The sequence below is a fragment of the Megalobrama amblycephala genome, linkage group LG1 (genome assembly GCF_018812025.1).
Source record: "Megalobrama amblycephala isolate DHTTF-2021 linkage group LG1, ASM1881202v1, whole genome shotgun sequence".
Classification (NCBI taxonomy): Eukaryota; Metazoa; Chordata; class Actinopteri; order Cypriniformes; family Xenocyprididae; genus Megalobrama; species Megalobrama amblycephala.
The window spans coordinates 42,152,711-42,296,889 of NC_063044.1; the positions used below are offsets into that span (position 1 = coordinate 42,152,711).

General features: G+C 37.3%; 3 protein-coding genes across 8 annotated transcripts; 2 read left to right on the forward strand and 1 right to left on the reverse strand.

The window, feature by feature from the left end:
* Positions 1–1,812: 1,812 nt before the first annotated feature.
* il21r.1 (interleukin 21 receptor, tandem duplicate 1) lies at positions 1,813–12,594 on the reverse strand. 5 transcript variants are annotated; one of them, XM_048193554.1, is made up of 9 exons: positions 12,442–12,567; positions 10,018–10,334; positions 9,587–9,710; positions 9,260–9,443; positions 8,935–9,131; positions 7,898–8,037; positions 7,552–7,802; positions 6,492–6,585; positions 1,813–4,483 (listed from the first exon to the last, which is right to left on the reverse strand). In XM_048193554.1, the coding sequence occupies exons 3-9, from the start codon at positions 9,687–9,689 to the stop codon at positions 3,791–3,793; spliced, it is 1,662 nt and encodes a 553-aa protein (XP_048049511.1). In that variant the 5' UTR covers positions 9,690–9,710; positions 10,018–10,334; positions 12,442–12,567; the 3' UTR covers positions 1,813–3,790. The 5 variants fall into 5 exon arrangements, with proteins under 5 accessions (XP_048049511.1, XP_048049537.1, XP_048049527.1 ...); XM_048193580.1 differs by having other exon boundaries at positions 9,260–9,368; positions 12,442–12,563; XM_048193570.1 differs by lacking the exon at positions 10,018–10,334 and having other exon boundaries at positions 12,442–12,594.
* Positions 12,595–12,736: 142 nt separating this feature from the next.
* On the forward strand, positions 12,737–24,607 carry ube2ia (ubiquitin-conjugating enzyme E2Ia). Of its 2 annotated transcripts, none has more exons than XM_048193610.1 (7): positions 12,737–12,845; positions 17,869–17,963; positions 18,441–18,524; positions 18,709–18,781; positions 18,885–18,994; positions 23,538–23,617; positions 23,712–24,607. In XM_048193610.1, exons 2-7 carry the CDS (start codon positions 17,898–17,900, stop codon positions 23,770–23,772), a joined length of 474 nt encoding a protein of 157 aa, XP_048049567.1. In that variant the 5' UTR covers positions 12,737–12,845; positions 17,869–17,897; the 3' UTR covers positions 23,773–24,607. The 2 variants fall into 2 exon arrangements, with proteins under 2 accessions (XP_048049567.1, XP_048049560.1); XM_048193603.1 differs by having other exon boundaries at positions 12,743–12,970.
* Positions 24,608–38,356: 13,749 nt separating this feature from the next.
* On the forward strand, positions 38,357–101,186 carry baiap3 (BAI1 associated protein 3). The gene is made up of 34 exons (XM_048193618.1): positions 38,357–38,636; positions 51,128–51,289; positions 64,589–64,676; positions 71,180–71,257; positions 71,359–71,466; positions 73,374–73,433; positions 74,011–74,077; positions 74,431–74,644; positions 74,755–74,799; positions 74,888–74,965; positions 75,084–75,189; positions 75,290–75,397; positions 76,884–76,976; positions 77,063–77,166; positions 77,390–77,507; positions 82,599–82,723; positions 83,073–83,163; positions 84,259–84,315; positions 84,744–84,841; positions 85,283–85,334; positions 85,450–85,601; positions 85,828–85,951; positions 88,184–88,327; positions 88,493–88,591; positions 88,877–89,092; positions 91,934–92,002; positions 92,113–92,192; positions 92,394–92,502; positions 94,060–94,131; positions 94,212–94,295; positions 95,071–95,191; positions 95,724–95,847; positions 95,944–96,149; positions 100,026–101,186. The coding sequence occupies exons 2-34, from the start codon at positions 51,141–51,143 to the stop codon at positions 100,127–100,129; spliced, it is 3,543 nt and encodes a 1,180-aa protein (XP_048049575.1). The 5' UTR covers positions 38,357–38,636; positions 51,128–51,140; the 3' UTR covers positions 100,130–101,186.
* The last annotated feature ends 42,993 nt before the right edge of the window (positions 101,187–144,179 follow it).

Consider the following 144,179-nt stretch of genomic DNA (forward strand, 5'->3'; position numbering starts at 1 on the left):
TGCAAAACATGTTTCTTTGCCTGGAGTCCAGCTGTTTCTGTGAACTGCAGCGACCTATTGCGGCATCCACGCTGAAACCCAATGCTGCCACTCTGTCTTTTTGCCACTCAGTGGGCGTGACCGCAGTCATAACGGTCGACGGTGACGTCACGTGCATACCCTCTATAGTCCAACTTAGGTGGTCAGCTAGCTGTCAAAATAATGTTATAATGAACAAATAAAACCAGAACCAATTGTTCAGACTTGCATGTGAAAGGTAATTCCCCGATATATGGTTTGGACTGCACTACGGTTTGTAAAATCTCAAAATAGTCAGGCATCTTTTCTTCAGTACACTTCAGTACGATATGCCGTGCACAATATGGCGGCACCATTGACGTGTGATCCAGTGGGCAATAGGGCGTCTATGTATTTTATTATGTCTATGGGCATGAGTATCTAGCTGATTTTTTTTAAAACTTTAGGTACGTCTCAATCAGCTCCCTAGTTCAGTAGTCAGGGCACTGATCAGGGAATCAGCCACATTCATTTACATACTGATTCACGACCTAGGGACCTGATTTAGACACAGGGTTTGTTGTGTAACTTGTAACAGCGGGTTATGTGATTGTACAGTAAAAGCCCCCCAGAGCGATTATTTTCTAAAATCTTTTTGACAGCAATCCATTCTGCTTTAAGCGACAGAAGACAAACAGAAAATCATCCGCTGGTTGGAAGCTAATATAGCTATTGCTAACGTTATATTTAAAGTTATCATTCTTGGTGTGAACAGCCTTTATCATTATAGTTGTGGTGTGACTGCTATTATTTTATATTTAGAACAATTTTAGAACTATATCTTTAACATTATCATTATAGTTATAGTCCTTGGTGTGAACAGGCCTTAAAGGGTTAGTTCACCCAAAAATTTAAAATTCTGTCATTAATTACTCTCCCTCATGTCGTTCCACACCCGTAAGACCTTCGTTAATCTTCGGAACACAAATTAAGATATTTTTGATGAAATCCGATGGCTCCGTGAGGCCTTCATAGCCAGCAATGATATTTCCTCTCTCAAGATCCATTAATGTACTAAAAACATATTTAAATCAGTTCATGCGAGTACAGTGGTTCTACCTTAATATAATAAAGCGACGAGAATATTTTTGGTGCACCAAAAAAGACAAAATAACGACTTATTTAGTGATGGCTGATTTCAAAACACTGCTTCAGGAAGCATCGGAGCACAAAGGAATCAGTGTATCGAATCTGCTGTTTGGAGCGTCAAGGTCACGTGATTTCAGCCGTTTGCAGTTTGACACATGATCTGAATCATGATTCGATACACTGATTCATTTATGCTCCGATGCTTCCTGAAGCAGTGTTTTGAAATCGACCATCACTAAATAAGTCGTTATTTTGTTTTTTTTTGGTGCACCAAAAATATTCTCGTCGCGTTATAATATTAATATTGAACCACTGTACTCACATGAACTGATTTAAATATGTTTTTAGTACATTAATGGATCTTGAGAGAGGAAGTGTCATTGCTCCCTATGGAGGCCTCACTGAGCCATCGGATTTCAACTAAAATATCTTAATTTGTGTTCCGAAGATTAATGGTCTTACGGGTGTGAAACGGCATGAGGGTGAGTAATTAATGACTGAATTTTCATTTTTGGGTGAACTAACCCTTGAAGTCATGTTGTTTGTCAAGGCCAAGGGACCATAAAGTTTGCTTTTAAACCTTCCATTCTAGTTGCAAACTAAGTCTGTTATCACCTCCAACCATCAAAGTGTCTACTCCATTATGTGAAATAAATAATATGATCATGAAAATAAAGTGCATTTAATAATTTCATGAAAATCAAGAGATGTGTCTTGCATTAATGGAAAAATAAAAGGGTCAAAAAGCACTTGACAAAAAAAAAACAAAAACAAGAGATTCTGACTGCTGAGCTAATCGTTTGTTCAAAGATCTGATATGTAGAAATACCCGTAGTATTATCAGCTATCTGGCTTTTTGTAGACCCGTCCATGACTCATACCTTATCTTGCTCTGTGCAGCAAACACTGATAACTCCAACATTGTGCGCAATAACAGAAAAACTGCACAGCTCACGTATTTCTAATGAAAAAATTTGCAAAGTGCTTAATTTCTCAGTATTACCTCAACAGATAATCAGTACCTAGACATTGGTCGCACCTCACTTCCCTTAGTACATCTATTATACATGCTAAATGTACTTGACGCAGAGTATGTAGTTAGATGCTGTGTCAGTATTGACAGTAAAATACATTATAAAATCACCACAGTCCACTGTCATGTAGCCATTCTCTTGATGTTAGCATGTAAACATTAGCATGTTCATTACTCTTCTTAGATTCAAATATTTGTACATGTCCCCCAAATATTAAGATTGATCAGTTTGGGCTTTTTAGCTAATTCTTAAAACTTCTAAATTGAATATTTTCATACCCTGTCAGCTCAAAAAGATTAATGGTTTTTAGACACATAACTGACATCCCAGCTAACAGGGAATGTTCCCAGAACTTTAGCTAACGTTCTATCAGGGTTCTATCAAAGTTATGAGCAAGTGCTCTTCCAGTAACATTAATAGAAAGTTATATGCTCTTTTAATAATGTTCTCAAAATGTTAGCACAAAATTGTTATTTTTACATCATTCATATAACTTTTTTTTCCTGAAATGTTTTAGTTGGATGTTCATCTAACATATTTTTAAATGCTACTTGTTTTTGAAGGTTCAGAGAACATTCAAAAGTAACATTCATATAATGTTTTAAGAATGATAAAACGGAACGTTTCTTTAACATTTTGAACCTTCAGAGAACCGAAGAAAAAAAAAAAACATTTTCATAACTTTATGGAAATGTTAGCAAAATGTTCTTGGAACATTGTTCTTGTTCTTGTTAGCTGGGATAGTAAACCACCAGACGTTTTTGGCATAATATTTTCAACAAGCTGATTTGAGACACTAATTGTTCTTTTGCATTCTATAGGCAGAGGTTGTTTTATATACCGTAAATAAAAAAGACAATTGTAACTTTATTTGTGGCAGATCCGATATATAATAAAAAATATGTCGCAACTGCAACAAATAAAGTCACAATTGCATATTTATTTAGTTTTACTCCGAGACGTTATTTGTTATTTCATAATTGTGACTTTCAATTACTACATTTTTTTTTACTCTGCAGGTGAAAATGGACTTCCATAGTTATGTGGGATTAGAAGTGAAGTAAAGGGGAGAAAACAATTTTTTAAAGTGCAAAACTGACCAGGAGAGGGACGAGTTCAAGAGAAAAACTAAGAAATTCCAAGTAAAGCTCAGTGGAATAATTACTGGGATTCTGTCCATTATCATTGCCACAGAAGTTCTTGTGATATCAATGTCGCATTAAAAATGCCAAGCATTACAATATTTTACTGAAATAAAAATAGAGCATGACAAAAAAAATGTACAATTAGAGTGATGGATATTGATTGTTAGTTGCGCAAACTCTGACCCACAGGATTGAAAGTATGCAGGCTGAGATGCATCCATACACACTGTCCTGCAGCCTAATGTAAACCAATGTCCTGTGAACGATCATACAACTGTCTAACATTTAGTCTATTTTGTGGCATTATGCCACAAATACAGTTCAGTGTAAGAAGAAACTGCTCACATAAACGCATTGTGTGCAAATTAGGTCCAAACAGTGATGTCTTCAAATATTCTGTAGACGCTTCCACCATCACCTGTTTATTATTCAGTTCATTGTAGTAATAGAAACTCCCATGATCAGCTACTTTCCAGTGCTGTGGGCATCAACTTGAACTGCTGTAAAAGCCACCCACTGTTTGACATAATTCGAATGGGAGCCTCCCACGCCATCCAGCGATTCAGTCTCTATCTGCTCATTCCCATCAAAAGCCGACGGGCTTGAACAGTCCGACTCCAGAAATCCACTGTCTATGGTGTCTAAATCCAATCCCATTTGTGGGTAACCATCATCGGACTGCTCGTTGGAATTGTAAGAGTCCAGCGAGACCTGTTCAATGTTCTCCAAGTCGTGCTCCTGTAGATGCCAGTCATCGCAGTCTAAACCCCGTAAACTACCGCTGCCTTCGGGTACAAGAGGCTGTCTGTCTGCGATCTCAGCCGCTCTCTGATTGCCGTCTTTGTCATTGAGGAAGTCCTCTAGGCTCCGTCTATGATTGTCACCGGACCAGTCGGCCATGATGCCCTCCTGACCAGAAACTGTAACGGTGTCCATCGATATGTGGCCACCGGAGTGTGCGACATTGTGACTGTTGCTTCCAAGGAAGTAGAGTTTCGATGAGTTTTGACCCGACAGACCAAAGTCCCGATCGCCGTTCCTACCGTTGCCAGGTTCCCCAGAGCTTTCGTTCTGCTGCTTCTCACAAAGCACCTGCAAAGTGGTGCTCTTCTCTTGGAAATCGAAGTTATTGAAGGTCAGGACCGGTCCGACCCATCTCTGAAATAAAACACAAGTAGATCCTTTTACATATAGGCATGAAAATAAATGACATTAACTTTAAGACTGCATGTGAGAAGTGTGAAAGTTTTCTGGCCAGCTGATGGAAGTCACTTCCAGTTTTGCCATATTACTAAATGGTCAATGACAAATAACAGTTGCTAACATAAACAAACATCATTACTCCAGTCTTCAGTGTCACATGATCCTTCAGAAATCATTCTAATATGATGATTTGATGCTCAAGAAATATTCTTATTATCAATATTGAAAAACTTCTTAATATTTTAGTGTAAACCATAATACAGTTTTTCAGGATTTGTTGATGAATTGATTGTTAAAAGAATCTCGTTTTGAACAATTTAAGGAGTACTTGCTGAATAAAAGCATTAATTATATATATATATATATATATATATATATATATATATATATATATATATATATATATATATATATATATATATATATATATATATATATATATATATATTAAAAAAACCCCGATATATTCAGCTGTATGAAATTCTAATCAACTAAATGAACCCGATAAAAAACCCCCACTGTGATAATGTCAAGACACTCCTTCAAAACAACGCCTACCTGCAGATAAGTCAATAACATCCGCACTTATCGCAATCATCATTTCCTGACATATTAAAAATGTGTTAATTAAAAAGAAAAAAATCATTCATTAAAAGCTTTCATCTTTATGAATGCTAACCATTCATAAAGATGAAAGCTTTTAATGAATGATTTTTGCTTTAGATGCATGAAGTCAAAATTACTCAAAGCATTTGTCAGGTTTTTTGCACAACGAATGAAAACTGACATTATGAACGCTAAACAGCACAACTACAAAATAAAACAAATAACATACAGTTAAAAACCCCAATGTTCAATTATTTCAATTTTTGATTTTGTAGCATTTTATGAGAAATCTATTTTAGGATTAAGAGGGGTTGGAAAATTACAGAGGGTGTCACGGAGCAATTTACACCTAAACGGAGCAGATCAAAACAATTACATCACTACACCTCTACTATTTTTACACTGTACGGAACAAAAATATATCCTTTTATGGCCGGTTTCACAGACAGGGCTTAGGCTAAAACAGGATTAGGCCTCAGTTCAATTAGGGTATTTAAGTAGCTTTTATAAAAAAAACATTACTGGTGTGCATCTTGAGACAAAACAATGGCTCATATTTTAAGATATGTCAGTGCAAGTTACTTTCAGTTAAAAAAAGCTCAAACAGTCTGGGACTAGCTTAAGCCTTGTCTATGAAACCGGGGGCAAATGTTTTAAAAAGTTTTTTTTTTTTTAACATGACGCTTGACGTATACTTGACATTGGATGACGCACAGCTCTCGCTGTTGCTAATGCAGCATGTTACTGACCTCTACTGGAATATGTGTTCCTTTACAGTTTGAAAATAAAGATCACACAGCTGCCACGATTTCCTCATTAATTGCTTTGCTTAAAGCTGGTGCCTCAAGTCTTGAAAGTTCACGACACCGTCACATTTTATAACGTTAATGTTTCAGAGAAAGCTGCGAGTATTAATATATTTACCAAGTAAATGAAGTGCTAGTGTTACTGAAGTCCTCTGAGGAACAACAACAACAACTCAAGAAAGATCTTTTGATAAAGGGTAGTATTTTCAGCTCTACCCAGTGGAATATTCACTAAATTCCCCTTTAGTTAAAAACAACTATTTATAACTACCCACCTTATCAGAGTTTAGGTTTGAACTCATAGTACTTTCCATTAGAGGGGAAAACTGATGCTTTCGGTTTTCACATTTAACGCAATCTCTACCAAATGTTAAGTGAGCCCTCCTGTTCCTTTGAAGCCCCTACAGACTGACTCATTTGAAAAATGTCACATTCCCCGTTTACAAGTGAGGTTAAGTTAGTCGCATGTATGAAAGTCCCCTAATGTTATCTCACTCACACGCACACAGAGACTTCTGCTTATGCACAAGAGATTTAGAAACACAACCTACCTTAAAGTCTCCTTGATATGTATGGTAGAGCGGTGTGAAGTACTCATGGGGGCTTGGGATGTGCTGCCATAAGGTGGGCTTTTTAAAGCTCCCTCTGTACATGCAAAAAGACAAAGTGTTAAGGAACTGAGTGACATTATTTCTGGACATATGAGAATTATGTGCTGAATAAGAAATGAAAACAGCAGCTGTCATGGAAACTGTCTAGTTTATGCACTTGCAGAGCTTGTAGCTCTGACTTCCTCCAGTTTTTGACCTACATGAAAATAGACAGTCTGCACAAACATATCTGCTGCTGTTGTGGTTTTTGTGAACGTGGGAGGTGAGAAAGGACTATTCATATACGGTAAGTGCTGTCATATCGATTACTGGAAAACTCATTTAGAGGAGGCGCTATCGAAATTGAAGATCACACTTGTCTGTAGTCTTTCATTAAGCCCGCCACTATGAAGGATATCAGGCAAAATTCTCAGTACATAATCTTTAAGATTTGTAAGGAGTGAACCCATCTAGATGTTCTGAAAGGTTAATATAGACCTCAGAGACATATGACTTACAGATAATAAAAACGCTCATGTGACTCATAAATGAAGTATCAGTCATAATGAGAGAGGTTTGAGTTGGCTTCACTTCTCTATATCCTACAAAGTGACTTCTGTACAAGCTTGTACAATTCCCTAAAGTCTTAAAATGTACCTCATGGCCTCCATGAGGAGCAACTTTATCTTTGACAAGTAAACGGTTAGTAGTACTGAGAATGACATTTTTTATTTATTTATTTATTTGATTTGAACTGAAACATGCCTGGTTTCACAGACAAGGCTTAAGTCTAGTCCCAGACTAAAAAATATGTCATATCTTAAAATATGTCAGCGCCATTGTTTTTTTTTTTTTTGTCTGAAGATGCGCACCAGTTATTTTCTAAGGCATGTTTATAAAAGCTACTTAAATGTTGTAATTTATCTAAGGCCTAATTCCTGCTTTAATCTAAGCTTTGTCTGTGAAACCGGGGCCAAGATGAAATTCTGGACAAATAAAAACAAGTAAAAGTGATACTCACAGTTTCCCACTGTACACAAGCAGCACCACCGCCACAACAGGAAGTGCCAGCAGCAGGAAATAGTACTGCTCCGTCTCTGGAGAGTCAGTTGTCCATTCAACGCTGTTGCTCCATTCACTCCACTTGGATTTAATTGACCTCGGGTGTACGGCGACCTGAATGTCTGCCACATACTGCCTCCCTGGCAGGAGATTTTCACTGAGGAAAACCATGAATTGTTGGTTTTGCTCCAGGATGTAAATTTGCTCCTTCTGTGGAATAATCAGCATTTCACATTGTTGTTCAGAAAAATCTGCAAAATGTGTGTCATTTTCTCTCCATATGGATAGAGAAATTGATCTTTTACCTTATCAGTTTTATTTTGTAATCGTACTCTGTAGTATAAGTCCTCATACAGTTCATGATCTTTATAATCCACATCCCAAGTGAGATTGAAACCCCTGTCAACTTTTGCAATGTTTAGGTTGAAAGGTTGCTTTAGCTTAACTATAAAAAAGAAAAGAAAACAAATGTTAGTGAATGCTGTCCGTGAGTAAACAATACCAAAAAAAGTCCAAAAAGTCTGAGATCACATGGAATTAAAATCTAATTTCAACTAGAAGGTTTATGGGATTTTGAGTAAGGTTATGATGTAAAATGAACAATACACAGCAAAATCCACAGAGTTAAATCAACTCTGCTTAGAGTACATATGGTCCCTCTCTAAATAGTGTTAAAGTAACACTGAAGCAGAGTTAAAGTCAGTTGTAGTTTTTGTTTCTCTCTTTTCTTCAGTGATTCTGCTTGTTAACAGCAGGTGTTCATCACTAATGCTCAATCATCACCTAATTAATTGCTTAATTATCTCCTTAACTTTAACTCTGCTTCAGTGTTACTTTAACACTATTTAGAGAGGGACCATATGTACTTTAAGCAGAGCATTATGCTGTGTACTAATCAGTGAAGTACATATTTAGCAATGATCATGTGACTCTTTGTACAGATGGGGTCAGATGTTCTTCTTCCATTGAAGCTCAAGATGTTTTTGGACCATCTCAAATCATGCTTGATTTGAGGTTTGACACAAACTTTAAACCAAAAACTACAAGACTGTGAAAATCCTCATACACTCTTGAAAAACAAAAAGCCCCATAAGGGGGTTTTTGCAGCCATGTCACAGAAGTACCATTTAGGGATCCCCAAACAACTTGTTTGATAAGCATTTTAATAAGCTAAAGAATGTTTTTCCATTATAAAGAACCTTTTGTGCAATGGAAAGGTTCTTCATGGAACTATAGATGCCATTAAAGAATCTATAATTTTAATTACAGATTCTAAGCATTTTCACTAGTGATCTCAGATTTGACGCTTTACACTGCTGATGAAGTGGGTTGAGGAACGTACTATATCTGTATAAAATGATTGTTTCAGAGTAACTCTTTGCAGGGATCTCCGTATTGCCTTGTTTGTCCATTTGCGTTACTTTGATAGAACAGTTGGTATCAAAGGACATTATCGTATCCAGCTCCTCTTGTTCCATTGTGCACCAGGATTGTGGCGATATGATACTGCAGCTCCCATTTGCATCAGAAAATTCACTTCTGGAACACATGAAATGTGCTAATTAAACAATATGTTGACCAATGGTAATAACAGGTTAAAAAAAAAAAACAAAAAAACAACAATGAGCAGAGACTCAAAGTAGGAACACACTGTGCTAGATCTGTACCTGCAATCTGCCACAACATCACATGAAGCTAATCCTGCCAAGTCAGAATTAGAGCAGTTCAGTGTGGAGATGAAGTCTGTGGTGCAGGTCACATTGCAAACACTGTCATCTGCAAACAGTGATGTGAAAGGAAATGTGGTCAGTCGAGCTACAAAAACGGTAGCGTTTCTTCTCAAATCAACACCTGCATAGGTCAAAGGACACCAGACAAATCATAAGGTTGCAACTACATCCTTCTGAGGACGTTCTGCTGTATCTAAACTTATTTTACAAGACGTTCAGAATGAATTTATGGGAATGGTTATATTGCAATAAATGCAAACTTACTGCACTCAATATGTCCACAAACAACAAGCAAGAATATGGCTTGCCATAGAGCCATCATGGAGAAACAATGACAGAAACTGTGGTCAAGCCTGCTCAAATGCATTGTACAGAGCCCACATGCAAACTGCAATGAGAGTAAACATGTTATTTTACTGCTTGAAATGCCATGTTTTAATGTATAACCAAATTTTAGATTATACATTCATTTAATTCATTTTAAATGTTTAAAACAACATATTAAAGATTAAGATTATTAATAATGATTATATTAAAACATATATAGAAAATATAGAAAACCATCACAAATGTTAATGATGTTTATCATCATATATAGTTTAGTCTATAATCAACATATGTTGATTAAACAAGTTTAAAAAAAACAAAACAGGGTAAAGTAGCTGTAAAAGAAGTAGAAGTATTCCAAAACTTACCTTGATAATATTCCCATTGACCCCGTTTACAAAAACATAAAATGTTGGTGAAAATATAAAAATCTGCAGTTCTCAATCAAACACCATTTATACATTGCATAAATCCTCCTGACATTTACGTTATACCAATCTTCTACCGATCTACATGCACAGTCAGAGTGCTTGTGACGAAAGTATGACATGAAGGATGTGGTTGTGGTTATAAAACGAGCCTATTTGCAGATGTTCCGCCCCGAATGAAGCCAATTAAGGACAGTTCCTGTTGTGTAGGTGTTGCCATCAGGGGCCGGATAAATGTGCAGTGTCATCATCTTTTTCTGGTGGGTCAATATAGCAGAAAACAGATAAATCATAGTTTGGTATGAGTAAAAAAGAAAAAGAAAGAAAGAAAGAAAGAAAGAAAGAAAGAAAGAAAAAGCAGTGATATGTGACATTTTATATTTTGGTCTGAGTGCTGTAAGCACTGCATAAAAAAAAAAAGAAGAAAAAAAAAAGAGAAGAATATCAGATTGTGTACGACAAGGACCCGGTTTCACAGGATTGGGCCTTAGTTCAATTAGGATATTTAAGTAGCTTTTATAAATGTAGCCTACCCTAGAAAAAAAACTGGTGTGCGTCTTGAGACAAAACAATAACATGCATATTTTAAGATATGTCAGTGCACGTTGCTTTCAGTTAAAACAGCTCAAACATGCAGCTTAGTCTGGGACTAGCTTAAGCCTTGTCTGTGAAACCGGGGGTTTAATATTAATCAGTGGTTTAGGACAGTGGTTCTCAACCACATTCCTGGAGGCCCACCAACACTGCACATTTTGCATGTTTCCTCAATTAAACACACCTGATTAAGGTTATCAGCTCATTAGTAGTGACGCAAAGATCTAAAATGGGTGTGTCAGACAAAGGAGACATGCAAAATGTGCAGTGTTGGTGGGCCTCCAGGAATGTGGTTGAGAACCACTGGTTTAGGATAATGTAATGAAGTAATAATACTTCGTTACAGTACTTAAGTATTTTTTTGGGAGAATCTGTACTTTATTTGAGTTTTTATATTTCTGTCAACTTTTACTTTTACTCCACTACATTTCCTAAATAAAATGTATACTTTTACTCCGATACATTTTCCCAAATCATTTTCGTTACTTACTACAAAATAAAGGCAGTAGAACACAGACTGCAAGCAAGCATGTGCAAATGTTCGCACAACCGCGGTTGATTTATTTTTCTGGTTTGCATCCGTTGCTGGAGCAGCTGAGAAGAGTGCGCTGTCATTATACAGCATGAGAGCGGCCTCTAGAGGTGAAATAAAAACTAACACTGATACCTCGTAGAGTTTGTTTTGACATGTGACGTGAGGCTGCGCGCTGCACAGAGCAGGACACTTCAAAAACGGATTTAAAACAGAAACAACAAAGCGGTATGTGTATACACAGTGTACACTACAGTACATGTTTTCATATTATTATAAAGTAATTAGTTTGTTGACTAGATGCTGCATTAGTGGAGAACAGCAGTATGTTTGTCGTCGAGGCTGAGAGGATGCTAACATTAGTAGTACCTCAAGCGGTTAAAACAATGAAACAAAAACACCAACTGTTTAATGTCACGATTGTTACCATTCATTTGCATTAGTTTATATTCATTTGTTCGCTGTTATGCATTCATTATCCAGCAAAGTTGCATATTTAAACTGTATCCTCATCATGCAGCAACAAAAACATAAATCAGAAATGTGTTCGATTTCAGTTCTTTTGTTTTTTATCGACACTATAACACATTTTGATTAGATACGTTTTCTAAAAAAGAGGCAATTAATGTGTGAAAATATACATAAAATAGACCCATGCTATGCCTTTGTGTGTAAATATGGTAATTTTTAAGCATGACTGTTTGGATTTATACAATAAGAGTAACAAGTTACATTTGTAACATTAAATAAGGTTAATAAAAGTATTGTTCATTTTTAATTTCAGCTTTTACATTTTAACATTTTGCATTTAACATAAAGTAGTCTCTTAATAGTTATAATGCACTTTGAATTAACCTGAACGATCAATGTTTAATAATACATTAGTATTTTTTATATTTAAAAATTACAATAAACATTTAGCCATTTTTTAATTCAAAGAAACAAAATGTAAGAAAGAGTTAAAACTGAACACAATCTTGTTGCTCAAACTGTGCACAGTTTTTAATAATATTTTTTTGCTCCTTTTGTATTTTACTTGTACTTTTTACTTTCAATACTTAAGTACGTTTAATAATAAAAAAAATACTTTTCGTACTTAAGTAGAAAAAAAATCTCACATTGTTTAAAACTTTTACTCAAGTAACATTCTAAACAGTGACTTTAACTTCTACCAAAGTCATTTTCTGGTAAGATATTTATACTATTACTCAAGTATGGCTTTCGAGTACTTTACATACCACTTATATTAATATCCTCAATCATATGTGCGCTTGACATCCTATAGGTGTCCAAGAAATGCCTGGCCAAAATGTTAAAATCTTAAGGGTTTCTCTGACTCGGTTTTTAAAAACAAGTAGTAAATAGGTTAAAACGTAGTGTTATTGCGCTAATCACAAAACAATATAAATCAGGATGTTTTAATCAGTTGCATTGTTTCGTTAATTAATTAATTGTTCGTGTTTTGCTTTAAATTGGACGTTCAGGTGATATCCATCAGCTTGCGTTTATAGGGAATACCTTGCAATTCATCAGCCTGTAATTATAGGAAACAATCCATTCAATTTTCCTCATTATATATGGATATTGTTGAAAGTTTCATGCAGGCATCTGCGCGTGCGCTCACGGGTCCTAATTATCTTGGGTAAATGTCTGTGTTTTCTTTTTCTCCAGGAGGGAAACTTCGCTAGATTTTTGCTTTGAGTTTGACGCGAATTTCACATTAAACGGCTCTTGATCTAGAGTACGGTACTCCTCTTCACTGAAAAGGTATGTCTGATGTAAAAAAACGGGTTAATTTGTGAACGTTTACTGTAGTTTGCGGTGTTTTTTGTTTGCGGGTCTTGTTAGCTAGCCAGCTATGCTAGGCTAACAGCCTATCCAGACCGCACGCGACGCGATAAATTACAAATCGCGCATGTATTATAAACATGTAATTGCACACGTGCATAATAAACAGCTCCGTCCGTGTAGTTTGACGCGAGCAGTTATTCGCAGCAAAGCGTGATTTGGTTGAGTCCGCCGCTGCTGTGCGGCATCGCGCAAAAAAATGCGCATCTGACAGGTAGACTAATTCAGTGCGGGTTATTTGCTCTTTACTCTAATCAAACATAGGCGAACAGCATATTCAGTATAGTCAGTTGCTTCGATTGAGCTAACTATGGAAACCCTGGGAGTAATTTGCACTGCTATTTTTCTTTTGCGTCCTCGCTTCTCCATTTATGCATTGTTCTCTCACCCAAGATCTACAATACACTTTAATTATGGATTTTAACTTTCTGCAAATTATTTTCAGCGATTTAATATACATGTTTGTATGATAATGGTTATCAACTCCTCTTATTAGAATTAACGACCTCTTAATTTGACACATTGTCGGGTCGGGTTAAACTATCACTTTCGCATGCGTTGATTATGAAAACATTTTCTCTTTTTTTTTTCATATATATATATATATATATATATATATATTCTCGCTTCTCCGTTTATACATTGTCGTCTCTTATAGATTTTCATTTTCTGCTAATAATCGACCTACACGGTTTGCTTAACGGTTATCAGCTCATCTTAAAGGGTTAGTTCACCCAAAAATGAAAATTAGCCCCTGATTTATTCACCCTCAAGCCATCCTAGGTGTATTTGACTATCTTTCAGATGAACACAATCAGAGATGTATTTAAAAATATCCTTAGTCCTCCAAGGTTTATAATGGTTGTGAATGGAAGCCCAAATTTTGAAGACAAAAAAAGTGCATCCATTTAAAAAAACAAACAAAAAAAAACAAACAAACAAACAAACAAAAAAAAAAGTAATCCATACAACTCCAGTGGATTAATAAAAGCCTTCTGGGAAAAAAAAAAAAAATTATATATAATTTCAAATAGCTAGCTTCCGGCGGACGACCGTATGCAGAATGCACAAGTCGATTTGCGGCAAATGAGTAATCCTGTGATGCGATGTATGACGCAGGACATGAGTATCGTAAGCTTAGACTCCTCTCGTGGTTCAAACAAATAGGACTGTGCAACAAATTTAAGCTCCTCTTATATTGAAATCCTCCAAAATTTTGCTTTAAAAATATAATTTTAGACTTATCAGTGACCGGTGTTTTGTTTTGCTCTCTCCTCTGCGCCTCAGTGTTCGTCATTACGTTGCGCGTCAGGTCAAAGGATACTCTTCTGCCGCAAATCGACTTGCACATTCGCTTTAAAGTTGACATGAAGTGAAAATGCACCTTATACCACAATATATCTTTTGTATTTTCTAAATGTCTATTCTATGTCTTGTTGTGAACAATTTATTTTTTTTTATTATATATATATATATATATATATATATATATATATATATATATATATATATATATATATATATATATATATATATATATATATATATATATATATATATATATATACATATAAAAAGTATAAATTTAATCAATGTTTAATCATAATTAGATCTTCCAGTGAAACCACAGGTGACACATGCTGGACTCATTTCGTCTGCTTAAACTCTGCCCCTTTCTTAAAATTAACTGCAAGTGCACAAAAAAAAAAAAAAAAAAAAAAAAAAAAATTTAAGTCTCAAAAACCAACAACTGATACATGGAACCAAATCTCAACCCTACACAAAGCTCATCTTTGATCACCCAAATTACATATTTAAACCTTTTTTTTTTTTTTTTTTTTTTTTTTTTTTTTTTCTCCTGTGGAAAGAAAATAATTGTGCCTTAAAATAGTAATGCTACACCCTTGCTTCATTTAGTATATTCTGATCTATGAGTATGTTAATTAGCCCCGCCTCCACTCACTCGCATGAGCTCAGAGAGCCACTCGGTCAACTTATTGAGGTAAACGCTGCACGACTGGTATCACTCTTTACAACATGCGTAGTGGTAATTGATATGATTGCTTTACTGCGTTATCAAACGGCTAATGCAATGTTCCAGTTCATGAGTCAGACAGCTGCCTTCTAACAGTCAGTATCCTTAGAAACGCTTCGAACAGCTCAGAACGTCCGTGGAGAAAGACATATAGTTCATCATAACGTCGTTATATACATCATACACCTGCAATATTGCTAAATCTACATGAATTTTCACATTAACAGAAGAATATACTGTGATAAACATAACACTAACTGACTGTGCAAGGGAGTCTCAAGACTAGCCAAGTTTAAGTCTGCCGGCACGTTGACGGGATTGGTTACAAGGTAGTTTGTGACGTCAGAAACACCAGCGGTTTTTCAAACTGCGTTTTTGAAACTGTCTGTCGATCACTGCGGTTTTAAAGAGAAAGTACTCGGCAATGGTGTTGACTTATGAATTTGCACATGTCTTAAAGCTAGGGCTGGACAATAATTCAATATCAATATATATCGCGATATAATTTTTTTCGATAACGGTGATATGACTTTTAAACACATTTCCGGTATTTCGATATATACATTACAGCATATATCAGGCGCAGCCGTTAGAAAGAGCAGAACGCGATTGGCTATTTGCGTGATGACGTACACCACAGAGACATTAACCAGCAGCCAGTGCTCAGCAGTTGTACGGTAAGATCAAACGCGAACGCGGCAAGTTTGACAAAATGAGTACATCTGATGCAAATGCGACGGAACAAGCTTCCACAACTTGATGAAAGTATGTGTGCATAACTACACCGTGCTGGTTAATGTTTGGTGCAGGAGAATCTGTGAAATAAAAACTTTAAACACGGATACTTTATTCTGTATGAACTATGTGTCACGTGGCTAGTGTTATTAAACTCGTCGTGGAGCGCAGCGCTGAAACCGAGCATATGCGCGCTCCGCCTGTATATCATAAAAACAATCGTATTTTCCATGTGTTCGTATTCAAACTCAAGTTCTGACCGCATCGCGAGCAAAATACAAACAACACGTGCTGTGCTGAAGGAAACATAGCCTATATGGCTCGCGCGTTTGAACGCAGCTAGAGCAGGCAGAGGTGAATGAGCCGCACTTTAGTGACATTTGAATTCTCTGCTGTAATGCGATATCACGCAAACATTTTCCATTTGTGCTGGTAGATCACAGCAAAACAATCCACATGCACACAAACCTCTGCTCTGGTCGCGTCGCAGGAAAACACATTGTGTTGTAGCACTGAGCAAACAAACACCAACGATATGTCTCTGAATGACAACAGACTGAGGCGAGAGAAGTGATACTTCCTCATGCATAATACCGCAATTATAATCTTATTCATACTACAGCGCAGTGATTGGATTAAATGAGCTTTATGTCATGAATATATATGACGAGATTCGCTCGAAATGGTCTACGTCAGCATGTTCGACCATGCCCATACTTGGGCCTAAAGTACGCGATTACGTTTCAAACAATACAGAAATCGCTCTGAAAATGCAAAAATAACAAATTTTTCACTTATGAATAACATTAATGAGTACCTTTAGTGTTTTCAATGATGTGCAGCCTATACATATGTTTACATCTAAAAAAAAAAAAAAAAAAGTGTTTTGGGGTTTCATGACCCTTTAAGAATAATAAAATCAGCCTACATTATAGTTTAATGTGAAAGATATTAATATTACTAAAGTGAGTGAGTCTTGTTTATTTTTATGTTTGTATGAAGGCTAAATACAAATAAAAGCTGAACATAAATTTATTTGTACTGTTTTTATTTCTAAAATATTACATAGTTTTATAGGAAGAGATTTCATAGATTTGGCAAATTCATTTTTCAGATGTTTGTAGGTACAGACATCCGTTGTGGCCATTCTTGGCAGTTTTTCTGAGGCTATATAGTTCATATCGATATCGGAATTATATTGTATCGACCGAAATTAAGAATTATATCGTGATATAAATTTTGGCCATATCGTCCAGCCCTACTTAAAGCTTATTAAAAACAACACCTAGACATATAAACAACATTAAAATCTTCACCACAGGGTGTCTTTAATAAAGTTAACAGCCTCTGAATTTATCGGGAAAAAAAAAAAAAAAAAAAAAGACATTGTGTGGTAGTTGTTTGGTAACAGTGAAAAGATGTAAACACTGTGACGCACGCTCATTTTGACTCATGATGATCAAACCCTCAGTGTCATCAATCATAAAACCATCTTGTTTGAACTTCATTGAATTGAAGGGCGAGCTGCAATATGTTATAACTAGAAACCCCAGAGGCAATGACAACAGGTTTTTACAAATGTATTAAGTTGGAAAACGTGTTCAGTCAAATGGTTAATAGCCTTATCACTGCTGATACAATTAGCACATGCTTCATTTATACTGTACATAGTCACACGTGCTAGGGGACTCCAGGACCTTTTGATTGAGAGGACCAGGATTTGTATGATTCAGTCAGATTTTGCAATGATGGAGATTGTGAAATGTACACACATTCTGTAATAGAGCCATAATCAAGTGTGTATCGCCACTGCTACAGTTTCACTGCTATGTTCTTAGGAAATAAAAAATTTAAACGCTCCCTAGATATGTTTCAGACTCTAAAATGACGTTTCCTCTTTGGTTTGAACCCAATGTAGTTTTAAGGTTTACCTTTGTTCTCAACCATTGAGATTGCAATTAATGTAATATTTTAAAAAAGGTCCAAATGGAAGTATTAAAATAAATTTATTATAAATATATATTGAAATATTGTTTCTCTTTTGCAGGTTTTCAATCATTTAGCGGGCCACAAGTCATGTCTGGTATAGCGTTAAGTCGTCTCGCACAAGAACGAAAGGCTTGGCGGAAAGACCATCCTTTTGTAAGTATGATGTTTCCGATCACGGATGTGAGGCTGTTGTACAGAAATTAAGAGGGAGAGATGAGGTTTTGTTTTACTTTTTAATGTTTGAGAAGCAACAGGCTTTGTGTAGACCTGTGGAGGGTCTTTTTATCAGTTCCAAATCAACATTTTTAGAAACATGTCTTATTAATTTATTTAGAGCTGAAGTATTAACCTTTGGCGGAAAAGCAACGAAGGGGTTACTGAAGGGTAGCGCTTTCCATTTGCGTTGGAGAAGTTGTTATTTTAACATGTCGCTTTTATTTAATTTTTTTTTTTTTTTTTTTTTTTTTTTTTCAGCTGAGAAGTCACTATTGAAACTGTTGGGGTGTATGTGCTCACATAAATGAGACCATAGATTAAATAGTTTGACATTTTGAAACTTGAAGCCACCTACATGATTTCCACAAAAAAAAAGAAAGAAAAAAAAGAGAAAAAGTTTCTCTCATTTTTCAGGGTTTTGTAGCCGTACCAACAAAAAACCCTGATGGAACTATGAACTTGATGAACTGGGAGTGTGCCATCCCAGGGAAAAAAGGGGTAATTGCCATTTTGATGTTTACAGTACAGATAACTGTTTTTGCCTGGTATGTACATCCATATAAAATCCTGTGCTCCCCCCCCCCCCCCCCCCCCCCCTTTTCTTTCTCAGTGACTGCTGAATGTCATTTGTATGTTAAACGAAATGTTAAGTAAATGAGTACCTTTTTATTTTTCTTCTCAGACACCGTGGGAGGGAGGCTTATTCAAACTCCGGATGCTGTTCAAGGACGACTATCCTTCCTCTCCACCAAAGTGTAAATCAGATGTCCAGTGGGGCTAATCTGTTATCTGTACTTTATATGCACATTGTGGTGTTTTTAATTGTGCCAGATTTTTATCATGTGACTTTTTCTACAGGTAAATTTGAGCCTCCTTTATTCCATCCGAATGTATATCCGTCTGGTACCGTGTGCTTGTCTATTTTAGAGGAAGACAAAGACTGGAGGCCTGCCATTACAATCAAGCAGGTAAGCTGTAAAGGCTGCACCCCTAAAAAAAAAAAAAAAAAAAAAAAAAAAAAAAAAAAAAAAATTTGTAAATTGACTAGGGATGCTCATTAACTGGTTAATTTTGACTGATTAATATTATCAGTTTAATGGTTTAAAAATAATCTTAAAGGGTTAGTTTACCCAAAAATTATTACTCCCCCTGGTGTCGTTTCACATCCAGAAGACCTTCGTTCATCTTTGGAACACAAATTAAGATAATTTTGATAAAGTCTGAGAGGTTTCCGTCCCTCTATAGATATCCAACACAACTACCACTTCAAGGTCCGGAAAGGTAGGAAAAACATCAAAGTACTTCATGTGACTCCCAGTGGCTTAAACTCAATTTTATGAAGCAATGTGAGTGCTTTGTTTATGCAAAAAAATCATAATTTACCACTTTATTTACAAAATAACATTATCCAAACCATGTTCATGCAACAATGTCAGCTCTCGCGCAAACACAAAACGCATGTCGTGATGCTCTGGTGAACACACGCGTGTGCGTTGAGTTGACGTGCAAAACTTATGGATGTGGAACGATATGAGGATGATTAATTCATGACAGAAATTTCACTTTTGGGTGAACTAACCCTTTAAGTAACTTTTGAAAGCATTTTGCTGCATGGTTAATCCAGCAAGAAAACAGAACACAGTGTTGAGCTCATGTAGACAACCTTGCTCATTTGGCACGAATCCAAATGTTTCCATATTTGATATATTTGGACACCAAAGTAGACTTTGTACTTTTCTCGCGTTCCAGCATCAACATAAAACATCATCCTTCACATGAGCAGAAATGTTTTTGCCATAAAAACACCACAGTGGGGCGGTGAATGTGGTGTGTTTTTTTTTTTTTTTTTTAACCAAGTACAACATGTTCTTGGAACAACATTCCAATCAGATTTGAGTGGAAAGGATTACAGTTTGTCAAGTTTAGACTTAGAACCAGGGTTAGGTGCTTCTATGTCATTGTTATTCACCTATCATTTCTCTCTGGTTTTAGGGATAAATTATGGGTAGGGATAGGTTTAGGGGAAGGAATGGGGTTAGGATCAAATTTTCAGACAAGAATGTTTCAGATATAAATATGTTGATCCAGGAACATGTCTTACTTGGCAAAATCACGGTGACCACAGTGGGACGGTGCTCATGCTGAATTGCACATAGTGTACCATGGACTATTAAAATTGAGCAGTGTCAGGTTTTTTTTTATATGTTTGGCTGACTTCTTTTTTTCATGTTGACCAGGCCGCGACGTTAGGTTAGCAATTTTAGAGTGTAGCCCTGTCCGAATACCCACACTTGCAGTCTTTGCTCTTGACCACTTGTCTACTTGCATGACGCATTTCCTGTATTTGGCTCAAGTGTTCAAATGGGCGTGAGGACTGCAAGTGTGTGTAGAACTTTTGATTACCCGATGGGACACTTAGAGTCTTGCAAAAAAATGCAAGCGTTTACAGAGCTTTATTATTTTCAATGCTTTGCATTTTAAAATACTTCTAAATGTCTGTTCAGTGGTCGCTATGTAACTAACAGAAGACGCAATATTAAAATTGTGGTGCTTCTTTAAGTGATAAAAAGCAGTTGCAAATTATGAACAAAATACACATAGCCTACCCATCTTTACATCAATAAAATGTGCAACACTTTATATTTTCCTACCAAATTATATGTAATATAATTAATTTAACTTGCAGTCGAATGTTTTCCTTGAAATTTCGTGATTTCGGGGCATGCGAGTTCCCGAACATAATGCATGATGGGATACGCTAGCCTCAAATAGCGCTCCGGAGCGGTATTCAAAATGGTGTGTTTAGTGTATGTGTTAAGGGCACTGCACTTGGGCATTTTTTTTTTTAAGACATGGGACAGTCTTGCGCACTTACTTCCTTCGTCTGCATGCGCTCTCAAGTGGCCAAGACCGCGAGTGTGGGTATTTGGATGGGGCTTGTGTGTGTGGCGCCGGTGCGATCACTTGAATTGTATCTTTGTAACTGTGGAAACTAGGGCTGGGAGAATAAATTGAGATTTTCTGAATGCATCGCAAGTCTCTGGAATCGATTCTGAGCCTTGTTTTTAACAGCAGATGACGCTCTAGGCTAGCTTTTACCCGCACACTCAAACGCTTATGAAGAATTAAAATTAAATTAAAAATTGAATTTATCTTGGCATAGTTGAATAACAAGAGTTCAGTACACAGAAATAACATACAGTGAGTCTCAAACTCCATTGTTTCCTCCTTGTGTAAATCTAATTTGTTTAAAAGACCTCCGAAAAACAGGCGAATCTCAACATAACACTGTTACGTAACAGTCGGGATCATTAATATGTATGACCCCAATATTTGCATATGCCAGCCCATGTTCAAGGCATTAGACAAGGGCAGCCAGTATTAACGTCTGGATCTGTGCACAGCTGAATCATCAGACTAGGTAAGCAAGCAAGAACAATAGTGAAAAATGGCAGATGGAGCAATAATAACTGACATGATCCATGATAACATGATATTTTTAGTGGTGTTTGTAAATTCTTTCTAAATGTTTCGTTAGCATGTTGTAAATGTACTGTTAAATGTGGTTAAAGTTACCATCGTTTCTTACTGTATTCACAGAGACAAGACTGTCGTTATTTTCATTTTTAAACACTTGCAGTCTGTATAATTCATAAACGCAACTTCATTCATTGTAAATCTCTCCAACAGTGTGTAATGTTAGCTTTAGCCACGGAGCACTATCAAACTCATTCAGAATCAAATGTAAACATCCAAATAAATACCATACTTAAGCGATTAGACATGCTGCATGACGAACACTTTGTAAAGATCCATTTTGAGGGTTATATTAGCTGTGTGAACTTTGTTTATGCACTGTTTAAGGCAAGCGCAAGCTCTGTGGGCGGAGAGCGTGAGAATTTAAAGGGGCCGCAGCCTAAATTGGCTCATATTTAATGATGCCCCAAAATAGGCAGTTAAAAAAATTAATAAAAAAAAAAAAAAAAATCTATGGGGTATTTTGAGCTGAAACTTCAGACACATTCAGGGGACACCTTAGACTTATATTACATATTTTAAAAAGACGTTCTACATCACCTTTAAGTGGGGTGTGTGTGTGTAAGGAATTGGAAGCAAGCAGAGTATAGCTGTTTCTAAAGCACTTAGTGCCATCTGCTGTTAAAAAACGAAGCTCCGGATCGATATGAGAGAAAATCGTGACGCGTTCAGAAAGTCTCAGAGTCGATCCAGAATCATTACTCGATTCATGACTGAATGATTTATTGTCCCAGCCCTAGTGGAAACCGTTTAGAATACTCCATTTATGGTCCTTCGGAAAAAGAGTAAGATACGGAATCATTTGAAACTGTAAAGGGTCTACTTTTGTGTACTTTCACAATACAAACAAAACCTTGTGCGTTTGTAAAATAAAGAAAACAAACAGGATGCGCTTACTACAGTCTTTGTTTCCGTTCCGTGTTCTTGTTTGTGGAGTGCGTCAAAATAACGAACTGAAAGTCGGCATATAGAGCAATGGGGATTTACTTTATTTAGATGCATCAACAAATGTGTTATTGTAGGAAATAAAAAACATTTGCTAATAAGTTATTGTTTTGACAATTTAGTTGAGTGATCAAATAACCAATGACAAAGCAGAATCCCAGTAAAAGATTTATCTGAAAGGAAAAATTATTTAATGACCTATGTGCGGCCATATGAATATTTACATATTTAATTGCCCTTACTTTAATTGAAGAGATGCCATAATAGAAACGCTGTGAAATCAAATTGAATGATTTCACTCAAATAACCTGTAGATTTTAATGAAAGCATAGATGTCTGAAATGTAGCTTAATGGGCTTATTTAATTCCATAAATGACAATAATTATTAAATAAAATGACACGTGTAACAACATGCCACTTGGGGCCTCCTTTTGGGGGCCTTCTTATTTTACTTCAAAATAAAAATCCACAAATCCAAAATCTCACATGTTATTCAAATGAAATTACAAAATTAAAAAGCAGGTGCGTGATTTGACGATATGTGAATCCTCTTTGTTTTATACTGCTATTTGCGCATGAAATCTAAACCCCTGGAAAACAAATGTTTATTTTTTTGTGAGTCACAGACACTTATCGTTTTCTAATTTAATTCAGATTTAACAATCTTGCCGGTTAATGATTGGTTAACGAGCGTCTTGTCATTCAGTAAAAAATACGAACATGAAAAATTAACACCCCTAAAATTGACACATTTGTTAAAGGTCCATTCAAATGGTATCTCCAATAACAAAGTGTAATTCAAGATATTTAAGGACGAATTGTTTCATTGGACTTTCTATTTAAGTGATGGTTTTTTTTTTTTTTGTTTTTGGAAGATTTGAACTACAAATGTTGCATGGATTTGTGGTGTGTGGGGTTTTTTTTTTTTTTTTTTTTTTTTTTTTTTTTTTTTTATCTCCATAAGCCAATGCGTTCCTGAAGAGGGCAGTATTATCTCATGAAGCTCCACATCTTCTTTATATTTTTAGATCTTGCTAGGAATCCAAGAACTCCTTAATGAACCAAATATTCAGGACCCCGCACAGGCTGAGGCATACACAATTTACTGGTACGCACCTCCCAGTTCAAATATAGTCTTGCCTGTTGTGACTGAAATGCTTATTGCCTTTGTTATGAATCTTGTGTTTGCATTTCTGTTTCAGCCAAAACAGAGTGGAGTATGAAAAAAGGGTCAGAGCACAAGCCAAAAAGTTCTCGCCGTAAACCTCAAGATTTCGCACTGTAATGGAAATGGGTTTTGACCAGGTCTCCTCACCCCTGTTACTCCCCCTTTACAAATCATATCCACTTCATACTGATTTACTGCTGGGCTTAAAGAAATGAATGTGTCGTGCCATTGTTGATCCACTGATGCTCGTCCTAAAAAACTCTTCCTGGAGGTTTTAAATTTGGCCTTTTGTATAATATATTTATATATGTATATTTTTATTTTTATTTTTCTTCCCAGTTGGGCAAATCCACAGCAGAGGAGTTCACACTAAGTTGTGTGAGGTGTGGCTTTTTTTTTTTTCTTTTCTTTTTTTTTTTTTTTTTTTTTGTGGGTGGGGTTACTTGGTAACAGTGCTACATATTTACAAAAAGGCACAATAAACATCCACATGCAGAAGAAATGATATTCCACAGATGCAGAGGCATGAGCCTAAAACTTTTGTTTCGCTTAATCTTTGTTTTCTTTCAGACTGGCCTCCTTAGTCTCTTTCATGGTTTTAATGATTTAAAACTTGCTATTAATGTCAGTATTTCAACTGCTGTAAAATGATACTTTTATACTTTCTTTACTTTGAATTAGTGTCTATAGAGAGATTTCCATTCCTGATGCAGGCAGTGTACTAAGCATGTACCGTTCAGTATCATAGCATTGTGCTGCCTCGGCCGTCTGTGTTTCACAAAAAAAGGAAAAAGAAAAAAAAAAGACTTAAGTAAAAGGCCTCTGAATCAAATGGTTGGTTAGTTAACCGCTGCATCAGTCTCTTTGTGTTTATATGGTGTTTTGTTCATGTAAGTGTATAGAGTAAATAAAAATGTTTATACAAAGCCAGTCGTGACTGCAGGTACATTCTTCACATGGTTCACAACATGAATGGATTGATTTCAACCATGCTTGAAAGGTGAGTCTTCTCATGGTTCTTGGTCATGGTCACTCTTTATGTACAAAGACTTCTATGGGACTGGAATGGATTGATTTCAAGAGGTTGAATTTTGTCTAGGTTTTTTGTTGTATGTAGTGAGTGGAAACCAACAGATGTCGAATAACTTTTTGGGTGGGAATTGAATGTCTACACTGTAAAAAAAAAAATCCCGTTGTTTCTACGGAAAAATACCGGCAGCTGTGGTTACCAGAACAATACTGTAAAAATGACATCAAACCGTAAACATACTTACGGAGTTACATGTGAATTTTACATTTTAAATCTGTTAAATTTACGGTAAAATAATGTATTTCATTAACTGATATAATGTTAATTTACTAACCTAATGAAGTACTAATATCTGTTTTGTACCTTTATAATACACTGACAGTCACCAAACACAGTGGTGATAAGAGTCACATGATGAATCAAAGTTCATCACAAGCAGCTCTTCCACAAGCTGAGGAGGACAATACTAATATATAGAAGGTGCACACCGTGTCATTCACACACACACACTAAACACCATCATGGTAACATGCATGAAATTTTAAAAATGCAATAAACATTAATTTAACAACATTAGATGTAACATAAAACCCTAATGTACATAACTGATTAGAAAAAAATGAGAAAAACTAAGAAGAAACAGAGTTATTTCAACAAAAATATATCAAATGTGAAGTATCACGCAGGGAATTGTGGGAATGTCAATATACGGTTTTTCACTGTAAATTTTACAATGAATTGTTATTTTTCACTTCCAAAAACTGTGAATTTAACGGTATTTTACCGTAAAATTACATTAAATGTACCGTTAAATCTATTACAGTTATTCACCGTATATAGTACGGAAACTTTCTGTAAACCAATCAACAGTTTTTCACCGCAGCATTTTTACAGTCTTTTACTGTTAAAATCACGGTCATTTTTTACAGTGTACGGTAAAGAACTTGACTTGTACATGTGGTATGTGCAGGGGTTCCTATGCTGTTTGGAAAAGTATGGAAAAATATTTGTTTCCAGACTATTGGCTCTATTCAGTTTTCTAATTTATCATACCTGCAAACTAGTCACTTTTTGGTGATATTGGCCATTTTGAAGCAAAATTAGTCATTTATATGAATCATTTAGAATATTTTATTTATTTATTTATTTATTTTTTCCCAGGGTGAGAGTGTGTGTCACAAGATTCTCATAAGAATCGAAAATGGGCTACTTTCCCATAAACTGGAGTGAGTCGCAATCGATCTTGGTGCTCTGTGGCGTGACAGATCGCTGTAGCGCTCGTGAACCAACCATCTCTTCCGCTTTACTCGTTAAAACACAAAATAAACGATTAAACATCCGAATGTGTTAAAAGATACAGTACAACTTACCGAAATCTGTATCCTGTCACATGCAATGTTTCAATGGCAGAAAGGCGTCAAAAGCTTGTAAAAATCACATTTAGCCTACCTCAGAAAAGCCGTTCAATGTCCAAAAGCTCATTATTTAGGTACAAAAATGAACTTTGAGAGGAGCATTTTGTTAAATATATGCACTATAGGCTATTGCATATTCATTGTATTTGTACTTAAAATGTGCTTCAATATTGAATGTATAAATCCATATGACAGCCACCATTTAAATGTTTAGGCCTACATTTAAAAAAAATAAATAAAAAAAAAGTAGAAAAATAATTGTCATTAAAAATGTATCATAATGTTATTATAAAAACTTCCTTATGTGTAATTTAGCCTATATGAAAGTAGCTTACAAATCAATTTTAATATATCTAATCTCTTTAATCTCATATTATAAAGATGAACCAGCTGTGGTTCCCTGTATAGTTTACAGATTTAGTTGATTTTATTTATTTTTTTTCTTTGAGGAAATTTCCCATGTACTGTACCTGATAGGCCCCAAATTAATCAATACTAAATCAAAGGTAATCAAATCACAAGCTTCTCAAATCAAAATTTGTCGATGCTCAGCCCTGGTGCCTATTATTAATAATAATAATAATAATAATAATAATAATAATATTATTTTATATTAAAAAAAATAATAATAATAAATGTGAATACTAAATACAAAACTATATCTCAACAATCAAACACTTAAAAATCACTAAAAGACTGTAGGACCCGGACTACAAACATGAAGCAGAGAAAACACAGAAAAGGAGACCAAGGCTTATCAATGGTAGAAATTGTTTGAAAGGAAATTTGAGTATGGAAAAGTATGGAATTTTGAAGAGGAAAATGTGTAGGAACGCCTGGCACATTACTAATAATAGTAGTCATATTAAAGAAGTAAATGATGAAAAAAAAAATAATAATAATAACATTTTAATGTTTAAGTCAACAGGAATTGGAAAACATTTGAAAATACCAATGGATACCATTTTATTATTGTTAGCAACAATAATAAATGCATATTGTCAATTGATGTTTTGTTTACAAATTTCTCATGTACATTTGAGTCTGCTTTTGACTCGAACAATAGTTTCAGCACTCCTGTTTTGAGCATGATATTGATGAACCAATATGACAGTGCAGTCCCTAGTGAAAAATATGCTAAAATATATTTGAAATACATTTATTTTATGTATATTACAAATATATTTACATATTTGTGCTTAAAAATACCCTGTAATAGTACTTTTGGTCTACTAAACTGGTATACTTAAAGTCTGCTAATTGGAAAAACTAATTCTGTACTTAATGCTCGTTAATTGTGCGGAAGTAGTCCTGAAGTCCATAAGTATATTTGATTGTGCTAAAGTGGAACCATTGCAAATAGCCTACTCTAGGTAGGCTACACTTTATATATCCGTCTTTAAATGAAAGATATTCAGAGATCATACAATTCTTAGTGATGTTAAAACATTTTAGGCACTCTTTTAAGAAATGTGCATTGTGCAATAAAGGCTACTACAAATGAAGTTCAGTTATATCAAGTGATGATAATAAATGTGGATTTGAAGTAGCCTATACTCGGTATGAAATGTGTTTTAAATAGATTTTGGTTTAGGTTCTTTTTAACCGGGGTGCCATAGAGTTATGAGGCTCATAACTACAGGAATATTGGCCTTTTATGAGATCAATAGGCTTTATGCCGGACGTCACATGAACAAGCAGGTCGCATTACATCTGCTTGTCGGAGAAAGTGTTAACGGCAGTACCGAACTGACGCCGATATCTATGGACATTTGAGGTAATCAGCTAACCTAGCTAGCTCTTTTCATTTTTTGCCGCTTTATTCAATTTAAATATCTAAATATTAGTGAGAAGGAAAATTAAACTTTTAGATATCATTCTGAATATGCGATGGACATTGTTATGCTCATATTTGCTCGCTCCTTTGAAGGTATCTTTGAGTAAAACAGCTTCAAATTTAACGAAACATAAAAAATACCCAAACCGGAAGCGATGCGACCTGTTTTCACAGAATATGGAAGTTAGCAGCGTATAACTTCCAGTTGCTGAAATGACAGGCAACATTATTGTGGTTCGGTCGGTGGGACTTGGGAGGTTCTGTTTTGATGTTACCTGGGGTAAGTTGCATAGCCATTATGTTAAGGCTGTGCCTAGCTGTTAGTTAGGGTTAATCACTCTATATTTTGGGTATTAAATTAGACCAGTCAATGTTTTTATGTAACTGGCTTAAAAAGTTATGAACAGTCTTAAAGAAAAAAAAAAATGGCTGACTAACTTTACAAGTCTTAGCAGTTTATGCAACCGACCCCTGGTTTGAAACTACTTATATGTGATGGTGCTAATTTATTAGTCCTATCAGATAAGCACTCCAAGGTAGATGCTGCCTAGCAGTTACAGACCAGGACCCCTACTTTGAAAATCAGTGTTTTCTTGGGTTGCTTAGAGGAATATAACAGTCAGAGAGCTATTATGCCCATGGGAAAATGCCCCACATTGCATGTTAAAGGTGAAGCACTAGCTGGCCCTGAATTTGATAAGCCTTCTCTCATTGAAATGAGATGTTAAAGCTGGAGAATTTCCATGCTAATTATGCATTCTTCCTAACAAAGGTAATGTTTAATCATGCTGACATTAACTTGGTAAGGTGTTCTCACTGTGCTCCTGTGAGAATTGTAGCATTGAATTCTGTGGGCTTGTCAAGGCTGTTCTGATAAAATGGGGGAAACACTGGACTCCAGGCGCTTGCGGAGGTCAGCACAATTATGAATATTTTCAGCATGATTTCTACAGCCTGAGCTGTAAGGAAATTGGCTAGAAACTATTAGTGGGAAACCCTGTCAGTGGAGAGACAGTTAATTGCAGGAAGAGATTTCTAAAGTGTAACTTCATGGTAATTACTGGTTTTATTTAATTCTTTCTGAAAGCGTATTTTGATATTTTATAACTTTTTATAACAGAAACTCAGCATTACTAAAGCTGTCACTATATAATTGGTGTTGGTTGCTAAGGCAAACATCACCATTACTATTGCTCATATTTGTGAGATTTTTCAAAAAACTTACAATATGCAACTCCTCCTGTTTGTGCTATAGGTATGCTTAAATCTTGCAGATTGTTATCAAAGGTGTACTATACCTTTCCACATGATCTAAGTTAAGAGTTTGGGAAAAATCCCATTGAATTATAGCTTACAATGAAAGTCCTTAGCCACCTATAGGGTTTTAAATATCATAGAAGCTTGGAAATGGGCTCTTTGATTTGGGCTAGTGACTAGCCATCTAGCAACCAACCAGCGGACCACAGCAACCACAAAAATGGCATAACAACCACTCAGAACACCTTAGCAACCTCATAGCAATGCACTAGCATTGTGCTGGCTTTATTTCATGGAAGAATGGCTCATGTTTTCTTGAGATCTAATTGGAGAGTAATATTCTCCATCCATTCATGACACAATGGGCTTTTGGAACAATCTGCATTTTGCTAATAATGTCGAATATATAAGAATGTCCTCATAAGCTTTTAGAGTAATTTGTGTGTCTTGAGGGGTTTCTTACAGTAACCTTTTTGATTGCCATCTTTGATTAGCTGGATAAATAAGATTAACAGACAATGCAAATGACAGTTTTGCAATGCAAATTAAATCATTAACACTGCTCTACACACATCCTCGACATTGAAGCAACTCATGCCTTTCCGAGTCTCTGAAAACGGTGGCGTTGATTATTTTTCTCAGTCACGTTTCATAAATGCTGATTGCCATTTAGACCTTTTACTCCTGACATCTATTACAATTTTAAATGACTATCTAGAATCGTTGCATATAATATCGATTTAGGAATCACTGAATGAGAAATTACACATTTTCAGGTGTCCGAGACCAGGAAGAGGAATTCCTTTGACGCATCCTTGTGTTTTATATATTTTCCTTTTCTTTGTATTTTATATCAATATGGTTCAAGATTATCCTTTTCAAATCAATGTGATAATTGAGTTTGGTCAAAAGTAATCTAAAAGTAATCAGATTACATTACCTTAAATGTGTAATGTGATGTATTATGTTACTAATTAAAATTTTTGTCATGTAATTTGGAATCAGTAACCGATTACAATTTGTAAGTAATATACCCAGCACTGTCCGTTCCCATGCCCATCTTTAAAGTGAAGCTGTAGTTGTATTATGCTGTTGTTTTAGTCTGTGCCAGCCGGGCCAGTGCACTAATGATGTGCCCATGGAAACAGACGGAAGGGTCATTCTGAACCTTCAACACTTATCAAAAACTAACAGAAATCTCCAGTTGTCCACTGAGGGGATCTACCACACATTATATAATGTCAAGAAGCTGTCCTTTATTAGGTGGGAATAGAAGTTCTCTGCATATATTAATGCCTTAGTTCAAATATATGAGTCATTTTAATATCAAGAAATAACTTTCCTGTATTTGCTTCGGGCTGTTTATAGACCCGAGCTTTGTTTTTCATCAACTTGATGTTCGTGAAGCCCTTCGAATTAACTAGATTTCTGCATGAATGACTCATGAAATGTGATTTCATCTGCATTCAGGTACTAATAACAGACTTACTTAATTAGCAACATGCACAACATTTGACAATGCTGTATTTTTAATGAACGCATGCTTTGTACAACCAAAATAATTAATGGAAAAAGTATGCAAGCACTTATATTTGGTAACTGGAAGAGCTAAATTGCTATTGCCGCTGATTAGACCATGGGAGTCATTATTAACATATATTTTTATATTGTAGGTTCTTGAAACTATTTCATTTAAAATCTATTTCAGCTCCTTCTGGCTTACCTTAAGGGAAGTATGGAAACCTGCTTTAAAAAAGGTAATTGTAATTATTATTATTTTAACCAGCTGTGAATTAATATTTCATAATTGCAACTTTATATATCCCAGCTGTGAGTTTATATCTTGAAATGTGATCACTTTATTTCTTATTGTAAACTTGAGCTCAGTTTTTAACTCTGAGGTGGAAACAGGCTTCTGCAAGATCGCAGCTTTCTTTCTGATGCTGTTTTTTTGTTGTTGTTTTTAGATTATGTAACGTTCGAAGAGGCTCTATCATGATCACTTGTTGTAACATCATTGAAGAACCTCCTAATAAATGAGCGCTTACAATTACACAAAAGAGGAGACGTCTGTGCGATGACGATTCGACCCATGAAAGCATCGAGTGCGAGCGAGGAGGGAAGCTTGAAAGAAATATATTTCCATTTGATCCTTTCAAACTGTGATGTATTTTAATACAAAACAGTACGCAGCACCACAAGTGGGCTGGTGGAAGTGGAAATCTCTAGAGCTTCAAAGGACCCATCAATTGCGATGACTGGCTATTTATAAAGTGCAGGCCCTAATTCTCCATGTTACAAGCACTCAGCATTTGCAGGAACACAACACAGTAGCATCCTGTTCAAATCTAATTCATTCTGACCCAACCACTTAGCATTCGCTCAGAAAGAAAGAAACATGAATGCTGTAGTCCAATGGAGCTCATTACATTGGCTATAATGGCTCAATAACAGTGGCTCAAACTCTTAATTATGGTTTTTACGACTTTTAACATGTTTTATTTGTTGTGGGAAATATGTTTCAGTGCTAATGCATCTATAAATGACTAAATTGGATACATTAGATGTTGCCACTCAGCAGTGGAGACAAATGTATTATAATAGAATGAGCTGTAGGATGTAACTTTAGTTTTTCTGTGCTTTATAGGTGCTCCATGCTGGGGAGTAACTAACTAAAAGTAGAAATGCTAATAACAGTCATATTAGTTAAGCTGTAGTTCATTTTTTCTGTAACAAGCTATTTTGGTAACACTATTTTGATAGTCCACTTTAGACATTAACTTTGCAACATACTACCAGTCATTAGAGTATGGCTGTCTGCAGACAGTAATATCTGCTATACTTTATTTTGATGCTCCCTAACAGACATTCTGCTGATAAATAACTTTGCAACCTGTCAACTTATTTTACTAACCCTAACCCTAATCTAACCTAACCTAACCTAACCTAATGACTGGAAGTTGACATGTAGTTACTTATAATTAGTACAATGTCTAATGTGGACTATCGAAGTAAAGTGTAACTGCTATTTTTTTAAAGGTGCCGTAGAAAGTCTTTTCAAAAGATGTAATATAAGTCTAAGGTGTCCCCTGAACGTATCTGTGAAGTTTCAGCTCAAAATACCCAATAGATTTTTTTAAATTAATTTTTTTAACTGCCTATTTTTGGGGATCATTAACTATGCACTGATTCAGGCTGCGCGGCCCCTTTAAATCTCTCGCTCCCTGCCCTCCCGAGCTCTCGACTATAAGTGCAGTTATACAGTGCATAAACAAAATTCACACAGCTAATATAACCCTCAAATGGATCTTTACAAGATGTTCGTCATTCATGCTGCATGCATGCTTCGATTCCTGTGAGTATAGTATTTATTTGGATGTTTACATTTGATTCTGAATGAGTTTGAGGCTATGCTCTGTGGCTAACGGGCTAATGCTACACTGTTGGAGAGATTTATAAAGAATGAAGTTGTGTTTATTACTTATACAGACTGCAAGTGTTTAATAATGAAAATAACGACGGCTCTCTTGTCTCTGTGAATACAGTAAGAAATGATGGTAACCACCTTTAACAGTACATTAGCAACATAATAACGAAACATTTAGAAAGACAGTTTACAAATATCACTAAAAATATCATGTAATCATGGATCATGTCAGTTATTATTGCTCCATCTGCCATTTTTCACTATTGTTCTTGCTTGCTTACCTAGTCTGACGATTCAGCTGTGCACATCCAGACGTTAATTCTGCCTGCCCTTGTCTAATGCTTTGAACATGAGCTGGCATATACAAATATTGGGGTCATAAATATTGATGATCCCGACTGTTACGCAACAGTCTGTGTTATGTTGAGATTCGCCCGTTTTCCGGAGGTCTTTTAGACAAATTAGATTTCTATAAGAAGGAGGAAGCAATGGAGTTTGAAACTCAACGTATGTCATTTCCATGTACTGAACTCTTGTTATTCAACTATGCCGAGGTAAATTCAATTTTTGATTCTAGGGCACCTTTAACCCTCATAATGCATTTAAAATCTGCATAAGATTTGCATTCTTGGGTTTTGAAATGTAAAATTTTACATGAACTCCAAAAGAAGAAAAAACACTCTGATGCAAGAAAATATATATATATATTCAATATTCATGAGAAATCTTAAATATCTAAGAATTAACAGTATCATCTTATTTAATTAATATAATTAATTTAATTAAATCAAACCAAACCGTTTGATAAAAAAAACAGTCAAATTTATGAAACCTATCAAACAAAACAACATTAAAGCAACATAAATGTTACTTTATAATGTTTTGTAATGAAAATAAATACATTTTACTTGCATAAATGTTCACTTTGATGAAAAAGAACATATTTCATGCTGCAATGGTCAATAAGCATGCATATTCATTTTATCAACAAAATTCAGTTACAAAAAAGATAAAGAGGCTACATATATTTTACAAAAGAATTTCTGAGACAAATCTAGCTCGTATATCAGAAAAGGTCTGCATAATGTGTAAAGCCTCATTTGATCCCCGGGTCAAAAAAGTAACCCGATCCCCGAAGCGAAAAAGTAACAAATTAAGATATTGTTGATGAAATCCGATGACTCAGTGAGGCCTCTATTGCCAGCAATGTCACTGAACTTCTCAATGTCCATAAAGGTACTCAAAACATATTTGAAACAGTTCATGTGAGTTCACTGGTTCTACCTTAATATTATAAAGTGACGAGAATACTTTTTGTGTGCCAAAAAAACAAAATAACAACTTTCAACAATATCTAGTAATGGCCACTTTCAAAACACTGCTTTGAATCTTTTGTTTCGAATCAGTGGTTCGGAGAACCAAAGTCACGTGATTTCAGCAGTTTGACCGTCTATGAGTTTGACACGTGATCCGAACCACTGATTCAAGTATTCTCATCATTTTATAATATTAAGGAAGAACTACTGCACTCACATGAACGGTTTTAAATAAGTTTTGAGTACATTTCTGGATCTTGAGAAGTTTGTTGACATTGCTGGCAATAGAGGCCTCACTGAGCCATCGGATTTCATCAAAAATATCTTAATTTGTGTTCTAAAGATGAACAAAGGTCTTACGGGTGTGGAACAACATGAGTGTAAGTAATTAATGACAGAATTTTCATTTTTGGGTGAACTAACCCCTTTATGGTCATATCTCTTAATTTTTTAAAATAAAATCTTATATTTGTATATTTTGATAGACACTTTTCCAAAGTTTGGTTTACATACTAAAAACATTTTTGTTTTATGTATCTCTTCAGGGTCAGGGACCCAATGTGTTTTATAAATTACCATAAAGTAAAAATTTCTTCTTAAGTAACTTCAGAGTAGTTAGCTCATTTTTGTTTGTAGCTTTTAGCGTATAGCTAACTACTTGTTCAAAACAGTAACCTGACTGTACTTTAATTATTGTTATCTTGTGTCTTGAAAAGCTGCAGTTTCAAAACAGCTTTCCCAAGAATTTTTGATGACGACAATCTGAATCCATTCCACCGTTCAAGCCAGGTGCTACGATTTCAGCGCAGCTGTGAAATCAAAGTAAATTACCGTTGGATACATCCCCCATTCCCACCTTCTTGTGTGCAGGTAAAGCCGTTTAGAGCTTCTTCCAGCCATTTGGAAATCCTTGGCTGAGAAGAGATGCCTGGCTGGTGCTTTGTTTTATTGGCTCTGCTAAAGAATAATTTCAGTGTACTGAGAGGCACCTCACCCCAGCAGCTACGTAATTAATGTGTCCGAGCCTATTTATAGTCACGAGGAAAGGCAGTGGAGACGTGGGTGGTGTAGATGGGTGAGGGGTACGCATGGTGGTGGGGTGTAAGGAACGAGCCGGAGGGGGGGAAGTGACACTTTGCGTTGCCTCTTGGTCGTGAATTCTGAGGCTTCATACTTGGATGACAAATAGTGAAACGTCCTGAGACGCAGAACCTGATTTTAACAAGTAGCCTACAATCAAAATATTTGTTGATCCTGGAACAACATTCCAATGAACCAATCAGATTTGAGGGATACGTTTTCAGTTTATGTCTTTAAGCTTGCAACCAGGGTTAGGTGCTTCTACATCAGTGTTATTTATCATTTCCCTCTGATTTTAGGGATAACTTATGGATAGGGTTAGGTTTAGGGGTAGGGATGATAAAATTTTCATGCAGGAAAGTTATTCCAGGATCAATAAATTATGTTGACCCATGAACACATCTAACTCGCCAAAATCAGGACTTGCGCCCTGAGACAGGGTCTGAGGTAGCAATAAAAGACACAAATTGAATCAAGTCTAGAAACATCTGATCTTCAGAGGATTTACAATTTTTTTCTCTTCTGTACAAAAAAAGCATGTACACAAGGTTTTAGATCAATTCAAGTATTAATTCTGTTTTCTCAGTAACACTCTGCAACAATTAAAGATCTTTATTAGCATCTCTGATTCCACCATCCATCTATATAGCCTTTCCACTCCACAAAAGGTTCTTTAAAATGTTCTTTAGATTATTAAAATGTTTTCCACACAAGAAAAAAAATGGTTCTTTTAAAAACCAAAAATTGTAGTTCTGTTCTTAAAAATGAAGGTTCCAAATAAAGTTTTTACAGCAATACCATAGAGGAATTATTTTTGGTTCCCCAACTTTTCAGTGAACAGTTCTTATTTTTAATTTTTTTTTTTTTTGTTTGTTTGTTTCTTACAGTGTGAAGAACATTTTAAAAATCTAAAGAATCTTTTTTCCACTATAAAGAAACGTTTGTGGAATGGAAAGGTTCCATTGATGCTGAAGGTTCTTCACAGAACCATCAATCCCAATAAAGAACCTTAAGGGCACATGGCATCACTCTGAAAACTTTATTTTTAAGAGTCTAAATATCAATTTTGTGTCAAATGTTTCTCCTAAAAAATTCATGATGAGAAATAAAAAAGACAGTTGTTGACATGGGAAGAGTAATGCACTGTAAAATGAATTTGGTTAGCATAACTCAGATCATTTGGATTAGAAAGATTTGATGAAATATTTGAGTTCATACTGAAATCTGACCTGTAAACACTGGCAACTTAGCAGCTTAAATCAGAGCAGAGTTTGAGACATTGTTTTTTGTGCAAAGGTCTTTTTCTGAGAGAAAAAAAAAATTAGCAGAATTAATTAGACTAATGTCTTTATTCTCTCTCCATTCAATCTGAGTGCTGTAGAAGCAACAATTGCAATATTAAAGGGTTAGTTCACCCCAAAATGAAAATAATGTCATTAATTACTCACCCTCATATCATTCCACACCCGTAAGACCTTCGTTCATCTTCAGAACACAAATTAAGATATTTTTGATAAAATCTGATGGCTCAGTGAGGCCTGCATCGCCAGCAATGGTACTTCCTCTCTCAAGATCCATAAATCTTGATTAAAAACATATTTAAAACAGTTCATGTGAGTATAGTGGTTCTACCTTAATATTATAAAGCGACGAGAATATTTTTGTGCACCAAAAAAACAAATGAACGACTTTTTAACAATATCTAGTGATGGGCGATTTCAAAACGCTGCTTCATGAAGCTTCTGTGTTTTACGAATCAAATCAGTGGTTCAGATGTGCCAAAGTCATGTGATTTCAGCAGTTTGACGGTTTGACACGTGATCCCAATCACTGAATTGTCACAAAAGATTTGTAATGCTCCGAAGCAGTGTTTTGAAATCGCCCATCACTAGATATTGTTAAAAAGTCATTATTTTGTTTTTTTTGGGCACACAAAAAATATTCTTGTTACTTTATAATATTAAGGTTGAACCACTGTACTCACATGAACTGATTTAAATATGTTTTTAGTGCATTAATGGATCTTGAGAGAGGAAATGTCATTGCTCCCTATGGAGGCCTCACGGAGCCATCGGATTTCAACTAAAATATCTTAATTTGTGTTCCGAAGATTAACGAAGGTCTTACAGGTGTGGAACGACATGAGGTTAAGTAATAAATGACAGAATTTATTTTTTTGGGTGAACTAACCCTTTAAAGTAGGTCTCCAACTCCAAGTGCTCTCCACAAAAATGGCCGGTTACTGAATCACCTGGGGTTCTGCTTGAGCCTAAAAACCCTTTTGTGGGACTTTAAACAAAATTAACAACTGGCATTTGCCAAAGATTGCATTTAATTTCCTGAAATGGCTTGCCAGATTTGTCTGTTGAGCCTGACGTTGGCTGGTCCAATAGCTATGTTGACACTAATCTATTTCTAATCTAGTTTCCCATGTTGAAAGACCAGTAATCAATAACCACAGCTCAATAAGATCAGCCTATATTAATCAAGAAGTGGGCCAATTTGAAAGAACACCACCATCTATATGAACCTGTCACATGAGCACATTTAAATGAAACCTGTCTGGAGACAACACATATAAGAGTGGAGGTAATTTTAACTCCTCATTGTTCTGTGCCTTTTTTCCTTCGCTCCGAGCACCAAAAAACATCATGTTTCATCATATTCTCACACACATGTGCATGAACACAAGGTTCTCACACGTTTGGTCTGTGACAGTATGAGTCACCGCACTGTTTGGGAGCTCGGTCCACGCTTCTGTTTTACTCATACTAATAAATGTCTCAGATCTACTGTCTGCAGGGTAGCACGTCCTCCTACTGGTTTGTCTAATTGGAACAAAATAGAGGAGACCTACATAAATGCCAAGTCTTGGCTGTGGCTTTCTTTCTGTGAGCTCGGAAAACAATAGCCTAGAGGTTTTATGGAGATTTTGTGAAATTTGCCCTAGTTATGCAATGGCACAGTATGCAAAACCCACAGTTAAGGCAGAGTCAATTATTAGGCTGATTTATAAAATTGTAGGCTGTCCAAATTGTGATATTCATCTGTTTGGCAGGCAACACTCATGCAACCATTATAGAGAATCTATTATTCTCTATATAAAGCAGCTGACTTGCTGTAGCTACAAATATCGACACTTTTTGCACGTTTTTACCTGCTGTTTATGGTTTTCCATAGAAGTCTATGATATGTTTGTCATTTATTTAATGTTATATCACCTGGACTACACATAAAAAAAGAAATAGACTCTTGTTCTGTAACAGTATAAAACACGGCAAAGCCGTTTTTTCTTGGCAAAGCGGCTGACAGCCCCTCAGCAACAGCTCGAGGCATGCAAAGTAGTCTTGCACTTCCCTTTACCATATATGGATTATACCGGTGCGCACGAGAGCAGACGGAAACGTCTCGGAGAAATTAAAACGTTTTCCTGTCATCAGATGAGGACAAATTAACGTTTACTGCTTAGTTGACATCTCCCGTCTTAAAGAGATATACCACCAACCAGTTGCGTAGATTTCGATGGGAGAAGAAAAGTCTGAGACGCACGGAAACAGTCGCGCGCGCATCGCACAGCAGTGAATGAGAAATCCACAGGTGAGACACATTTCTATGGATTTATGCGTGCATTGTGCAGCGTTAATGATATTCATTAATTTAACATTGGGAATTATAGACTAATAAGCATCAGCGGGAAATATTAGGCTACTAGCTTAATCTATTTTCTGAGAGTACAAGTGTATATGTTGTTTAGTCTTGCTTTATATACCTCACTCATGTTGTTACAGGATTTCTCTACTAAACTAAATCACAATATTTGTATTTTAGTCTGCTTAATGTCTTATTGTGGCTTTGAATTGCGTTTTAGATGCATTAAAGAATTGCTTGAGATTTTAAAGCATTTGATTTAATGTTGCTGCTTTCAGATCTCTGTTTATGTCTTATAGTTAAACACCTGTAGCTATGTCTCAACAGATGTAATGGGTGGCTCTCAGAGGGCGCTTTTTTGTCTAGATTGACTGACAATGAAAAGAAGAAGAAAAAAAAAAATTGCCCAGAAGCTGAACCATCATCTTGCTTCTGTCATATTCAAAGAGCAGTCACTAGATAAAAGTAAATGAATTATGGTTTTATGTGTTTTGTTGGTGTATTAGGTGATGCAGTGTTCCATATCATGTTCAGTTGTCCAGATTGTAAATTATAATGAATTAAATAGTATAAAACAGCCCCACAATCTAAAAATATTTTGTTTTCCAAATCAGAAATTTTAAATATGTGCAAGTTTCAGCTACCAAATGTAGAAATAATGCAGGAATAATTGAAAGATGTGTTTCTGGATAACTTAGAGTAACTATAAAAATGTTCATTTAAATGCGAACACGTATTCAATTTTGCCCCAGAGTGTTGATGGTGCACAAGGGAGTTAGTTTCCAAGACAACAACACATATAGACAGAAGATATGGTTGACAATCCAAGCAGCAAATTATAAATCAAATGTAGTATATTCATTTAAACACAGTGCAAAAACTTTTCAGTACAATGCAAAAAAAAAAAAAATCTTATAGAAAAAAATGCTTTAGAATTAAATGGAAAATTGGACCTTGACATATATTCATAACAGTGTTTTGATGATTTTAGTGAAATGAATGTGAGTGGAAATGAATTCATAAATTTTCTATAATTGTAATAAAGGTTTATCCTTGTATTCATTTAATAAATGGTTGAGAACTCAGAAATATCGTATACAAGATTGAGGTATCAATATGAAAAATAAGTCTTCTTCCATAGAGAAGCAAGCGCTCAGACATGAGCTTGTCCCAGTGTAATTGAATGTGAAAGCTCGGCAGACTTCCCTTTGGTCTCTGATTGACAGTTTAAATCTGTGCTGTTCTTAATGGGGGCTCGAGCAGACGTGTGAGCAGAGCTTCCTGCCACAGGTGAAAGACAGCACTCCATTCTCTCATCTGTCTTTCTGTGAGTTGCTGTAAACGTCTCAGTACAGCTATAGAAAGACAAGTGGAATTGTCTTACTTTAATTCCAGCGACTATGTGTTTTAATGTGCTGCAGTCAGATGCCGTTTCAGAATTTAATAATCCTTTAATTTGAAGTTAAACTGTATTTTATTAGAGCTGTTAGCTTGCAAATGTCCATCCATTTCTCATCCCTCTCTAAAATCATGATGGATCGTCATCATTTACCCTTTATTTTAGCCAATAATCAGCTGTTCCACTTTAGTAGAGTGACATTTACTGCTTCATTTAAAAAGGCTTCTTGAAAGTTGCTGTTGATTTGAGTACTTATAAGTATTCCACTCTTATTCTAACAGTGGCCTGTTAAAACCATGACTGTAAATGTTAACATAAATCTGTAATGTTGTTGTTTTATTCTGTCGTATGAAATAAGCATCACATGGTAAATTTCCAATGATATTATGCTATGAAGTGGACTTTTTGTAAAAGTTCAAGAGCAGTGAGTGATTTTTTTCTTTGTCCTTTGTTGTTTGATTAACATTAAAATTGCAGACAGTAGCAGGGTTATTAGGATGCTGTCACTTTAAGACTGTATTCACACACAGATTGCGCGTTTTGTGTTTGTGTGCACTTAAAGACATAACCGACTATTTACTAGGGCTGGGACAATAAATGTTGCAATAAATTGAGAAATGATTCTGAATCAATTCTGAGATTTTCCAAATGCATCATGATTCTCTCTCGAATCAATTCTGAGCTTAGTTTTTAACAGCAGATGGCGCTCTAGGCTAGTTTTTAACCTCGCGCTCAAATGCTCATGAAGAAGAGCGCTCATGCGTTCGGCTGAGTCTGAGAATGTACTTGCACCTCAGAATGCTTTTATGACACGAGATAAATGTAAACAGCCCATTGTAATTCGCTTCAACTTTTTCAAACTTCATGAATGATTATTTTATAGGCTGTTTCTAAAGAATGCACTGCTGTTAAAAAACAAAGCTCAGAATTGATTAGAGCGAGAATCGCGATGCATTCGGAAAATTAAATCCAAAATAATTTCTCGATTTATAGCAGCGATTTATTGTTCCAGCCCAACTATTTACTAGGATACTCACCAGGATGGGCATTTTTTTGTTATAATTTTGAGTGAATTTGTCTATTGAAGCACAGGAAGGCATGAAAGAGAGCTCAACTTTGCTGTGAGACACGCCTTTCAGGGTTGTCTAAACATGTTTAAACTTCCCACAGAGCGCATGAGTTACGAATTCCCTTTCGCGTATTCCAGCGCTTAAATATTAGGGACTTTAAGCAGCAGCTGCTGATACAACGGCAACAGTGCCGTTGTGCATGCGCAAATTTAACTGCTACTTCGTGACTTTCTACTGTAACTGATAAAACGTGAGAGATTAGGTAAGTAAATGTTATGTTTTATGGTTTTGTGCCATTTTAATTGAATATGAATGTAATTCGCTTGCTTTTATTTAAATGTAATTCATTTTTTACTATGTCAAATGATTAAATGATCCGTTACTCGTCCTCTTTGTTGTTGCTTAGCCATTTTTTTGCGTTCTTTAGCTACTGCAGTTGGCATTTCCATCAACGGCTGTTGCTTAAAGTGCCTATTTACATTGGAAAGGTTCAAAACTTGTACAGAGCGTTCACGTTCTTGTTCTCACAACATTGTTAGAGTTAAAAAATTGTTACTGGCGACTGACACAATTTCATATATTCGCCAACACCAATTTTTACTCGCATTTGGCGAGTGTTAATTTTAGGCCCTGCATACATGACACGCTGCTGTGAGAAAGTAAGACATGCTGCTTCTGTACAATATAGCGTACATGAATTACCCATACCAGATCTAGACAGGTGGAGCTGGGGAAGGTGGAGGGTTTCTGAAAGTGCGCTGCAACTGCAGCAGCAAATTCTGACCAAGTATTTGAAGGTTGAGCAGCGAGAGATAGAGAATGATGTGATTACTTTATGCTTAAGTATATTGCAGTGTTACCTCAGCAACAATATCAAACTCCATTTAAATCAGTTGTGTGTGTCCAGTCTCCTATAGAGAGGGCTATTTAAATTGCTGCCTATAGCTAAATACACAGTACAGGACTCAAACATGTTGATTGATTTATGCTGATGACTAGTTTGCACCAAATAGTCACAGATCACAGTGCTCGTCAGCCAATGAAGTTCATCTAACAAGCTGACTTGAGATGACTGCATGTTGACATGTTGTCAAGTATCAGCTGTCCCGTTTGTATGCCTTCAAGTTTGTGTGAGAATGTATTCAAGGATCAGGGAGAAGAACGCACCTAGTCAGCGATCACTTGTATAGTGTGCGCACACCAGGAGACTTTTAGTGCCTGCAGGGAGATATTTTCAGTCTTGTAGTGTGTGCTTGGCTTATGTGGAGAGGTTTTAAAATCATTTGATGTGCCATGATGGTTAGGATGCTGCCTTAGAGGCAAGTTGCCTATGTAGGCAATGAAGCAGCTCACTAGGTTTTGGAACAGGGCTAATATTTCACTTCTGTCATTGTTTAGCATCCAGTTACACAACACACTCAGAGTAAAAGACTGTGTCACTGGACGTCTATCTGATTTGTTCCATCACATGGTGAGTGCAAACGTCAACGCTCAAATGCATCTTGGACAGACAGAACTATAGCTATTCTTATTTAGTTTCATTTCAGAGAGACCAATAGGTCTTCAAGTCGGATCGATCCCAATTGTGAAACGTCTCTGTGGTACTATGCTTGACATTAACGTTGATCAACACTGCAGATTGGCCCTGTGAAAATGGCCTAGTGGGGAATAAGCTGGCATAGATCCCCTGATGGCCCCATACACCTTTATCACAGGCTGAAGGATTATTGGTCTTATCGGCTCCTAGATCGTAATGATATGAGCCCAGTTCCTCCCCTGTGCTATCTGCCCTGCATTAGTGTTTCCTAACCTTTTTTTGTCTTAGGACCCCCACAGCCCAGCAGTAGTAGTAAGTACCAATTAATTCCCATCAAACCAGAGATATGTTCCTTTTGACTTACATTATACTGAAATAATTTAGAAGCAATTTCAAAATCTACCTCTGTTTAAAATCTTTGTATGCAAATAATGTTCTGTTAAAAGGCAATTTCACCATCTGTCAATTTGAAATGTTTATATATATATATATATATATATATATATATATATATATATATACACACACACACACACACACACACACACACACACACACACACACACATATTGTCACATTTTCCTGGTTAAATAAACATAATTAATCCAAAATATTAACTTAAGGCATTAACAATTTAAACAATAGGCTTATATTTTATTTGTGAACTGAACTTTTTTGATCAGTCATCAAGTTTGGTAAACACTGGTAACAGACATGAAGATGTACCTTTAATTTCACCAAGCTGATTGCTCACTAAAACCTCCCCACAGTCATTGTGTTTTCAGGCCATTTCAGGTTAGATTTTGATGTGACATAAAGGGTGAGTTGTTTACTTACTTTTTAGTTAGTCCTCCTATTAACACCATAATTTTAATTATTCAGACCATTTCACGAACACGCACGAAAACATGAGGCAGGATTTGTTGCACGAACCAATCATATCCAATCATAGCATGATAGAGACATTGCCTCCTCTTACATGACTTTCCCCCATTCATTCTCAATTACACCCCACCAAACCAACCAACCGCATAAAACAGCAAAATCGCATACTTCCCTTATTACTATATAGTAGGTGAAAAACAGTATGTGACAAAAGAAGTATGTCCGAATTCACAGTACAGTACTATGTATTTTTGATCAAATAAATACAGCCTTGTCGTGAAAAATTTTGAAATCGGTGCTACCTGACTAGAGAAAACCAAGAAAAGGCTGATGTCTTCCCTTTTGCCAAATAGGTAGGTGAACTTCAACTCCCATAATGCACTGGGCATATTGCCCTCCAAGGCCACTCCCACCAGTCTGCTGTGGATACGCTTGATCAAAGTCAAAAACTGCCTTGCTTTAGTAGGAAATGCTTCTTAGCAAACTTTTAGTCATAATTGGTGTTGAAATGTACAAGAATTCAAATAGGTCACATTTAGTGGGAGTGAGTTACTTTCGGGTTTCCAGTAAAGGATCCAGCCTGTTGTTGGCAGTGTCTAAAGGCTGCAAAGAATGGTAAATATGGAAAGAACGCCGTGACGGGAAATCTGAATAACCTCAGAGTTTGTAGTCAACATTTCAAACTGGATGACTACAAACACTGTTGGGGAAAGTTACTTTTAAAAGTAATGCATTTCAATATTGTGTTACTCCTTAAAAAAGTAACTAATTTTGTTACATAGTTACTTTTATGTAAAGTAATGCGTTACATTACTTTTGTGTTACTTTTTCTCAACTGGATTGGGCTGTTTGTTTATTTGTTTTTATAACAACAAAAAAGTTCTATTTTTGGCAAATGTAAAGGCCCTTTCACACCAAAAGTGAAATGAATAAGCATCAGGCTGAAGGAAATGCAAATTCACGCCTGTACAGTAGAGGGCGCAGCTCAAACAAACCCTTCAGCTGTGCTGCTATTCTGGAATACAGAAGAATAGGATACTGGAGAAGAAGTAAATGATTAAATGTATGCCCACATTTAGTCTAGAACTAGTCTAGAATAACCATGCCTCTGCACTTTCTCCTGATTTCTCTTAACTTGGAGACAGAAGAGTTATCAGTCAATAAATGGGAAAAAAAAGTAACTTGCGTTATTTGAAAAAGTGACTCCGATATATTGTTGTAAATGTAAAAGTAATGTGTTACATTACTAGTTACTTGAAAAAAGTAATCTGATTACGTAACTTGTTATGCATTACCCCCAACACTATGGGGCGGTTTCCCGGACAGGGTTTAAATTAAGCCAGGATAGGCCTTAATCTAGAATAGTTAATCGTGGCTTAAAAAATGGCTTTCTGAAACACAGATTAAGTACAGATTACTAAAACCTGGTCTATGGAGTCCAGACTTAAAATAAACTAGATTAATTTAAAACCAACTGTGCTAATCTGAATTAGCATGAGAGAAGTTGCCTGTAAAACATGGAATGAACCAAGAAAAGCTTAAAATTGCATGGGACTGAGAAGCAAATCCAAGGAAAACAATGGCAGCAGAAAAAGACTGCAATCTCAAAAATAAATAAATAAACTTTACTAAATGAGACAGTTCTTTTAAAGCAAGCAAAAAACACCAGATGTGAAAAAAAATGCCTGGAAATCTGTTTGTAATGAATTATATTTAAAAAGATGAATTTTTATATATATATAAAATCCCATGATTTCCTATGCTTTTGCTTTGTCTTTACATAGCAACTAAACATAACTATTTACTCATGTGATGATCAATGTTGGCAGTCAAAGAGATGATACTGGTTTGATCCAAAGCACTATCATAGTGGTTGCTTCATTATATAAAAAAAAGGCAAATCTTGTTAGCAGGTCCTCAACCCAAGCACAAGCTCTACACTTCACCACAACGGTAATCTCCAAAAAACATTAACATAACAAAAACTTTTACATACATAATAGAACATTAAACATTAAGAAGTCTCTCCATATCTCATCATATCTCAAAAAATGCATAAAATAACACTTTTTCAACATTTACTCTCCCAATTCAGCCCAGTGAAAAGCATTATTTATATTTATGAAAAGCAATATTTATATTTATATATAATATACAGTGTATATCATATATATATATATATATATATATATATATATATATATATATATATATATATATATATATATATATATCTCCAAGTAATACATGCGTCTTCTTTGAAACACAACGTTAATCTGAAGTTAAACCTGCCTCCTGGTAGGTTTAATTTAAGCCTCAGTTTAGTCCTGGAGCAGCTCTAGTCTTCCTCCAGGAAATCAGTTTATTAAACTCTGGACTATACTAAGTCTAGGACTATTTTAAACCATGACGGAGAAAGCAAATTTCTGTTCATCTGGTTTAAAGGGCCATTTTATTCTAGGACTAGGCTTAATCTCTGTCCAGGAAACCACCCCTATATGAATACATTGTTTTATGCCAAACAGAGGGGGGAAAAACTGAAAGAAACTGCCTTTGTCATGAAAGCCTGGGAGCTGTCAGCAGTCTTTTGCTGTCACACTTTTGATTTGGCATAACACAAGCAAACCCATGTCACATACCTGCAGCACCAGCTCTGCCCCTCTTCTGCCCTGATCAGCAGTGTCTGTCTTTTGTCAGTCAGGTTAGAAACTGCTTTGACTCATAGGTCTCACTTGGGGGGGGGAAACTCAGGGTATTCCACACCCACACAACCAATAAAGATGACACGTTTTGGGAAAGAATTGTGGGTCTGATTTGATTGGATTACATTCTGGCTAGGCAGGTTAAAATATTAAATTTATGTGTATATCATTTCATTATTGAAGTGAAAAAATTGGCACCCTTACAGGCAACCTTTTACCCCACCATTCAGAGCTTCATAATGAGAAGGACACTTGACATTTCTCCAATTTATGAAATACAGGAGACACGGTTATGGGCCGTCTCTCAGTGCTTATCCAGAAAGACTTCATTGTGAGAGAAGAGAGCGGTGATTGCGTCAATGACAATCACAGGGCCCGCCATCATAAATTATTATGAAAACAGTATTCCTGTTGGATTAGTGGGTAGAGAGAATAAATAGAAAATAGGGTAAAGAGCATTCATATGTTCCCAGCACATAAGATTTATTTTGAAATATCTCCAAAGTAATGCAATACAGAACTTTATTTGCTCTCTGATGAAGCCAGAATCATACAACATGGTCTATTTAGTGACATATGGCTAGTAGAGGCTCACATCTCACATAAAACGGGTAAATACTGACCTGAAAAACCTCATTGTAGTCTGAAAGGTCTTCTTGGGATGACATATCTTGTTAGAAAGAATTTGCCACAAATAAATGAAGGTTGAGGAACAGGCACTGGTGAGGCTTGTGTGTCAGACTGGCGAAAGCATTATACAGCAGCCTTGCCTCATTTTACTTGACAAAGATCAGAAGGTTAACTCATCTCTATGAATGAGAATGAAAATCCATATGCCAAAGCAGTCGTTCAGCCTTTGTATATGAATGAGAGTGGGAATCTATGTAAAAGAAGATTATGAAATCAATAAAACAATTTGGTAGCAATTGGCGAAATTGAAATCGATAAACCTGAAGCTAAGGAGAGAAGCATATCAGCAATATTGCTTATCTGCTGGGGGCGCTCTTAACTTTTACTTTCAAGTTTAGGAATAGAAGATGATGTTGAATCTTTCCCAGAATCCTCTGCTCAGTGTTGCCAGCTCAAATGCCCCAACAAAAGGTGATATAAGCAAAACAAGAGCTTGATTTGTGCAGCTTTTGTTGAATCCTGTGTACCTGCATTGGCCGTTCCTCTCGCTCAACCGTTACCATAGAGACCCCGCCGTCCCCAACGGAGAAGCCTTTGACTGCCAGGCTTACCATCTCTATTGAGCAGCGGTGTCATTCACGTGGCCTAAGAGCCTTTGCGAGGGACAGCAACTCAGCGGGGACGACCTGGTGAGAAGGAGCTGATGTTCCTTCTCCCGGCCATGGCAACGTTCCCTTGGCAGCTGTTGTCTTGTGTTTGGTAGCATGTCAGTTCTCGCCTTTCATGGGAGCTGATGACTGAGACGGAGTGACATTCAATTCAGGTGGCGAAGTGCGTAATTGAAATGAGTTCACCTGGGAAGCAGCTGCTCGGTGGCCTGGTGCTAATTGCCACCAGCAAGAGCTGAGAATTCAGGTGAACGCACTGTGGTGCCCTTCTATGCGCATTACGCTCGATTCCAGCACAGCGACTGGTGGAATCTGCTCTGTGGAGGCAGTCGAGAAAGATGCTGGGAGTTTGATAGACTGCTTTGCTTTGTCTCATCTTTCAACATTTCTTAATGCACGTCTGGTCAGATTAAAGGAAGGTGAAAAGCAAACACATCCTCTTCCCATGTCTTGCAGGATTAATCAAGCTGAGAGAAACCAGACATGATCATAAACCAAACCAAACCAAAGGTGGGAATACATTATACCACTTTTGCCCAGATTTTTGCCCTGATTTGCAGTCTGGAGTGGACAAGTTGACGCTAGTTTAGGATTTCAAACATATAATTTGATAATTTGAGCTGATTTTACACCACATTGTTTTCATTTGTCAGGCATCTTCTAGCAACAAGCTGCATGTTTCATGCATGAGTTTGTTGTGTTCAGAACAACTTTAAAGTCTGGATGGCGTGTGATCTTCAGTCATTGAGTTTGGCAAAGTTTCAGGCCCGACACTGCGCTTGTGTACTCTTACTCATTAAAATGCTCCGATACAAAAAAAAAAACAACTATACCATGCTGCACGTGTAAAACATCTGAAGCACGCACCCAGAAAGCTGCCTCTCAGACAGCATGCAAATAACCCATTAAACTGAGTTCTCTTTCATGTCTTCTTGTGCTTGAATGGACAAATTCACACAAAATTTAGTCAAAATGCCCATATAGGCAAGTGTCCTTGTGAAACATAGTAGTGTAGGGAGCGAAATTAAAGGTTATATATAATGTTCTAGTATTTGGGGGCTACTATCACGAGAACAGCACCTCGCGATTTAGATCATGAGAGAGAACAGTCTTTGCGGCAGTTGTGATAGTGAAGAGAGAGATGAGATGCACTCTTTAATCGGCTGTGGCCAATTCATGATGTTCACCTCCAAATGTTCAATAAAACAAGTGTTGTGATCACCAGAGCTCCTTTTCAGTGTCCACCATATAGCGGTGATAAACTGGTCGACAGAACAAAGCCAAGAACCCACAAAACAGCGCTGGGTAAGAACTGTGAAGCTAGCATATAACCCACACACACGCGTTATGCGTTACATGTCTTAAGTAAGCGTTAACAGTTGAGAAAGAATACGCATGTGTAAAAGTATGTTGGATATGTGCAGCTCTTAAAGTGACAGCATCCTAATAAACCTACTGCTGTCTTTGTCCTCAATGTTAATCTAACAACAAAAGATAAAGAGAAAAATCACTCACTGCTCTTGACTGAATAACTTTTGTAACTTTAATAATGATTAATCTATATTTATTTTATACAGTGAAGACTATGCAGTGTTATTTTACATTTGTATACCTTATTCAATTTCTGTACCTGAAAATTGTCATGCTTCACTGGTATCTAAAAATTTGAACCACTGGCCCAACCAGGACAGTAAAAAAAAAAAAAATCCTTAATGTTGAGCCCTGCTGTAGCAGCTCTAAATATTTACTGTGCTATTAAATTAAAGATAAAATATGATTAACAGCAATAATATTAACAGTGAAAGTAACAGTAGCTCATACAATACATTTTAACAGGTATAATTTATTTTGTGTGAAAATAAATAATGAAGGAAATATTTGTTTGCTAAGCAAACTAATTTGATTCATATTCTTTTGGTTCTCTGCCCAATATTTTTAAAAATGAAAATGCAACGAAATTACAGGTATCGGCAAGTACTGAAAATGAAAGTATCAGTATCGGACTCATTCTGGGAAAAGTTCAGTTGTGCAACCAGCATGGGCTAAGACAGGGGAGCCTGATCCTGCTAGTGGAGGGCCACTGTCCTGCAAAGTTTAGCTCCAACCCCAATTAAACTCACCTGAACCAGCTAATTAAGGTCTTCAGGAATATGCAGGAAAGTGGTCCTCTAGGAGCAGGATTGAATCCTTAGGCTAAGATGCTTTTTTTTCAGGTGGGTTGGATACAAAACAACCTTGCAAATGGCCTAAACTAGATAAAATGGTCAGTGTTGCAAAGTCTGCGGTTTACCCAAGGAATTGGGCTACTTTAACACTGTTGCTGTGGGTTGTTTTTCATGTCCACGGGTTTAAGCGACCCCAAATAACATGATAATGTATGTATGGAATGTAAATTTTAACTGGAGGATTGGGCTTATTTTTGGTTAGTTTGGAGTAGCAATTGGGCGGGTTTTGTTGTGAAAACCTGGCAACCCTGCAACTGGTAACCAGCATGAATTTATTTGTTATTTATTTATTATGAGTTTATTGCATCTTTTTCACCAGTGCAAGGTGTTTTGAGGCACCTTCATGCTGTATCCAAGACTTAGTCAAGCTGGACTGCAATATCCAGCATAGATGTTGCAATATAAACTGGTCTAAACTGGTTTACGGTGAATTAAAATGCAAAATCTTCAGAAAATATACCCTAACTCCAAAAACCTGACAATCCGATGTAGTATTATGACGTAATGCACCAGGGATATGCTATATCTCAGAGTAAACAGTCATTGCATAGAAAACAACTGATATGACAGAGGGATTCAGAACTCCTCCTCGTAACATTTAGAGATTTGACAAAGGCAAACTGTCATGAGCTGAAAGAACCATTTGTACATCTGCATGTGACATCTCAATCAAAATTATTCTCCTTCACTCATTCTGTCAGTCTCTTACACCCCGCTCCCCCGCCCCCCTTGATTATTTCTCTGAATAGAGCCGTTGCTTTTCCCAAAGATGTGAGCGAATGTGGCTCACTAATGAATCATGTACCCAGTGAGTCCGTACCTAGAAGTGGCTGTTCTGTGCTCTCAGACTCAGGTTAAGGGCCTTGAGTTTAAGCCTGTGGTTCCAGTCATAACTGTATTAAGAGCCTTTGCTGAACTCTCACAATCTCCATCTGCACCACATCTGAGCTGTCGGGGTGAAAAATTTGCTGCAGTCTTGACATTGAGAGTAATTGCATGCTTCGCTTCTCACACAGATGACCGCTTTCTGTGGCAGAAGACAAATGCGCCTGACACGTACGTCAATTAACACTGGACAGCAGCCGCATGCGCCCTATGCAAAGCGTGTTTATAACTGGATTACGAGAGGGAGGAATGATGCCTGTAATTACTCATCGTGCCTGTTGCGAGCACAGCCAATGGTCGGCCCAAGAGGTGGACGCTGGGTTAATTGTTTCCCCTCTCCCCCCTTTCTGAGAAGTGCTCTATGATAATGGCCCCACATTCTGTCACCTTTCCACCTCTCCTATGGCGTAACTGATGCAATGTGTGGTATTTTCTGCAGACAGTGAACGAGCATGTCGACACTGCTGGATCTGAAGAGCAGTGTGCTCAGGCAGGTGCAGAGGAGCCAGTCCCTGAGGGCCAGGAGGGAGCCACCGGCCAGCACCAGCGCTGGAGGGAGTCCCCCGACGCTCGCACGCCGCTCTGGCACCATTGTACACAGGTGAGTCTGTACCATGAGAGCACACTTTTAAAAATTAAAGCTCCCATTTAAAACTAAGGCTTGGTTTCACAGACAGGGCTTAGATTAAGCTAGGATTAGGTCTCAATTCAATTAGGACATTTACGTAGCTTTTATAAACGTGCCTTAGAAAAAAAAAAAACATTACTGGTGTGCATCTTGAGACAAAATAATGGCACCGACATAAATTACAATATGTCAGTGCAAGTTGATTTCAGTTAAAACAGCTCAAACATGCATTTTAATCTGGGACTAGGCTTAAAGGTGCAATGTGTAAATTTTAGCTGCATCTAGCAGTGAGGTTGCGAACTACAACTAACGGCGCACACCCCTCCCTTTCGGAGAAGCTATGGTGGCCGTCTGGCTGACACAACACAAAGATGTCGTCGTCTGAGACAGCAGAGTATCCTGTGTGAAGCAATGAGGTTTCTTCTAATAATCCAAACGCCTACTACTACTACTTTGTGCATATTCAACGTAGTGACGATGCACGCAGCCTCTAAAAACACAAAGGTTTTAGAAGAACAACATAGCGACTAAACACGCTCTGTAGAGCAGTTTGTCCGTTTAGGGCTGCTGTAGAAACATGCCTGCACATAATGGTGACTTGATATGGAGGGGGACCCACGCTGTATGAGATAGAAATGGCTCATTCAAGGTAATAAAAACACTCTTTATACACCACTGAAAACATAGTTATGTATATTATATTGCATTTCTGTCAATAGATCCTCCCAAATTTTACACATTGCACCTTTAAAAGCGCCCTAGATTCAAAATTTGAATTTACCTCGGCATAGTTGAATAACAAGAGTTCAGTACATGGAAATGACATACAGTGAGTCTCAAACTCCATTGTTTCCTTCTTCTTATATAAATCTCATTTGTTTAAAAGACCTCCGAAGAACAGGCAAATCTCAACATAATACCGACTGTTACGTAAAAGTCGGGGTGTACGCCCCCAATATTTGCATATGTCAGCCCATGATCCCAACATTATGAAAGGCATTAGACAAGGGCAGCCAGTAACGTCTGGATCTGCACAGGTGAATCAACAGATAGGTAAGCAAGAACAACAGCGAAAATGGCAGATGGAGCAATAATAACTGACATGATCCATGATAGCATGATATTTTTTAGTTATATTTATAAATTGTCTTTCTAAATGTTCCGTTAACATGTTGCTAATGTACTGTTAAATGTGGTTAAAGTTACCATCATTTCTTACTGACTTCACGGAGACAAGAGTCGTCGCTATTTTCATTTTTAAACACTTGCAGTCTGTATAATTCATAAACACAGCTTCATTCTTTATAAATCTCTCCAACAGTGTAGCATTAGCCGTTAGCCACGGAGCACAGCCTCAAACTCATAGAGAATCAAATATAAACATAAAAATAAATACTTAAAAATAAATACTTTACTCACATAATTCGAAGCATGCATGCAGTATGCATGACGAACATCTTGTAAAGATCCATTTGAGGGTTATATTAGCTGTGTGAACTTTGTAAATGTGCTGTAATATAATCGAGAGCTCGTGTGGCAGGGAGCACGCGAATTAAAGGGGCGGCGCGCTAAAAAAATCAGTGCATAGTTAATGATGCCCCAAAATAGGCAGTTAAAAAAAATCTATGGGGTATTTTGAGCTGAAACTTCGCAGATACATTCAGGGGACACCTTAGACTTATATTACATCTTGTGAAAAAGCATTCTTGGGCACCTTTAAGCTTTGTCTGTGAAACCAGGGCTAAAAGGCTTTTAAAGGTGCCCTCGAATGAAAAATTGAATTTATTGTGGCATTGTTAAATAACAAGAGTTCAGTACATGGAAATGACATACAGTGAGTCTCAAACTCCATTGTTTCCTCCTTTTTATATATATCTCATTTGTTTAAAAGACCTCCGAAGAACAGGCGAATCTCAACATAACACCGACTGTTACGTAACAGTCGGGGTGTACGCCCCCAATATTTACATATGCCAGCCCACGTTTCCAACATTATAAAAGGCATTACACAAGGGCAGCCAGTATTAACGTCTGGATGTGCACAACCAAATCATCAGACTAGGTAAGCAAGCAAGAACAATAGCGAAAAATGGCAGATGGAGCAATAATAACTGACATGATCCATGATGACATGATATTTTTAGTGATATTTGTAAACTGTCTTTCTAAATATTTCGTTAGCATGTTGCTAATGTACTGTTAAATGTGGTTAAAGTTACCATCGGTTATTACTGTATTCACAGAGACAAGAGAGCCGTCGCTATTTTCATTTTTAAACACTTGCAGTCTGTATAATTCATAAACACAACTTCATTCTTTATAAATCTCTCCAACAGTGTAGCATTAGCCGTTAGCCACAGAGCACTATCAAACTCATTCAAAATCAGAAGTAAACAATATAACAGTATACAATACTCACATAATCCGACGCATGCATGCCGCATGCATGACGAACACTTTGTAAAGATCCATTTTGAGGGTTATATTAGCTGTGTAAACTTTGTTTATGCACTGTTCAAGGCAAGCACGAGCTCTGTGGGCGTTGACCACGGGATTTAAAGGGGCCACAGCATAAAATCGGCGCGTTTATAATGATGCCCCAAAATAGGCAGTTAAAAAAATTAATTAAAAAAAATCTATGGGGTGTTTTGATCTGAATCTTCACAGACACATTCAGGGGACACCTTAGACTTATATTACATCTTTTAAAAACATAATCTAGGGCTCCTTTAATCGTTTGACAGCACTAAGGGAACCTTCTCACACAACACTGGCAACACATTTATTCAAAGTACACATGGACAGATTTATTGAAAACAGATGTAACACAGTCATAGAATAAAATAGTACAATAAAAAATTGTACTTGTAAAAGTTGATAAAACTCACTCACAGATAACTTACCCCAGACTTTTGAACAGTAGTGTACACATTTTATAATTTACTATCTGCCTTTAACTAGAAGAAGCAGCAATTCATGTTTTTTTGATTAATTTCCTTTCCCCAACCAACAATACTGAGAAAGCGGCTGCACTTTATTAATTTTGAAAATGTCTTTGCGGTTTTCACCCATGATCAACCTGTCAAATGTGGATTTACCAGGTGTGTAAACTAATGGCGAGTTAAAAAGGATAATCACTTCAATATGTCCTATCCCAACTGGTCTCAAACAATACAGGAATGAAATTGCACCCATAAAGTTAAATTTCGTGGTTGCTTTAACAACCATTATTTTTAAGAGTGATACAGCCGAGGTTAATGCAACAAAATAACAAACGGAGGCTATTGTTTGAATGTTCTTAATGTTTAGCATTTTGTATTGATCTATTAACTTCCCCCAGATCTTAACAGATGGTGGGATATCAGATATCCATGAAGAGGCCAGTGACTCATTTAGCTCTTGAATGCCTGCTACATTTATAGTACATTCATGCTTTGAGAATGACTCAATCTCGACACCTTGCTCTATCACATTTCAATTTTATCGGTGTTAACAATTCAGTACAAGAAGGCCTTTGTGCGGATCATGCAACAATTACATTCTGGCTCAATGCAGTATCACAAGGCTTTTTCTTTTCCATTCAGGCCAGTTTTTTTAGACAATTTCCAGGCAGCAAAGATAAAGGGGTTTGGTCTCTGTGGTTAAATAAGAACGATAATGCAAGGCAGTTTGATCTTTACGAAAAGGCAAAGGAAGTCCTAAAACCAGAGGCTATAAATATATCACGACTAAAATGTTTTCCAGCACTTCTCCAGCAGTGCTACAAGAACAGAACATGTTTTTCTAGCCTATCTGGACATGTTTACTGCTCTAAATACCTGTAAAGACATCCCTTTGAGCATGGAAGCGACTTTTTGTGTCTTGGGTTGCATGACCATTCAATGCCATATGATCAAAGTTATGTCCACAGACATGTATGTGGTTAATGGGTTCACTGCTGTAGGTAAACAAAGTTGATTGTTTTTCATCCATCCTCTCGGTCTGTCTTGTTTTGATTTCTTTTTTCGACTGATTTCAAAGCCAAACGTAATGATGGGCATATGAACCTTGAGGTTTCTATAGCAACCGAACATGTCTGTTTATCACAGCTGCTCCTAAAATATGAGCTGCTTTATTTTTAATGACTGCACCTCTTCTGTCTAGGAGGGGGAAAAAAAACACCTGTTACGTGCAGAACTGAACTAAATTATTGTTTTGCACTTGATTTGATGTACCCTTCTTCGCTAATGTTATTTATACTATATGTGAGGGTGATTGTTGGCCAGATGTAACTAGCAGCGGTCAATAACACAGTCCATTGTTTTCCTAACTAGCAGCGGGACTAGACAGGGTTTAGTCAGCATCCTATGAGACTCTGAAGTGCGTAGTGCAAGTGCCTTGGGCTGTGTGACTGCCATCATTAGGTTTTCAGGAAGCTGTTTGTCTCCTTCATTAGCGCCAAAGAGAAGTAATACCTGTAACCCAGATACTCACTCATTAATATTATGCAAATGATACAAAGCTGTGCAGAGTGTCCCTTCCTTATTCACATCACAGGTGACCCTGATTACAGCCTGTGTAAGATCTATGGAAACATTTGAAAAACGATTATGTGGAATAAGATCCAAATGTCAGGCACAGATTCTTGGGAGATCTTTTATATTACTGTATTATTACTCGTATATTACTGCTCATTTTAAAAATTACATCTCTGTTATAAGGTTTCAGAGATGTATTGTTACCTTTTGTCATTTATTTATAGTTTTTTTTTAACTAATTTAATTATTCTTATATGATTATGCTTATATTTTGTGTGTAAAAGACATTATATGCCATCTCTGTCATACAAATTGTACAAGAGAAAGAAAGAAAGAAAGAAAGAAAGAAAGAAAGAAAGAAAGAAAGAAAGAAAGAAAGAAAGAAAGAAAGAATTATAACTATGAACAGATAAAAACTATGGTTAAGTGCTGCACATACTATTAGCAACACCAGCAAACCAAAATGGCTGCTTAATACAATACAAGTGGGGTTGAATAAAATATGGTTGTATTGGTTAGATCAGACAGTTTGTAATAGCTTTTTTGTCTTGGTAGTATCTAATCATGTACACTAATTTGAGTTGATCATAACAGCAAATAAGAAAACATTTAATTTTGCATTGTCAAGCCAACCACAGACCGCAGCTCACACAGAAAGGACAATTTGTCATCATTTTAAAAGGAGGAAGAGGTGGGGGGGGGTTTCTCCACCACAACCTTTTTATTGAATCGCATCATCTCAGATGTGTATAAGCGAGTATGTCCTTCATGCTCTGAAGCAAAACCAAAATGCATTGTTTTGCTAGCTCAATAATTCAGTCCTAACTGTGTGATAGAAACCAAATAACTATTTATATGAATATAAATATTGAATATATTACTATAAATATTACCTTTTACATTTTGATTTAGTGTATTAGTTGTGCAGCTCTGGGTTTCGTCTGTGGCAGACGAATTTCCACATATTGCCCAATGCTAATACTGCATGCTCTGTGTGAAAGCTAATCAAATAAATTGAGAACTGACAGCCTGGAACGTGACAAACTACAAAAAACAAACAATAATGTTAAATTATTGATTAAATATTTGTCATGCTTAATCATCCAGAAGAATGAAGACTTTCACTAAGACGAGAGTGAGCTGTTATATTTCAGCTCCATGTTTACTTGATATACAGTAATCACTTTGTTGTGAGAAACACACCAGTATGGAGCCACAATGTGTAACTTTCATATAGTTGTGACAGACATCAAAATGACCTGGTTAAGAAAAAGATCTTGTATTATGATGCACCCACCGTACACTGAGGAAAATATGAGGAATCTGGCTGATTGGTAGCAGCATTAGAAATTAGCGTAATCACATGCAGTACGACCTGAAGGGCCCGAATGGAATCAGAGGTAATGAGCTCCATCCAGAATTTTATTTCCTGTCGTGTGGGTGAGCATTACTTTTATTTTCTGCACGATCTCTGTGAAATGATTTGTCGCTAAATGTCGTCCTAACCATAGAATGATTATTGCATACTTAACATTTAATTTTGCTGGGCATTCATATGATTCATAAGTGCCAAGCTGTATTTTTTTCCCCCTTGGCTCTGAAGTCCAGTTGACGGGAAGCTCCTGTATTCATATGCTTGTATCTGTGTGTATGTGATATGTCAGTAAATAATTTACTTTTTCTTTTTTTTTTTTTTTTTTTTTTTTGCTCTCCAGTACAAACATTGAAGTCTGAATAATGAAAATAAACAATATTGCTAAAATAATAAAAAGCTTCATGGAAAAGTCTGTTTCCTAGCAACATGAATGTGGACAGCCAAATAAGCTTTGTGCCTGTTTGTGTGTGTGTGTGTGTGTCATTCGTATAAATCACAGAAGTTGTAATAATCCATGCTTCCCATGCAATCACCTTTCAAGTAATAACAGCACAGGAAGGTTTAAAAAGCTTTGATTGGGATGTAAAGCCAAGCACAGACACAAAAGTGTTCATGACTTTTAAGCAGCAACATTATTGGTCTTTGACAAAACCCAGAGTAAAACATAGCTCAGAGGTCACTGTTTATTAGCTCAGGAGAAGTTCTCAGATGTTTCTCTTAAAATTCATCAGGAGAAATAAAAATAGAAACAGTTGAGATAGTTGTTGACATACAGTATATGTACATGTAACCCCTTCAGTTCTACTCGCACTGCTTCAAATCAATGTTTCCGGCATGGGAGGCTGGCGTGTTAACAAGGAAGCGAAAGACCGCAGCCTCTAGTGGCAGTCGCTAGTGCGCCTCCCCTTGAAGCCAGGGGAGTGAGGTTTACCTGCACAGCTCTTACTAGTGGGCCTCCGTTACACTCACCATCTAAACCTCACTCCCATCCAGGTCACGCACCAATGTAACCCCTTCAGTTCTATTCGCACCGCTCTGAGCAGGATTAGTACTGGCGAAATGGGAGGTGACTGTGCTAACAAGGATGCTAAAGACTGCAGCTTCTAGTGTTAGTTGCTAGTGTGCCTCTTGAGGCCAGGGGAGTGAGGTTTACCTGCACAGCTTTTACTAGCAGTCCTCCGTTACACTCACCCTCTAAACCTCACTCCCATCCGGGTCACGGCACCAATGTAACCCCTTCAGTTCCACTTGCGCTGCTCTGAGCAAGATTCAATTCGACGTTTCCGGCATGGGAGGTGGGCGCGTTAACAAGGAAGCTAAAGACCACAGCCTCTAGCATTAATCACTAGTGCGCCTATTGAGGCCATGGAAATCAAGTTTACTCAAACAGCTCTCACTAGCAGGCCTCCGTTACACTCACCCTCTAAACCTCACTCCCACCTGGGTCACTGCATCAATGTAACCCCTTCAGTTCTACTCGCACCGCTCTGAGCAGGATTAGAACTGCTGTTTCTGGGATGGGAGGTGGCCGCACTAACAAGGATGCTAAAGACTGCAGCTTCTAGTGTCAGTCACTAGTGCACCTCTTGAGGCCCGGGGAGTGAGGTTTACCTGCACAGCTGTCACTAGCAGGCCTTCGGTACACTCACCCTCTAAACCTCACTCCCATCCGGGTCATGGCACCAATGTAACCCCTTCAGTTCTACTCGCACTGCTCTGAGCAGGATTAGAACTGGCTTTTCTGGGATGGGAGGTCCATGAAGCCAGGGGAGTGAGGTTTACCTGCACAGCTGTCACTAGCAGGCCTTCGGTACACTCACCCTCTAAACCTCACTCCCATCCGGGTCATGGCACCAATGTAACCCCTTCAGTTCTACTCGCACTGCTCTGAGCAGGATTAGAACTGGCTTTTCTGGGATGGGAGGTCCATGAAGCCAGGGGAGTGAGGTTTACCTGCACAGCTCTCACTAGCTGGCCTCCGTTACACTCACCCCCCAAACCTCATTCCCATCTGGGTTACAGCACCAATGTAACCCCTTCGGTTTTACTCGCACTGCTCCACTGCCCTGAGCAGGATTCAAGTCAGCGGCCACACTAACAAGGACACTAAAGACTGCAGCCTCTAGCATCACTCACTAGTGTGCCTCTTGAGGCCAGGAGAGTTTTCCCATACAGCTATTACTAGCTGGCCTCCGTTACATCTAGCTACAAATTGAATCAGATAACACAGCTCAGATCATTTGGTCTTTAAGGAATTTAATATTCTGAAGTGTTTAAGAGTTTATATGAGAATCTCTGACTTTTGATGGCAAACTTTGATATATTGGCACAGTTTTGACACTGTGGAGATCTCTTCTGAAGCTCTAGAGGAGATCACTAAGGTCTTTTCCCAGGAGAGAAGTCTAAGAAACAGGCAACTTAAATGTGCTCTAAGCAATGTCTAAGCAAATACCACACATAAAATGTCCTCACTTCTTTACAGATTTCACTGAAATACATATCAATACCTGTTTCTACTATTTTACATATTTTCTGACCTGAAAAGTATGACCCACATGAACTGCTTAAATCCAAGAAAAAAAGTTGTGTGTGGGGGGGAGGGAGGGTGTTAATGCATGATGGTTATTGATTACTATATGATGATTGAAATCATGTAATTGCAGTAAACATTTACTAAATAGACTGCAAAATATTTCGTTTTCTAATAGTACTTTCATGCACTGATTGCTTCTGACAGCGCTGCACAAGCTCGTGGCGCCATCTGTGGGACACCTTTAGCCTGATTTTTAGGGTTCAAAGCGGCAAATGCGAGTAAAAATCACTGTTGAAACTGTTACTCGCCAGTGTAGTCTGATGCGCTGCATGTTTCAGCACTGTGCTCATTTTGATTCACGGTAATTCTACTCTGTAAGTGCTGTGTTTGCATCTCTTATAATTTGCATTTGGGAACGCAATATGCGGCAACCATCTTCCCAAATTCATAATGAGAATCGTTTAAATATCTGTTGCAATAACAGACCGGCATGCATCTAATAAATTATTCATTCAAGAATGATGTGCAAGTTTACTGCAACAATGGAGCTGTGAACTTCGTTTAGTTGATCCTGGTAAGCGCTCGTTCTTACAGTTGTACACATGACGGCATTCTTCTTCTGCGAGGGAGGTTTAGCATCACGGCATTTGTTTCCAGGCGGACCGGTAAAGAACGCAGCACGCACGTCTCCCGGACATCCTGTAGAATTCAACCAACCAGATGACGACTTCGAAAATCCTGAAGTGTTTCCAGTTAAGTGCGCCATATGCATCAGATGTTCAGATGTTCAGTCAATGGGTCAGTGGGCGAGACATCTGAAGCTGAGACTAGGTCCATGCTAACCAGCCAAACTTTGACACCTTGTGGTTTGCTGATATGTTTTTGGAAGGTAGGGTTTTGGAGAAAGGGTGTGGTCTTGAAATCAACAAAATTGTGGAAGTTAACAAAATGACTAAACTTGCTCGCATCACCTTTGCACTTCTTTTTACCTCATTGCTGTCTATAAGGTACAATTGAGAGATTAAAACTCTAATCTCCAAATCTCATTTGCAATTTTTCTTTTTCACGAGTAAGAACAAAACGGTCTAGACAGCCCTAGATTTATCAGACAATGATATAATGTGTGGCCTCATTTAGTGTATATTCATATGGATGTATGCAGACTCAAAGTGTCACCCCTAATTCATCTCTTGAGGGAATCCCAGGAGCGCTCTGTTGGATATCTGGGGGCGCAGGTATCTAATGCTCACCTGCTGTGATGCCGTTGATAAAGAAATGGTCTGGAGTGCTGTGGGCTGGATAAATAATGAGAGACGGGAGGGCTGGAGCTCACCGAGGGGGTCTGACAGCTGTATGGCCATACTAATGCGTTCCCTGCTCATTCCTCCACACTCTACTGAAGTCAGGCAGGGCAGAGCAGGAGAGATGGACGATATTCCCTAGGTGCTGAGCTCTGCCAACCAATCCCGCATTGAACGGCTATCATCACCATGACGACCGGGGCTGGAAAATTAGCAAGTGGCAGGGGTCCAGGAGTTCACCCCGCTTTGCAGGAGTTGAACACTCCCTGCCCCCCTCCCTGGATCGCCTCACAATAATATAAATGAAGTTGGACAGTGTGTAAGAGTCTTGATGGGAAGCAGCAAGACGCGATTGTATATTTGTTGCATTGATGATGTTTAAGCAGTGCATGTGGCAATGACTCTAATGAGGGTGGAAAATGTCCATCATTTTCTTATCTCCATGGAGGCCATTTCTCGGTGACGTGCTTCAAGCTGTTGATTTTCAGGCTTGTCAGAGGGATGGGGAGGCCTGTCACCTCAATCCCCAGTGAGCGCAGGCGTTCTGTAGATAAACTCGAAGCAACAAGGTCCACAACAAGTTCTAAAATCTGCTGTCAGTGTTTCTCAGCATGTTTGTTTGTTTCGCTTGGCTGAGACACATCTGGTTTCTCATCCCATTCTTTTAGATGTGTAAAGTAACAAATTACCTGCCTCGCTGAAAAGACCAGCATTAATTTGCATTATGCACCCGGCTGGTTTCTGTTTGGTACTGGTTGAGCATCAAAGCAATGTTCACCAGAGAAATGTATCTGAAGAAGCTGTTTTATCCAGGTTAAGTCGCCTGGTGAGAACAAACCAGCAAAAGTATATCAATTAGGGGTGTGCAGAAAAGACATTATTTGTGATCCTGGACCACAAAACCAGACATAAGTCACACGGGTATATTTGTAGCAATAGCCAGCAATACATTGTATGGATCAAAATTATAGATTTTTCTTTTATGCCAAAAATCATTAGGATATTATGTAAAGATCATATTCCATGAAGATATTTGGTAACACTTTATAATAACTGCACACTATGAAGCATTAGTTAAGCATTAGTTAATAGTTATTTCATCACTTATAAAGCATTAATAGACATTAGTAAGTAGTTTATAAATACAGCTATAATTGCTTTATTCTTGATTTATAAGCATATCTATAATGTGTTTAATAATTGTATTTTCATACTTTATTAATAATCAATTTATCATTTCTAAGTATTACATTATTTACAAACCAGTTATTTAGGAGTTGTCAGTATTTCATTTAGTAAGTGTAAGTAAATGATTAATAAACTATTTAAACATTCATTTATACATCTTATTATTTAGACACATAGTAATAGTTACTTAGTGTGTTAGTAAATGTTTTATTAACACATATCCCTACTGCAATTCATGATTAATTCAGGTAATTATAAAACATTTAGAAGTGGTCAGTTAACTATTTTTGTGAGCTCATCTAAAGTGAGGACTATTTATGCTTTGTAAAGCTTTTATAAATGAGATTTAAAGGTTCAGTGATCTTCTGCACGGCTGTTCTCTAATATTTTAAAGTTAGTACCGAGGTAGTTTTGACACTAGGAATATGTTAATAAAGCATTTATTAACACCCTGAGTAACTAATACTATATGTGTAAATAATAAGATGCATAAATGTACATTTAAATATTTTATTAATCATTTACTTACACTTCCTAAATGATCTTATGAACCACTGACAACTCCTAAATTACTGGTTTGTGAATAATGTAATACATAATTTAGAAATTATAAAATGATCATTAATAAGGGATGAAAATACAATTATTAAACTCATTATAGATATGCTTATGAATCAAGAACAAAGCATTTATAGCTGTATTTATAAATGGCTTACTAATGTCTATTAATGTTTTATAAATGATGAATGAACTATTTACTAATGCTTAACTAATGCTTCATAGCATGAGTTATTCTAAAGTGTTACCAGATATTTTGTAAATTTCCTACTGTAAATATATAAAAAATGTATTTTTGTGAGTGGATATGCATCGCTAATGACTTCATTTGGACAACTTTAAAGGCGATTTTCTCAATATTTTGATTTTTTTTTTTGCACCCTCAGATTCCAGATTTTCAAATAGTTGTATCTCAGCCAAATATTGTCCTATCCTTACAAATTATACTTCACTGGAAAGCTTATTTATTCAGCTTTCAGATGATATATAAATCTCAATTTCAAAACATTTACCTTTATAACTGTTTTTGTGGTCCAGGGTCATATTTGTGCAAGTGTCTGTTGCAACCTGGTTTTATTAGAAAACATAACTATTTACAAGGTGGCAACTTCATATGAATTCGTATAATGATTGTGATTTGTACGAAAACTTGTGAATTTATTAAAAAAGTAAGGATGAATGTCTAACCCTAAACATAACTGTCATTGAGGTGTACGCAGATTGTATGAAAACATGAAAATATCGTATAAATTCATACAAACTTGCCACAAATTTGCCAAAATGTAAAATTAGTTATGAATTGCCATGAGAGAACAGATCATTTTGCTATAACAAAATGATCTGTTTCTATATTCAGCTTAAACAGGAAGTTCATCACCATTAATGAAAGGCCTATTTTTCGATGTAACTGTATTTCATAATGCAAATATGCCTTGTAGAATTCATAAAATCCCTTTTTATTACAACCTTTAGGTAAAATAAAGTGAAAAACAGAAGCATGTTATCTTGAAAGGTTTAAAAAAAATTAGGCTATTTAGACATTTTAAACAGTAGAAAATAAGTATGATGTAGTATCATAGTTTCAATGTTGACACATTTGAATTTCTGAGATGCCCAATAAGCTGAGACACAATGTGACCACCAGAACTTGAAATCACTTGAGATCACACCACATTAATCATAATAGCTTTATGCACTCACCATTGCATTGTAATGTTAAATATGTTCATTAAAAATGTATTTTTAATCATTATTTGTGGTATTCAGAAGGTATTCAGCATATCCATAGTAGCAACTGCTACTAAGTATTATTGTTCACATTAGTGTTTGCACAGAAAAGAGAAGTTAAACTTTACTGTTATAACAAAGAATAACTTTTACTTCTCTTGAAACCATGAGCATTGTCTGAAAGTAAAAGCTTCATGATAATTTGTCCTCACCCTGTCTTATGTCAGCATCGCTCTCAGTTTCAGCCCAAATTTGACAATTTGACACTTTATTACCACTTCTCCATTTATCGATATTCAAGTAATTGCATGTCAACGCAAAACAAGCATTTGCTGGATTCTTGTCAGAGATCTCAGTGTTGCTCATCTTATCTTATTAGTGTGAATGAGCAGCTCTCCAGAGGTCCAGATGAGCTTTCGGCATATATGTGATACTGATTACAGTGAAGCAGAGCTGGGGAAAAAATGCCCAGACTCGGTTGAATGGGAAATTCTTTTTGAAGCCACATTGTGTAATTAAATGTAAACAAGGGTGAAATGTTTCGCAACTCAACTGATCCGTCTCTTTTTCCAGGGTTGCCAGGGGAAACGGAGACTTCTTTGACCGCATGAATAAAATCCTCCAGAAACAGGATAGTCTGCTGTCTGCCGGCCAAACGGAGGTAACCACATTCTTCAAAAGATTGCATCCCCGCTTTTTTTTTTTTTTTTTACCAGGACACCAGGGTGTATCCCTGTCACCACATTCCCCCGTGTGCTCAATCTGAAGAATCAGGTCATATTAAAGTAGTTCTCTCTCCTGAACATTGCTGTGGGATTCAGCGACACAGAAACTCACCCTCCCTCTTCTCCTCAAATAAAGACAGCATCAGAGTTAATGTGCTTGAATTAGATGTTTATTGAAGAGCATTCCTCTCCCATTGTTCTAAAAGGACAGCAGTCAAGGCTGGTTGACTTCAAGTGGTCCTTGGTGATAAAACGACATTACTACTTTTAATGGCTACTGTATACTCACTATTGAAATGTCCTACAGAAATATGTAGTCCTGATGATCTAATCGAGCAATTAATGTATGAAATTATGCTTGATCACATCTTCATTGAACACAGTGATCTAACATTCACCATCATTGTGGGGAAAAGTATGGAAACCTTGATTTATAGAAATGTATATCCTCCTGTAGCCCTCGGATACATGAATTAGAAGGATTTTTTTATCCGCCCTATTTTTTGTAAATCATTACTGTTTTACAGATTCTGCCAAGTATTTACAAAATTTCAAAATGCATATATATGTATATATAATATATGGAGGACTTGAAGAATCTGCTGCTAACATCTTGGTACCAGATATATATATATATATTAGGGGTTGAACGACTTTAGATTTTTTAAAGTCGACATTTATGTGATTAAAGTCGAGTCGACGCAGACTAATCGATGATAACGGCATTAATGAACAAATAAGGGGCTTTTTTCAATTATAAATGCGCAACTTTTCCATTGTTTTTCTATGTAAACACGCAATAGACAGACATATGACCGTTGCGCTCATGTCTTGTGTCTTCTGCAGCGTCTCTCGCACATGACACAGCATTCTAAAAACACGGTGCTCAAGTTCAAATCATTTGTCTCGTGTCTCGAGGCCTGTGGGCTTCAAAGATTTCTTATCCTGCTGCGCCCTCTGTAAGGACCAGCGACTAGTCGATGTCATGCTTAAAGCGTCATAGCTAGGGTGACCAGACGTCCCGAAAAATTCGGGACAGTCGTGAAATCTAAACTGTTGCCCCGAATCCCGAATCTGGCCCTAATTGTCTCGAAAATTATACTAAAGCAAAATCTTGAGTAGTTATTGTCTGATAAACATTAAAAACTGTCTGCGGAGGTTGAGTCGTCCTGCAACCAGCCCCCGCCGGCTGCTCATTGGCTGCAGCATCTTTTTTCTAAATTCTAAAAAAATACCGTAGGCGGCTAGGCGCGAATTTAGATATGCATTGATAAGCTCATTTTCATTCATTCCGTTGGCATGGCTGGTGTACGGAACCCCAACACGCTGCTAAAAAGCAAAAACGCCTCTGCAGGTACCAGGAGGAGTGGGTGGGGAAGTATCCATGGATTGCCACAGCCTTAAGCGAATTTCAGCCAATCTCATCTGGTCACCCTAGTCATAGCGAGCATTAAAGTCGACTACTCGATTAGTTGGTGCAACCCCTAATACATATTAGAGCTGCACAATTAATCGTTAAAAGATTGCAATCTTGATTCAAACACGTCACTGTCTTCTAAATGACAATGGTTCGGCAATGTCTATTAGACCTTTGACAAGTACGATCACAGCAAACATTCAAATCTACATTAGTGCTGCCGCTGAGCCATAGAGAGCAGTTTTCATGTTGGCTATAGTTCTGAAACAGCTTCTCAAAAAGTGTTTTCAACCACAGTCTCATTATGTCTCTGTAACAAACATTTGAATTACCACAGAAGTACTAGGATAAAAGTTAATTGTTTGGATATAAACTCTAATGTCTTCGGTAGCGAACAAAATAGAGTACATCACCTTTTCAAACCAACTTGACGCTTCAAATAGAGATAGTATTTTTTATTTTTTTTTAATATTTATTTTTGCCATTTTTGCCTTTATTACGACAGGACAGTAAGTTTACAGGAAGTGAAGTTGGAGAGAGAGAGGGGGATCAGGAAAGGTCCACGAGTCGGGACTCGAACTCAGGATGCCCAAAGAGCAACTGCGCAATATGTCGGCACCCTGCCCACAAGGCTATTGCTGCCAACCAAATAAAGATTGTATCAATGACACTGTTACACCAGTTGGTGGCGACAAGTGACTGTTAAAAATATATTTGTCATTGAATCATTCATTCAAGAGATTCATTCAAAAACGCTAATTCCTAATGAAAAAAGTGAAGTCTTTATGTGTGAGTCATTAAATCATCATAAATCATTTTTAAATAGACTGCGGCAATTGACCGTTTGCAAAGACCCGCCCTCTTTAGTTACTGTTGCTTTGTCCGACAAGCCACGCCACTCTCACACCACACTTCATGTTCTCACGCAGTGAAGAAATACATTGCAGTGCAAAGAGGACACTGACAACTTGTCGGCAGACAAGACAGAGCAAATAACTTTTGATATTCAAATTTTGTCATTTTTAAAGAAATTTAAACAATAAATACTGTTTTGTGGCTCTTTAATGTTTGCCTAGAAAATCCAGCCTCGCCACTGTACCAGCGGATGAGTCTGGTCGGCCATTGAATCAATTCGATTTCTAGGGCGGAGCAAATCCGAGCAAACAGGAAGCGGAGTAAACCAATCAGAAGGGCGGATATGACGTTAGCAAAGCGACAAGAGAGTCAAAAGCGAAAAGTAAATAATTAATGTGTTTTTGGTCATTTAAAACTGAATTCACGCAATCTTTGTTGATATTGAAGGGACTTTCGCCGCACTAGAGTGACGCTGTTTGCGTCACTGAAATAAACAAATCTGATTGCACGGTACGGTTTGGAGTTGACTCGAATCGCGACGGAGGGCGGACTGACCAGACTGATTTATCTTGTAGAAGATATATTAGTCTGGCCTTGCCAGGCAACTTTTAATGTGTCATGACAGATCGCTGTAGTGCCTCAGTTCAAGAGGCTCGTGAACCGATCATCTCTTCTTGCTAGTTGATTTATAGCATCAAATAAACATGAATGAACATTAGTTCATTAATGTTGTTTCAACCATGGAAAGACGTCAGTACACACTATTTTTGAAGTTCAAGTCCACCAACGTTAATCTACTAACTCCCCTGACTGCTTTGTCAGACATAACGGCGGATTCAGCATTATGACTGGTTAGATCGCCTGTCAATCAAACTCCAGGCAAAGGGTGAATTAACATTTTGTCAGAACCTCTATTAAATTACATGTTATTTTGTTAGTTTAGTTAGTACATTTGTTATTTTTGTTAGTTGTCTGTTCAGAATCGTGGGAGAATCATGATTTTTATTTAAAAAAATAAATTAAAAAATATGTGATTCTCAATTTATCCAGAATTGTGCAGCTCTATATAGAAAGGCTGTATGTTTTTAGGCAAACCCAGTCATTGAGATTTTTGTGCTGTCTTGCTTGAGCTGCCTACTTCAGGTCATGCCACAACATTTCATCCGACTAAAGGTCAGGTCTTTGACTTGACCATTGGAAAACAGAAAATTTCTCTCGTTGCTCCTCTCCGCTATTGATTTATTTGTGTTTAGGATCATTAGCATTGCGATGCACGACCTACACTCTGTTAACCGTGACCCCTTGGATGGATATCATGACATTCACTAGTATATTTTTTGTATACATTTATTTAGTGCCATTCTTCTCATTAATCCAGCTTTAAGAAAAACAATAAAATGTAATCACCAGAGCCTTACAGCGACAATGACAATGATATGAGGAAATGCCATGTAATAAATGTCAGCTAACCTAATTCACAGGCGATAAATAATAAATGCAAAGAGACTAAATGCAGTGCAGAATAAAATACAATGCCTATTGAGATTAAATAGAAAGCAGACAGTCCAATTTGCTAGCATTTTTGCTGGGGAAATGCAGAATACAATTAGGATTCATTATGCCCACAAAGACCGCAAGCTATCCAGTTCTTAGGCTGTAAATCATGATACTCCCACCACCATATGGCACGTCTGCTGTGAGGGTCTGATGTCGGAATTCACCATTTTACTGTGGACGAAAATAACTTTCTCATTTATGCTATAAAGATCAAATTTTATCCTGTAACTCTGGCACATTGTGTCTGGACATTTCTTGTGATCTGTAACAAAGCTGAAATGTGCCGCACTGTTCTTTTTGGCGAGCAGTGAATCCCTCCTTAATAACTTCCCACGCGCACATCTCTTGCTCAGTGTTTTCCTTACAGTGGATTCATGAACTCTGACAGCAGTCAGTCTGCTAGAGTTATTGCTAGCAAATCATTGGCTGTTTTCCTGGGATTTTATGTTTTTTAAGTGACTGTTGCTAAAATTTTAATTGAATTGGCCACACCGAATCCCAATTGATTTTTAATGAAAAAATATAAACCATTAAAGACAGATCTACTGTAAGCTACAAGGCTTTTTAATCGATATGCTTCTGTTGAAGCTGTCAGTCTACTTTATTTCAAATTATTTTTTAAATAATCATGTTTAACAGCAGAATTCCTGGTGTAAAATTATATTATCTATGATTGTGCAAAAAAATTTCCACCAATCAGAGAATTGCAGTGAGAAAAAGTGAACCAAATTGAATACTCTATGCCATTTTATTTCTATATGCATAATCAACAAATTTAAATAGATAGTTTTTTTTTTTTTTTTTAAATCCCTATGAGAAAAATGAATTGGTAAATACTTACAAGAACTGGACGCCGCTCTGTCTATTCAGAGAAATTCAACAGGTCATGCCATTCTGGGAAATTAAATGTTCTTCCACCCTGGTCCGTATATTTGTTAAATATAAATTTAACATACTGATTCTGTTTGTCTGCAAGGCCTAAAACATTTTTACTTCTTTAAAGGTTCAGACAATCAAGGTTTGTCTTACTATATACCTTTCTCTTAGGAAATTACACACTATTGCAGTTATATGAATTTCTAGGCATTTCAGTTTATTCGGCCTTAAGTTTGAATTCCAATTCTGCATTATGTTTGCTATTTTGATTCAAATTACAGGAACTGAATTCAAATGGAATGGATCTTGAATTAATTATGAATAGCAAACATGATGGCATTAGTTAAGGGGTTAGAATATATTTTTGATGAAATCCAATGGCTCAGTGAGGTCTGCATTGAGAGCAAGTTAATTAACACTTTCAATGCCCAGAAAGCTACTAAAGACATATTTAAAACAGTTCATGTGACTACAGTGGTTGAACCTTAATGTTACGAAGAGACGAGAATACTTTTTGTGCGCCAAAAAAAACTAAATAATGACTTTATTCAACCATATCTAGTGATGGGCGATTTCAAAACACTGCTTCATGAAGCTTCAAAACTTTATGAATCTTTTGTTTCGAATCAGTGGTTCGGAGCACCAAAATCACCTGATTTCAGCAAATGAGGCTTTGTTGTGTCATAAGTGTTTTGAAATTTCAATGGTTCACGTGACTTTGGCAGTTTGATACACGCTCTGAACCACTGATTCAAAACAAAAGATTCGTAAAGCTTCAAAGCTTCATGAAGCAGTGTTTTAAAATCACCCATCACTAGATATTGTTGAATGAAGTCGTTATTTTGTTTTGAATACAAAAGTATTCTCATCGCTTCTTAACATTAAGGTTGAACCATTGTAGTCACATGAACTGTTTTAAATATGTCTTTAGTAGCTTTCTGGGCATCTGAAAGTGTAAATTAACTTGCTGGCAATGGAGGCCTCACTGAACCATCGGATTTTGTCAAAAATATCTTAATTTGTGTTCCGAAGATGAACGAAGGTCTTATGGGTGTGGAACGACATGAGGGTGAGTAATAATGACAGAATTTTCATTTTTAGGTGAACTAACCCTTTAATAACCATTTGATACTAAATGAGGGCTTTATTCATGGACCATAGTTTATCTGGGATCTACCACAATGTATTACAATAATATCTAGTAAAGCATGGTAGAAAAAACCTTTTTATCTGAGTGCTTCATAAATCACTTCAAGTTCACAAGTGTTGTGAATAAAACTAGTTATATTTTCTATTTTATTTTTGTTTCAGATTCTCCATGAAACTCCTGATAGCTGACTGTGAAGTCATTGATTAGAACATTTTGACTCAAATCACTCCCCTCGGAGAAATGATTGTGTTGTAGATTCACCAACTAAAAAGTAAATGAGGTTCATCGACAAAAGTTTATCGCTGTGCTATTGTCAAGATCCCCTTCATCTATTAACGTAACCCAGATAAAAGCTCATATTTTGGATCAAATTATCCATTTCTCACAGATGATAGTTCTGAAGAGCTCATAAACTCTCCTTTCGGCAGCTCATTTCTCTCAGCCAGTGAAGCCCTTGAATCTACATGGTTACAGAACTGCTTTGAGCTCATTGTTACGCACAATTAATGATCTCCTCAGTCTTCATTGATCACCTCACCTGTCATCTTTCTTTCTATTGGTTCTCCATCCTCATGCATTTACAGGAGGAGAACAGCTGCGCTCCTCCACCCCCCGAGTGCAAAGACCAGGCTTTTGCTCCTGAAAGAGCCACCAGGGATGAGGTGAGACTCCTGGTCATTCTTTTCAATCCTTTGATTCCTTCTTGTGGTACATTGCTGTTTTTAAATTTGTTTTATTTGTAAAATAAATCATTCTGTTTTAGCTGGATTTGTTGTATGAGGAGGCTATCTACACTGTGGTCAATCGGGTTGGGGTGCCGTCGCCAGAATATGTTACCAGCGAAGGGGACATTTTCAGCTACTTGCAGAAGGTGCGACACTGTTATTTTCTTAATAAATCGCATGATTCAAACACTCCCACATCCTTCCATAACAACACAAATATCACAATGCGTGTTGTGCCTCTGGCGCTCCAAATCCACCAAGACCTAAATAAATATCATGCTCTGATTGATTTCTAAATAGAAATGAAATAGACAGAAATATTTGTTTTGTCTTTTGTTTTCAAAGTGCTTGCGTTCCTGAAGAAAAGCTAGTCCTTGAAGGGATGGGGGAACGAAGGGTTGTGTTTGGGTGGTGGTGGGGGGTTTGTTTACTTTGACTTGGTTTTATGAGTTGGAGCAGATGCTCTTGTCTCAGACATGATTAAACATCAAAGCCCGTGCCCAATGGGGATTGATGTTTGGTGCTTATATTACACCTATGAAACCCTGTCACTCCAGAGGAGCCTGATTCCATTCTGAGACCTCTAACACCGAAGTGCAGCAGGTCTTACGTTTGAAGTGTCAGATCTATAATGTTTTTCCTTCAAAAAAAAAACCTGACATAGCCTGAGCTTTGATTACCATCGCTTCTGTAAAAGGCAAAAAAAATCCCTTTCCCAAGAATAATGGTCGTCAGCATTGATAAGCTTTAAAAGCGGTAAACAGTTTCCTATGCTAAGTTTTCGAAAGTTGAACGTTGAGATAGAAACTCTAATCAGAACTTCTGAATCAAGTTTAATAAGCAATTGCTTGATACTTCACTTGGACTCCAAATTAAAGACCCGTGACCAACACAACTCTTTATGTCTACAAGGAAACACATTTTCTCCAAATATCACAACATCTCATACTCTTCATAAGTGAGTCTTTTATAAACAAAATTCCAATTGAATAGCCATTAAAGAACAAACTTGTCTAAAAGTTCATTCTTTTCTCAAAGTTGATGATTTCTTTCAAACAACTTTTAGTCATTTTTATATAGATTTTGAAATAATAATTAAACTATTATAAATTTGTATTATTATCATTATTATTCATTATATTATTATCTCATATACTCATACTTTTTTCTCATATACAGTTTAGAAAAGTTTAATAAGCCTATTGATATGTCACGTTATCCAAGCGTGGTGTAGGTAGAAAGGTAGGATGAAAAAGATAGATTCAAATAGACTTCAATAACAGAAAGTAAACCTTAACCGAACTCAGTGTAGATGTTAACGAGAATCGACAATGAACAGAGAACAATCAGGAACTCAAATACACAGGGATGATGAGCATAAAGATTAACAACTGTGGTGGTTAACGAGTGTCCATGGTATTGCGGGAAAACTAGAACGAGCGGAACAGAAAGACTAAACAATGAAAGCAAAACCAAAACTAAGCATAATGCTTACAATATGTTTGTTTATGATGAAATTTCCTTAAGGTAAAACATGTATTTACATATAGTACACCATCCATACATGCACTTCCAAAGTCGGGGGTTTCGGGGTCGGTAAGATCTTATGCTCAAAAATACAGTAAATACAGTAATATTGTGAAATATTATTACAGTTTAAAATAACTGTTTTCTATTGTAATATATTTTAGAATGTAATTTATTCCTGTGATGCAAAGCTGAATTTTCAGCAGTCTTCAGTGTCACATGATCCATCAGAAATCATTCTGATATGATGATTTGATGCTCAAGAAACATTTATTATTATCAATGTTGAAAACGGATGTGCTGCTTAATATTTTTGTTAACACCATGATATTTTTTTTCAGGCTTAATTGATGACTATAAAGTTCAAAAGAACAGCATTTATTTGAACTTTTGTAACAATGTATAAGAACTAAACCATCATAGACTTAAAACTGACTCTGAGACTTGTGTCATTGCATTTCTTAACCTATTGAAGTCATGCATTTTTCTAGAAACAAATCTTTCCCCTGATCACTCTCTCACTCAGGTCTTTGATATGGGTCAAGAGGAGCATGACATTATCCTCCAGAGAGTCAGAGAATCAAAGGTGAGGTTTTGTCTGATAGTACATACATGATTCTCTTCTTGTTCTGCCAATAACAGCATATACTGCTGCTTATTTCTTCATAGAGAAATTCTTCAGAAGTGGAGGAATTCTTCAACAAGTGGAAAATATTGATATCTAAAGAGAGCCTCTCTTACTAAACAGGTGTAAAGACTATAAAAGAAACTATTTAAGCGATTTTTATCTTTTTCAAAACTAAACTTTGTAATGTCACAGTGAAAGAAGCCCAAGATACCTCTTGTAACCTCGCAAAAGGTCTTTGAAAAGAAGGAAAGAATGTTTCAATGTGCATCACAATGATCCAAGCCTTCATTTGCTCAGCAGTCTCCCACTGCCTGTGTCATACATAATATACTCACATCTAACATCTGAAAAAGAAAACCTCTATTGATTTCTTTGCTCTCGACAAGCCTTGGCACTAAAGCACGGCATGCTTGCATTTATTTTACTGTGCACTCACTCAAGGTGCCGCCACCATGTCGAACAGCAAATGAAACATGTTCAGGTTTTATTACTGCCGCTGTGTGTTCTAATCCATGTCTGAAACGTTCTTTTGTAGAAAGCCAGCTTTTCTCTCAGGGTCTCTGTAATGAAAGGCAAAAATCTCATGGCGAAAGATGCCAATGGTAAGATGTTTTAGCCTTTCGTGTGTTATTTGTTTGTTTTACCTCTAATATCATGTCCTTTTGATGTAGTCTGTGGCATTGATTTTTGTTTTGGAACAGCAAGACAAAACATTCACATCTAAACATAATACCTACATCCCTTAGAAAATCTTCAAAGGATATTTTATTTATTTTACTTAATGCATTAGAGAAATTGTATTAGTTTTAGACTTTATTTTGTCTGCAAAGTTTTTTGTTCTCCTTTAGAAGAGCCAGAATTCACATCACATAAATGATCTAATCTTTGAAACTATTTATTCTGACCTTCTTTATTGAATTAAACAAACATGTTTTGCCTGTGTCACACCGGGCAGGCTACAGTGACCCCTACTGCATGCTGGGAATTCTCTTGGGACAATCACCCAAAGACACTGAGGAGAAGAAAGAGAGGAAGTTCAGTTTTCGCAAGAGGCGGGAGAAGTTAGAGAAGCGCTCCAGTGTTAAGGAGGTGTTGGCGGGCAGGGATATCCAAGTGACCGAAGTCAAACCAGAGACTCTTAACCCAGTGTGGAATGAACACTTCGTTTTGTGAGCATCTTATTGTTAGAATTGAAATTATATTGTCATTTGATGATCTGTAATTACCAGTTGTAAAGTAAGTGGGACAGAGTTTTTTAAAAAGTGTTTGTTTTCCACAGTGACATTGATGACGTTCACAATGACCTTCTCCATCTGGACATATGGTAAGATGTATCAACAGATGTCCTTCAGAACAGGAACAGTCATCTCTGTTTTCCTAACCAAAAATTTGTTTGTTATTTTCCACCCTAGGGATCACGATGACGATGTTTCTGTTGCGGAAGCCTGTAAGAAGCTGAATGAAATCAGTGGATTCAGAGGAATGGGAAGGTAGATCGTCTGTTGTCTTAAAGCTAATGAGCCTGAGACACATCTGACAGATTCTCTGCAAATACTAGTTTAAATGCATGCCGAATGTATGACTCAAACTGTTGCATCATGATATTAGATATTTCAAGCAAATTGCCAAATCCGTGAGGGCCAATGGGGCCGCTGCATCAGGAAGTGAGGAGAATGCGGATGATTTCCTAGGTTGCATCAACATCCCGTTGAACGTGAGCTCTAATTCTGCACACTTAAGTTATTGCAACAGCAAGGCAACTCATCGAGTTTGTCACTTTTGTCACTTTTGTGCCACTTTTTGTCTCTCACTAGGAGATCCCAGTTGTTGGTTATGATAAATGGTTTAAGTTGGAGCCCAGATCCAGCGCCTCTAAAGTTCAGGGAGAATGTCACCTGATTCTTCGCCTCTTCACCACTCAGGTACTGCTGCTCATCTGAGATGTAGCAGCACTCATTAAAGGGATAGTTCACCCTGAAAAATACAAATGTTATTATAATTTATTCACCCTCATGTATTTCAAATACTGCATGAATTTTATTCTTCTGTGGGACACAAAAATAGAATGTTGAAGAATACAGGCTTCGCTTTTCCATCTACCTATTCAAAGGAAATCCATACTATTGAGCTTCAGTTATAATTTTTGGAAATCAAAAACCCAGATCCCCATTTAACTTTATTATATAAACAATAGTGCTACAACACTACTGTTCTAAAGTTTGGGGTCAGTAAAATTTTTAAAAAGAAATGAATGCTTTTATTCAGCAAGAATGCATTAAAATTGATCAAAAGTAACAATAAATTGCGTTCTAAAGTTACAGAAGATTTCTATTTCAAACAAATGCTGTTCTTTTGAACTTTCTATTCATCAAAGAATACTGAAAAAATGTATCTCACGGTTTCCAAAAAAACATTAGGCAGCACAACTGTTTTCAACAATATTGATAATAATAAATAAATATTTCTCGAGCAGCAAATCTGCATAATAAATTGATTTCTGAAGGATCATGTGACACTGAAGACTGGAGTGATGATGCTGAAAATTCATTTTAAAATATATTCAGATAGAAAAGAGTTCTTTTAAATTGTAATAATATTTCTAGGGCTGTCAAACGATTAATCGCGATTAATCACATACAAAATAAAAGTTGGAGTTTGCCTAATATATGTGTGAGTACTGTGCGTAATTATTATGTATATATAAATACACACAAATTTATGTATATATTTAAGAGAAATTTGTTATTTATGTACAAAATATTTTTATTTATATATAATAAAGATTATATAAAAATATAAATAAATACATATAGTTGTAAGTATTTCTCAAATATATACATGAATGTGTTTGTATTTATATATACATAATAATTACGCACAGTACTCACACATATATTAGGCAAACTCAAACTTTTATTTTGTATGCGATTAATCGCGATTAATCATTTGACAGCCCTAAATATTTCACAACATTACTGTTTTTACTGTATTTTTGGTGAGCAGAAGAGAGAATCACACCAAGGATGATAACTAAAATGCTATAGTTGTAAAAATCGTTTTTGAATATAAAAGAGTAGCACCACAGCTATAACGATAATAACACAGAGAAACAATATCATTGGAATCACTTTCAGAACGATTTTATGAACAATAACAAACATTGACAGCCAATCAGAATCCATCTTGCTTTAACAAGCTTGAGCATTTAAAGCATGTGGATGCTAATATAGTTATCGTTATAGTTATCTTTACAGTTATCGTTCTTGGCGTGAACGGGCCTTTGCCGACCCCAAACTTTTGAATGGTAGTATACGTTCTAATGCACGTGGGTTTGGAATGACAGGATGGTGAATAAATGGCTATTCATCTTTATAACATGTATTCATCACTCTTTGTTCTGTTCAATAGAGAGACACAGCACTGAGTAAAATGGCCTCCAATGTAACCATTCACAAGAAGATGTTGAGTCAGATTCTGGACTATGAACACAATCAAATTCAGGTTGAACTTTTTTAATATTTTAAATTGCCAAGCATTCGTCTGCATTAAGCTTAGAGCTTGTCATAAATAATTAATTTTAATTGCAGAAAGAGCCTTACAACTGGAATGGACAAGTGTGTGCTGCTGCATGGACTGTGCTGTCCCATCATGCAGTGCAGGCTGACCTCTCTCCTCTGCAGCAGGCCATCATGTGCGTATTAAACATCAAACCTGTAGTGAGATCATAGCTCGGCTGTGAGACGCCACGCAGTCGGCGTGTTTATTGACAGGATGAACACAACAGCATGAAAACAGCAAATGCTTATAACACCAAGACCCATCCTGATAATCGCTGCATGCTTCAGCTATACATGCCTGCCAACAGTGAGACTGACACTAGTGTGTAAAACGGATGTTTTTGCATGTGTTTGCAGCCGTTGGCAGTGTTACAGCAGCCATCACCGCTCTCAGAGGATGAGCTACGCTTTGCTTCTCAGGCTGCTGAAAACCGTGGAGGCAGAGTGGGAGGATACCGCTGTGCACGGGGAGCTGGTGGGTCTTAACAACAGTTCGCTGACCCTGAATGTCTGGGGGAACATCCTTGTGCCGTAACAGTGTCTGGATCATTCTAAGGGTGTTTTCACACCTATGGATCGCTTGTTTTGTTCCGAAACAGGGACTAAATTTGTTACAATGTTGCATTTTCTTCTTGGTTCGGTTCGCTTTCACATGGCAACATTTCAAAGCGTACCAAAATGCATTCAGGCAAGTCACATGAGAGTACAACTGTCCTCTTATTGGTCAGAGTTTTCGCTGCGTCATCCATCAAAATAATGATTGACAAGCTAGCTCCATGAGCTTATTGTGGCTTTATTTGTAACTGTCGAGACACACACAAACACTTTATAAATGTAGCCGTCTCTCCCGCAGTTAAATCATATTTGCTGCGGCAAATTCAAACCCGCGCTCTTTCTCTCTCTCTCTCCATCGCTGTCTAGTAGGCGACCTGTTGTCCGTGTGTCTGTCGAGAGAGACCATTTGAATTTTATAATGAAGCAGAGCGGGAATTGAGACTTCGTCGGGACAGCATTCTCGCACGGAGAAGTGTAATTACACACCAGAGGCGCTCGTTGGCTTTCATCTCAGATATTGTAAATAATGTGCTCACTCACAGAATCAGACATTACTGATTTTTCTATCATATTTTCCGTTATGAAAATGATATCATTTGGTTCGTTGGTCCGTTAACTGGGTCGATTGCTTTCACATCTCAAGCGAACCGCTCCAGAGTTCGTTTGAAAGCGTACCGAGACCACCTCTTCAAGCAGGTCTCGGTACGCTTGTTTGGTCCGCTTTTGGTGCGCACCCGAGTGCGATTGCTGCGCACCCGAGTGCGATTGCTGCTTTCCCACCTGCCCAAATGAACCGCACCAAAGGGGCAAATGAACTCTGGTACCATTCAACCGAACTAAATGAGGCAGGTGTGAAAGCACCCTAAGGCTCAGTGCTCTTTCGAGTTTTACACATTAAGGGTGAATTCACTCTGCTGCAAAAAAGCATTTTCTTAATCAGTATTTTTGTCCAACTTTTTCCAGTAAAATTCAAACATTCAAAGACACATTTAATTGAGAAGCAAATTTGCATGATATTAGGATTTATTGTCTGAGAATATTTGATAGATGCTATTTACTCTAAGTGAAAATAGCGATAGATGTTATTTACACCGTGTAAATAGCAATTAGATGCTATTTACACTGTTAAAATAGCGATAGATGTTATTTACACTTTTAAAATAGCATATTTTCTTAGCGATAGATGCTATTTACTCTAAGTGAAAATAGCGATAGATGTTATTTACACTGTTAAAATAGCATATTTTCTTAGCGATAGATGCTATTTACTCTAAGTGAAAATAGCGATAGATGTTATTTACACTTTTAAAATAGCATATTTTCTTAGCGATAGATGCTATTTACTCTAAGTGAAAATAGCGATAGATGTTATTTACACTGTTAAAATAGCATATTTTCTTAGCGATAGATGCTATTTACTCTAAGTGAAAATAGCGATAGATGTTATTTACACTTTTAAAATAGCATATTTTCTTAGCGATAGATGCTATTTACTCTAAGTGAAAATAGCGATAGATGTTATTTACACTGTTAAAATAGCATATTTTCTTAGCGATAAATGCTATTTACACCGTGTAAATAGCAATTAGATGCTATTTACACTAAGTGAAAATATCAATTAGATGCTATTTACACTGTTAAAATAGCATATTTTCTTAGCGATAGATGCTATTTACACTAAGTGAAAATAGCAATTAGATGTTATTTACACTGTTAAAATAGCATATTTTCTTAGCGATAGATGCTATTTACACTAAGTGAAAACAGTGATAGAGGCTATTTACACCAAGTGTAAATAGCAATTAGATGCTATTTACCCTGTTAAAATAGCGATAGATGTTATTTACACCGTGTAAATAGCAATTGGATGCTATTTACACTGTTAAAATAGCGATAGATGTTGTTTACACTGTTAAAATAGCATATTTTCTTAGCGATAGATGCTATTTACACTAAGTGAAAACAGTGATAGAGGCTATTTACACCAAGTGTAAATAGCAATTAGATGCTATTTACCCTGTTAAAATAGCGATAGATGTTATTTACACTGTTAAAATAGCATATTTTCTTAGCGATAGATGTTATTTACACTAAGTGAAAACAGTGATAGAGGCTATTTACACCAAGTGTAAATAGCAATTAGATGCTATTTACCCTGTTAAAATAGCGCTAGATGTTATTTACACCGTGTAAATAGCAATTGGATGCTATTTACACTGTTAAAATAGCGATAGATGTTATTTACACTTTTAAAATAGCATATTTTCTTAGCGATAGATGCTATTTACTCTAAGTGAAAATAGCGATAGATGTTATTTACACTGTTAAAATAGCATATTTTCTTAGCGATAGATGCTATTTACTCTAAGTGAAAATAGCGATAGATGTTATTTACACTTTTAAAATAGCATATTTTCTTAGCGATAGATGCTATTTACTCTAAGTGAAAATAGCGATAGATGTTATTTACACTGTTAAAATAGCATATTTTCTTAGCGATAGATGCTATTTACTCTAAGTGAAAATAGCGATAGATGTTATTTACACTTTTAAAATAGCATATTTTCTTAGCGATAGATGCTATTTACTCTAAGTGAAAATAGCGATAGATGTTATTTACACTGTTAAAATAGCATATTTTCTTAGCGATAAATGCTATTTACACCGTGTAAATATCAATTAGATGCTATTTACACTAAGTGAAAATATCAATTAGATGCTATTTACACTGTTAAAATAGCATATTTTCTTAGCGATAGATGCTATTTACACTAAGTGAAAACAGTGATAGAGGCTATTTACACCAAGTGTAAATAGCAATTAGATGCTATTTACCCTGTTAAAATAGCGATAGATGTTATTTACACCGTGTAAATAGCAATTGGATGCTATTTACACTGTTAAAATAGCGATAGATGTTGTTTACACTGTTAAAATAGCATATTTTCTTAGCGATAGATGCTATTTACACTAAGTGAAAACAGTGATAGAGGCTATTTACACCAAGTGTAAATAGCAATTAGATGCTATTTACCCTGTTAAAATAGCGATAGATGTTATTTACACTGTTAAAATAGCATATTTTCTTAGCGATAGATGTTATTTACACTAAGTGAAAACAGTGATAGAGGCTATTTACACCAAGTGTAAATAGCAATTAGATGCTATTTACCCTGTTAAAATAGCGCTAGATGTTATTTACACCGTGTAAATAGCAATTGGATGCTATTTACACTGTTAAAATAGCGATAGATGTTATTTACACTGTTAAAATAGCATATTTTCTTAGCGATAGAGCTATTTAAACTAAGTGAAAATAGCGATAGATGTTATTTACACCGTGTAAATATCAATTAGATGCTATTTACACTGTTAAAATAGCATATTTTCTTAGCGATAGATGCTATTTACACTAAGTGAAAATAGCAATTAGATGTTATTTACACTGTTAAAATAGCATATTTTCTTAGCGATAGATGCTATTTACACCATGTAAAAGGATCAGTTCTTTGCAATAAGAGTAAATAGTAATTAGATGCTATCTATATTTTATATTGACAGATACTATTTGCACCTCACAATTTTTGTAAATGAACAGGATGCAATAATATCATAGAGTCTAAATGATTATATTTATTAAAATTATTAAGTGGATGCTGCCTTATTGGGAGAATAAAATCCCTCCCTACACCTTCCTCTAACCCCACCCAATAAACACTTTTATTAAACACTCGTTAGGCAGTTTATTTCCACTTTTAGTATATCATTTTCATTTTTATTAAAAATAAATGCCTTTCTGGTGTGATATGTGATGGGAAAATGGAGAAGAGCAAACTCGGCAAAAGGCGGATTTGAACCCCCGTCAATCGCATTAAAAGCCCGGTCAGTGAGCCTTACTCACTACTGCTACACCACTGAAGACACTGAATTATGTGCATCTGTTTATAAACTTGAGTGACCCAACCAGACATTGGTGGGTGGAGCTAGTGTAAATAACGTTTGCCAACAAGGGATGCAATTTGCACTTAGCGTAAATACACACTCTGTTAAAGAAAGTGTGGGGTCGCGGAACTGTTTTTTTATGTTGAAAAAAAGATTAAAAGTTTTAAAATTCTTTTAACTTGAGTGTCGAGTTTTTAGAATGCTAAAAAATATGAGATGTCATCCAGTAAGCGCATGTTTACATAGAAAAATAATAGAAAATCAGCGCAGTAGATTCCAAAAATAACACCTGTGTGAACAGCTCCTAAGAAGAATTGTTTTTGTTGTGTAAACAGTTGCAAAACTTTTGCTCGCAGTACTTTTAATCAGGCACAATATGCCATGCATATTTATATAAAGTCGCAATGTGACATGATTAGCAACAGATGTTTTCTTCCGTATTGTGACATATATTTGAGTGAAACGGATTATATAAATGAAAAAGAAAAAAGTAGAGAGAGGACTATCCATCGGTTGACGATTGGATGAAGGCAGATCTGAATGTGAGCTTGCAGTCAATTGTAAGAAAGGGATGGAGTTTAAGCAGACTAAATGATTCAAGAAGTCCAGCGTACATCAACAGAGAAAAGTCTATCATTTCACTGGAAGATTTTGAAAAATTAAGCTTATGCAGACATGAATTCATAACATGCATTTACAAAATATATATTCATTTCAGGTCGTTTCAGTCTTTTCATAACAAACACGGCTACTTTCCATGTAAACTAGGCTGATTATACTCATTGCTATTTGTTTGGTGGATTTAACATTTTGCTAATACCATTCCATACCACCCCACAAACTTGCACTCAGAATTGAAGAGTTGCACTGTGCAAATTGCATTTAGTGGTAATTTAATCCGTCATTACTTTAGCGAATCGGATGCTAAAACAAAACAGTCAGCATGTGCAAATAAACACTGCTATGAGCAGGTGTAATTAATTCTTTGTGGATTCCCACCTAAGGCTTTAGTTTGGAACTAATTCTTTTCATCTGGGTCCATTCTTTAATTATGTGTTTCTGAATGCAGGAGAGTCTTTTGGCAGAGAGCTTCAGACTTTACTGTGATTACTGCCTGTCTCAAATGAAGAGTATGCGTCAAGTATTCCCCTGCAACAATTCTGCCGCCATCATACGCTGCGAGCTTATGCTGAGGTAAACTTATACCCCCACACACGCACACAGGCTACAAAGAATCATGAACTCGTAGACTGGCATTCGTACAATCGATTTTCTGGCCGAAGGACCAAAATAAATCCATTTGAATTCAGATATTTCTGCCATCAATTGCAGCAGCTGTGTCTGCGAGCTCATGGTGATCTGCCCTTTCGGATTCCTCTGGGTAGATCTGTACTGGGTAGTGAGACACACAAAAAATGGATATCCTGTGGGGTTTTCTAGTGTTGCTACTACAATGTAGTACAGTATTCATGCACAATACATGCAGTTTGCAGATAGTGTCGTTGTTTTTTCGGATATTGATCTTTGTGTATGTGTGCTTTAGGAGCATTGGTCACATGCAGGCAATGGCAGCCTTTAGAGCAGTGTGTTCAAACCGCAATGAACTGCACTTGGAAATAGCAACAGTTATAAAGGTAATAAGGTGATCCAGACCAACATTGAAACATACAGTGGTCCTGAAAGGTATTTGGACACTGAAGCCACACTTGCCAAAAATGTACACTGCTTTTCGCAGGTTTGGGGTCTGTTATAATTTTATTCAGCAAAGATGCAGTAAATTGACCAAAGGTGACAGAAATCTTTTGCAACTGTGGAAAATTTCAAATAAATTTTGTTCTTTTGAACTTTTTGTTCATCAAAGAAAACTGCATCACAACAGTTTTCAAAATTGATAATAAGAAGAAATGTTTCTTGAGCAGCAGCTCAGCATATTAGAATGATTTCTGAAGGATCATGTGACACCGAAGACTGGAGTAATGATGCTGAAAATTCAGCTTTGCATCAGGAATAAATTACATTTTAAAATATATTACAATAGACAACAGTTATTTTAAATTATTATAATATTTCACAATATTACTATACTTTTTTTTTTTTTTTTTTTAAATAAATGCAGCCTTGGTGAGCATAAGAGACTTTTTTTGTAACTTTAAAAAAATCTGACTGACGCTAAACTTTTGAACGGTAATGTATGAATGTGTTTGCATTATATTACAAAACATTAAACCAAGTTAAATTTATTTTCAAGAAATACAGCACACTTTTCAAACTAAACATTTCACAAAAAAAGGAAGTTAAATACATTAAATAGGTTGTTCAAAAGTGAAGACAAAAGTTTTGTGGCACTTTGGTTGTCAAAAGTTTGTGGAACATAGTAAATGTGAGGAAATCCACCTGTGGTTAATCTAGGACACTTTTGTGAACAGAAGAGGAACTGACTTCATACATCTACTTCTCATCTTGAGACCAGATGTTTAAAGGTCATTGCAAAAATGGCACAGAAAATGAAAGGTAGTTCTGAGAAAAGTTCAAGCAGACATTTTATATCTAATGCAGTGACATTCAGAAATTTCAACAGTAAGTGTCCAAATATTTTTGGGGCCACTGCATTGTACCTTTTAAATGTGAAATAGTACCTGGAGCATATTTTATTGTATTATGGATGCATTGATATATTTTTACTATATACTACTGTAATTTTTGGATTTTTTTCTTGTTCCTGAATTTAGAAAGGCACAGTTGAGTGGTATGAAGGAATAATATCAAACATTAAACCAGACGAAGGAGTAAGTATTCATTTTATAACACTTGCAAGTTGTAATATATACACAAATATATATATATATAACCAAATATACTTCCAACCATTTACCTACAGCACAACGTAAGCTGGAAACTAAAATGGTCACATAGTTTCAATGGTCCTCTATATTACATTATATATTACCCAGCATATAGTATAAAACTGGAACAAACTATTATTTTGTTGTACATTTTATAAGTTCATGCATTGCTGCAAACCTGTGATCTTAGTGTTGGCACTAGCCATGCTTTACTGTTTGAGCTACAGGAATAGTTTATATAGTAGTATATTATATCTGAAAAGGCATATAATAGAGCTCCTGCAGTTTCTCTACTGGCCATGACTGAGCAAGATAGCATTGGTCAAGTGTTTCTGTGAGCTGACGTATTTATTTTCTGCACATCTCTGCAGACTTTAGAGGAGCAGCTGAGGCGTTTGGTTGTGGTGGTGGATGCAGTATGTGATGATGTGCAGAGAGGACAAAATGTCTATAACAAGCTTTATTACAGGTAACTTTTGTTGCACTTTGTATAAAGATGATGAGTATAATTTCAGAATTTCAAAAACAATGACTGTTTTCAAACAGGTTTCCAAAACAACCAAAGCCCCACGCCCATCTGTTATTGGTCAGTCAAACAGATAATAACTCACGCCATTGGTTGAGTCAGTGTTGGGCTGGTTGGGATGTTCAAACAAACAGAGCAATGTTTTGATTGCCCCGCACAGCCATAGTGTTTACACTTTGCTGGAAAATCAACCTACGAATAGTTTATTTATAGCTGTCTCTGCAAATCAAGCTGAGATAGAAGAAATGATTTTAACAGAGGAAAAAAAGCCACAATTCAGCCTTAATGAGATGGGTTGGGACACACCAACAATGAAATACAGCATTAAAAATAAAACAAAACAAAAAATCCAGAAAGTACATGTTTTTGTGTCTTATCTTTCAGCTCTGTGAAGGTTGACTTCTTCAGCATCTCCTACCGGCAGTTAGAGAAGCTTGTAAGTTTGAGCACCCCTGGGAACGCTTATAGATCTCAGTTAAAAATAAGTCTTGCCTCGATAAACAGGAGCCGGGTGATAGAGAGGGAGCTTTAATGTTGTGCTGTGTCTCTAGGTGGCAGATGACGTAAATGTGGCAATGGAGCGAGTGTGTGGGAACCTGGAGCAGGAGAGTTTTCGGTTCACCCAAACCATGGGAGAGACTCTTTTTGAGCTCTACATGTCTCTGAAGTCCCTCAAACGCTTCAGGGAGTGCCTGCCTCTCAAGTTAGTCATTGGTTTGCCCTTCATCCATCTGCATGAGTGCTAATTCATCAGCTAGGCTATTGTGTAAAGAGTGACTCACATGGAGAGAGAGAGAGTGAATGTACATTAGGGTTGATAGATTAATGATTTTATCCATAATTGATGAGCTTATCCACTCTTGAGTGAGTAAGATTATGGCCAAATCATAATTGGTTAATCCAATTTCTTGGTGGTCATTTCTTTTCAGAGACACTAAGATGTTGGCTCTAACTGGATTTCACAACTGGTTCAAGACCTCTATTCACAAATGGCTGCAGATTGTACATGAGAGATCCACTGACAGGATCCGCAAAGCTGTAGAAATGGATCAGGTGAGTTGGGGGCCAAACCAAAGACAAAACATTTTAGCATTATAGCATATATTATAGCTACCAATACAATACATGGTCAACCAGTATAAGTTTTACAATGTTGATGTCAGAAAGAATAGCATAAGATAGCAGCAGATGAGGACCTGCTGTCATAATCCCAGTCAGCTTTTTTGGCAGGTGTATTGTGGGGCAATTTTCACATTTACGGGTTTCTCAGAAGCGGAAGTCATCATAGTTGGGGAAACTTTTATAGCAGTGAATGAGAGAGATTTTTTTGTGTTTCCATTTGCACAAATAGAAAAAGAAAACTCAATAATAGTGTTTTCACAACTTTCAAAAAGAGGAAAAAAATAGACAGAGATTTGTAATTTTTACCATCACTCCCACAGCTGCTGTATTAGAAACACCCTCACAGCAGCAACTACTTTTTTTAAATTTAATGCAAAGGTAGTATAATACTAAGCATAATGTTATAAATGTACATAAAAAAATAAAATAAATAAAAATGAAAATATAAAAAAAAACTTCTTGAAAAGGGTCTGTAATGTGTTTTAGGCAGATTCATTGTATAGCGATAGCAATTCTGCAAGTGAAATGTCAGAGAGAAATAGGTTATGGAAGATGAGGCATTGGGTGACAAGCCAAGACATGTATAATGGTTTCCATGCATGCCAGTGAGTCATTGTAAAACCCATTCTGCTTTAAAGACAGCATGTTTATTTTATTCATATTGGAAAAAGGATTTCCATGAAACAATTTAAAATTGCTAGTAAATTTCACCAATAATTACAAAGAAACAAGTAATACACTGAATTAAATTTGAAATTCTGAAGTAGACAAAAAATGTATTTCCTCGTAAAACGTACTCCAATAATCATTCGTTTTACTTTTTTAACTTTGAATTTTTTTTTTTTTTTTACAGTGTACATCATATAATATATACATATATTATTATATTAAATATAGATGTATTTGTTTTAAATTTCTTAATTTAAATTTAATAAATTAAGAAAAAAGTGTAAGAATAGTAACATCAACTGTATTAAGTTTAGATATAATTTTGAGTTTTTTATTCACTTGATGCTGCTTCTTACACCTACAGTGATTTTCATGTACTAAAGTTACGATGCTTTTTGGATATGCTTTAACCTATAACTTTTGTATGACCTACTTAGAATTATTTTTGGAAATGTGGCTGTAGCTGATATATTAGTCTATCACTACAAAGACCTATACAATCAGTTCATATTAGATAAGGCACTTAAAAAAATGACAGCTACTTTGATTTTAGCCTCTTTGAATAAGAAAAATTGGTTATACTGCATTTTAAGGTGTCCTTGTTACAGTGTATTTATGTAGTGAGTAATATTAATTAACAACATGTACTTACTATAGGGTTAGGTTTAGGGTTAGATGCTGTAATTCTGCATAATTAACTGTTATTAATATAGTAAGTAAATTCAACATGTAACAAGGACACTGTAAAATAAAATGTTACCGAATATCAAGTTAAAGGGTTAGTTCACCCAAAAATGATTAAATTAATGAAAAAATCATTAATTAGTTCATCTTCAGAACACAAATTAAGATATTTTTGATGAAATCCGATGGCTCGGTGATGCCTCCATTGCCAGCAAGATAATGTCTAAACACTTTCAGATGCCCAGAAAGCTACTAAAGACATATTTAAAACAGTTCATGTGACTACAGTGGTTCAACCTTACTGTTATGAAACGACACAAAAAATGGTTTTTGTGCGTGTATCAAACTGCCAAAGTCACGACCCCCCAGTAGTGAACCACTGAAATTTTTGGTTCACAACACTTAAGACGTAACAAAGCCTCATTAACTGAAATCACGTGACTTTGGCAGTTTGATACATGCTCCGAACCACTGATTCGAAACAAAAGATTCGTAAAGCTTTGAAGCTTCATGAAGCAGTGTTTTGAAATCACTAGCCCATCACTATATATTGTTGAATAAAGTCTTTTTTTTTTTTTTTGGCACTGGAAATAGAGGCCTTACTGAGCCATCGGATTTTATCAAAAATATCTTAATTTGTCTTCTGAAGATGAACAAAGGTCTTATGGGTGTAGAACGACATGAGGGTGAGTAATAAATGACAGCATTTTCATTTTTGGGTGAACTAACCCTTTAACATACCCTCATTGAGAATGTGTTAGTGAGGGTGTTTTGGCTACATAGCGTGACGTGTGTATTTTAATGGTACAGCTGGAGCCGATTCAGAGTCAGACCAAACACAGCTCCTCGGCGGTGGACGTTACAACATGCTTCAGCCAGGTGCGGGAGTTCTGGACCCAGCTGGCGTGGCCTGATTCAGCAGGAGCCTTCATCTTCATCACACGCCTGACGGACGTGAGCACCACTGGTCTCTAAGCTCCACTTAATAAGCATGCAGTTTAAGCTTGCACAGCTGGGGAGCGGTGGTCAAAAACACTGAAAATAAAAAGCATGCTCGTAATGGAAAGGAGAATTGATAGTTTCACACACATAACGCAATTCTTTTTTGATGTATGGCAGAATTTCTGCAGCGAGGCGGTGTGTTACGCTGAGCTGATCAAGCGCAAGATTGAGAGGGGCCAGCTGGGACGAGACCACAACAAGAGTTTCATTGTGCAGGTAACGCTTCTGGGCGAGGGAGGGTTGGCTTTTATTACGAGCGAAGTAAATGTCAGCGTTGAGTGCTTCTCCCTGACAACACTGACGTCTCAGCGGTGCGCCTGTGTCATAGTGTGTCTGACCTCGTTAGCGCCCCCTTTTCATTTTGCACTGTATGCTTTCTCTCTCCCTCCACCCCATTTAGAACTCCTTATTTTCTTCCTTTTTGTTCTTTCCACTTTTTACCTCTCCTTTCCTCATTTCCGATCTCCCTTCCTCCTCTTCCTGACTGCTGCTTTGGCGCAGGTCTGTATCGCTCTGAACAGCACGGAGCATGTGCGCGTGTACCTGGGAGGTCTGCCGCGGGAGCTGGACTGGCGGGGGGTAGAACAGGCCATGGAGGAGTCGTGCGGCTTGGAAGGGAAGGAGCAGGTCAACAAGTCCCTGAACGGGCAGCTCTACAACGCTGATATCGACCTGCAGAGGGAAGCCAAGCGCCTAATCACACATCTTACTGACAGGGTAATGGCATAGATTAAAGAGCACAGTTCAAGTGCTAAGAGATCTGATTATATCAACAGCTTCAGTGGTATGAGTATGGTGACATACAAGCAAGCTATGTTAATGCTGATGCATATTGAATCTGGGGTGCGTTTCCCATACAATGATGTAGCTCGCTACTTAAAGTAATAGCCCCACCTCCCCTCCCCGTAAAAAAAAAAAAAAAAAAAAAAAAAAAAAGAAAGAAAATTATCCCATTATTTACTCACCCTCAAGCCATCCTAGGTGTATATGACTTTCTTCTTTCAGCCGAACACAATCAGAGATATATTAAAGGCACAATATGTAACGATTTTTTGGATTTAAATATCCAAATACCACTAGAACAATGTTATATATTTTGTTGACTTGTGTACTTACATTATCCAAAATGTTTCCAAGAATGCTTAACCCTCAGGGGTCTGAGGATTTTTGGGACCCTGGAGAAGTTTTACATGCCCTGACATTTGTGCTTTTTTCAGTTGTTCATAAACATATTAATGGAAAAAGTGTCATTACACTGTATTCAGCACAAACTAGGCTACAATAATATGTGAGGGACATGTATGTACAAGGAATAACGTTTATGCGTGGTTATTGAAAAAACAAAAAACTTAAGTCACTGAAATAAAGCCAAAAAATATATATTAAATCTTTGTTCACAAGACTTCTGGGTATTTGAGGTTGTAGACTAGAGTTTTTGATTCAAAATGAGGTAAAAATTATGCTGCCTGCTTGTTCATAAAAAACAATAGAGAGATTTAAATTTTCTAAAACATCTTTGGTCAAGAAACACAGTATGCGTGGAGGCGTGAATCCTCATGTATAATGGGTGATTCTCACCTGAGAAGACAAAAGAATCACATAATAATGACCTGAAATGACTTGCATATTAATGAGGCCTTTCAGTCACGTAGGCTGTGAAAAAACCCTCTGTGATCATGATTCAAATCTCATCATGGTGTAAATCAAGCATACAGAAAAAACAGCAATACTGTGAAATATTATTACAATTTAAAATAATGGTATTCTATTATATTCTTTAAAATATAATGTATTTCTGTGATGCAAAGTGTCTGAACAATTATGTTACCTCTGTGGCATTTCATATAGGCTTTTAGCTTAAAAGCATGCACATTTGGAGAAATATTGATGGATTCTCATATGTTTGTCAATTTTCTATACAGAAGAGTAATATTTATTCAGGATTTATTTTCATTACTATGAGTGATGGATACTGTGTTTTCAATTCATTCTTGCAGCCGGAGGGCGCTCTGTACACCTTTAGTCCACAAATGCCTGAGCACTAAAGAAGAATAGGCAATCCAGGAACTAACCGAACTAACAGAGGACAGAGATCACTAACTATGGCTATTCAAAACACTTTTCAAGACAATAAATACACGATTGAGATGATGTATGCATGTATTGACTCAGAATTTGCGTCTGAATAGCGCTGGCTCCGTGGGCGTGGCCGCATTAGCGGATAATGAGCTGAATCACGGATTTCTGACATGGCTCTCTTTTCATACAGATTACATAAACACAGAATGTTTGTTTTCGATTTGACTTACACGATTTAAAACCTGACATTTCAATGTTTTTTTAGACATAAGTCTAATTTTTTTGTGATTAGTATTCACTAAGTTATAGTTCATTTTCTGAGAACTATCAGATTGGACTCCCTTCAGAGGGAGACGAGAGATCATGCATCATGGACCGTGTCCATACGTCGCCTATCAATGACATCGTACCCGTGTTACCCTCGGTTTCCGGATTTATTTTGTAGAAACCATGAAAACACCAAAGAGGCTTTAATATATTATGTAATTTATTAGACAGGTGAGCAACTGTATGGATACATTCATCGACAAAACACATAAGCTTGACCAAAAGAAGCGGAAGCAGTGACTGTGGCATAATAAAAGTTCTGCTGCTCTCGAGCCTTGTATCGCGCTTGTCTCTCATTAGCAGTCACTCCAACTGTCTCGTTTCTGCTCACACAGCACTCAGTCCTGCTCTGCTTCATACTACAGTAGCATTAATAATCTCATCCATGAACATGATTTCTACCCGAGTCCCATCCTGATTCTTTTCCACTGACTGTAGATGTGAAAACAACACCTTCTGTGATTCTGCAAAATCATCAAGCTACGCCTTTGTTTTGAAAAAAGCCACCTCTAATGGTGAAAATTCACATAGTGTGCCTTTAAATAATATCCTGGCTCTTCCCAGCTTTGTAATGGCATTGAATAGTGCCCGAGTATTTGAAACTCCAAAAAGTGCATCCATCCATCATAAAAGTAACCCATAAGACCCCAGAAGTGAAGTGATGAATTTTTGTAAGAAAAACTTTGCAAGAACTTTGTTGCACATCCACATTTGAATTTCCTCAGAGTACTAGAGAACTCTTCAAAATTGGCACTTTTATTCTCTTGACAAACTAAAAGACATAGAATGAAGTTTGTGCACATGGAATAGAAGATATTGATTGTACTGCATGTTAGCTTGTATATGTTGCTCAAGAGCATGATTTATTTAAGGTCCCAAGTCATACTAACAAGAAACTATGCTTCAAACCAAAGGTCAAGAGCTGTGGTTCCAACCACACAACTTTGCGATGCTGTTTGCAAATGTTTGTTGGATCTATTTCAGGTTACAGGAAACACAAATTCATTGAACTATGTTAACAACCGAACTTAGTAGCTATCAATGCTTTTGGGAAAAGGGCCCCTGATTGGTTAATTTTGCACAATTTCTGCACAGATTGGCTGAGTAATGAGTAACACTGCAGTACATCACATAAATCTTTGTCCTACACAGATGCTTTCTGAACTCAGGAGATGCATTCAACACATCAGCCTATCTCCAGACTCTATTAACAATGATGAGGCAAGTATGAATGAACGGAGAAAGAACATTTAATTATTTCAAGTTAGCATAATTCGGCTATGGTCTAATGTGTTTTTTTAACATATGTACTCTCTGATGAATTGCTCCAGGCTGTGGCTCCTCTGATGAAGTACCTAGATGACACTCTAGTCATCCTCAATGAGTCATTGGTTAAAGAGAATCTAACAAGGTAATTACTTTCTTCATTTGATGAAAGTATAAGAGTGGTCCTAAGGGGGGCATACTGTAGCGATAACAGTAATGACACATAGATTTACCATTGGAAGCATGTTTTCCAAGTAATTTGGGCACTGTAAAGTGGTAATTGGCTGCATGTGGAGGAGGTCACTGTGTCTGTGAGCATGATCTTTCTGGTTGTTGTGTACCCCAGGGTTCTGCAGAGTCTGTGGGAGCTGCTCCTGCGGATGATCCTGGACACTGTGGCGGAAAACAGGGGTGTCCAGGTGGAATTCTACTCACGGTTCCAGTACACTGTAGAGGTCAGTACAGATGAGTCACAATGAGTATCACCAAAATGATACTGAGTTCAGCAGCCATATTTGCAATGCCTCCAGTCAGCTATTTGCTCATGCAAAACCAACTCCTGTATAATTGAATGGGGAAGTACAGAAGTATCAAAAACAACTTGCAAGCAATAAAATCTGACACAAACTGTCTAATAAATGCTATTTCTTATGCTCAAAAATGGTTTTAAAAAAGCGTATATTTCAAGTTAGTCCAGCCCATGCACATGTGCATTCCCAAGTGCACATCTCAGGACACTGAAACTGGAGCTTCTAACAGCAGCTGCAATGATGCAATTAGTTAGCCAGTTGGCCACTCGCTATTTTATTTTGAAGGCAGGACATATTCTGCCATATTGCGTGTAATATGAATGAACCATTATGGTTTGTTATCACGTCCAAAGCTATTGTCAAATTCCTGGAAGCAAGGTTGTTCTAGGCCAGCTAAACTGGCCACATAATAGTTCAAAAACACTGTGACCTCAAACCACCATTAACATCATAGTCCAGTTTTGGATAATGTCCCCATCATGTTTTAAGAACAGTGAGACAAAACAGATCAAAACTCTGCAAACCTAGACCCCAATATAATTGCCCAATGTCTTGAAGCAACACATTCATATATGACTACTATAAATTGCATTCATTATATATTTGCATAAAAGCAGCTCATAAAGAGTCTGAATCAATTATTTAAGATGTTAATATATGTTCACAAAACTTGCACTACTGGATTACACTACAGGACTTTTAAAATCTATTTTAAAACACTAGGCATCATACACTTACCGCCTTTGTAAATGTTACAAAGTAAAACTGGGCATCATACACTAAATGACACACTACCAGTTTTTCAAGTGGTTCAAACACCACAAACTCACACAGAAACGTGCCTCTGTGGTGGAATACACATGAAAAGTTAAAACAAATGTGTTCTAAAATCAGCTCAAATGATCAGACATGTTTGATATCCTCTGACTGGAAGGAATCACAGTCTGAAGATTAAAAAGAAATCGATTTTGAGAGAGGTTTGCAGGTCCCTTGGTTGAGCACCATTTTTGTAGGAAAGGGGTACTAGGTTAGTTTGAAAAATGGTGCTGAAAGCCAACAATGTGTCTTACAAGAACTCTGTGAACTGTAAGGGACATGTCCGGTTTCCCTCAGCCTGCACAGTCACAGTCACTTGATATATTCGCCACTGCTCTTGGCCACAGCTCAGTGGAGAATTTAGGACGTCCCCAGCAGCATGTCAATACGTGAGATCCAGTATTCCAGCAGAGAGGAACTGGCAGGATCTCACCACAGATTTACATGAAAACTCATGAACTGCTGAGCGTGCATGTGGGTTGAACATGATAGTTAGCATAACATGTCTCAAAAGTATGTTACGAGAGTCTGTGCTTGTCTGCTGGAGTCCATGCAGTCAAAGAAAGAGCACAAGAAAAATATGATGGCATAACTGGAGATTGATATGTATTGATTGTCAGACTGGTAGTGATCAGACACCTTAATAACAAGTTCTTTTTCGTGCAGACGCTGGTGCGGTTCTTCCACGCTGATGGAGAAGGACTGCTCTTGGAAGACCTTAAGAGTGGAGATTATAAGGTATTCTCACCTTTAACCAATGTGGCTGGCCAAATGCATTAAGCATGGCTTCATCTTCCTTTCCTGTTTCTTCCCATTAGGACCTGGATGAGGAACTGCGTCTGAACAAATGCTCCTCCTTTGAGCTGATCGAACAGTATTTCCTGGAGAAAATCTCCCAGCAGGTGGGTAGAAGTCTTGCTGGGCCGCCACAGCTTTTAGTTCCAGCCCTGCAGAGAGAGGAGGTGTTGATTAGGAGCTAAGACATCGCAAATACTATTCCTTCCTCTGATGATTAAAAGTTTGCATCAGTCATTTCCTCTTTGACTAAGCGTTCTTTGCACTGTGTAAGATTTCGCAGTCTCTGACTGTGTCTCAAATCCCGCTAAGCTGACTTGCTGTCTACTGCCTACGGGGGCAGATGTCTACATAACCAGCATGTTATAAAACCAAACCGAACCTCATAATTGTCTGATCTGAACAGACAGCATCTTCAACAGAAACATTATAAAGTTAACTTGTGCTAAATCTTTCAGTGTTGAATAAAATATAATTGTGCCAAATATTGACATGCCTGGAAAGAAAATCCAGGCATCATTTTGGTTGTGTTCATGTGAAGTAAATACGACTTGAAGGCAGCATTATCTAATAATCTATCCATGATCAACTTATACATGAAAGATATATTCAGGGTTGCTTCAAATTTTGGCCACAAAGAGGTGGACCAATCTCAGAAAGTAGCATAATTTCGCTACCTACAATTTAAGACAATCTTCATGCCAGGGAACTCTCTATGGTGCCCCAAAATGCTATATCACTAGCTTTTAAGATAAAACCTGTTACAAATATTTTTACTAAAATTAATAGTAGAGTCTCAACCTTGGCTAATGTGTTATTAGTACAAAACTAGATGACTATTTTATATGTATTACTGCTGTGATGTACACATTTGCTTTACAGAGAATCTTAAAGCACAGTCGCTTTGGACGTATCAGTGTGAAGTGTTACTATGATGCCCCTGAGCAAAGACTCACTGTGGAGATACTGCATGCAGCTGATCTCATCGCCCTGGATGCTAACGGTAAACCTCAGTTACACCAATTTGCAAGGTAGCACATAGACAATAGTTTTTATATTGTACAAACTGTATATTCTATCACCCAAACCTAACCCTACCCCTAAAACTACACATTAGGGCTGCCCCCTAATAGTCGACTAAATGTTAGTTGACTAGAAGAGGCTTAGCTGACCAAGATTTTATTAGTCTGTGCTTCTACATCAGTGTTTTTCACCTATCATTTCCCTCTGATTTAGGAATGTCTTATGGGTAGGGTTAAGTTTAGGGATAGGGTTAGGACTAAGTTTTCAGACAGGAATGCTGTTCTATTATCAACAAAATATGTTGGTCCAGGAACAAGTCTTGCTAAAATCAGAGTAACCCTTCTTTACATCTGGTTTTCATGCATATTTTAACCATTTCACATCACAGAGACGGTGTTGCATTGAGTGTTTATTATAAAGTTTTCCTAAAACTTTATTTCCTTCAAAATGTAGGTATTTGCTTACATTTTCTGCTGTTAATTGGATTTGTCTCCTAATTCCTACATTCCTAGGCCTCAGTGACCCATTTGTCATCGTGGAGCTGTGTCCTCACCATCTGTTCCCCATGGCTCGGAGTCAGCGTACCCAAGTGAAGCTCAAAACCCTGCACCCTGTTTTTGATGAGCTTTTTTACTTGTAAGTACCACATCAACTGCTCACCTGAACACTTGCCATTAACTTTTGTGTCTCAGCACCTCAAACAGCACTTTGATCCCATTTGCTTCATCACAGCCATGTCAGCCCTGAGCAGTACAGGCACAGGTGTGCCTGTCTGACCTTCACTGTGATGGACTATGATTGGTTGTCCACTAATGATTTCGCTGGCGAGGCTGTGGCCCCACTGAGTGACTTCTGCTGGCCGGGTAGGCCGAGTGCCACACCTGCTGGAAAGACCCTTCAACCCGTCATCCTGCACTTGTCCCGGCAAAAACCAAGCGGTATGCTAATCTGTCCGATTTATCCACCTACCCATGACATTTCTCCTTAAGAGTAGCTACAAAATCAGGGGTACTTAACTCTACTTCTGGAGACCTACTGAACCCTTCTGTAGAGTTTAGATCTAGCGCTGTTCTTTCCTGCCTGTAATGTTCTAGTAATCCTGAAGACCTTTATTAGCTGGATAAACTGTGTTTGATTAGGGTTGAAGGTAATGGTACTTTCAAGTCCTTCTGGTAAAATTCCCACCCATGAGTTCGCAATTACATTGTGATTACGGCAGTCAAGTGATTTTGATCTGAATAAAACAGGAGTGTTAGACAATTTCATATTTCTTTCTCATTCCTAATTCCTGACTGACACAGGAAGCTTTTCTGCTACTGCTATAAATGAAGAGCACAAAATGCTCAATTGCTGCATAATTAGCTATGTTTACATAAAAGGCTGTGAATTTAACTGATGTGCAAAATTGGAATATCGCATAAAACATTTGCGAAAAAAGCCAGTTTCCATCCAGTGAGATGAAGAGAACTAAATCGTCACTTCCCGATAAACTGGCGCTAAATATCACTAAGAAAAGTTTCTGCAGTAGGAGACGCTATAATAATATATAATAAATAATATATATATTATATATAATAATATATAATAAATTACTTGTGCCTCAGAGCGCGCAGATGAGATGCAATAAAGTTATCTTGCTTTTGGAGGCGGATGGCTGCTTTTTGGTAACACAATCATGTAAGACAGTTCTGGGAGGTAATTAGTTAGATATATCTCGATTGGTCCACTGATTATTCGCGTCTTTTTTGATGCACATCAGTGTTTGGTTATTGGGGCCAGTGGGGCTTGATCCCCTGCCCCTTTGATCATGAAAGTTCCCTTTGTGGCCGCGTCTTCCGCCCCCCTTAATGCGATTTCTACCGAGGGAAATGTGATTTCTACTGAGGAGGACCCCCTCCCATGTGGAACGCGATTTCTACCGAGGAGGACCCCCTCCCCCTGGAATGCGATTTCTATGGAGGGGAATGTGATTTCTACTGAGGAGAACCCCCTCCCCCCCAGAATGCAATTTCTACCAAGGAGGACGCCCTCCATCCTGGAACGCGATTTCTACCGAGGGGAACGCGATTTCTACCGAGGAGGACTCCCTCCCTCCCATAACGCGATTTCTACCGAGGGGAACGCAATTTCTACCAAGGAGGACGCCCTCCATCCTGGAACGCGATTTCTACCGAGGGGAACGCGATTTCTACCGAGGAGGACTCCCTCCCTCCCGTAACGCGATTTCTACCGAGGGGAATGCGATTTCTACCGAGGAGGACGCCCTCCCTCCTGGAACGCGATTTCTACCGAGGGGAACGTGATTTCTACCGAGGAGGACGCCCTCCCTCCTGGAACATGATTTCTACCGAGGAGGACGCCCTCCATCCTGGAACGCGATTTCTACCGAGGGGAACGTGATTTCTATCGAGGAGGACACCCTCCCTCCTGGAACGCAATTTCTACCGAGGAGGACGCCCTCCCTCCTGGAACGCAATTTCTACTGAGGGGAACGCAATTTCTACCGAGGAGGACTACCTCCCTCCCGTAACGCGATTTCTACCGAGGGGAATGCGATTTCTACCGAGGAGGACGCCTTCCATCCTGGAACGTGATTTCTACCGAGGGGAACGTGATTTTCTATCGAGGAGGACGCCCTCCCTCCTGGAACGCGATTTCTACCGAGGGGAATGCGATTTCTACCGAGGAGGACGCCCTCCATCCTGGAACTCAATTTCTACCGAGGGGAACGTGATTTCTATCGAGGACGACGCCCTCCCTCCTGGAACGTGATTTCTACCGAGGAGGACGCCCTCCCTCCTGGAACATGATTTCTACCGAGGAGGACGCCCTCCCTCCTGGAACATGATTTCTACCGAGGAGGACGCCCTCCCTCCTGGAACATGATTTCTACCGAGGAGGACGCCCTCCCTCCTGGAACGCGATTTCTACCAAGGGGAACGCGATTTCTACCGAGGAGGACGCCCTCCATCCTGGAACACGATTTCTACCGAGGGGAACGCGATTTCTACCGAGGAGGACGCCCTCCATCCTGGAACGCGATTTCTACCGAGGAGGATGCCCTCCCTCCCGTAACGCGATTTCTACCGAGGAGGACCCCTTCCCCCCCGGAACGCGATTTCTACCAAGGGGAACGCGATTTCTACCGAGGAGGACGCCCTCCCTCCTGGAACATGATTTCTACCGAGGAGGACGCCCTCCCTCCTGGAACGTGATTTCTACCGAGGAGGACGCCCTCCCTCCTGGAACGTGATTTCTACCGAGGAGGACGCCCTCCATCCTGGAACGCAATTTCTACCGAGGGGAACGTGATTTCTATCGAGGAGGACACCCTCCCTCCTGGAACGCGATTTCTACCGAGGAGGACGCCCTCCCTCCTGGAACATGATTTCTACCGAGGAGGACGCCCTCCCTCCTGGAACGTGATTTCTACCGAGGAGGACGCCCTCCCTCCTGGAACGTGATTTCTACCGAGGAGGACGCCCTCCATCCTGGAACGCAATTTCTACCGAGGGGAACGTGATTTCTATCGAGGACACCCTCCCTCCTGGAACGCGATTTCTACCGAGGAGGACGCCCTCCCTCCTGGAACATGATTTCTACCGAGGAGGATGCCCTCCCTCCTGGAACGCGATTTCTACCAAGGGGAACGCGATTTCTACCGAGGAGGACGCCCTCCATCCTGGAACGTGATTTCTACCGAGGGGAACGCAATTTCTACCGAGGAGGACCCCTTCCCCCCCCGGAACGCGATTTCTACTGAGGGGAACGCGATTTCTACCGAGGAGGACGCCCTCCCTCCTGGAACGCGAATTCTACCGAGGAGGACGCCCTCCCTCCTGGAACATGATGTCTACCAAGGAGGACACCCTCCCTCTTGGAACGCGATTTCTACCAAGGGGAACGCGATTTCTACCGAGGAGGACGCCCTCCCTCCTGGAACGCGATTTCTACTGAGGGGAACGCGATTTCTACTGAGGAGGACGCCCTCCCTCCTGTAACGCGATTTCTACCGAGGGGAACGCGATTTCTACCGAGGAGGACCCCTTCCCCCCCGGAACGCGATTTCTACCGAGGGGAACACGATTTCTACTGAGGAGGACCCCCTCCCCCCCAGAATGCAATTTCTACCGAGGAGGACCCCCTTCCCCCCCGGAACACGATTTCTACCGAGGGGGAATTTATGCACATTTTGGCATTTCCATCCAGCTTTTTTTTATGTGATATCCCAAAATGTGCATAAAAATAGGTCAATGGACACATAGCTATTGATGCTTTTCTATATATGTTATCATTCTTGTGCTGCAAACCTGTCAGTTATAAACCAGCTAAATGGGTACAGTTTTCCAGCAAACTTTAAGGCTATCGCTATCAACATTAGTTATATCAACATAATTGTTTCTACTATTATTCTTGAACTGTCACACCCTTGACTTAGAAAGTCGTCCTTGAAGAAAATCCCAAGTTTGCATAAATATCTTGTAAATACAATTGTTTTAGAACAGTATAAACTCTGCATAATAAGTGACTTTCTTGAAACGGGGTTAAGCCCAATTGAATAATGTGGAGTTTTGCAGTAAATATGACATTTTATTGCAAGACTGATGATTATTTCAAGGTTTCAGACAAAAAAAGAAGTAGTGTACTCTTAAGATTTCATTGTTTTGTCAGCATTGCTTGGTGTTTAGTGTCTGTTGCAGCCTGTCCTCTTGAAAAGATTTCCAATTACATGTGTCATTCCCTATCGAGAGGTCTGCCACCTCAACATTATTGTTGCGTCTGGTCTGATGGATTCATTTCTTGTTTTGATACAGAGAAGCCCATCATGAAGATGCTGGAGGCGAGAACGGGAGACAAAGAGGCTCAAGAGTTTGTGCGAAAGCTGAAAGAGATTGAGAAGTCGATGGAGGAAGAGTAATGTGTCCCCTGTAGTGCATGTGTTTCTGATGGTGGTCTTTTTTACCTGTTGTACTGTTTACTCTTCAAATGCAAACTCTTTTAAATGTATTTTTCACTGTTGTCCAGAAGAAAAAAGGTGAGGTAAATGATCATGTTTAAAGATCAGTATTTTATCACTGTTCAGCACTCAATGTGTGCTGTGTTTTGATGTTGAAGCCCTCTGATGGAGCGTATTGTTCATAGAATTGTATGAATTTAGTAGTAGAAGGGTCTATTTTAAAAAAGAAACATTTCTCAGTTGAACTGAATTCAAATGCTTATCTGAGCTATAGTTTATGACTTGAACTCAGAGAACTTGAACTTTGAAATAATTAGATGTTTACTTGAGGATTTTCAAAAGTGTTACAAAAGAAACAGTATTTCTATACATGCAGCAGTTTTGCAAGGCCATGTACACACTGCAGACAAATACGCTTCACTACAGAGAAACCCTTTTCTAAATCAGTATTTTTGTCTTGTTTTCAAGTCAAAATCCTTTTTTGATAAGCAACTTTCTGTAAAATATTATGTTTTCAGGGAATATATCTCGAATTAATGTTAATTATTGGTTACACTCTATTTTACAGTGCCGTAGTTACAGTACTATTATTTAACTACATGTACATACTATAGAGTTACGGTTAGGGTTTGGTTTAGGGTTCGTTACTTGTAATTATGCATAATTTACTGTTAGTACTATAGTAAGTACATGTAGTAATGTATAACTACGGCACTGTAAAATAAAGTGTTACCTAATTATTTCTAGCCCCACAAGAAAATTTGTGACATTTACAGGAAAAAATTGTTCGCAAACACAAGATAACTTTGACACTTCTTACCACTGTTTTGTTGCTTTTTCCATATAAAGCTACATTTTGTCAGATTTATGCTTACTAAAATTCAAATGTTTGGTGTTGGTAAGATTTTTTTTTTTGTTTTGTTTTTGAAAGACATTTCTTATGCTCACTAAGACTATTTATTTGAATAACAAGTACAGTAAAAACAGTAATATTGTGAAATATTATCACTGTTTTCTATTTGAATATATTTTAAAATATAATTTATTCCTGTGGCGGTAAAGCTGAATTTTCAGCATCATTACTCCAGTCTTCAGTGTCACATGATCCTTCAGAAATCATTCTAATATGATGATTTGCTGCTCAAGAAACATTTCTGATTATTATCAATGTTGAAAACAGTTGTGCTGCTTAATATTTTTGTGGAAATCATGATATATATATATATATTTTTTTTTATTAGAAATATAAAAAGAGCAGCAATTATTTGAAATGGAAATCTTTTGTCACATTATACATTTCCTTACTGTCATAGAATAGTATTTCTCTCTCTCTCTCTCTCTCTCTCTCTCTCTCTCTCTCTCTCTCTCTCTCTATATATATATATATATATATATATATATATATATATATATATATATATATATATATATATAAATCATACTGACCCCAAACTTTTGATCACCAGTTGCTAAAATTGTGTTTCAAACACGCAAGATGGTTTAATACGGCCTCTCAAGTTTGCCCAAGCCCTCAATGTTATTTCATTTGCCCTTTAATATTTCCCCAAGCAATATGAGATTGAAAATGTTGGCATCTTTGTTTGTTTTACAGCCAAACCGTTGCTACGGTTATCACCATGTCAGGAGTGACTCCTGTATTCCATACACTGCCACATTTAAATGCAGTCATCACTCCCTAAACTTTGCGGTGTGTATGTGGCCTATACGTGTAGCAAGAAAGGCAACAGAATTTTGATGACTTTTTCCATGTAATCATACAGCAGAGCCGATAAGATAATGTTTACTTTATTAAGTGTTCTCTGTTCACTCTTATCAAGGAAAATACTTTCAGAAAAGTCCTTTATCTTAAACTGTGAATGTTCAGTATTTGTCCTTGAAATCACACTGGATTGTGTTGAGATTTTATCGTAGCAATTCTGTAAGATGTCGTCTTTCCTAAAGAATGTATTCGTTTATGCCAAGTGGTTCTTCAATTTACGGGTTTAGTGTTCAGATGGTTCGCTTCTCTTGTAATTTTCTCTGCCAAATTACTTGTTTTTATTGCCAGTAATTGAATATTTAAAAAAAAAAACTAGGACTTTTTCACATCGCAAAGGCTTTTCACCACCACGTTTTGCTACTTTTATGACAGAAGCAGGTACAGTATATGGGAGTTTATTGGCTGTTCTATCACATTTTTCCCTCTTTGTACATTACGAATGGCTCTCAGCAGGCTACTTCCTCTTCAGCTATTATAATTCAGCCTGTTACTTTTCCTCAACAGCATCTCTCTTCTTCTGACCTTCACACTTCTCATGCGCTATTCACCTCCTGGTGAGCGAAAACCACCAGAAATCAGCCGCTCGCAAACAAATGAAGGCCAAAGCCTGCTGAAACATACACCCAGCGACACTGATATTACTGCTCAACTTGAATCATGCTCAAGAATGTGATACTGTCAGCAACTCTCTGTCTCCTTTGTGACTCCAGTAATGGTGTATATGGTGTGTGTGTGTGTGTGTATGCACGTGTGTGGCTGCGTGCACTTTGAATTCAATAAAGAGATAACGATTAGAAAGAGACGTGTTTATGATTAAAACAAGTTGAATAGGAGAGACCTTTTTGCACAGATGGTGTTGTGACATCTCATCTCCCAACAGAAGAGACGTCTTCAGCCTCATTATCACTGCAAGCTTTCAGAGCCACACTGCAACTGATCCTCTCAGTTATTACTTAGCAGATGAGATCATATTGTATTATATGTTATCTAATACAATGATTGCTTAGAACATTAAAATTCACATTAATTACACTAGAACTATAACAGTAGCTGTTTTGTTTAATAATTCATAAACTAAATCTATCTATCTATCTATCTATCTATCTATCTATCTATCTATCTATCTATCTATCTATCTATCTATCTATCTATCTATCTATCTATCTATGTGTTGCAGCAAAACACTGCAGAACAACAGCTGAGGGAGGGAGTCACCACCAGGTGTCCCCATAGATTTCAGTATTACTGTCTTTAGTTCCTTGACCACACACTAGGTGGCGTATTAAGAGGTGAGACGGGTCATTTAATTGTAGATGTAAAGAAAAAAGTCGGTTATTATAAAAACCCCGCATCGTTACTCATAAACTGACAATGCTCTTTAGAGGACAAATAACAGCATCATAAGAGGCTAAAGGGCAAAACGCCCACTGGAAGAGGTGGGAAGCTAATCTGTGTTGCAGCATCATAACTATGAGCACAGATTAAAGCACACTGAGTGAAGACGCCTACTTATTAACTCCAGGTATTATTACATAGTTATTATACTTCTGAGTTAGCAGTCCTAGTTCAAAACTAGCATGACAACATTGTCTCGTATTGTTTAAAATGCATCATTAGTTACTGTCTGAGTAAGCAGACATTGCCTGTTTACAATGCATCATTAGTTATTATACTTATGAGTAGCAGACATCGCCTCGTATTGTTTACAATGCATCATTAGTTATTATACTTATGAGTAGCAGACACTGCCTCGTATTGTTTACAATGCATCGTTAGATTGCTAAAATTAAATGTCGTGTTTTAATACTGCTGTGACGTTTTGAGGTGTATAGTGAAACTTTTTTGCACGTGTATTCTGATAAATATTAGCAGGCTAATGTTTAAATTCATTTGTGTTTGATGGGAGTGAACCTCACACAGGTCAAAAAACATGGCTCAGTCATGTTTTACCCTAAAAGTAGGTTATATTTGTTTGTATGAAAGAATAGTAAATACTATAGTGTTTTTGAACCATACTATAGTATATTATAGTATTTACAACACTTTGTTAATGAATGCTACAGCATACTGTAGTATTAACTATAGTGAACTGATAGCTGTAATAAATATTGTAGTATACTTTATCTTTTACTACAGTAAACTGGAGTGTATTCATTGTAGTATAATATACCCTATAGTTGTGTAGAAGACTTAGTAGTATTTGGTAAAGTAATTTGTTTATATTACTATAGGTGTTATATTACCACAGCAAATATAGAATTACCACAACAAATGAATAAAATTAATGTTAATTTTATTATTTTATATAACTGTAATGAAAAGAAAACTTAGCTTAAATTGTAAAATATTTTGTATTGGTATGTAATTCACACATTACATGTGTATTTGAATTATATTTGTCCAGGTACCACTTTTTTTTTTACCCTTGTTTATACCTCCTCACCGGCATTGCTCCACTGAGTTGTGCTCGGAGATCAGCGTGGGCTGGAAACTGACCTGAAAGGTCTACTTTTGTAGCCTTCTTCTCCACATGTTTGTGTTCTGACAGCGTCTCATAAAGCCAGCCATGGGCTGTTAAGCTCTAAGTGGCTCCTGCTGATGGTCAGGCTCTGTGGACTGTCACACCTGGTGTGTGGGCCTGACTGAACCTAGCATGACATTTACCGACTCTTTTTACTCTACTTACTGTCACTGTCTCTGTTCTGAATGAGCCCTTTCACTGCAAGTCACCTTTATTTATTTTGCGCTTTATACAATACACATTGTTTCAAAGCTGCTTTATAGTAATAACAGGAAAATGATTCAATGATGCAAACAGTTTATTTTGGCTGTACAGCAACTCTAAAGTAAAATAGTGTCATTGTTTAGCTGAGATCAGTTCAGTGTTGATTCATTTCCATTGTAGATCATCAATTATTAGTTCATTTAATCTATAAAGCAGTTCTGCAGAAAACAGGCCTACATTGTCAGCTGTCTTCTAAGGCAGCATCCATAAAGAATATATGAAGACTTCAGATGCAAAAGCCTCAAAGTGCCATCTGAAATTTTCTTCTAAAATGAGCATTTTTATCAAGCTCGTATGTTTAGGTTCAGTAATTTCACTTTAATGTCAATTAATAGGTCTTTTTCATTGCCATTAAAGTGAATTAACTGAACATAAACATACAAGCTTGATAAAAAAAAAAAAAGCTCATTTTAGAAGAAAATTTCAGATGGCACTTAGAGGCTTTTGCATCTGAACTCTTCATGGTACTCTACAAAAAATATATGCAGATCTATCTTAGAATATAGCGTCTAATATATTTTCAAATAAGTCTTATATATTTTCGATACAGCCTTCATGTAACGAACAAGAAGTAATGATTCCTTTAAACGCTGCCTCTAAGATTTGGAAAAGAGCAACTGATTTCTGTTCTTGCTTACTCGCTGACTCACTCATTCCCCTAAAGCGCTTGTTCACTCACATGTTCCTTCAGATGTTCTGGGAGGATATAGATGAAATCCCCTGATGTCACGTACAGGAACTGTTATATCCTTATGACCATTACATCACATTATTAACACATAACAGGCCAAGCCGTGTCTGGTGGTGGGGGGAGGGCTAATTGCATTTCCATTCCACTTGTCACACATGTTAGTCATGATGGACATCTCCTTACACATGGTCCTCATCCAGCCTGAACTTCCTGGATGTAGTGTTGTTAAAGGAGACAGATGTAACCCCCCTCAGCACTTGCTCAGGGGCGTTGAAGACTCTGTCCTGGATGTGGATCTCTCTGTGGGGGAGCGAGGCCCTCTTCTGAGTGCATGTGTGAGGGCCACATGGTGCTTGGGACGCCTGCTGCAGAGCAGGATCTTGGTGGGGAACCGTCCCAAATCACAGGGGCCAGCTAATGAAGAACAGAGGGTAAGATGAGGAGAGAAGTGCAGTCCCAGTGTCATTCCTATATTAATATTACCTAGAGTGACTGATGAGAAGCAGAGAACACGAGCGTGTTTGATAAGATGGAATGTGCTGATAGGAACGCCCACACCCCGCTGAACATCCTGAGTTATTATACATGCAGTACTGCGTCTTCACAAACACGGGTTCATTCTCTAAACTACCACATTTTGGTAATCAGCACTTTCTTATTTCGTTTCGACTCATTTGGAAAGTTTGATTTCATCCCTTAAAGGACTATTCTGGGTTGAATAGCCTACAACTTAAGCTATTGCCACAGATGCTAATGATTAGCACAGAAAATAACTTCATCCCTCAGTTTGAAAACATTAATGAAAATGGATTTACTCCTTTTTAATGTTGTAGCAATGGAATAAATGGTATGTAACTGTTATGCAAACATTTTTCACACTGTTTCAAAATCATAACACTTAAAGATTAGTTTTAGAACGTGTTAGCATGAAAGTGTGGTCGAATCTACAAAGAATTGAGCAAACCCCATTAAAGTTACATTATGTAGTGCATAATGTAACAGCTTAACAGCTAAAAATTCATGTAAGCACTTAAAAAAAAAAAAAAAAGCTTTACATTTCCCCCTTTAAACTCTCCAGAATACTTGTCTGCTATGTGCATTACTGTAAGGGCAAATAACAAACTGTTTTGTGCCCCTGAGGGGCACTTCAAGAAGGGGATGCCATTTGTAGGAGCATTTTAAATTAAACTGAACAACTGAATCCCTTGGCAAAGGGCCCTTCCACAAGTCCATTAGCAAAGGGTTCATGCGATGGTCACTTCAAGTATATTTAATAATAATAAAAAAAACTTAATTATAAAATGTATATTTATTTGCAACAATTATATTAACAGCAATAATTAAAAATCCTGTTGATGCTGCACTGCATTGTCATGGTAAAATTCTAGGTGAAAATAATGAGGAAGTTACATTCGAAATCAAATACTTCCCTATTATATAGTATGTGAAAAACAGTACGCTAAAAGAATAGTATGTCCGAATTCGTAGTATTCAAAAACTGTAGGGGAAAAGTCCCCAGATGTCCTACTAACTCTGCCGAGATTCTGAAGTGCACATTTGATGGACACTTTACTATCCCATGAGGCCATGAATGAATGGAAGTGAAGTGACGCAACTGATGCTGGGAGGTCAGGTGACTCTAACAACATGGCAGATGTAGTATGCACAAATTTAATTCATACTACCAATATACAGCATACTTTTTTAACTGTCGCAAATTAAATTCAAATGTAGTACTCAGACAGTATGCAATTTCAAGCTCAGCAGTTGTCTTTCCTTTCTTCCTTTGCTAAGTGCGTTCCAAATGGCTTCATTATGACACACAAGTGACCTGATCCCTCCAAAGTCTTCACTTCAAGGGCTCTGCCCTTCAGAGAGAGTAGAGCATTGGGATGCCCATTTCCAATTGGAATTTGCCCTAAACGTGTTTTCCAATCTGAGTGGAAATTAGTTTCTGTTGTATATCCAAAGACAACTATAAATATAGGTTAATTTCACAGAAAAGTGTAAACCATGATAACAAAACACTGGCTAAAATAAAAATACTAGCAAACTACTTTTAGCATGCTAATAATTCCAAAGAAAAGTGTGGTGCTGACAAAACTTTGGCTAAATACAAACTACCATACTACTCTCAACATGCTACTCCATATTTCACAGAAAAGTGTAAACTATGGAGCTAACTAACATTGGCCAAGTTCAAAATAGCATACTAGCATATTCTTAATTTCATAAAAAAGTGTAAACTCTGGTGCTAACAAAACATTCGCAAATCCAAAATCGCATACTTCTACTTAATTTGTAACCATTAAAAAGTATGTTCAATATAGTATGAATGTGCGTAGTAGGCCTATGAATAAAATCATGACTACATTCATCATGTTGTCATTTGTGAACTACCAGCATCAGCAGTGTCATTTCCCTGCCATACATAACTCCTTTCCTGTGGCCTCATGGGATAGTAAAGTGTCCATTAGATGCTCACTTCAAAATCTCAACGGAAGTAGTAGGTTATCTGGATACTTTTCTACTACAGTTTTATAAGTACTGTGAATTCTGACATGATAGTCTTTACACATACTGCTTTTCACATGCATATTTGAATGCAGTTATTAAAGGTTTAGTTCACTTTCAAATAAAATTTTGCTGATAATTTACTCACCCCCCATGTCATCCAAGATGTTCATGTCTTTCTTTCTTCAGTCGAAAAGAAATTAAGGTTTTTGATGAAAACATTCCAGGATTATTCTTCTTATAGTGGACTTCAATGGCCTCCAGACGGTTGAAGGTCAAAATTACAGTTTCAGTGCAGCTTCAAAGGGTTTTAAACGATACCAGACAAGGAATAAGGGTATTATCTAGATACCCTTAAACGATCAGTCATTTTCGAAAAAAATACAACTGTATATGCTTTATAAACACAAATTATCGTCTTGCACGTGGTTCTGCCAAAACCGCACTTTTGTATTCTTCAAAAAGCTTACGCTGTATGTCCTACGCCTTTCCTATTCAACTTACAGAAAAAAAATTAACTGGTGCTGTGTTCGTTCCGTAAGTAGAATAGGGAAGGTGTTACGTGTCGGTGTTGTAGAGATGAGGCTGATACGGACTTTCCACAATAGATGGGTTTTATTACTATAAGGAAGAGTAACAACATCCAAACACAATCACATAACATTAAGAACAGACAAGGAGTGAAGGGAGTGAGTCCATATATATAGGGAGTGCTGATGATTAAGTCCAGGTGTAGATGATGAGTGATGATGAGGAGCTGACAAGGGAAGTGAGTGCAGGTGAGGAGACAAGAGGATCATGGGAAATGGAGTCCGGAGAACAAGGGATCTGTGACAGAAGGCGTAAGACATACAGCGTAAGGTTTTTGAAGAATACAAAAGTGTGGTTTTGGCGGAACCACATGCTTTTTAAGCAAGTGTTTATAAAGCACATACAGTTGTATTTTTTTCGAAAATGACAGATCGTTTTGCTAGATAAGACCCTTATTCATCGTCTGGTTTAAAGCTCTTTGAAGCTGCACTGAAACTGTAATTTTGACCTTCAACTGTTTGGTGCCCATTGAAGTCCACTATAAGGAGAATAATCCTGGAATGTTTTCATCAAAAACCTTAATTTCTTTTCGACTGAAGAAAGAAAGACATGAACATCTTGGATGACATGGGGGTGAGTAAATTATCAGGAAAATGTTATTTGAAAGTGAACTAATCCTTTAAATTCAAAGCAGCATATTAGCATACCACTCCTAGCATATTACTCTTAAATTTCTGCCAAATATTAAAAATATAATTCCAGCATATGGCAGAAATATTAAGAGTTGCATTCTAATATTTTATGCCATTCCGAAATCAGTCATTGCTTTGTTAAACCAGCCCCACACAGCAAATCGCTCAAATCTGACTCAACCAATGGTGTGAGTGGGAGTTTGGGAAACCTGTTTGAAAACAGTCTTTGTTTTATAATTACATTTTGTGATGCTAGTAGCACAGAAATGATCAACTTCACTTGTATAAATAAGCAACAACAACAAAAAAAGTTTAATATATTGCTATTTCTGGTTTTCTTTTTAAGAGAAAGGGCCTGAGAGAAAGAGAGAGAGGAATGCTGGCTTGCTGGAGATCTGTGTTCAAGGGTGGGTCTAAGTTTGGATCTGGCTCTGTCAGGTACGTTTAACAGCGTTCTGATCTCACGTCCCTTATCTGTTCTCACACAGCCCTAATCCTCCCACAGAAATGTAGCAGTAAAGAGTTTCATCAATAGCAGGCCAAGTCCCTGCGGCTCCGCCACATAGCTACACCTGCACGTTCCTCTGCTTCACCTGAGCAGCCCGCACCTCAGGATTAGTAATGATATCAGAGGGGATATGTTTCCATTTGAGATTTATGCACGCTGGGCTGTCATTAACAGCAGGGTTTGCTTTACTTCTCTCATGTTAAAACATGTTGTCTAGAAGCCGAACTTCTCTCGCGGGGAACTTCCAGATTTCCAGCAAGTCAAAGCTGACTTCAAAGGCACAGAAAACTGATCCGCTCTTAAAACAAAAGGTTTTGCACAGCTCAACGAATCTATAGACAGAATCAAAGAAATCAGACTATCCCATGAAAGTTATACTAACAAGCAAAAAGAAAGTTTTTGGCAAACTGTTCTACAAAAAAAAAAGCTGTGTAAAATCTTTTGCTTTGTACCAGAGCACATAATAAGAATCCCACAGATAAAAGTTGCTAAGAGGCACCTGTTGAAAAGACCTTTGGCAGAAGGCCACAGGTGGGCTGCAGATTGGAAGTGGCGTCAGGGTAATTAAGCAGTTCAGAAAGGAAGGTTGGGAGAGCTGGGGTGAGGATAGACTGACACAGAGACTCCTTTGTGGCTGCCAGAGCTCCTGTCAAAGGGAGCAGAAATGATATTGGACAGCTCGCCCTTGAGGAATGCAGCTGGACCGGCAATGGAGCGCCAAACTCTCAACCCTGTTCCACCGTCCCTGTCCCTCTCGCCTTAGAGGACTTCTGAAAGCACAGAATCATCTCTGCTGAAGTGTGTGGAAAATGAAGAAGGAATATATAGGTTGCTATTTTAACTACGGCATATTAAGAGGCCAAATCGAAGAGAGTTTCATGGACAACAATGAATCAGTAACAACATAGCACTGAATGACTGGAAAATCAGAAGTAGATCATCATCTACTTCTGTTTGTCCAGTTGCCCAAGTTGTAAAAACCAACCATACATTTTCCAAACCACTTGTCCTGCATGTCTTTGGATTGTGGGGGAAATCGTAACAAACCCAAGCTAATACAGGGAAAACAGGGAGTAAACTCTATATAGAAAGGCTTCCTGACTTAGCTGGGACTCAAACTAGGGACTTTCTTGTTTTGAGTGTGATTGTCTGTGGGATTTTTTGCTACTGGACGAAAACTATTTAGGATTTATTTTTTTCTTTTACAATTATTTTCACTGTCAGCTTGAAATTTTACAATGAGTTTTCCAAAAACAAAATTTTCCTGAGTTTTCCACATTACTCATTTAATTTCATGGCTATTCATTATACTGGCTCATGAAACCATGGCATCCCTAGACTTTTGCAGTCATTTACAGTGGTTTCTCATGCCGAAAAAAAATAGCGGGATACTTTTTAAAACAGAAAACAAAAAGAGCGCAAGATGAGGTGGATGTACCTACAATTCATTATAGCAAAAAAATGTCTTGTGTTTGCCAATGACAAAGCAGCACTTTAGTGCACTGCAGCTTGTAAACAACTCTTTACTGCAGATTTATATCCATATATCCATATAACAGTATCAATAAAGAGCCTCTGCCCTAGTACTGAGTGCCTCTGCGTGAAAAAGTATGTTGAGATATATTTTATGGGAAGGAACTTTAATGACTAAACAACTAGGACCAATGTACAGTATGTAACATAAAGACCCATTAAACACTGTGCACTGTGCACAGTAACATCTAGTCATAAACAGTATTCTACAGAACTCATGATGAGAATTACAAAGAGCAGCTGACTCCACGGCAGGGAACAAGTTGGTCCTGAATATAAGCATTACATTGTATGCATTGAGCTAGAAGCCATTTCTATATGTGGCCTCACTAGAAGGAGTTTACATGAAGACTTGCTTTTTTGAGCATTTCTGGAACCGTTGTCCAGAAATACACTGGCATGGAATCACATGAGCCTAATTTGATTTCTTTCCCTTGTCCTTGTGCTTCTGCTGTTGATATTGTTTTCTGAAACAGAATGGCGTTAAGCCAGTGTTGTAGAGAGGAGCCAAACAGTCCATACGTTTCATAGTCTCAGGGGCCTTTGGCTTGTGCAATTAATTAGCTACAGTAAGGTTGGCTCTCTTCCTTCGGTGCAATCGAATAACATCAGATTGGCGGACTTATTTGTTTTTCCTGCCCTCAGCCAAATTTGGGCTCTGCTCGCAATTTTGTGTGTGGATAAAAGCAGAAAGGCCTTCCCAACAAAAGTAGGGGACTGTCAGGGAGTGACGTCAACCCACTTTGGGAGCATTTTCTGAATCCTGAGATGTTCATTTTGGGAGCTCTCTAATGCGGTGGATGTTTGTTCTTCTGGGTGGAGCGGAGGGGGAATTGCAGAGTACCCATTATTGTGGTGAGGCTGGGCCACATCAACCCTCTGTTTATGCCTACAGCTCTGCATACTGAGACATTCTGCCTCCTTTTTCTGCAGTCTCCTCACACGCACATCACTGCTCCAGCGAGCAAACCTCACACACTCAGGCTCAAATGGCGGCAAGTGGACCAGAACTTTCCTATTAACTTCCTATTGAAGGAATAGTTCACCCGAAAATCACAAAATTCTGTCATTTACTTACCCTTGTGTTCTAAACCTGTATGACTTTCTTTTTTTTTTCTTACCTGCAGTAATAATGAATGAAGTTTTCAGACTTCAGAAATGATGCAAAAGTAGTATAAAGTAGTATTTCTACAACATTGCACATACACAGTACTCTCCAGTTTCAGTTCAGTTCATTCCAATTGATGAATCCGAACGTAGCGTTTACATGAACGCATGAAGTCATCAGGTTGATGTGCACATAATATTTATCTATTTCAGGTCCTAATTAGGCCCTGATGAACGGTTGTGCTGTGCTGCTTATATTTATCAAGCAGTAAAAGTGGCCCTTCATTCGGCCAAAACCAGTCGTCTGTGGATGAGAGTCTGAAACAAGGGCTGACGGGACTTTGTCCTGCTCCACTTCACAGACGATGAGTGGAAAGAGAATTTTAGAATGACAAAACACTCATTTATGACATTTTATTCCACAGGAAGAACAGCTAGTTCCGCGTGTCATCCATCACTACGCTATTTCTATATCATTGCACATACACAGTACTTTCCAGTTTCAGTTTGCAATCCAATCAAGTGTTTACATGTCAATTCGTTCCAATTGACGTGGTTACATGACTTTTTTATTCCGATTTGGCTTCTAGTCCAATTACAATCAGGTTATTAGGGTCCATGTAAATGAAGCTACTGCTCATTAGAGATGTCTGATTCAAGAACAAATAGTTCTTTTGAGTCTTTCTGATCTTTTGAATGAATTAACTGATCCAGATAAAACCAATCTGAATCATATTGTACATAAGTCATATAGACTTTTATGATTCTTTTGAGCCTATTTTGAAGCTTGAAAGTCCTCATTCAGTACATGACAAAGATCAGCCAGTAGAATTCTTCAAAACTATTACATTTGTGTTTCACAGAAGAAATAAAGCTATACAGGTTTGGAAAGTGATGACAGACTTTTTAGGTGAACTAATCCTTCTATGTTTCTATTGACCTCGTAATATTTTTTCATCATTTACATCCAAAAATGCTGATTAGCTATTTTTTTGGCATAACATTGAATCTGAAATTTCTCATAACAAATCTAAATCCAAAATTCATCAACAACAATAGTTAATGCAGCATAACTTGAGCCATGTAATCATACATCAAGAAGAATGGGCCATAAAAGAGACTTCAGGACATATTTGAACTTGTCAATCCTAATTTAAACACATCCCATTAGTTCCACTTCTATAGGCTTTCGATCTAAAGTAAGGACAAGGGTAAGCAAAGAGAAGCACAGGCTTACTCAGCACAAGGTTTAATTGAATGTGAAGGACCACCGCACTTGTGTTTGCTTATGTCTGTTCCTCTTTATGTGATGCACTAATACCATCAGAGGCTTAACTAATACAGCAGTGCCCCCCCTTCAAGATCCAGTGACACCGCACTGCAGTAATCTATACTTCATTTCCTATCATGGCTTTCAAAAGCCGGGCATTTGCCAGTCAAGTGGTCAGTCGCCAAGCCAAAGTGTCCACAGCTCCTTCCCTTTGATGTCTTTCATGATCATTGAAGTAACAAAGACCATGGTAGCCATGACCACCAGTGGAGAAAGGAAAAGAATGACCCCGGTTGCCATGAATGCAGTCTCCTGGTTCATTTGAAGGTCACTGGAACTTCTCAGTGTTCTGCTAATGCACAACTTGGCACATTCAATTTATACAATCAAGCTGTAGGAACAACTTAGACCATTTGAGTTTGAAAGCCTCTAAAGCTTCTTCATAGCTTGATAACAAGCAAGATAGACCTTTATCATAGAATAATTCAGAAAAATAAACCAAGGGAATTAGTTTCAGGTCTCAGTGAATGAATGATTTAAATTTTTTCATTGAGCTGACAACTTACAGTTTACTCATTACAGAGACAGTTTCTCTAGAGCAAAGTGGGGCTTGTTGTCTTGCTCAAGGGCACAGAGGTGGTAGTTCATGGATGAACCTCTGTTCAATCATTCACACTGATTATCAGACTTGGCCTTGTGCTACTGAAAGTACAACAGCCGAATACCTATATTGTTAAGTGAAGCACTGGGGCAGTGAAACAGCTGAACAAGGACTTGTGGTTCATCATGACATATGACTCAGATGGTGCCGATATTCTGCATAATGGCCTTATCCAACCTTCAGTACAATGCAATACAGTTTTTATGATCTTGTCCAGGTTCTGAAGAGCCCCCAGGGTTACCTAGATTAGTATCAGATCTGATGCAATTAAACAACACAAAAGTTCCATAATGTCAATGTTCATTGCAAAAATGGAATTTTACACTTTTTAAAATAGAAATAAGTCAATGCACTGACAGGTTTGACAGAAAAAAAGTGTGATTTTAATACCTGAAATCACTCTTTTTGAATCTTTATTGTGTTTGCTTTGTAGACATGAAACTGTAAATATAGAGTACCTCTTTTTTTAAATCTTGATCTCAACTTCATGTTTGACATGTTGTTAAAAAGTAGCTAAAATAGGTGTATGTGAGTGATATCACATCTTATCTATCTATTTTCCAAACAACGTGCTTTTTAGGGTCACATGGATGTTGGAGTCTATCCCAGCGTCCCAGGCCAGAAAGGGCAAGAAAACACCCTGGATGGATGTCCAGGGCTACCACACACATTCCCAGTGATTTCACATCTCCACTAACATTACACAGTACAATGAATGGACCAGAGTAGGCAGACCAGTCTAGGCAGAATTTACATGAGAGCCCTTGTAAATTAAAGTGATAAAGATGTGTTTATTAGGATATTTGTCAAGGGCACCCAAAATATCAGGTCTGAATAATATCAGGTGAAACTACTATCCAAAGTGCCATAAAATGTCCCCTGGTGTGAGGCGCAGGCTCAGAAAAGGCATCATTCTTCTTTCCCTCTGACCTCTAGAGCTCCTGGTCAGCCAGTTGCTGAGGAACTGTGGGAATGTTTTCCACTTGGGATGTCAGAGTGTGAGAAACACAAATTCCTCAAGGGTTGCTGGTCATGAAGGCTTGTGGGTACAGTGTTCTTGTATACTAGGGCTGGTCAGGACATCAGCAACTCTCTCAGGCCCTGTGTGTCAAAACCGCACAGAAGTCCATGTTGCCCTCACCACTACTCAAAAACACAATGGCCCCTAAACCGCCCACTGCCATCGGCTGCAAACAGCCTGAGGCAGGCAGTGTGGCCTATACACTCCACTACAGGAGGTGAGCAAGTGGAGTGTTTTGATGAGTGCTGAGCAGCTGTTAAAATGTTATCTTAAGGTTTTTCTTTTCTTTTCTTTTTAAAAAATGCAGAGAAACAATGTTTCATCAACATCAGGCACTGTCTCAGCTGTTCCTCCTCCCCTATGAACTTGCCTGAGAACATGTTTTTCTATTTAACGCTCATGTCTTTTGTGTTCCTTCTAAAGTATGACATGTAATGGATGAAATTCATTTGTAGTGGTGTTTGTTAAAGCAAGCATTGCTTTTGATATTGGATTATTCAAAACCCCAAATCCTAAGTATTAAACTTCGGCATGTAGTTAATCCCAAATCACAAATGATACCTCAAACAGTGCAGCTTCTTAAGCAGAGCTGTGCTATTATTTTTCTAAATGAGCAGACTTATAAAAAACATGTTATAGGCTTATATTGAAGGAGGGACCTGAATATTACAGAGGCTTGAGGGTAGGCTCCTTTGACTTAGGCAGTGAGAAACCTCTTAGGCTACGTCCACACAAAGCCAGAGCTTACCCTATCTGATCTTTTTTTTTTTCCTCGTCTCAAGAAATATCTGCATCCACACAAAACCACTGAAACGACTCAAAATGAAGTAGTATACATGCCAGGGCCCGTATTCACAAAACATTTTATTTTACCACTAGGAGTTCTCCTAAATAGCAGTAAAAGTTCTTAGCTAAGAGTTTTCTCTTAAAGGCGCTCTAAGCGATTTGACGCGTTTTTAGGCCCAATTTTTTTTTTGTCACATACCGCAAACATCTCCTCACTATCCGCTAGCTGCCTGTCCCCTGAACACACTGTAAAAAAACACGGTCTCTGTAGTCGCCACAAGCTCCGAAAACTGCAATAAAAACAAGCTGGTGCAGCCTGGACCACTTAACATAATAAACATGCTCCAGCCAATAACGACAAGCAGCGTCAATACGCAAGCTACTTACATTTTAAATGCGCGTTCATGACTGTTTCAGGAAGCACGGAGGGGAGGGCCAGGAGGAGTAGGAGGGAGGGTCTAGCTAGCCTCTGTTTTGTTTGACAACACTTCGAACGTCAACAGGAAGTTACTCCGCTCAGAATCGCTTAGAGCGCCTTTAAAACCTATTCACAAAGCTGCTGAGACAAACTTTTACTAAGGAATAGACTGAAGTCTTAAGCTAAGAGTAAAGGCGGGGTTGACCTTGTTGCTATGGAGTATACACACAGTGATTGGCTGATGGGGGAGGAGTCAGCGATTTAATCATAGATATATTGTAGAATGAGGTGTCATGTTTCCATATTAAAATAAAGGTTTTAAAATACAAATGTTGCCCTATTCAAATAAATATTTTATTAAAAATGTTGCCATATTCAAATAAAGATTTTAAAATGTAGGCTAAGTGTCACTAATTAAACTAGTATATACAGTTAATTGTGGACCGCCTCTTGGATGTCTGCATTTCAAGAGAATGCAGAACGCAAGCGACAAATCATGTTTTATAAACAAAGTTTGGGAGAAACACATTCAAATGGTCTTTCTAATCAGCTCGAGAGGAGGAATATATACACAGACGAGAGCCGACTCGCCTATGGTTACTTAGACAGTTTTCTGCATCCCTCCGCCACCCCGCTCCTCACTCTCAGCTGGGGATACGGGGAGAAATTTGGGTTTGGGCTAAATTCCAAGCTCGGACCCCTCAATCCCCTTGGACAGCACACCAAATACGCTTAATTTTAATTTTTTTTTTTTTTTTTTTTTTTTGTACTCTATTCAAACATTTGTAAATGTGAACTCATGAAAACCACTGCCACAGGTATTGTCCATCGGACAATATTATTTATTTGTTAAAGATTTATTTTTGCCGCCTCATCGTAGATTCAGATCTATAAATCATAATGTATTGCATTTATGAAGAAAAAGTTGAGCACCTAAGGCTTTATCGCTATCGCCTCAATGGTGTACAATGTCTTTGGGTGGATTAGGACTGTTTGTGATTTGGTCTTAGTGACTTAGGAGTCCTCTTGACTACTCCTAACGTTTCACAGATGTAGGATCTAGTTTTAGCGCTAAAATGCTTTGTGAAATACTCTTTTAGAGCAAAAATTTAGGACTCCTAAAATTAGGACTGACACGCCCATTATTTTTAAGAGTTTCTCCTAAATCGGCAATTTAGGAGCTACTTTTAGCCTTAAGATGTTTTGTGAATACGGCCCCAGATCAGTATGTGGCGCTGTAATTCAGCCACAGAGATACACTTAAAACAGCAAGTAAGATTTGGAACATGCACATAAACCTTGCATGCTGTATACAAACTATAGTAAAGCTTAGAAATAACACTTTGTTTTGGCTCAGTAACTTCTGCAGCACGGACACAAGCATCTAGAGTCTGCTATTGTTGTTGTTGTTGCTGTTTTTGTGCTGTTAGCGGCGTCTGACTAGGGTCGACACCAGAGATGTATAAAGTACTAGAGACTGAGACTTGAGTAAAAGTACAAGTGCTCTATCAAAAAAGTGACTTGAGTAGAAGTTGAAGTGCTCTTTAAGCACCATACTTAAGTAGAAGTACTAAAGTATTCAACATTTTTTGTACTTAAGTATTGCAAGTAGTTTATTTTAAAATTTACTACTCAAGTACTGAAAGTAAAAGTACAAGTATTGTGTTATGTAGTTATTAAAGAAAGTAGTCAAAAGTTTGAACATCATATTGTTTTTATTATTTCAAATGATAAACCTAAAGGACAATCACAATTCCTTTGACTGTAACTTTTTGTAAACAAACAGATTAAGTGTGATTAAGTACCACTTGAGATGCAGACAAGTTGAGATGCTTTGTTTGTTGTCAGCACTTTGATTTCATTACCAAAAAGTTTATTTTGACTAATAGTGTAATTTTCTACCATATACAATTGAATAAAATTAACAGCTAGCTAACAACAACAACTTGCTTTGCACTTTTTTCTGTTTACACCTCACTCCAGTCTAAACTAGGCTAAATTATTTTTTTAGGTAATTTTTCTACACATTGTCATATAAATAACCTGAAAATACTATAGTTCATTAAGATTAAATCTTACTAACCACTCTTACTAAAAAAATGGGGTAAGCACACTTATATTCTCATTTCAAGAGGTGTTCTGAGTAAATGATTTGTTTGTAACACTTTATAATATGGTTTGATTTGTTAACATTACATTAGTTAATGTATTAGACTAATAACCAACATGAACTAACCATGGTCAATACATTCGTTACTGTATTTATTAATCTTTGTTAATCTTAGTTAATAAAAATACAGCTGTTCATTGTTTGTATATGTTACTTCACAGTGCACATTAACTATGTAAACAAATAGAGAGCAATTTGAGAGCAAGACAGCGCTCGTGTTGTTTTAAGACGGTGAATGCGCGCGCGCGGCCGGGGCGCTCTCTCTCTCTCTCTCTCTCTCTCTCTCTCTCTCTCTCTCTCTCTCTCTCTCTCGCTGCTCGTTCTTATATGCGCCCTGACAAGCGCATTCTATTCTACATCACTCACCAAACAAATAAGGCTTCGGCGTTTCAATGCAGGAAAACTTCTGCATTAGTTATGTCAGTGTAAATCTATACTACCATTAACCTATAAAACACTACTACACTATAAAAACGGGCGTGTGATTAAGCAGCACCAAAGGAGACATGCTCTACGATTTATTTTTGGCAACAGTAGGCTGTCATAAAATAAGAAAAAGTTTACATTAGTGATGGGTCAAAAATACCATTCAACGCGCTGCGTGACAGCCTTTATGATAGCCAGCTAGTTAACGTTAAGTGAACACCGCAGCATGTCGCTAGTTAGCAAAAGGGCTTAACTTACTGATGGTGTAAGGTGTAAGGTGGTGTTTTTGGTTCGTCCATCTTTTTCGCTGATCAAAAGGCAGAACGGGAGCACGCGCAGTCTTCTTAATCGCTTGATTCGCTCGATGTGCCAGCTTCATCAAACCTGCCATCCACCGTTCTGGCAGTGGTAATGTATGTTTGGAATGGAATGATTCGTAACATTTTTATAATTGTAACGAGTAAAGATGCAGCACATAAAAAAATATCGGAGTAAAAGTATTAAACTCTTTGAAAATATGTACTGAAGTAAAAGTGGAAGTAGGAGAAAAAAATAATACTCTAGTAAAGTACAGATACCGCCTTTTTGTACTTAAGTACAGTAGTGAAGTAGTTCTACTTCGTTACTATACATCTCTGGTCGACACGTACCCGTACATCCTCGTTTCACAAAATATACGGATAGGCTGTCCACATGAAAACGCAAAGGCGGCATTTTCAGATTTATCCACTCTGGGACCCGGTTTCAAAAAATAGCGGTTTTGCCTTCCCAAAACACTGGATCCATGTGGACGAAATGCCTATCCGATACAAAATTTGTGCGTATTCACAAAAATGCGTCTCCGTGTGGACAGGGCTTTAGAAACCACCCAGAACACACTAGAAACTGTGCAGCAATGTGCTCAACCATCCTGACAGTAAGTTTTGCAGGGAAGACCACTGACATTTTAATTTTCTCTCACCCAATCTAATACTCCTCCCATCACACAGAAAAGAATTGTGGGTAAGCGCTCTTATTCAAGACTTGAGGCCACATTTACACTGCAGGTCTTGATGCCTAGCTCCGATTTGTTGACTATATTCGATTTTTTTGACGACTAGCTTACATCATCTTTTAAAAGTTAAAAGTGGCCCATATATATCTGCATTTACACTATACACTTGGCGAAACAACCAAAGGTAGATGTACTGACCTGGAAAAACTTAGGCTGAAGCGGAAGTAAAAATGGTGTGATTTGCAATGGAAGCAGATGAAATGATAATACAAGCTTTTGCTTTCTGCACTGAAGTGCCTTGAAACATGCAGCATTATTCAATGTGTTTTCACTGAAACAGGAAGAAAGGGTGAGACATATCAAATGGCTCCTCCCCTTTTTAAAAATAGCCAATAGCGTTTAGTTTATATCAAGCTCAACCAGAGCCGTTGAGCTCGGTAAAGCCGCATTTGTCAGCTTATGACAGCCACAGTCTAATAGATTCACTTTTAGATTTAATATGAAACTGTTGCTAAAAAAGTGAACATAATCATGCTGATGATATGTAGTTTGAAAAGTGTGTCATTTATTTTGGTGCATGGCATCATGGCATCTAGTCGTCAGTGCTGTTTCTAATGCCAAGTCTTTCTAACCGTTTCTCCTCCTAATCTCCTCCATATCGCTTTAAAATATAGAATTCTGTGCAGAATTCAAATGGGTCCAACATGTTTTGTAGTCTGCACCTACTCGCAGATATGATCCGCTCTGTGCTTTAGTTATGATCCGCTCTGTGCTCTTTGGACCGGAACAGACTGTGTGACACTAATAGGAAACCAGACTTCATTCGCCCCAACGGAAAGCATATTCACACTGTCTGAATCATTCCCTATCCCATATATATATATATATATATATATAATATATATATATGTATGTGTCATTCACCATATAGAACAGTAATTGTGTGAATAAATGACCAATTTTAGCTTCAGCGTTTTCAGCTATTTATAGTGTAGGGACGGGACGCTTTAGATTCTAGCATTTGATTGGACAGAAAATCTGATGAGAAGCTGAATTGCAGGGTCGTTGATCCATATTTGAGGAAGTAAAAGACTTTAAGTTTTGAATACTTGTATCTTTTGAATGTGAATTTTGTCATTGTTTTGGAGCACACTAGCTTAAGCATATTCATACTAAAAGCCAAATTTTTATTTCATGGGGGCTTTAAAAGTCAGCAAAATATTGGTTGAGCCTTCGTCCTCCATTGTGCCATTGAAAAGAGTCATGTGATCACAGGTGACGTCATCCACCACAGTCACTTTTTCAATGACGTATGACTCGCATTGACGGTAATATCCAATCTGTCCGTTTACGCGTCAGACGCAAATGCACGTATCCGATTCATTTCATATTTATTTCTACATATGAATGAAGCCTGAAACCGATCTCAGAATATTGTAATGCATGTGCTTTTATCATGTACGGCCAAAATATTATATGACTGTCATGTGACAGATACTGAAGCCCCCTGAAATGAGCCCCCTTGCCTACACAAAGCTCGCCCCTCTCTGGCACTGCTTTGGTATAGTAATGCTCTGTAAAACTGGAGGGAAAATTATGACTCATTCAACTCTCAAAGCTCTGTCATTTACTTTCATTGCATGCATAAAGGGATCTTGTTTCGCTTCTGTAATGTGCCCTTGCTGACAAACAGGAGCTTTAACAAACAGTTTTCTTTAATAGACCTGTTTACACACCGCCATCTATCAAAAACAGGAGCCCTGTCAAAAAGGCAGCTCTCTGTGAAATTAACACAAGAACTTTGAGAAATCTACCATTAATAGCAAAGACAGATCAGGTACATTTCACTGGGCAAGATTATTCAAATACATTGCATCTACATTGTCACTCCATCCATCATGTTCAGACACACTCAAGGTTATACTAACAGCTCTGTTCTTATGTCCTTTTAGCTTTCAGCAACCACAGACTTTAGGTTAAACTCTAGGGCTGTGTTCGAAATCGTCCTTATACCCTCATTCACTATTCCCTACATTACTCCACTAATATACAGTAGTCCGCTTGAAGGAGTGACTGAAAACAAGAGAGTGAATTCGGACACTGAGTGTGCTGGAAGGGCTGCCGCTTTTGCATAGTTTGTGTTTGCTGTTTAATAATCATTTGAAACTTAGCAAACTAGCAGCTCTAGTAGTAATGAAAAGATTTAACATTAAAGGGTTAGTTCACCCAAAAATGAAAATTCTGTCATTTATTACTCATCCTCATGCCGTTTCACACCCGTAAGTCCTTCGTTAATCTTCAGAACACAAATTAAGATATTTTTGTTGAAATCCGATGGCTCAGTGAGGCCTTCATAGCCAGCAATGACATTTTCTTTCTCAAGATCCATTAATGTACTAAAAACTAAATCAGTTCATGTGAGTACAGTGGTTCAATATTAATATTATAAAGCAACGAGAATATTTTTGGTGCGCCAAAAAAACAAAATAACGACTTATTTAGTGATGGCCGATTTCGAAACACTGCTTCAGGAAGATTCGCAGTGTTTGGTTTTGGCGGAACCACTTGGAAGGCGATCATTTGTTTATATAAAGCAAATACATTTAAATTTTTTTCTAAAATGACCGATCGTTTCGCTAGATAAGACCCTTATTCCTCGTCTGGTATCGTTTAAAGCCCTTTGAAGCTGCACTGAAACTGTAATTTTGACCTTCAACCGTTTGGTGCCCATTGAAGTCCACTATATGGAGAATAATCCTGGAATGTTTTCATCAAAAACCTTCATTTCTTTTGACTGAAGAAAGAAAGACATGAACATCTTGGATGACATTGGGCTGAGTAAATTATCAGGAAAAATTTATTTGAAAGTGAACTAAACCTTTTAATAGCTGCAGCCAAAAACACAGAAAACATTATCAATAATCATTTTGTTTATCGGTGTGCTGTGGCAAACTTTATATAGGTAATTAAAGGCTCATTATTATGATTTATGGCTTAATATAAACACTCGATTAGTCGACTAATGGCTTAAATGAACTACTAGTTGACTAGAAAAATCTTTAATCGAGGGCAGCCTACACTTTTCCCATTTTCCGTTGCTCAATATGCAAACACATCTCTTTTAAATTTAACTGAGCAGCACAAACAAAACGCTTGACGTAGTGAAGTTTCTATGATGTGAACTTTCTTTTTTTTTTTAAATTCAGTATTTAGCGTTTGTTGCTGCAGTTTTGTAACTTTGTTTCCTGACGGACCGTTAAGGATCACAGCAAACGAGGATACTGGAAAATCTCTAAGTCAAATTCGATTCAGACTTTTGCCTTTGCAAAAGTGTTTCAGTGAATGGAGTGTGGACCATCCGTGGCCGTGACATCTGAGGCTGAGATGTTTCACTAAAGGAAGAAACTGCACCCACTTCAAGAGTATTCTATCAACTCCAGCTGAGGTTACTCCTGGTGTAACCTTTGTTAAACCTGGGATCCTGACAAGCACACATGAAATTAGCGTGTATTTGTGCGGGTTTGGATCTAATCAAAGGGGAGATGTTTGTTTGGTGAACACCGCCTGGGGAAGACGAAGCCCAGCCGGGAGAGCAACTAGCTCCAGATGCCTGTTAATTGATAACACCAGCCTGCACTGTCCCGTTGCTCTTCTATAGCTGCCAGGAGGCACATCAGCGTCTGGATACAACACCCAAATTGTCTCTTTTGTTTCTTTCGTTTTTCCCTCTCCTGTTTTTCCTGTTCTGCTCCTCCTGGTTCCATTTCCCTCTTTCATTACTGCACACTTTGTAAACAGCAATTAATGATCCAGACACGCTATTCGATGCAGCTGGAGGATCAAACAACGTACTGGACTATACAGTGGGGTAAACATTTTGAATTTCACATTTTTATAATTTGAAACAAAATATTTTCAGTACAAATTTTTATTTTATTTCATTTCATTTCATTTCATTTTTCTGTCCCATTCTGCATTAATGACAGCAGCACTAGTAAAAAATTAGAATTTTACATTTTTCTCATTTTAAACAAAATGTTTTCAGTACAAATGGGTTTAATTTAATTTAATTTTTAATTAATTTAGCAAAATTTAACTAAATTTAACAAAATTTAATTTAGCATTTTTCAGTATTGAATATGTTTTAAAGGGGTGGTTGATTATGATTTCACTTTTTTAACTTTAGTTAGTGTGTAATGTTGCTGTTTGAACATAAACAACTGCAAAGTTATGACACTCAAAGTTCAAAGCAAAAGGAGACATTTTCTTTTACAGAAATCACTTTTTAAGAACTACTGAGAGGGATGAGCTTCTTCCCGGGTTAGTGACATCACTATCCCTAAAATTTACATAAACCCTGCCCCCGGGAACACGCAAAAAAGGGGGTGAGGCCATGTTGGGCTGCTTTAGAGAAGAGGAAGAGTTGTTGTAGTAGTGTTGTTACCATGCCATTTTTTTTTTATTATTATTTTTTTTATGCCGGACTGCTTCACAAACGAGGATCAATTCAACGCTGGATTTCAACTACATAAATTTATCCACTAACCATTCAGAAACTTCCAGATGAATTATATAAGTTGTAACTTCTTCTTCCTGAGTCTCTCCATCAGTGTCTGACTCTGGTTTGAACAATGTAAGGTTGAACACTGTTATTGACAATCCTCATTTTTGCTGCGTGAGATTCTCCAGCTTTGTTGTTGATGAGCAACCGAAGCATGAGCTGTTAAAGCTCCGCTCTCTTCTGGAAAGGGGGCCGGAAGCAGCAGCTCATTTGCATTTAAAGGGACACACACAAGAATGTCGTGTTTTTGCTCACACCCAAATAGAGGCAAATTTGACAAGTTATAATAAATTATCTGTGGAGTATTTTGAGCTGAAACTTTACTGACACATTCTGGGACTTATTTTACATCTTGTGTAAAGGGGCATTATAGGTCCCCTTTAATGACAGCAGCAACTGAGCTGACGTGATTTTGTGATGGTAGTGTAATAATGCAAACAAAACTTTTTATCAAACAATTAAATGTAAAAAATAAATGGAAAATAAAGTGTGTAATTAACTATTTTTATTTCTCAATGGGGGACTTTTAGATGAGGAAGTCCCAGCAGGGTTGATTCACCTAATGGGAAATGTTACGGAAAAACACATTAGATTCTCTGCTTCTCTGGAATCACTCCATGAAAAAGCAGGCCGCAGGCTAAAAGCTTTCCAGGGAAGAAAAAAGTGCCAAGGTCTGCCTCCATGGTTTATTTGCCTTCCCTGAAGCAGAGGTGCTATGACATCTCTGACATACTTTACAGCAGATTACAACCACAAACTGTCTCATGCGCACACAAATGCACATAAGCAGATGATTTCACTGACATACAGTATTGCTTATTAATCAGTTCTGCTTTGGCAAAGTAAAACTCGCTAGCGGCTGATGTCTGCCAACAACACAAAAAGAAAGCAAAAGCAAAAAACGCTGCTTTGGCTCATTGCACGACCCCGTCTGCTTTTTTTTTAATTGTCCTAAACATTAGGGGAGAGCTATTAAGGAAGATTATGAGCATAAAGATGCTGCAAGCTCAGTACATAAATATGACAACACTTTCCCAGCAAAACGGAGGTTTGTACTAAAACCACTTTGCTTGTAACTATATGCAGACTGGGCTTGCACGAGAAGCGGATAATATTCAATAACCATGGTGACTCAGAGTTGCTATAAGACTGTATTTATTACATGTAATCATGCCGTTATTTGTGCGAACTCTGGCTGTGTTCCAGCAGTAAGCGCTGCCGCATATGCTGCCAAAACATTATGCATCACTTGGCGAGGAATCTTTCAACAAAATGATTTAATTTTCCCCCCGCTTCCCATAAACAATAATGATGTCCACATTCGGATTATGTTCACAATGCAGAGACAGACAAAAAAACATGCTTTGGGATTCTTTCAGCACAGTGGAGAAAAATCATTTGCAGAGACTTCAAAATATCTTTGAAGGTTTGCTGCCCGGCGTTCACTGTAGGAAAAATTTGTTGACAACAACTTTATGTTCCACCTTACATGAAACACTCATATGAGCAGTTTCATAGGCAGAGCCCACAGCATACTGAATATGACACAAACAGAAATGAGCATGTGAGGGATGGAAATACAGTCTGTTCGATACTTCAGTTATTGTGTACTTGGATGTCAACCATGCAGCCCACAAAACTTTGATATATTTTCAAGGAATTTCCAGAAGGGGAAAAATTGTATAATCAGTGTTTCATTGGTGGAATGATTAAAACTGAATAATTGAAGCAACTGTTCTTACATCCATCACATCTTTCCTTTTGTTCACATCTAATTAAATAAAGGTGTTTACTCTGAAGGCTTATGAACTTATTCATTGTTTCTCAGAAGAAAAATACAAATTCATGATTCAAGTACAAACAATGTGAGAGTGATTCAGAATGCCTTTGTGTGAACATTAACAATGAAAAGCTGACATCAACTGTGGTAACACTTTATTTCAATGGTTCGCTTTAGACATTAACTACACTGTTAAAAAATGACTGTAAATTTTACAGTAGTCTTACTGTAATTTAATTTACAGAATTTTACTGTATTCTCGATTACAGTAAAACTCTGTAAATTAAATTACAGTAAGCCATTACAGTCAGTGCATGACTGTAACTTTGTAACTACATTTCAACTTATTTTACTAACCCAAACCCTATCACTAACCTAATACTCTAATGAGAGTATCTGAACTCTTTAAAGACGACTAAATGCCCTTTATCACGTTATTACATTTTTTTTTAAACGAAAGACAGTCTCAAATAGTTTACCATATATCATGATTTATATTATTGAAATGGGGATATTTGTATAAATATCAGCATTAAAATCAATTTTAATTAACAACTTGTATTTTCATGACTGTGAGCACAGTGATAAATTGTAAAACACTGTAAAACAGTCAAGGTTGTCATACGGAAGAGGATTAGGGCCAAGCAATAATAAAAAAATAAAACCATCTCGAGATTAAAGTTGTTAAATTTCGAGAAAAAAGTCGAGATAAAATGTTGAGAATAAAGTCGTTAAATTACGAGAAAAAAGTCGTTAAATTATGAGAAAAATGTCGTTAAATTTCGAGAAAAAAGTCGAGATAAAATATTGAGAATAAAGTCATTAAATTATGAGAATAAATTCGTTAAATTCTGAGAAAAAAAGTTGTTAAATTATGAGAACAAATTCGTGATTTAACGAATTTGTTCTCGTAATTTAACAACATTTTTCTCATAATTTAATGACTTTATTCTCAACATTTTATCTCGACTTTTTTCTCGAAATTTAACGAGTTTTTTTCTCGAAATTTAACAACTTTAATCTCGAGATGGTTTTATTTTTTTATTATTGCTTGGCATTAATCCTCTTCCGTATTGTCACTTTCGACTCTGTTATGGGTTTTTTAAGGTCCTCTCTATATTCCAACATACATTTGTTATTTATCTTGAGAAGACATAATGCATTTTCAACACTATAAAAACAGTTTATTAATTTATTTCACCAATAATGTAATAATCCATATTTTCTGGTGTATGTTTGTGCTGCTAAGCTAACAAATTGTTTGAAGACTAAACGTTTGGAAGTTTGTTAAAAATGCTTCATCATTCTGATAGAAAACAGACACAGCGGGGTGGATGCAATAGTTTTGCTAACAAGTAACAATCAATGGCATAGGAATGCTGTGTAATCACAGTTATAATATGTGTCTTTGTTACTCCCTTCTGTGGACTGATACTGTAAGTATTACCAACTCTTGTTGACATCCCCATTGGGAAAACAGAGATATTGCCTCATGCTGAGCAACTGAAGAGAGTCTGTAACTAATATTTCAATGATCATAACATTATGTATCAAAACAGAAAGTGAAGGACCGGGTCATGAACAGTCATTGTCCTAGTTAAATACTAGCCCTCTTTGAGGGACAGTTTTTTATCATACAGAAGACAAAATTATGTTTGTTTTTTTTCTGTTTTAAATCCAGCAGTCAACTTAAAAATGTTTAAAATGTTGGTGTTAAACCTGAATTAAGCACAAAGTATACTCCGGACATCTGCACACTGTCCGTGTGACGACACAAAAGGTGAGTTCGCCGTACAGACCGATCAGTGCCTGACAAACACAATGCATTCCGGTTAGAAATTTTGTCAGACTTTGCTCGGCGCCTATAACGTGTGCAATGAAAGTACAGCAAGAGCAAGACAAGACCAGCCACATGGGTCAGGAGCTGCAGCAAAGCCGCTTGAAGACAAGCCTGCTAGGTTTGAAAACAAAAAAAGGGGAACGGAAAAAACATAGGGAAGGAGACCAGACGTGTTTTTTTTTTTTTTTTTTTAATGGATTTCAATGGAGGAGAGGCTTCACTACGCTGAATAAACTGCTTTTGTGGAAAAACAGCTTATCATTTAATAAATCAACAGCCTATCGGATAATTTTCAACATATTTGCCATTAAACAATCATTTTAGATGGAATTATTTTTAGAGTACACACACACACTTGTATATGTGGTTTACGGGGACTCTCCATAGACGTAATGGTTTTTAGACTGTACAAACTGTATATTCTACCCCCTACATTACCTCTACCCCTAAACCAACCCATCACAGGAAACTGTCTGCATTTTTTGAATTAAAAAAAAAAAAAAAAAAACACAGTTTAGTATGTTTTTTAAGCCATTTGGTTTACGAGGACACAAGAAGTGTGTTTACATTGTAATACCCATGTCATTATACACATTTGTGTCCTCATAAACCATGTATACAAGAACACACAAAAACACTGTTATAAGAGAAGTCACAAACTTTTTGCCACAGGTATGATTCAGTTTACAGGAGGGTTGCCAGGTCTGTGCAACAAAAGTAGCCCAATGGCCAGTCAAAAGTAGCCCAAAAATAGCCCAGTGCGATTTTCACCATCTTGGGGCTGAATTTTCCACTAAATTTGTACATCTGGTCGCTGTTTTGGAGGTGTTATAGTGCTGAAAACATACATACAGGGGTGGAAATCAACTTGCGGGAAAAAAATTTACCCGCGGCAACAATTTAAAAGTGGCCCAATTCTGCGAGAAAACTGTGAACTGGACAACACTGGTTTACAGCATTCCTCAATCATTTCTATGGTCTATCCGTAAACAGTGACTGACTGTCGCACAACTCTGAACAAAATTCAGTGACATCAACACTGTAATGTGATTGGTTATCAAGGCACACGTGATCCAAGTTGACTGTTACACTTTCTCTAATGGTAGAACCACAGACCTTCATACAGTATCATTTATGTTGCTGCATGAAAACGTCTGAAACGTTGGTGTATTTGACAAATATTGTATCTAATCCACTTCACCTGTGATAAAGTAAACAAACACCTTGCAAAACAACACTACGAGAAGCAGAAAGTGTTTGACTTAATGTCTTCGTTTTCAACTCTTCCCTGCCTGCAACCGGCAGGTCTCGCCGTTCGGTGGAAGCCAACTATAGTTCATGGACGTCTGCGAAACCTCCTGATGATGAAAATTATGTCACGCGGACAGCAGCGCTGCATGTGCGAGTGATTTGAGCTTTGAAAATGACCGTCTTCCTACGTTTATGGCCAAGGAGTATACTTTGAAAGGCTTCATCCTTGAACTGTGTGCGAGATGGAGCGGAACACGGAAATTGAAGTATAACTTTGCATAGTAGTATAGCTTTACACTCCACAGCTTTTTAAATCTGAACAGATTTTAAAAACTAGGCATCATTCACTTGATGATTTTGGTTACAGAGAAAAGCTGGGCGTCGTACAATAAACGACTGAGGATCACACACTACACGACTTTAAAGTCGTTCCAAACAGAACAAACTCACGCAGAAACAAGTAACTCATTGCTCATAGACACATGACAAATGAAAACAATAGGTGTTCTAAAATCAGCTCAAATTATCAAACATGTTTAAGATCCTTTAACTGGAAACAAAGTCTGAAGCTAAAAATCAAAGTCTGTGCCCATCATACACAATGCAATTTTCGGTAAATTTTCTTTCAACTCAAATCTGCAGACTGGATCTGAGCTTCAGCAACTAGCATCAGCTCATTCAGACTGTAAATTGAGGCAAAAGTCTGGGCAAAACCATTTAAGTGTATTCAAACCTTTATTTTGGACAGTGTGAGACAGTTTTTCTCTGGCATAAACTCTCCCAAGATTCACCTGGGAAAAAAGTTCAGCTTCACTCTAGCTGTCTTAATAATTTAACCAGTAAATAATGACCATGATAATGTTTGACTCATGCGAATACTTCTCCAACCACTGGCACTGTCTTTTATGAACGCCTTTAAATTTCACTAGCGGCCTATGTAGGGATTGTGGGAAAGGCAGCTATGCCGGTGCTTGCCAGAACACCGTTCAAGTGCGTCCCGGGTGGGTGGTCCTCCCTGCCTAAGGGGAAAACTCCTATTAATGACTGAATATGTGGCCTTTAATCAAATCCCCTTCCTGAGAGGATCCAATTAGGTGCAGGAGATCACTGCCTTCTGCAATCTAATAAACAGCATGCATCCTGCACTCTGGCATCACAGCAACACTGTCCGATGTAGGCCACAAATATGGCAGGGCACACAAAGAGCTCCTTGTGTGTGGCCGAGAGGAATGCTCAACTTACTCTGTCTGTTTTCGGAGCTTGTTCTTATCTGATGCGGTGTGAGAAGAGGTTCAGGCTGTGCCATTGTTCCAGCTCTAAAACAGGCTGACGGTGCAGGGTTGAAAGGGGACAGTTTGGCTCCAGGGATGAGTGCGCACTGTTGGCTCACTGTACAGTGATACAGTCACACACAGCCAGACTGATGGCAAGTCTCAAAACACATGAGTTCATCACTGAGGGGCTGTGCAAGGGAGTAAACACTTGTATTTAAAGTGTATAAAATACACTGCACTTATAAACAAACAAATTACTTTATTATTAGGTATTATACACTTATAAATTTAAAAAAAGAAAGAAAATAAATTAACTTTATTCAGCAAGGATGCATTAACTTATACACATTTATAATGTGACAAAAGATTAAATGTTGAAATGCTGTTCTTTCTATTGATCAAAGAATCATGAAATTAAAAGTATCGCGTTTTTCACAAAAAAAATAAATAAGCAGCACTGTTTTCAACATTAATAACAAGAAATGTTTCCTGAGCACCAAATCAGCATATTAGAATAATTTCTGATTTCTAAAATTACATTTTAAAACATAGAAATAGAAAACATTTATTTTAAATTGTAATAATTATTTCACAATATTACTGTTTTTACTGTATTTTTGATCAAGTAAATGCAGAATGAGCATGAGACTTCTTTCAAAAACATTTAAAAATATTACTCAAACATTTGAATGGTAGTGTATGTATGTATGTATAGTACAACTATATATATACATATATATATATATATATATATATATATATATATATATAGTGTGTGTGTGTGTGTAAAATATATTTACAAATGGATTCATCATAAAAAGTTGAAAATGAAATGAAAGTTCATCATCCAAAACGTAAGGGTAATTTACACGGCAATGTTGTACTGAAAAACAGAAACGTTTTTTATTTGCATTTTTCATGCCAGGCCAGTAGTTGGCGATGTCATTTTGTAAACACTATTTGTCTATAGACTGAACACGTGATACATGTGACGTCACTGTTTTTGTAGTTTACACATGGATGATAACGGTACTGGCATGTAAATGAATGGCCAAAATGCATAAAAAGTTTTTTGTTTTTAGTTGAAAATGGTGTTAGTTCATGTAATTAGTTCACTTCTGAATTAAAATTTCCTGATAATTTACTCACCCCCATGTCATCAAAGATGTTTATGTCTTTCTTTCTTCAGTCGAAAAGAAATTATGTTTTTTGAGGAAAACATTCCAGGATTTTTCTCCATATAGTGGACTTCACCAGGGTACAACAGGTTGAAGGTCTAAATTGCAGTTTCAGTGCAGCTTCAAAGGGCTTTAAACGATCCCAGACGAGGAATAAGTGTCTTGTATAGCGCAATGATTGGTCATTTTCTAAAAAAAATAAAAAATTATATACTTTTTAACCTCAAAATGAGATGGAGTTTTTCGCCCTACCACGGTACTTCCACCTACGTCATGCGTGACCTTTCCAACATGATTACGTAATGCGTGGCATATCGCAGAGCAGTGCAAGACGAGCATTTCTAGTTAAAAAGTATATACCTTTTTTTTTTTTTTTTTTAAATGACTGATTGTTTCGCTAGATAAGACCCTTATTCCTAGTCTGGGATCGTGTTGAGCCCTTTGAAGCTGCACTGAAACTGCAATTTGGACCTTCAACCCATTGAACCCTGTTGAAGTCCACTATATGGTGAAAAATCCTGGAATGTTTTCATCAAAAACCATAATTTCTTTTCGACTGAAGAAAGACAGACATAAATATTTTGGATGACATGGGGGTGAGTAAATTATCAGGAAATTTGAATTCTGAAGTGAACTAATGCTTTAACAGCATACAACAGATCATCCCTCGCAGGTGTCTTTAACCACTTGAACGACCTCAGTCATCGTGTGACATGACAAACATATGATACACATGACAAAAACAATTTACATGGCTCTTAGTAGTTGCTGTAGTAGCTGCAGCACTAAACAAACCCAGAACCATGCAAACAGGGAGACAATAAAGACTGCAAAGGGCATAAAATTAAACACTGTAATATCAAGAAACAGACAACAAAGAAATGCCTAGTTGTTGCAAGATATCATCAGCACCAAAACTGTCTGCAGCTCAGAAGGTCCTGACAGTGTTGCCTGTTTCAGAGGTTACATTGCGGACAAAAGCAGAACTCCATTCTCGAGTCACGTTCTTGGCAGCGATGGGCGCTCGATGAGTGGAGGGGAAAAACAGAGACTCCCTTAATGATCCTCTCCCTCTCTATGGGCCCCACCTCAGCTATGACCTCACTATCTTTTGGTGGAGCTTACAGAAAACTTTCATATCTTGGGGTTTTGTAGATGGTTGTCAGGATGTTGCTAAGGTGTTTACGTTTTTTTCAACCCATTTCTCAATACTTAGGTCGCAAAACTCTTCAAGTAGAGCCTTCACAAGCAGCACTAATGAACTTTCACTCAGGAACTATTGTTGCTATCAGTCATGAAATAATGTTGTGGCTAATACCAGTACAGAGGAAGTAAAAGTCTGATTGGGCATTAGTCCAAATTCAAAAAGCTCTCAGTAATTCAGATCTTCAATCCTCGCTTTTATAAAACATGGCATGCACATGGACTGCAGCCAATTTTGCTAACTCATCATGAAATCAGCCCGGTTCCCAAAAAGAAGACAAGGTTTTGGGCTAATCTCTTCAGAGAGCGAACAGCGTACGGCAAACAAAACTCTTTTATGGACTGAGGGTTAAGCCATCTGCTAGTTTGTTTGTTCCTGAGGGACGAGCTGAGTGGATAATCCAGCTGTAGGGAGTATAAAGCACAGACATACGAGTGACCGTGTGTGTGTGGTTCAGGTAAATCCTATGTTACAAAACCTAGATTTGCTGCACAAGAAACATTTAAAAGTTGTGCTGCTTAATATTTTTGTGAAAACAGATGGTTCTTGGCTGAAGAACAGCATTTATTTGAAATAGAAATCTTTTGTAACAATGTAAAACTCTTAACTTTCATTTCTGAAAAGCAAAACTGTACTTAATCTGTACTAATTATTTTCTGCTTTATAATAAAACAATGGAGGTCTATAGTACAGTAAGTCCATAAGTAGCTAGCAAAGTAAATGTGTGTGTGAGGGTTTGGGGTAGAGCCAAGCTCCACTGATATTGACAGCTCTCTTTGAACACACCCACCAAAATAACAAAAGAGATTAGCAGGACTCAGTCTAGAAGAGGCCCATGCAAGGGCTTCAGCACACACAGGCCACACAGCATGAGGACAACCTGATCACAAAACAAATGCCCGACCAAACTGTCAAACTTCTACAGGATTAAGCAGATTAAAGTAAGATCTTAGGTGTGACCTTTCTTTGTTCAACAGGTTGAAAATCAAACTAATATTTTGGAAAAGTGCCGCTTTGACAATATGTTTGAAATTTGATTCAAATTCCAGATTCACATGATGATATATGGAGCGATTCTAGCGCAGCCCCTACAGAGGATCCTTAAAGGGACAGTTCACTTAAAATTGATTAATCCATTTTTAATAAATAAATATCTACATGCATAAATAAATTAATAAATTACATAATATATATATAATACAATATATATGTAATAATGATTATGAATAAAAACACCCATTGTAATTACAATACAGTGTATATATATATATATATATATATATATATATATATATATATATATATATATATATATATATATATATATATAAAGAGTTATATACAGTATGTATATATATATATATATATATATATAAAGAGTTATATACAGTATATAATATAATATATAGTATATTATATACAGTATACAGTATATATATACACATACTGTATATAACTCTTTTATTTTAAAAGCTGCAGGTTTTCTGCAAGAAGTAAATATCTCTAGAATGACACATTGCATCAGAAAGCAGCTATAAATTAGTCTGACAATCCAATTTCGCAGAGATCAGTGCCCTCAGTTCCCTACTGACACAATGATTGTTAAGTGCCCTCTCTTTCTTCATCTCTTCCCATCACCCCTATTCATTCTTTCTCTGTATATTGTGTGCATAATCTCAAGATGGACTCATCTTCCTGTCATGTGAGCATTTGCTTGAACTATACTAAATGAACTAAATGAATCACAAAAATATTATATGAATGACTTTCTTAATTTGACGGTCATTAAGTGAAAAGTGGAGTAAAGTTTAGTGAGCACTGCACACTAGGATTAGATAGATAGATTGATCAATCTACAGATCCATTCCCGATCCTGTGCCCCACTCTCCTCCCCATCACTTCCTGTCTCTCTTTGATGGTCCTATCCAATAAAGGCAAAATGCCCAAAAATATAACTTAAAAAGGGACAGAAATGACATCTATGAAAATATTAAGCAGCACATCTGTTTTCAACATTGATAATAATAAATGTTTCTTGAGCAGTAAATCATCATATTAGAATGATTTCTGAAGGATCATGTGACACTGAAGACTGCTGAAAATTCAGCTTTGATCACAGGAATAAATTACATATTAAAATATATTAACATAGAAAACAGTTATTTTAAATTGCAATAATATTTCACAATATTACTGTTTTTACTGTATTTTTCATTTAAAAAAATGCAGCCTTGGTGAGCAGAAGAGACTTCTTTTGAAAAACATTTAAAAAATCTCAAACTTTTGAAAGGTAGTGTATGCCATAAAAGCAATTAGCTATTTTGGACAACAACTGAATCTAAGCTTCAGCATACTTTCTTAAATACCTTATATTTCTCTCAGCTGCACACTTTGATCTTTAAACTCCAACAAAACAGACAGATGAACTTTCTCACTTTTGTAATATCCATTGAAGAATGCCATCTGATCTCAGAGTTTAGTTATACAAAAGTGCAGGTCAATCCAAAAGTCACTGTAGCCTTGAGCAAGCAACAGAGCGGATGCCAGAAGACAGCACTGTTGCAAGCTGCTGAATTTATGATGAGACATTTTCCTCCAGTTCGGCCTGGATTCTTCAAAGCAGCTGCTGCCAAACAGAGAGCGTCTTGTGTTCTGATGTGTACCTGGCTTATACAGAACCAAAGCAAACTCTGATCGCTTTACTGCACCAACAATATTTATAGCCACAGTTTCTTTAAAGTCTTACTGTTCCTCCTTTTTTTTCAATCTCAGATTCATGTGCAAGTACTTAAAGGCATAATATGTAAGATATTTGGTAACACTTTACAATAAGGTTCATTAGTTAACATTAGTTAACATGAACTAATAATGAACTGCACTTCTACAGCATTTATTAATCTTTGTTAATGTTAATTTCAACATTTACTAAAACACTAAAATCTTGTTAACATTAGTTAATGCACTGTGAACTAACATGAACAAACAATAAACAACTGTATTTTCATTAACTAATGTTAACGAAGATTAGTAAATACAGTGACAAATGTATTGCTCATGGTTAGTTCATGTTAGTTCATACATTAATGCTTAACTAATGAAGCTTATTGTAAAGTGTTACAGATTTTTTTTATTAAAATATCCAAAAGCTATTAGAACAATGTTATATATTTTGTTGCTTGTGTACTTACAAATTTCCCAAATGTTTCCAAGAATGTTTAAATCCAGAGAAATAAGCTGCAGGACTCAGACCATGTCTGTGCTTCGCCGTTTAATGACATCATACCCGCGTTACCCTCGGTTTCTAGAAACCATGGAAACACCAAAGACGCTTTAATTATGTGTTTTATTAGACAGGGGAGCAACTGTTGTGACTGTCTTATAACTGTCTTATTGTTTAAATCTCGTTTTCTTGATTTTCCGCGAGTACCATATGTTACCATGTTTCATTCTAGGCGTACACACTGTAAAAAAAAAAAATCCGTAGTTTTTACAAAATAATTTTGGCAGATGTGGTTGCCAAAATAATTCTGTAAAGAATACAGAAAAAACTGTAAACACATTTACAGAACAAACTGTAAATTTTGCAGTATAATACTGTAATTTACAAACAAGAAAATTTGATTGTAAACCAGTAAATTTGTACCTTTAACATATACTGACAACCACCATAATAATGCAGGTGGTAAAAGAGAAAGCCACATTAGGAATCAGAGTTCATCACAAGTAGCATTTTCACAAACTGAAGTATATAAAGAAGGTGCACAGAGTCATTCACGCAAATGCAACACACCATCACGGTAACACACAACACTTACACAATGCATTAAACAACAGAAGATGTAACATAAAACCCTAATGTACATAACTGATAACAAAAACTATTAAGAAACATGATTATTTAAACAAAATACTTTCAAATGTGGAGTGTCACACAGGGAATTGTGGGAACATCAGTTTACAGTTTTTGACTGTAAATTATACATTGATTTTGTCTTTTTTTATTCTAAAAACTGTAAAATTTACAGCATTTTACTGTGAAAATTACATAAAATGTCTGGTAAGAGCTTTTACAGTTTTTCCCTGTACATAGTACGGGAACTTACTGTTAACTTACTTACAGCTATTTACACCTATTTCCGTAGTGTTTTTACAATATTTTACCATTAAAATCACATTAATTTTTTACAGTTAATAATCTCATCCATGAACATGATTTCTGCCCGAGTCCCATCCTGATTCTTTTTCACCGGCTGTAGACGTGAATACAAGACCTCCCGTGATTCTGCGAAATCATCAAAGCTACGCCTTTGATTCAAATAAGCGGCCTCTAGCAGTAAAAATTTACATATTGTGCCTTTAAAAGAATGTATTATTTATATCCATATATCTGCAGGAAAAACAAACATTCAACATGCAAACAAATGATGGAGTCCAGGCGTGACTGTATCAAAGGTGACTTGTTTGCAGTTTTTCCACCATGTCTGCTTCCTCAGAGTTTTGCATTGACCCATATCACACTAATGGCTTTGAGCTAGACTATGTAAACACATTTTGTAGCCAAACATGATATGTGAGAACACTGAAGCATAGGGAAGTTCCCCCGCTTTCGGGTAGCATGCTAATGGGTAATAAATGTTGGTTATTTAACTGCACTTTTTGGTGCACCGCAATCTGCAAGCAAGTTAATACAGAAGCAGGTCCCACATAAAAAACCCACTGATGTGTTTGATCTGGTGAGACACAGAGAAAGTTGAGGGAAATAATGATGACATTCTGTGTATAAACAAAGTATGGTAAGCGATAGGGGAATTCAACAATCTATGTGATGTAGATGTGTTTCTGTAATCCAGGAAAATAAGGATAGAGGTTATTCTTGGGAAATCCAACTGGAACTGGTAGTTCTGAGGAAGAATGTGTTGCGTCGGCATTCCAGAAAGCAACACCTTTGAATGGATGGCCAGGTGGCGTGAGGCCAGAAAGAGTTTTTGTGGGCAGACATGCTGCATTTCTTTGTTGTTGCGCTGAAACATAACCATGGCAGTAAAAACAATGTGTGTCAGAGACATGTAATACAGTCTTATCTGATGGATGCTGAGGGTTGAATATTTCTAAGATAAACATCACGCCTTAAAAATCTGCTCAGCGCACAGATGCTCAAACGCCTGTTTGCCGTGCTGGAGCCAAAGGTTGCCTTCAGTGCGGTTTGGGCCAGTGAGCAGAACAGTGTTAGTGTTATCTGATCGAGGGGCCCCATGCCAGCTCGGGGCCGGTTTAGCTTGTGGAACTGGGCGGGAAGGAGGGGTTCAATTTCTGCTCCATTAAGATTGCACGCAGGAGGCCCTATGCCACTCCGCAGTGAGGGGGCTTCACTCCCAAACTGCTTTTAAGAGCCTTTCATCTCGGATCACCCGGTGCAACACAAACACGCATGAGACTCGGATACCCAAGTACTCTTTGACTGTGGTTCAGATCAATGACAAAGTAAAACAATGACAATCTATAATATCTTTATACTGGAAGCAGACTAAAGGTATTATATCGGCAGGAGCGAACATAAATGGGGCAGTGTCACAAAGGAAAGCCTTTCAGTCTGGTGGGAGTTTGAGGAAAGGGGTGAGAGCAAAGTTACAAGATGTCTTTTATAGTATGCCAGGGTGGCTCTTCCATTACCGGTGGATGAGTTCAGGCCTAACAGAGACATGCATTTAAAGCTAATGGCGGCTAAAACTGGATATGTACAGTGGTAGGGCTTGGAAATGAAATCCATTTCTACCTAAAGCCAGAACACAAGCACTCTAAAGCCTAAAGTCTTTTGGGGTTATGCAATGAATCTTCTCAGGCAAAAGAACAAAGGTGCATGCGAATGTTTTCACAGTGTTGGTTCACTTCAGCCCTAAGCACCCCGTGACATCATAATACCACTGATCTGTCTGTGAACATACTCTGGAGAAGGAGCAAATGCACAGCAGAGACCATAAACAGTAAATTTATGTTCCCTTTACAGCCGATACAGCCAGTTGCACATGATTGGTGCACCACTCCTTTCCTCCATATGTGAACCTACCAGCTAAATGAAACAAATTTAGCTGGTAGGTTACAAATAGGTACTGGTGGTACCATGATATGAGGATGGTAGCAAGTGATAATATCATGATACGTTGGTGTATGCAATAGTATCGAATATTGAACCATGGTGCTTCAAGTTATTAAAAAAAACATGATATTCATTAAACATCATGCTAATACCGTGGTAGTAGGGCTGTACGATATGTATTGAAATTATCGAAATATCGCAAATGTATATATATTATGCGTATCGCAATATCTTGTGATAACCGCATGATTTTAATACTCCAAAAGATTACAAAAAAGTCCAAGTTTTAAGTCGACGCAGACAGAAGAGAATAGACTGTTATACATGTGACATGCTTAATGTCACTTAACGCAATAAGTGAAGTACTCACATGTTCTGACAGCATGTGATCCTGAATTCAGTTCTCTTCTGCAGCTTATATGGCCAAATACACAACGAATTATGTCAAAATGCTCATCTTGGTGAGTATTCGTTTAAACACAGTCAGTTATGTCTTAAGTGGAGTAAACAGAAAGCGCACGGGTAACAATATATTGGATCTGTGCAGCTCTTAAAGTGACAGCAGCCTTATAAACCTGCTTCTGTCTGTGTGTTTAAAGGGATAGTTCACCCAAAAATGAAAATTTGATATTTATCTGCTTACCCCCAGCGCATCCAAGATGTAGGTGGCTTTGTTTCTTCAGTAGAACACAAATGATGATTTTTAACTCCAACCCTTGCCGTCTGTCAGTCAAATAATGGGAGTGGATGGGGACTTCTACTATAAGAGTAAATAAAACTTGCATAGACAAGTCCAAATTAAACCCTGCGGCTTGTGACGACACATTGATGTCCTAAGACACGAAACGATCGGTTTGTGCGAGAAACCGAACAGTATTTATATCATTTTTTACCTCTAAAACACCACTATGTCCAACTGCGTTCAGCATCCGGTTAGTGAGGTTAAAAACGCGCTCTGCTGATGGAACTGATGTCTCGCGCTTGTTTCAATACATCACTTCCGTTGTCAAAGCGCGATCAGACCTCACTAACCGGATGTGGAGGGCAGTTGGATAATCCCTTTTAAAACTCTCCCTTTAATGTTAATCAAACAACAAACGGCAAAAGAAAATCACTCTATGCTCTTGACTGAATAACTTTTGTAGCTTTAATAAGAAACAGTATATATATAATTAATAAAATTAAGGACGTTTTTTTTTTTTTTTTTTTACATTTGATTAAACCCCAATGAGCTGTGAGGACTACGCTTTGAGTTTTTCCCCCTTTTCCCTCCCTGACTATATTTGCCCTCTTGTTGCTCATGTTTTTAGATTTCAAAGTACCATGAATTCAGAGGCTGCTGGGAAAATCAATATGAGTACCTGTTGAGATACTCCTGTTAAGAGTCACCTTTCTCACAGCAACCAACCAAGCTTCCAATTTACCAAGATAAATCACCACAAGCACACTGAAAGTAAATGGCCCTCTAGTCAAAGCTCATGGATCGAATTCACTTAACTTCACTAGATTTTTTTTCTTTCTTTTTCTTTTTACTGGCTGCGTTCAGGCAGCCAAAGGCATTGACTATTTCAGTGTCTCATATGCCTTACCAAGGATTCTTTGTTTGAGGAAAAAAGACCTTCAGGACTGTTTTCAAGGAACCAACTATGATGCGCGACAATTCTGCAATGGTTTCTTAAGAAGGATGTGGTCAGTTTATGTCATCCCTGGCCATTTACCAATCTCTCATGCTTACCACAAAATGTGTACAGGAAAACAACGAAACATGTTTCTGACTATTACATTCAGAGACAACAACTGCTGGACAAAATGACCATCATATTCTCAGCCTTCCTCATATGCAAACCTCAACAACAGGAGATGAACAACAATACAGTTTTTAAACTGATGGGGTCAAATGCAATAGTTGAGCACTATATGAAGCAGAAACACAAGCTCTGTTAAAAAACATTTAACGGGTTGGTTCACCCAATTTAGCCTTTTATTCACAAATAAACATTGATCAGGTAACTTAAACAAAAGCTCAACCGAACCTTCTTGACACGCTAGAACAAACCTCATTGGTTCTTGTTGAAGTTCAAACGTGCTGCGTGATGGATGAATCTCATTATTTCTCACACGTAAACAACTCACAAACAAACATGCTTAAGCTTCCATTTACCATAACTTATGTGTGCCTTGATGAATGTTTATATGTGAATAAACACATAAATTAAATCTGTTTGCAGTCTCGTTTACTGTTGTTTGGTGAATTTTCATAGACAAATCCAGCCATTTCAGTAGGAATCCATGTGATCAGGAATTTAGCCCTTAGAGATTTTCACATATAGATTTCACAACAAGTTCATGCGAATTCACCACATTGACCAACAGAAAGCTGCTTGGTTTGAAATAGTTCTGCGCGAGATGTGCTTCATACATCGCTAGACTATTGGCAATAAACAATGGACATTTTTTGCTCATGAAATTTTGCCAAAATCTTCCTAATTTGACCGCACTTTTAGGAGGCAGCATAATTAAGTAGCATTTGCTGACCTGCTGATCTGAAGATTATCAGAAAAAGCACAGAGTCATACGACTTATTCACAGTTTCCAGATATGGTAGTGCATTTACAGTACATTTTGACGTGTGATATCAATGCCCACAAGCCATCAATAAAACAAACAATAGACATGTTCAGTGCATACAGCTTCCTGAGGTGTGTCTACCCATCACAGGACAGTCTTGTGAGGAGTTAATGGTCATGTATTTAGAAAATCACTGCTCTACTTGGCTCTAGCGCACATGCACTTCTATCAGCTGATTGAACTGAGCTCAGGCAGCGTCCTATATCTAGATGCACTGAAAACAGTTCGGAAAGCCACAACAGATTATAAACAGTAATTATTTGAAATTCGAAGCTTATAACTTTTATTTTCTCCAGTTCTATGCACATTATAGATACAAACACAAGCGCACACACCTTTTGGCAAACTCTTCTGCGGATAGCAGGCCACAGGGAGTGGGCTGCATGCCAGAGTAACCGCACAATACTAAATATCTTTAATGAGACCCAGACCAGAGCACAACACATCAGAATATAGGCCTAGCTATATGCAATAACATCTGAGCGTGCATTAAACTTTTTTTTTTTAATTCCATAATCTATAAAGGTACACTATAGAATTCTGATTCTTTGGTTCAAACATATCGTTGCAAGTTACTTGCTGACAAAATCTATTGTCTGATGTATAGCATGTCTGCCATTAGTCTTACCATTGTGACTTTGGGTGAGGTAACAACATGGATTTTTGTATTTTTTATAAAAAAAAATGGAATTGCAATTACGAGACAAAATTATATATACCAAAATAAAGGGCTGTTCACACCATCACGAATGTTGAATATGAAAATTAGGTGTGATTTTTAAATTTGATTTGCCTGTTCAGATCAAAGTGTAAAAAACTGAAGACAGGCTGAATGGAAATGCGAATTCACTCTCTGTCAGTAGGTGGTGCTTTTAGAAAAGCAGAAATACCCCAGTTACCCTGGTACTCAAAGCGCTGTGCAACTTTTCAGCTGTTCACTGTCGCTTAGCAAAATAGTTTGTTCGTGAGCGCCACCAAGTCATTAGGTGTGTTCGGCAGTACGCAGTCCGATCAGTGTATGACATCGAAATACTGCAAGAGCGATTCAAAAGCATACGTTTGTTTTATGTATCAGTAGTATCTCTGGGCAAGTGACCAAAAGTGCAAATCTTATTTGTTGGCCAGCATTATTTGCAGTGTGATGGAAAAGAGATACATAACACCTCTCCGTAAAAATTATGTAGCTGCAAATGTCCACATTGGTCTAAACAGACATATTAACTCTCATTCCGATTATAATGTTTATCGTACCAAATTTTCCCACCGAACTTTCATGATGGTGTGAACAGACCTTATACCCTATAAAGGGATGCTACACTAGTACATTGAACTATTAACTTTCACGCATGACGTAATCACGTTTGAAAGGTCACGCGTGACGTAGGCGAAAGTACCGATCCAGTGTCTACAAAACGAATGTGCAAAGATTAAGCCAAACAGCCTTTAGAAAAAAAAGGTAAAACAATGATATCGGAAAATTTTGAAGTTGGAGGAGGAAAATTAGATGAAGTTTTTCACCCTACCACAGTATTTCCGCCTACGCCACACATGACCTAACGTAATGCGTGGCGCATCGCAGAACTAGTGCAAGACAAGCATTTGTGGTCAAAATGTATTTCAATTGTTTGTTTTTTTTAGGAAATGACCGATCGTTTCGCTAGATAAGACTCTTATTCCTTGTCTGGGATCACGTAGAGCCCTTTGAAGCTGCATTTAAACTGCAATTTGGACCTTCAACCCAGTGAACCCCATTGAAATCCACTATAAGGAGAAGAATCCTGGAAAGTTTTCATCAAAAACCTTGATTTCTTTTCGACTGAAGAAAGAAAGACATGAACATCTTGGATGACATGAGGGTGAGTAAATTATCAGGAATTTTTCATTCAGAAGTGAACTAATCCTTTAACCTTGGCTGCCTTACATAACACCATGATTTATTTTCTATTGGAGGAGCTTTTTGTACTTGGTTTTTGTTGCCAGTACCAGTTACCAGGAGCTGATGGAAGCATGACATGACATTAGATCTCACCTGCTGATGGTGCCAGAACAAGGGTTGCTTGTTTAGCTATGCTAACAACAGAAGTGATCGTATTCAGACATATGTTATTAGTTTCAGTTCGGACACTAATTGTCAGAACAAAGTAGGATGTAACATTTGTAACGTCACCGCAAGAGCTCAGATTGTGAGTGACGTTCTAAATTCCGCACATCCACTCAGACCTCTTTGATTTGGGGATTGGTTGCATCACGAATTAATTAACAAACATGCCACAAACAGATGCCCCCTCATCTGGGATTGCCTGGTGTGCAATCC

Excerpts from the sequence above, each read along its gene's own strand:
- il21r.1 (XM_048193570.1), bottom strand. The coding sequence starts at position 9,689 with ATGCATTTGAGCAGGCTTGACCACAGTTTCTGTCATTGTTTCTCCATG. Across the intron at positions 9,444-9,586 it reads TTGTGGACATATTGAGTGCA|GTGTTGATTTGAGAAGAAAC; the intron begins GTAAGTTTGCAT and ends TGACCTATGCAG. Across the intron at positions 6,586-7,551 it reads CTTGTGTACAGTGGGAAACT|AGGGAGCTTTAAAAAGCCCA; the intron begins GTGAGTATCACT and ends TTGCATGTACAG.
- baiap3 (XM_048193618.1), top strand. The coding sequence starts at position 51,141 with ATGTCGACACTGCTGGATCTGAAGAGCAGTGTGCTCAGGCAGGTGCAG. Across the intron at positions 64,677-71,179 it reads TGTCTGCCGGCCAAACGGAG|GAGGAGAACAGCTGCGCTCC; the intron begins GTAACCACATTC and ends ATGCATTTACAG. Across the intron at positions 75,190-75,289 it reads GCATCAACATCCCGTTGAAC|GAGATCCCAGTTGTTGGTTA; the intron begins GTGAGCTCTAAT and ends GTCTCTCACTAG.
- ube2ia (XM_048193610.1), top strand. The coding sequence starts at position 17,898 with ATGTCTGGTATAGCGTTAAGTCGTCTCGCACAAGAACGAAAGGCTTGG. Across the intron at positions 18,995-23,537 it reads CTGCCATTACAATCAAGCAG|ATCTTGCTAGGAATCCAAGA; the intron begins GTAAGCTGTAAA and ends TTATATTTTTAG. Across the intron at positions 23,618-23,711 it reads GAGGCATACACAATTTACTG|CCAAAACAGAGTGGAGTATG; the intron begins GTACGCACCTCC and ends TTTCTGTTTCAG.